The sequence below is a fragment of the Elgaria multicarinata genome, chromosome 4 (genome assembly GCF_023053635.1).
Source record: "Elgaria multicarinata webbii isolate HBS135686 ecotype San Diego chromosome 4, rElgMul1.1.pri, whole genome shotgun sequence".
NCBI lineage: Eukaryota > Metazoa > Chordata > Lepidosauria > Squamata > Anguidae > Elgaria > Elgaria multicarinata.
Genome location: NC_086174.1, coordinates 78,855,593 through 78,999,771, shown reverse-complemented (window position 1 = coordinate 78,999,771; position 144,179 = coordinate 78,855,593). Strand labels below are relative to the sequence as shown.

The 144,179-nt window shown below is 42.0% G+C and overlaps 3 protein-coding genes across 3 annotated transcripts; 1 reads left to right on the top strand and 2 right to left on the bottom strand.

The window, feature by feature from the left end:
• Window positions 1-23,647: 23,647 nt before the first annotated feature.
• On the bottom strand, window positions 23,648-31,552 carry LOC134398407 (p53 apoptosis effector related to PMP-22-like). The gene is made up of 3 exons (XM_063125705.1): window positions 31,054-31,552; window positions 26,881-27,024; window positions 23,648-24,670 (listed from the first exon to the last, which is right to left on the bottom strand). Exons 1-3 carry the CDS (start codon window positions 31,253-31,255, stop codon window positions 24,453-24,455), a joined length of 564 nt encoding a protein of 187 aa, XP_062981775.1. The 5' UTR covers window positions 31,256-31,552; the 3' UTR covers window positions 23,648-24,452.
• A 6,184-nt stretch (window positions 31,553-37,736) lies between these two features.
• On the bottom strand, window positions 37,737-47,159 carry PERP (p53 apoptosis effector related to PMP22). The gene is made up of 3 exons (XM_063124620.1): window positions 46,735-47,159; window positions 40,519-40,662; window positions 37,737-38,007 (listed from the first exon to the last, which is right to left on the bottom strand). The coding sequence occupies exons 1-3, from the start codon at window positions 46,946-46,948 to the stop codon at window positions 37,787-37,789; spliced, it is 579 nt and encodes a 192-aa protein (XP_062980690.1). The 5' UTR covers window positions 46,949-47,159; the 3' UTR covers window positions 37,737-37,786.
• A 17,171-nt stretch (window positions 47,160-64,330) lies between these two features.
• On the top strand, window positions 64,331-139,251 carry ARFGEF3 (ARFGEF family member 3). Its single transcript, XM_063124610.1, has 34 exons — window positions 64,331-64,429; window positions 66,597-66,648; window positions 80,488-80,569; window positions 81,460-81,591; window positions 91,087-91,155; window positions 91,824-91,946; window positions 92,814-92,856; window positions 94,508-94,586; window positions 98,848-98,952; window positions 101,205-101,529; window positions 102,607-102,719; window positions 103,992-104,902; window positions 106,620-106,786; window positions 107,396-107,561; window positions 108,502-108,609; window positions 110,051-110,266; window positions 110,473-110,583; window positions 111,969-112,119; window positions 113,800-114,105; window positions 116,047-116,180; window positions 116,320-116,465; window positions 117,554-117,733; window positions 118,761-118,905; window positions 120,867-120,989; window positions 122,455-122,558; window positions 124,304-124,448; window positions 125,585-125,713; window positions 127,516-127,692; window positions 129,236-129,350; window positions 130,030-130,132; window positions 131,556-131,687; window positions 132,265-132,395; window positions 135,595-136,822; window positions 138,719-139,251. The coding sequence occupies exons 1-34, from the start codon at window positions 64,345-64,347 to the stop codon at window positions 138,908-138,910; spliced, it is 6,528 nt and encodes a 2,175-aa protein (XP_062980680.1). The 5' UTR covers window positions 64,331-64,344; the 3' UTR covers window positions 138,911-139,251.
• Window positions 139,252-144,179: the final 4,928 nt, after the last annotated feature.

The window sequence follows — 144,179 nt, the reverse complement described above, 5'->3', positions numbered from 1 at the left end:
GATTTAAACTCATTCAAGGAAATTAGGTGTTCTTTGACCATTTGTTTATCAATCTCAAACTGCAATGCTGCCCCCTCAACTTCTGCTTCACTTTTTCCAGGGTTTTTGCCATCCTCATTAAGCAGTTGAACCACCATTTCTTTCCTCTGTCTTTTACTACTCACGTATCTGAAGAAAGCCTTTTTATTGCTTTTAGCATCCCTCGCTAATCTCAGCTCATTCTCAGCTTTCGCCTTCCTGGCGCCATTTTGGCACTTCTGTGCCACCTGTCTGTACTCTTCTTTTGTAGCCTGGCCTTCCTTCCACTTCCTATATGTATCCCTTTTTGTTTTCAGGTCGTCTCTAAGCTTTTTTTGGAGTTTCCAGATCCACAAGGTCTTCGGTACTTTTAGCAAAAGAGGGGATTTATGATGATTATTGGTGAAGATGAATACCAAACCCTGAATACCACTTATGAATGAAATGAAGAGTGTTAATGCTTAAAGACTCATTTACTCTAATCTGCTCAGTCTTGCAAAGCTATTACTCATATCTCTCTGTCACAAGAGGTGCCCCTTATCTTGCTGAGGTACCTCATGCAAATGACAAGTCTTCTTCGAGAACCGCAAATCAGGCGTTTTAAATACACTGGTATTTCCCTTACCTCTTTGAGGAAGGTTGCACTTTGGATTACTTGTTTAAGAGATAATCAGGTTTCATAGGCCCAGTTCAGTTTCCTGAGCCAACACTCCTGTTCTAGAGGAGCAGAGGGAACTCATTTGTACAAAGGCCTGATGCACACAGTGCTCTCTCAGCAAAGTGGAGAACGTAGCTCAATTTTGCTCTGCCTAAGCACAATGGTTGGTGAGGAACACCAGCTCTCCATATAATGTGAAACACCCACCTGCTCCTCCACCCAGAGAACCCCATTTTGGCTTGGGTGGTATCTGAACCAGGCCTTTGTTTCTTTTATGCTGTGGAAGGAGGAAATTTGTTGGGTTTAAATTTCTTGCGACAAACCCTCTTAGGGACTCTCCAGGCCTCATACAAACCCCACACAAAATTCCTCACACCAACCTTCCAGTGCTTTGCCAGCCACATTTTTTTTACAGTCGCTTATCATGGCCTTGCTGATTTTCAGCCACCCACTGAACTGGTCGAATCAACATGTGGTGTGCATAGTTCTCTGACAAGAATGGCCAGGGAGAAGACTGCTCCCACTGTCCCCGCCCAACATGCACACCCCCGGCAACTGGTACCTGAGGTGGCTGGACCTGTGCCCCTCTTGTTCATTCTTGACACCCATTTGTTCACCTGCTCTCTGACTCAAAGAGTGTCTCAGAGCCAGTGTGGTGTAGTGGCTAAGGTGTTGGACTGGGAGACAGGAGATTCGGATTCTAGTCCCCACTCGGCCAAGGAAACCCACTGGGTGACTTTGGGCCAGTCACAGACTCTCAGCCCAACCTACCTCACAAGGTTGTTGTTGTGAGGATAAAATGGAGAGGAGGAGGAGGATTATGTATGCCTCCTTGGGTTCCTTGGAGGAAAAAAGGCAGGATATAAATGTAATAAACAATAATAATAATAATAATAATAATAATAATAATAATAATGATGATGATGATGATGAAATGAGTAGGAGCAACAAGGAGGAGCTGCTGCTCCTGCTGCTTGCTTGCTCACCAACTTGCTTGCTGGCAAGCAAACAGCTGCAGTGAGGGCAGAAAGGAAGATGATTCCTCTTCCTTTTTGCCCATCTCTAAGAGCATCATTGATGGAGTAAATTTCTTGCAGAAGAAGAAGGGCAACATCGAGAACCACTAGCATCATCTGTATTCTTCACAATGGTATGCAGTCTGAAAGGCTAGAGTTTGTTTTTGATGTATCCCTGGAAACTTCCATCAAAGATACAAGTTGGCTGCAGTTGCAAAAACATTGCGCCGGCTCAACTGTTCTGGGACAGGCCTTAGCTAGGCCTAAGGTTTATCCTGGAATCGTCCCAGGGTTGTCCCTGCCTGCTCCCGGGATATCCTGTGTGTCATTTACATGAACAGGGATGACCCCGGGACAATCCCAGGATAAACCTTAGGTCTAGCTAAGGCCAAAGTCTCTGAGGGTAGGCTGCAGATCACCCTTCCCCAATCTCATGCCCTCTAGATTTTTTTTCCAATACATCTCCCAGCATTCCTGACTATTGGCGATGGCTGATGGGAACTGAAATCTGAAACACTAGGAGGATACCAGGTTGGAGAAGGCAGCTGTAGATTCTTGATGATGTCTTAGGCAGGCTCCAATTCGGAGTTGAAGGTGAAGACCAGAAACCTTTTATTACTTCTTCTGCTTTGTGTATCCTGTAGTACTCCTGGGTATCCCCACGGCCTTATCAGTTTACTTCTTCACTTCCTCAGGAGGATACTGTAATTTTGCAAGTGCTTGATGGTTGGAATAAGAACATAAGAAGAGCCATGCTGGATCAGGCCAAGGGTCCATCTAGTCCAGCATTTTGTTCAAACAGTGGGCAACCAGCAGTTTATTAGGAAACCACAAGCAGCACATGGGTGCAATAGCACCCTCCTGACCATGTTCCCCAGCAACTAGTGTTTATAGACTTACTGCCTCTAATACTGGAGGTAGCACATAGCTATCAGGACTAGTAGCCATTGATAGCCTTCTCCTCCAGGAATTTATCTAACCCCCTTTCAAAGCCATTGAAATTGGTGGACATCACTACATCTTGTAATAAAGGAACATGAAATCATCTAACAGATATTTAGAACTTTTTCACCTTAAGGTACCTACCCTCTGGAAATCCGCATGCCTGTTCTGGTTTAGGCAAAGGGAAAAGCCCAATATAATCAGGGGAACTACCTCCTGCATTCCGTAGATAGAGCTACCCTGAGGGAATGGAAGAATGTGTGAGAATATCCAGAGGTGGGTTGGGTACATTACAAGATCCAAGACTACATTCCAGTGACAATCTCAGAAAAGAGACTCAACAGGATTGGGAAAATGTTGACCCCCTCTGCTTTTTTCTTACACCTAAGGTACGGCACTGTAGCAGTGGTGGTTTGTTCTTCTGACAATGTGCTCAGAAGAACAAGGGTGACCACAATGAAGCTTGCTGGTTTAAAGAAAAAAGGAGATACATTCATGAACTATATATATATTTTTTTATTGTGGTGCTTCAGGTGCTTTTTCTTCCTCAAACCCTTAGGGGATTCTGGAGATTCCCAACCCCACCCCATAACCATCCCATTTCTTCTTTGGTCTGTAATGTTAGGGGATGGCCAGGGTAACAGACAAATATTATGGGATTGTGCAAGAGACCTGCAGTGCTGGTCTGTTCAGGAAATAACATACCGTTGGCCTGCAGGCCCTTGCCTTTTCTCAGCTGTAGCTGGTTATTTGTCTAGGTATTTCCATTTTATATTTTATTTTCATGTATTACATGTCCTCCAAACAGACCATTAGCCAGATCAGAAAGGGGTATCAAGGAAGGTGGCAAAATCTCATTGGATGAGACTGAGATGTAGGCACATGTACCTGAGCTGGCTGAAGTGGGCTTCTCCGCCCCCTATCCCTCCAGCCCCTGTAAATGCTAAACAGAGTGTTGGGGACCTTGCTGAATGGTGTGAGATCTGGGGGGAGGGAGGGGGATCCCAGAAAATCAAGGGAAGGCAGAGCCCTTCCATCTAGCAATGAAGGCTGGTGGCTCTGATTTTGGTAGGGTGTAATCTATTCTGGGTTTCAGTCAGAACCCTAAAGGAGCTATCAAAGTTGCTGAACTCTACCCCCGAAATAGAAGTACCTCAATAAATGTCCAGCTGCAGTGACCACAGATGTATATTTATTAATTGTACATCTGCCCTGTGCAATCTCCTATCTATAGTTGCCTCCACCCTATATAGGATTGTGTCTCAGGAAAGAAGCTACAATTGGTGCCACCTTCTCAAAGCAAATTGTAGCTTTGGGATCACAGTGTGTACAAAAAGGTTAACCCATTTCCCATGGGCTGTAGCCCCATCTTTATTTCCATCGCACACACCTCTGCTGCTATTTTAAAACAAACACATCGCATTTCCTGGCTTTTGTGCCGAGTTTTAACCAAAAATATGCTGGTAACTTCAATATTTTGGGTGTTTTTGGTTCTGCCCCCCTTTGCCTTCAGCACTACCCACCACTGGAATGTGCCCCCCCCCAAACTCCTCCAAAATGGGATGCAGCCTTGGGTTCTGCATCCTGCCCTATCAAAACAATATGGCAGCTCTTGTTGCTATCCTTTACCTCTTCATCCACCAAATCATGGTTAAATTTCTGTATTCTGAAGGGCTACTCTATTATACGTTCAATGGTTCATGGCTTGGAGCTATTCAACCCCTCATGGGTGCTCAGGCTTTATAAAGAGTTGCCATCATCTAGAAAACAGGTCCTTCTAGTTCTATTGGGCTGCAGATCTAATCAACACTAGCCAGCACGGCCATCTGGAGGGCACAAGGTTACGATAGGCTGATTTAGCAATACCATACCATACTTCTTTATTGCGATCCATGAAAATGATTTAGCAGGAAGGATTTCACAGATTCAGATTGCACATGCTTGGATAGTATGAGCTCATCAACTGTGGATCAGAAGGGTGAAAAATGAACGGGTTTCCCAAAAGTTCCCCTCAAGAGGCAGATCAACACCTTGCCTTTTCAGAAGCCAAATGACCTAGCAATGGCATAAAATGCATACCAAGTGCAATTTGGAGACTTTCTGCTTCTTTTCTTTGCAAGTAACACTGGGGAGAAATATTTGCATAGGTCACTTTCTGTATTTGTGATGGGAGACTAAGCAAGATGCCTTGGCATCCCTGTTCATTTCTAGTATTGGACTTCCCTTGAGGTTTACCAGCAATAAAGGGCCAAAAATGTATCACTACAATTCCCAGAAAGTTCCCTAGAACACCCGAGTGTTATTCTAACTTCCAGTTTACATCATCTTACATGTATGCTGATTTGACTTGCCCCGACAGTGAGAGTTATCACACTAACTCTCCCCAATTATTATGAAGTCCCAAAATCTGATTTCAAGTTCCCAGTTCCTGATACTATACTGTGATGGACTATCATGATGAAAAAGAGCAAAAGTAAATGGTCGACCAATTGACCTGGATATTAGTCAGTGGAAGCCCCATTCAAACAAATGAGAGATGCTAGCCTGTGCTTTTGACGAGCCCAGTTATTCCAATGGGGCTTATGAAAGCCACTTTCTAGTGAGTTGTCCTCAAAATAGGTTCCTGGAACTCCCTTCTGTTGGTGAAGTCAAGGGAAAGGAGGATAAATCCAAAGACAAGGACACAAAGCATCCTTCCAGTAGTGCTGGAATTTAAACCTTTTGGGAGTATTGCAACTTTATCTGCAAGTTACTGAAAGGGGGCAGTGTTGCAGTTAGTTAGTACATGGGAATTTAGGCCACCTCTAGCCTTAGGATCTCTATAGCCTACAGTGTGGTTTCCTGTACTCCCCACCCCACCCCCACCCCCTCTCTCTGACCTCCTCCATTCTGGGAGTGCTTGTGTTTGCTCTCTTGCTCCTGCCATTTTTATAAACCACAAATGGACTGAACAAGCCCCTCTTTGAAACTACATGTTCTTCTGGCATATTATATGCAAGATTATGCTGTAAGTCAAGCTATTTTACCTTTATTTTGCTAAAGAAGGGTATGGTCTCCTTCAGAGCCTTGTATCATGTGGGATTGGAAAATACGCCTTCCGTTCAGCCTTTTGTTTTGTTTTTCTGCGAACTGCCTTTCTAATACAAGGCATCAATACCAAATAACTCCCACCTGAATCCTTGTCAGCCTGAGGGCAGAATCCCATTTTGGAGAACATCTCTGGAGAATCATCCCAGTGGTGGGTGGAGCCAAAGTCAAAGGCGGCATGGCTCAAAATACCAGCATATTTAAGTTTAAAGCCCTTCCTAGTAGTAATTAAGCCTTAGGAGAGGAATCTCAACCTTTCAGAATGGATGAAAAACTGCACAAAAACTGGGGAAAAGCTGGGCCAGGTGGGGCCATCTGGGAACTCCAGAGAGCCATATGGGGACCCCAGGAGGCCCATGTTCGTCCCACAAGCCTGAGGTTCTCCAGCCTTGCAGTAGTGGAACGGCAGTTTCGCTCATGGAAGAGCTATGTCCAACTTAGTGGAACCCTCACTTCAACATACCTGTGTAGGGGAGGTGTTGATTGTTGGGAGGGAGGGAGAGGCAGGCCCGCGCCTTCCCAGCCACAGGACTGGTGCCAGCAGCAATGCACAGCACTCGGGGGGCTTCCTGGACACTGTTAAGCAAGCCTTGCATTGCTAAGGAGCCCCCGGCCATCACGAAAAGGGAAAGTCCAAAGTCATTCGGAGCATGGAATGGAGTGGTGACCACTCAGCAGATTTTGTGCAACTGCTAGAACTGAGAACAATGCTTAGTTTTCACCAAAGACCATCGCTTTCTTTCCAACAGAAGTAAAGAACATTCCAAGCAAAAAAAAAAAATGACCCCAGATCTAGAGAGGTTCCTCTGTTTGGGCATCCACTTATGTAAGACTTTTGCTTAAACTTATTATCAAAATCTTTTTAGGGCCCACCAGAGTATACACTGCATTTTCTCTATTAACTGTTTCTTATACCAGCCATCACATAATCCCCGATAATGCAGCGAGCAAGACCTCCCAGAATAGCACTAATGCAGTTTTGCTTCCTGTTCACAGTTCTCTGGATCCCAATTGAGGGGATTATATAATCCAGTTCTGTGTTTATCCAGGGCTGTCAGTCTACATAGACACAGTGCTTCAGATGGGCCCAGATGCTCACTAGTTTAACCTTAAAGCATGTTTATTTGCAAGTACGTCCTGGTGAATCTAATGAGATTTACTCTCACATAAGTGCAGAGGAATGCAACCTAAATGCCAGAAAGGCACAGAGGCTGTGTAGTCTACCTAACTCCCTTTTCATTTTGAGCATTCTGCAGCTACCTTAGAGAAAAATAGGGATGTGACCTTTTTTCTGATGCTGATGCTGTGGTTTTCCACAGAAAAGGAGATCAGAAGCCTCTTCCATGCAGTGGTGGGAAGGGCTGCTGCTGTTGCTCTGTCACTGGAACTTCAATGGTGGAGAGGGCAAAAAGGAGGCACGTCAAGGTGGGGGGATGCCAGGGACAGACCAGGGAAGGCTTTGGAGCCAAAGGATCCAGGCCCTCCTGTTCCACTGACATGACCCTGGAAAGAGGGGTGAAACTGCCAGCCCTGGAACCAGCATAGGCTGAGTTTGGACGACACACTAATCAATGGGGGTGGGTGGGTAATAGGAACAAAATGGAAAACACCGTTGATTAGCATGTTGTCCGAACTCAGCCATTGTTTACTCCCCTTCCACTGAAAGCAATTGGAAGGAAAGGTTTAAAAAGAGAGGTAAAGCAGGCAAAGAGGAAGGGATGTGCAGCCCCTCCCCACACTTTCCACCCTGCCAGCCTGACACTGGAAGTGGCTGTTTGTCCGCCACTGATTTTTCTTTCCCCGCCCTGTTAGAAAGTTTTGCCTGACTATGTGAAGGTTTGTGCTGTCTCAGAGTTTCCATGGATAGCTGTAGATTTAGTCACAGCAGCAGCTTGCATATCAGTTTCTTTATTATTACAGATAACCTGCATGACAAGTAGCAATCCAGCGGATGAAACCGTTCTACACATGCCAATGCAATGAACAGGAAAGATTCCCTTGCTGCATTTCTACTTGCCATGCAGCTGCACAAGAGGCACAAAGGACTGTCCAGGGGTGGGGGGTGGGGCTAGGAAGGGAATATGGCAACCCGATTCCCCTTTCCGCAATGTCATATTAAAAAGTCAGGCCAATATATGCATGCCACCCCTGGACTTTATTCTCTCTGCCTATACATTTTTATTTAGATAAGGGTAAGATAACTCAAAGAAATTAGGACAAGGAATATGATACCATCCCTGGTTCAGCCCATTACATTTAGGAATGTGTGACACTGGGAATTCCATTCCATTTGAGCCCAATGGATTCTGCAATGTTTATGTTCTGGTAAGCAGCAGGGGACTGTAGCGGATATTTTTCCAATTCCAAAAATGTTTTGTGCAAATTGAATTGGGGGGGGGAGTTGAAATTTGTGCAAATGGGTTTGTAGTTTTTATCCCCCTGATTCAGCTGTCTGATTAGAGAGAGAGAGAGTTTTGCCTTGTCAGTTTCTTTGTCTTTCCGCTGTCAATGGGAGCCCAGGATGAGTAGGTAACATATAAGGATATTGACAAGATGAGACTGTGTATAGCTTAATTTGCACACTGTTGTGAAGGATCAGAGGGGAACCTAATAGTAAGACAAAGGAGCAATCGATTTGTGTAATTCAGAAGCAAAGAAAAGGGGGGAAATGCAAGCAAGATAAGTACAGGGATGGGACAATGGTCGTCTCTACATCAAGCTTTTATCCCAAGTCTTTACCAGGGCTTCTGCTTCTGGATTCTTTGTGGGCTTAAGATCGGCTCCTTTACACATGATTGGGGGTGGAGGTGGATTTCCTTTCTGCAAGTTCTATATGTTTCACAATACAGCTACTAGGTGGTGCTGTGGTATACCAGAATTGTGGAAATTCATGAGCCACTGAAGTGCTTCAAAGCGCTTTTAAAATTAAATGCTGCATTTTCTCTGTTAAGAAAAAAGCTGTAATACTGGGCAGAAAACATGGAAGAGGCCATGGAGGGTGACAACATCATGTAAAAGACCCACAAACTACTGTGAGTGAGTAATCACAAGCGTACAATAAAAGCCTCATATAGAGAAGCCAATATCTTCCACTTGGCAATGTAATCCTCTCACTATTAAGAGTTCAAATGACACTTGTCAGTGTCCTCCTTCCTTTCAACAGTTTTCCAAGGCCATAGCTAGACCTAAGGTTTATCCCTGGATCATCCAGGGGTCAAACCTGTTCATCTAGGTGACACACAGGAGATCCAGTGCTCAGGCAGGGGTGAACCCTGGATGATCCCAGGATAAACCTTAGGTCTAGCTGTGGCCCAAGTCTCCAGCAAGTCCAGAGAGGCTCCCCTGCTTTTCGCAGCTCCTTCTCAGAACAGTTACTACTGTTGCACAAATTTCCCCTCTGTTTACTTCCTAACCTCTAAATTTGCTTAAATCCCCCCCCCATTTACTTCCCATCCTCAAAAAGTGCACAAATTTGGGAATTAAATGAGGGGGGATTTGTGCAAATACACATATCAGACAACTGAATCTGTACTCTTATGTACTTGTGAAAGATGGGGTGAATTTAAAATAATATTATTTGTGCACATTTTAAGATAGCCCCCCCAACAAAAATCCAATTTCCGCAAATTGCTGGCATCTTTTTTAAAAAAAGGATTCATGTATTAGATTGACCTTCTACAGATCAAGTCGACATCAGTGGGAGATTGGAATGAAATCCGCCAGGGCCAACCCTGAAAAATCCATCGGGGTTTCATTCTCCAAACCATATTCTCATACATTCCTAATTACATACCACTATAATTCATTTTTAGTTCAGTACTGCCATCTTGTGGACAATTTCAGTTTATGAATTCTAATTTTTAAACTTTTCTTGTCTGAACATATTATTGAGGTAATGATGCTGATGCAATTGATGCCCATGATATATGGTTTGATCTCTGTAGATTACAGTCTAAAATAGTCCTGCTTACTCCTGCTTAGGTGTTGACTTTAAAATAAATTAGCATTGCTTACCATTTATTAAATGTTGCAAAACTAATTTAATAATGTCTGATATATTTTATTTATTTATTTATTTATTTATTTTATTTAAGGATTTTTATGCCGCCATTCAGCCAAAAAAGGCTCTCATGGCGGCTTACAAAAGTATTTCTTGACAGTCCCTGCCCACAGGCTTACAATCTAAAAGACATGACACAAAAGGAAAGGGGATTGGGAGGGAGGAGGAGGAGGGGGGAAAGGAAAGCAAATTCAGGCACTACAATCTTAGTTGGAAAGTTCAGCAGTTACAGGTGACAGCAGGAGGGAGGGGTCCTCTCAGCTGAAGCTGGACCCAGGCACGGTGGAGAGGTGCCTGGCTGCTGCTTCCTCCCTCACTGGTGGCCTCTCCAGAGACAGTAGGTAGCAGGAGGGAGGGGGCTCTCAGCTGGAGCTGGACCCAGGCACGGTGGAGAGGTGCCTGGCTGCTGCTTCCTCCCTCACTGGTGGCCTCTCCAGATACAGTTGGTAGCAGGAGGGAGGGGGCTCTCAGCTGGAGCTGGACCCAGGCACGGTGGAGAGGCGCCTGGCTGCTGCTTCCTCCCTCACTGGTGGCCTCTGCAGTGTCAGTTGGTAGCAGGAGGGAGGGGGCTCTCAGCTGGAGCTGGACCCAGGCACGGTGGAGAGGCGCCTGGCTGCTGCTTCCTCCCTCACTGGTGGCCTCTCCAGATACAGTTGGTAGCAGGAGGGAGGGGGCTCTCAGCTGGAGCTGGACCCAGGCACGGTGGAGAGGTGCCTGGCTGCTGCTTCCTCCCTCACTGGTGGCCTCTGCAGTATACATTTTGAGACTATTTGATTGAATGAACTGTTATACTTTTAATTTTCAAATGTATCTCTGCAATCTGTAGATATCCCTGTGTTGTGAAAGTGTGTGTGTGTGTGTGTGTGTGTGTGTGTGTGTGTGTGTGTGCGTGTGCTTCTTCTTAAGTGAAAAAAGGTTAAAATAAATACTTAAACAGGATTAAGCTGAATTATTTAAAACTGGAGTGCTTCCATGCTGCCAGCATAATGTAAGAAATAGTTTAGAAGTTCTGTTGATGTGTTTATAACAGGTATACCACCTGTTATAACCACTGGGCTGCATCCAGTATTGGCTGGGTGTGTGAGCATACATGCACACTCTTTTCCACCCACCCTCCCACACATGAGATGGACATAAGAACATAAGATGAGATGGACATAAGAACACAAGAGTGGTGCTGAATCAGACCAAGTATCCATCTAGTCCAGCTGTTCATACATTGGCTGTCGACCAGAAACCCACAAGCAAGACACAAGTGCAACATCACCCTCCCACCCATGTTCCCCAGCAACTGGAGTACATAGGCTTACTGCTTATAGCATATAGTCATTAGGACTAGTAGCCATTGCTAGACTTCTCCTCCAGGAATTCATCTAGCAGGGCTGTGCAAGCTTTCAATTCGGATTTGGAATTCTGAAGCATGGTGGCCGTTTTGTGCAGAATCCACCATTTTGTGCACAGCCCTAGTGTGAGGAGGGGAAAAAGTCCTACAACTCCCAGCATGCGTTGCAGCCAATCAGAGAGCAGCATTCTCATTGGAAACCATGGCCTAAGCCTTTGCGCATAGCAATCTTTTCCGTCGCTATTAACAATCAGAGAAAGACATTCTGTTGATAAGAAGATCTTTGCAGACATCTTCCTACAAGTAAGATATGATATATATTCTTTTGATAAGAAATGTTTTGTATGAATGTAATAAAATATCGTATACAGCGCACTTTGTCTTCTTATCATAAATTTGAAAAATGCTTCAAACAATTTACATATGTACATAGCCCCCTGTGGCAATATGTTAATCTAATTTTATAATAAGAATATATTTTTCGATCCGTTGTTCTGAGAAGTCTTCAAGGTTTCGTGGTACTGGTGAGTGCAGTGATACTGCCGACTTTAGAACTGTTCAAGTTAAACGTGACACAAGGGATATCGGTGATGGGATCAAGATTAAGAAAATTTATTAGGTTATTATGAGGGGTTTTATTTCTCTCCACAAGATATATGTCAAAGGAGGCATGAAATTTTTTAACTAATTAAGGTGCATTTGAAAATCTCAGTGCCCACATTTAATTGCACGGCCACATTTGTTGATGCTTCACTTCTTTAGCACTGTCTTCCAGGTGGCATACGTGCCTAGAGCTGAACATAGATGTTATAATAGCTTTCAACCAGACACCTGAGACCTGCTGATTCTATAATAAACAGCAGCATTCCCGCCAGAATTCCCGGTCATTAGCCTTGCTGATGTTTTGACGTGCAAAACATCTGCCGAGCCCAATGCTGGGGACAGTTCCTGTATAGCATCCTCAAGGAAAGGGAGTAGAAAAACAGAACAGCAAAATCCAATAGGGCCAATTCTGATGTTGTTCTTCCCTGAGTGTAAGGCAATGGGGCTATCGAAATGGTCAGAGCAAATCTGTCGCACACTGCTGGCAGATCCGTTTTGAAGAATTTTGCCTGGCCAATTGTTATCAGATTCATTTCATGGCTCTTTCCTCCCAGTTTCCTTAAGGCTTGAATGCTATGAACACTTATCATTGATTTGTCCTGTTGAACAATGGGGTTTACTTCTGAGTAGACATGTATCAGATTCTGCTGTGAGGGCGCAATCCTATGTTGATGGTTGTCAGCCTCCAAAGATGGAGGCTGCCAAGTATTGAAGTACAGGGTGGTCGTAGCACAGAGGCAGTCCTCGCCTCTGTGCTCCTGTGCCCTGCATTTTTGCTAGACGTGCGATTTTGCCTGTCTAGCTGTGGTGCTTTGGAGCGGGAGGCAAAGGATGCTGGACCACGCATAGGAAGCTGCGTAAGGCAGCTTCCCCGGTCTCCTCCCCTTCCCACCCTCAAACCCACCCCGTTTCCCCCGTCTCCCTGCTCTATTTTCCAAGCACAGAGAGGGAGCCAGCACAGTTTTCTCTGTGCTGGCTATGAGGGTCAGGGGTCAGGGAGCATTTAAACCAAACAACTCCCTGCTCCCCCACCACCCCTTGACGCAGTAGGATTCTTCTCTAAGCATTAGACAGATCAAGACATGTATGTACCTATCCCAAACTTTATAAATTTATCATAACTTTAATGCCTAAAGTTACTTACTACATTTACTACACTAAAAATCAAGCTACTTGACTTACATTTTTCTGTGTGGACATTACCAGTTTTTTCTTGGGCAACTTTTGCTTTCTTTTCTACGTTGCCCTGATGCTTTATATTTTCATATAAGACAATTATGCCCTTCATTCAGATTTGTGAAGCAAACCACAAAAATGGCTATGGAATGACTCAGTAGTTAAAGCTGCAGGAGCCCTGTCCTCGTTTGGATCTGGTCACTCTAGTATAGCTCCTGCAGCTTTAACTGTTGAGATAAAGATGGAATTTCATCAGGTGCTGCATGCATACAAATGACACCTCCTGAAATGTCCTTTTTAATACAAGTGTTAAAGATACAGGAGCCCTGTCCTCCTTTTCATATGGTCACCCTAGCTGTCTTCTCTAAAGATTTTGCTCACACCAGATGCATAACCAATCTGTACTAAGTATCTTTTAAATAGTCGCTCTAAAGGTAAGAATCTCCACGTATTGCCTGTGAGGAGTACACATGCTGAATTTCTAAGTGAATTATACAGATAGCAAACAAAGAAAGGAAGCGCTGAGCAGGTTTGTTAACAACATTGTAAGTTGAAACAGAAATAGTCCTGAAGCTAGCGAAAAGTAGTTGAACGGAAATCCTGCTGGTAAATTGTACTAATTATTTCTATAGCACGTTGGCATCTTGATCACAAACACATTCCTTCGGAAGTTCCATCGAGACCGCCTTTCTCTTCAGAATAATTAGACATAAACATTTGTAATTGATTTCTGGCATGCCTACAATCCTGTTTAAATCCCAATGAAGTCTATGGCTTCCTATAGGCCCGGCTTCAGGTTTTTGGGGGCCCTTGGGCAAAACACCTTCAATGGCCCTCTTCCTCCACTGATACCACCGTGGTTAAAGTAATGGTTTAAGGTGTCTTCTGAACACAGTCATTGTTTTAAGATAGGTGGGTTAGCATTTTCTCAATAGTCTTCCCAGTAAGTCCAATAACATAGGAGATGAAATTGTAAGAACAGATAGCACCATATATGTCTCATTCCTAAGCAATGTGAAAAACCATTTTAAAGATACTGTATGCTTTAAATTCCTCCAAATCACCTTCAATACTGGAATGGAAATTGTCTTAAGTAATTTACTCAGAACCTATTTTTCTTTGCATTCACATTCTACCTTTACAGAGTGAGGAGGAGATTGTATGAAGGAGTTTTTTTTATGAGGGAGTTTCCTTTTGAGTGTGGGAAAAAGAGCATTTTGCTCTTTTGATTCCTTTCTTACAGGTCCTAAACCAACGCCCCGTGCCTCGCCCCATGCAGTTTTGACAGTAAAGGCATTGTCGTGCTCAGTCACCAATAGAAAAAAGATCTCTCATCTCTATACTATAAATTGCACATGACAGTAGCTTCCACTCAACTGCCTATGACAGCCATGATCCGTATGGCATGATGGAGGAAAGGAAATATTAATAGTTCCTTAGGCAGGCCACTGTCTCTCGGCCTGTGCTTCCTCCTCCCATTTGCAATATAGAGATAATACCACTGACCTTCTTTATAGGGTTGTTCCAAAGATTGCTGAGCTAATATATATGAAGTGCTTTAAAAACAATGGCTTAGATCCAGACTTAGTCATACTTAGAGTAGACACTCCGAAATCAATGGGAGTTAATTTAGTCATATAATTGATGGAGGATGATCGTCTGCTTATTCACAATAATGGTCTTGATGAAATAGCAGTATTGTAATTTAATATTAGGATAAGTCCTCCCCATTAAAAAGATATGGAGAAGCATTTGTAACACATTCTGCCTCGTGAAGGGTTTACACATTCATATTATGAATCCAGTTGAAGCAAGAACCACTTTTAGCTCCAAATGTGAATATACCCCCTGGGCTACCTGCTGTCTCATTCTCCAGTCTACAGTCACAGTAGTTGTTCCTCTTTGTCCTTGTTCTATTTCTTCTCAAATATGAATGACACTGTTCAAAAGGAGGCCTCACTTGTTAGAGTGATATTACTCCATTTATCAATACGTTTTATGAATGTTGCAAAACAATTTAAAGGAATACATATACATTTGGAAGAATAACATAAATCAGCAGAATAAAAATTAAAGCAACCCGTTATTTTATTTTAAATATTTAAAATTAACCTGAAAGGGAATTATAATTAAATATATTTCAGATTACGTTTGAAGAGTCTGGTGGCACCTTAAAAGGCACATTCATACAATTATTGTGACATGAACCTTTGTAGGGTGGAATCAAATGCATGAGGTGGCCTGAAAGAAAGGTTGATACAATGTGGAAAATAAACACCTTTACCCATTGAGATTAAAAAAGGAAAGCATTAAAAGATATATCACATGATCAAGTCAGAATTACATTGTTCTAGTGTTCTGAAGTGTAAGAACGTGGAGGAGTACTGAATACAGATGAATGCATGCACAAATAAGAGTTTGGTGTGCTGATTCCCACAAGAGACTAAGATCATATCTACTACTGAGCTAGGGTGACCATATGACCGGATTTGCCCGGATTTGTCTGGGTTTTTGGTGACAAATCTGGGGGGGAGGGGAAATCCGGATTTTTCCAAAGAGCAGCTCTAATGGGAATTAACAAAAATGCTTATAACTCTGTCATTTTTTAAGATAAAGACATGAAATTTGGCACGATGGTAGCTCTTAGGAAGGGCTTTAGTCATACCAAATTTGAAATAGATCCGTTCATCCATTGATTTTTTAGATTTTTTTAAATTGAGGTTTTTAAATTATTTTTAAACTGTCATTTTTAAAGATAAAGAGCTGAAAGTTGGCACCATGATAGCTTTTAGGTAGAGCTTTAGCCATACCAAATTTGAAACAGATCTGTTCATCCATTGATTTTTAGGATATGTTCAGGTGGGAACGCCCCCTTGGTGCTGGACACGCCCCCTTGGGGGCCGACCATGTTGTCCTCCTTTTTGGTTTCCAAAATATGGTCACCCTACTACTGACTGAAAATGGTTTCATAGCCATTTCCTAACTTCTGGGAGCTGCAATTGTGAGAATTGTAAGATCTAAGTGATCTCCACAAAACTCGGAGAAAGCCATGATAACTAAACTAATAGTTATCATGGCATTGTAGACCTAAAGATTTAAGATGAAAGCCTCACTGTATATAGCTGTTTAACTCCACTGTATATAAACAAGCTGTCCAGCCTATTTCATCCAGCTAGTAAAGGCCTACCAACTGTTCCGTCTTTCTTTTTTCTTCCTCGATGCTATAAACCATAGGTGGGCAACATGCGACACAGGGCCACAAGCACACACACAGAGAGAGAGAGAGAGAGAGAGAGAGAGCCTATAGTGCAGTCCTTCACCAATCCCGATTCCAACCCAGCATCAAAATTCACTGGCTGGCATTAACAAAAAACAAACAAACCCAGCAGTTTGCTGCCAAATCTCAGTGGTAAACAACTTCAAGGCCTTAAAAGGGACAAGAGTACAGTATAAATGTGGCCCTCGGGGGAGGTGGAAAATGGTCCCCGGCTCCTCCAAAGTTGTCCACCCCTGCTATAAACTAGCATAATTTCTTTCCTGGGCAGGATCTACACTACTGCTTTAAAACAGTTTATAATGGTATTGACAATTGTTTGGGCCCAGGACATACTTCATATACAGTTTTCAAAACGTTTCCAAAGTGTTATATCCTGTTTGGTGTAGATATGGCCCTGGAGTTAATATGTCTTAACCAGTTGTGACTTCCTGTTCAGTGATGGGTGTTGTCTTTACCACGTTAGTATTTCTTTGGACTGTTGCTGGCAATTGCACCTTAGGCAAATGGGTGGTTCCTAATATAATGGGTGTAATGGCATCTAGAAAACGATCTACCTAACGATTAGTTGCTACCTTTAGCGGCCAGCGATATTTTAATGCTGAACCCATTTACGTATATCTTCAAAGCTCTTCACAGGTATTATGATTCAGAATTCTTCTATATTACATTATACATAGTCACATCTGGTTAATGACTGTCTTGGTTTTATGCTCACAGAGCATATGAAGTTTCCCAACGGCTATGCAACAAATCCCTGAAGATCTTTAGGTGACATTCTGTGCACCTGCCTTCCAACTTTCTCTTAGCACTCCAAAAGAGCAGTTTCAACGCATGTTGAGGCCTATCTGCATATAAGTTTTGCAAGTATAGAAAGACAGGAAAAGAAAATAATTTCATGTACAGCTCCAATCTTAATTCTGCTATGAACCCAAAAGTAGAAACAGAGGTTAAATTGTCTCATTTAGAAAAGCTCTTAACGTGTTCACTACAGAAAACAGCAGCATTCTAACCTTTCTTTTAGTTGACATCCTCCAATGTTTTCTTTTTCTTCTACTTTTATTTTTTATCAGTTTTAAAGCAAAATTAATTCGATACAAAGGAAAGGATATTGAGAATCTACTAATGATGGATGCCATCCTATTGTAGCTTCCATAAAATAGGTGACTTTGGTTTGTTTGAAATGTTTCTGGCATCTGTTCGTGATTAAACCAGTTGGGAAAGTATGCCCAGTAATTGAATAGCAGGGCAAGAGGGTGGGGTTCTTGCATGCAATTATATGGCTTCTAAAACACCACTGCAGTTCTGCCATGGGAAAAAGTCATGTAACTTTGATTTCCATGCTGGAAAGCTTCCCTGGCAATTGCCTAAGTGCCCTCCAGCGATTTCAGGAGAACAGTTTCTTGGTACACAATGCAAAGGGTTGCTTATTGGAAGTTTTCTCCAGTGAAGTGTGGCTTCATCCAGCCCTAGCTTAAGGGAAGAGCACAAAACAAGTTGCAACAGAGATCTGAATTTTTCATCTCTTATTAAGAGAGGTTTTCTGCTGATTCAGCTTTTCAGTGGGTAGCTTTCAGTGTGCAGTATTTTTCTAAACCCTTTTAGAACAATGAGCAGAAAATATGGCTTCTCCTAAGTTTAAACATTTCCATAGGAAAATGTTAAATTCTGAAACATGTGCACAAGCAAAATTTTCATCAGTAGAAAATTACACTGTTTCTAGTATTTAAAGATATCTAATGACAATGTACTACAATACCCACAGTGGACAACCTGGGCCAAAGTTTGCCTTTGGACATCTGCTCCTTATCCACTAATGACAATCAGACCCCATGTTTCTCTTCTGCACATCCACCCTCCTTTTCATCTCTCTCTACTACCAGTTCTATTTTCCCCTGTCTTTCTGTTCCCTTCTCTCATCATCATCTTGCTACTGGCACCACTTGAAATCCAAAGCAGCTTTGAGATTTAAGCGTTAGGCTCTGAAACCGACCAGGTGTGTTTCTGACCTGTGGTTGGGAGCAAAGAGAGTTGAAGACAGATGTGTCTGCTATATTTGTCCCCAGTGCCATCTCTGCGCGCACACACCCGAAATATACTGAAGTGGAAGTCGTCAAGTTAGAAGAGAGAGAATGAAGGAGGCAGCGGTGTCAAGGGAAGGTGACAAGCCCGTGGGAGAGGAGTTCCCCTCTAGCCTCTTCTTAGTCTGCCTGCCCTCTTCACGTATCAGTTGACTGTTCCCTTATTCTCATCACCAATGTCTGTTATGGTTTATAAACTACAAAGGTGAACCCACAGTTACAAGTTCTATAATCAAATTTAGCCTTTTTAGTAGAGTGTCAAGAAGTCACACTGTTACAAATGCTTTACATTTACATTATGCTCTCTGTCTTCAGAAATAGACCAAATCCCCCCCCCAAAAAACACCCATTCACATGGTATGAATAGAGAATGCTTGTGTTTCATTTGGCTCGAGTTTTAGATGAGTAAGAGCCACGCCTGAGGAGTGTCTGTGAGAGCCTTTACATACAAGCCTAGGCATATATATCATGCTGCTTTGATTTCCAACTGCTCACATTAAAAACCCTATCCATATTTGCAATCTTTCCTGGTGTTTATGTTTTATTATTAGAAAAGGCAAAAGGACTCTTGGCTCCTTTGTTATTTATTTTGTGTCCACTACAGACTCACTCAGGAATTCAAGCTCTAGTGAGACATTTTCAGCTTTTGTTATCTTTCTCAGTTTTGTACAAGGTTTAACTCTTTTGACAACTAGATAAAAGAACTGTCTTGTCAGGCCTGATGTTACCTTGGACGAAGTCACTGTGGTCCTGCCCAAATCCTCCACAGAGGTTGTTGTAAGGATACATGGGATGAGCATGATGCACACCAGAACCCACTAAAAAAATATCTGTGTATATATAAAACGTATGAAACTGTGAACTTCTGTCATTTGGTCACAGTGAATTCCCGAGTGTTTAAGCCCAGAGTGTATAAGCTTATCAGCATCTCTAATGGCTCTGGGATGATCTTTCCTCACAGGCAGAGGTTACCACAGGGAGCCAGTCACCACAGGTGGTGCAGCGGTAGCTCAGATGGCCTGGTGAATGTTGGAAGAAAATCCCCACCCTTAAAGACCAAACCAGACTAATTACTGCTATCACAACAGTCTGTGAGGCGGCTTGGGGCGGGGAAGAAACAAAGAACTGGAAACTCCTTTGTCATAGTCATTTTTCACCATGCTTGAAAGGGATGGACATGCCAGGTCTGGAGAGCGAAGACAGCCTCACCTTTGTCTCACATCATGGAAATGGAGGCAACTTGTTTGAAGAATAAGCCAAGTGACTATGGAGTTTGAAGGAATGAGGGTAGCAGGACTGAGCTAATATTTATTTATTTATTTATTTATTTATTTATTACATTTCTACACCGCCCAATAGCCGGAGCTCTCTGGGCGGTTCACAAAAATTAAAAACATTCAAAATATAAAACAACAGTATAAAACCATAATATAAAATACAATATAAAAGCTCAACCAGATAAAAACAGCAGCAATGCAAAATTACAAATTTAAAACACCAAGTTAAAATTTATTTATAGACTGTTAAAATGCTGGGAGAATAAAAAGGTCTTCACCTGGCGTCTAAAAGCATATAATGTAGGCATCATTATATCTCGTGGTGGCTTCAGAAGGGATGTCTTTCTCCCCTGTCATCTCAAAAGGCAGCACCTTAGTAATTGTAAGGTTGCCACATCACCTTATAATCAGTAACCCTATTATTTCTTTTGTTTGCCAGCCCAAGGACCTGAGATGAGAGTAAGAGCTTTCCAATCCCATATACTCAATCAAATATCTAGACACTTTTCATCCTTTGCTGGAGATTCCTGCCAACCCCTATCCAGCTACAAGTCTGACCATAATGTCCCATTAGTGTTATTTCAGGGCTATCAAATCTAAGCTGACAGGTATTACCCAGAAGACTTTCTCTTCTGCTGCTCCCAGACTGTGGAATGGCCTGCCGGAGGAGATTCGTCAACTTAACATTCTTTTAGCATTTAAGAAAGCTATAAAGACTTATCTCTTCTGGCAGGCCTATCCAGTGGAATTTTAGGATGCTTTTAGGATGCATTTAGGATGTTTTTTAGGACAATTTAACCATGTATACTATGTTTTTAATCAGTACTTTGTGTATTTTATACTTACTGTTGTTCCTCGCCTCGAACAGGATGGAGAAGCGGGTAAGAAATAAATTTATTATTGCTATCATAATCATCATTATCATCATCCTGTTGCTCACTTTGTATCTTGCCTTAACATGGACTCAAATATTGAGGTAGATCAGAATGATGAAACCTCAGCAACGTCTTGTTCAGTTGTTTTGGATCCTTTTCAGTTTATGGATTTTGGGAATATGGACAGGGTATCCAGGGCCCCCATCTCACCAAATCAGCCAAGGTGGGACTGATGCCATGAGTGAGAGAAGTGACTGATGTCTCTTTGCAGGAGGGGGTTGTTCTCACTTGTTTAAAAGAGACGGTTATTAGACCTTTATTAAAGAAAACTTCTCTTGACCCAGAAGTTCTGTTTAACTATGAGCCAATTTCAAATGTAACATTCTTGGCAAAATTGATTGAGAAAGTAATGGTGTCTGGACAGAAGTGATTATCTACACCCATTTCGGTTGGGCTTTTTGCTGGGATCTGCAACTGAGACTGTTTTGCTCATGTTGGTGGATGATCTGCATCAGGAGCTGGATGTGGAGAACAGGACCCTATTAGTTCTTTTGAACCTCTCAATGGCTTAGAATACCATCAACTATGGTCTCCTTCTGGACTACCTGGCAAGGTTGAGCCTAAGGGAGGGGGTTGGAGCGGTTCTAGATCTTTCTTTCAGGCCATGTACAGAAGGTGGTTCTGGGGGATGATTTTTCAACTCCACTCCCATTGGCCTGCGGAGTCCCACGGGGTTTATCTTGTCCCCCATGTTGTTTAATATTTCCATGAAACCACTGGGGTGGATCATTAAGAACTTTGGAGATAGACTTTTGAAGGCACCATTTCGCTTAGAGGTCAGTTTTTCAGGCATGCACAAAAGGGCTTTCTCCTGTGTTGCCCCTAAACTATGGAATGCACTTCCCCCCACCCCAAGAACTATGCTAAGCCCTCACTCTTTTGGCCTTTAGAAAAGGGTGTAAAACTGCATCTTTTCAACTTGGCTTTTCAGAATGTGTAGCTTTAACATTTTAATGCTTTTACTGTTAAAGGTTTTGTTATTTAAATTGTTGATGGTTTTTTAGTAGATAAGGCATAATACAAATCTCAACAATTAATTAATACTTTCCCCCATTTTAACAATTATTTCATTAGAAATCTGTGTTGAATATCAGAAAGGCTGAGAGAGAACACAGAGCTCATGAAGTTTCTGGGAATGACACCCCTTTTGAGTATCACCTCATTTCAGCAATCAGAAAACAGGGATTGAGGTGGACTAGGCTCAAATACTTCACCCCACCCAGTTTTTATCCAGTAGTGGACAAGACTATTGCTCCATGGATGGGACTACTCTCAGGCAAGAGGCAGATAAAATCCCTTCCCCAGCCACTTGCCAGTATTTACTATAGGTACAAGGAGACACCAAGACCTTAAAGTCAAAGTGTATATATAGAGAGAAAAAACTGCCTTTTTCGAACCCTCCTTGAAACAAGACTGGTCATTCCATCCTTTTAAAATCATAATGGCACACACTATCTCAACTTGGCCAAAGACACTTCTATGACACTTCTACTGTTACTTTCTACTGTTAGTTTTTCCCTACCCTGTGCCTGCTTACCCTTCCCTGTACCTGTTTGCATTCTCTTCCCCTCCTTATTGTTTTACTATGATTTTATTAGATTGTAAGCCTATGCGGCAGGGTCTTGCTATTTACTGTTTTACTCTGTACAGCACCATGTACATTGATGGTGCTATATAAATAAATAATAATAATAATAATAATAATAATGTTGTGTCTGTGTTCTGTCTGTCCCCCTGGGCTTCACAAAGCCCACTGAATGCCCTTCTAAAAGGGGCAAAGTATTGTCAGTTTTGGTCTTCTGTAAGTAGAGCTATCAGTATAGCTGTTCTGAGGAAATATTTCTTAAGACCTGACAATACACTGTTGATAGCCAAAGGCATATTCACTTTCTACAAGGAGTTTTTGATGTGGGGAACCAATCAAAAAAGAGAATTCCCACCTGCAATCTAAAGTGGTATAGTCCAGAGAGGTTGTGCTATGTAATATTTCTGATTGTGTATTTTGGTTACCCCATAAAAAAATCATAGGTGGGTGCCAATGGGTTACTGGTTTTGCAAGGACATGCTGTCACAGAATTCCAAAGCACATATGAGTCATTTCATGGACTTCAGAAGCAACATTTCCTACATGCTAAAGTAGGGTTGTTGTTTGTTAAGCATTTTCATACCAATCCTACACATTCAATGGCAGACAGCAAGGTTTTATTAACCGACTTTAATTATACAAGATCACATTTAAAATGCAGTTAAGAACCATAGAAAATTACATCATAAAAGCATGGTTGGGTTGGAGTTACAACTACTACCATTACTACTATTGATTTAACACTTAGCTAGCACCTTGGACATTATACAGGACATTATACGCTAGACAGTTCCTGCCATAAAATCTAAGGCTACAATTCTATGCACTTTTATTTTGGAGTAACCATTGTATTGCCCCGCCAAGGTAAGTAACAAAGGAAAGGAGTTAATGTAGCAACAATACTATACTGGAACTAGTTACCAGCTGACCCTTTTGCTGCGGTCTAGTTTCCCAATTCTCTACACTACAATCTATGCACTAGGCTTCCTTTGTGCAGCATCTATATCCTTTCAGTTTATGATGAAGAGGACTGTGCTGCTTCTTAACACTTGCTGTATATAAAGAAACAAACATATTAATTGCAAAGCAACTACCTCTGTGGAAAGACCATAATGAAGATTTTTTGGCAAAGATACAATTTTCTTTCTTTCAAGCATTGACTGCTAGGGAAAGCTATAAGTTTAGTACACATAAAACAAACTGACAAAACTAAGACATATGAATACAAAAGCAAACAGTCACCTTCTATACCTTTGCTTCCAGTTTGCTATTCTGCAGCTCTGAGAACATCTTATGAGAGATAGCTATTTATTATAAACGGTTTGTGGATGAAAGGCGCCTGCTTTGAAAATGGGCATGCACGTGTGAATAGAAGTACAAGTAATAATATAGATATTTATTCTGTATTTCCATTCAAAAGAATAGAAATAGGGTTACTTCTAGTACAATGTTTTCCCAATCACATTAGGAATGTAGTAAGCTAGCATGGCTGGGGCATGCTGGGAGTTGTAGGCCTTTCCTCTGTCTCAGATACACAGGCCTTTCCTCTGTCTCAACATGCACCTTAAGAGATCTTTGATATCACCTTTTCTACCTGATTCTTTTTTAAATTGGAGATGCCATGGCTTGAAGGAGCCCTTCCATACATGGAAAGGAGAGTCTGAATCCAACCCACTGTTCTGAAAAAGCAGACCAGGAGGCCTCATGTTTCCCTGCAATGTAGGAATATCTGAATGCAGAGTAATGCAAGTAGATGTTGGGAGATTGGCTGATTAAACATTACAGTCAACTGTACTGATTTTAATCAGTATATTAACCAACTAAAAGGAATATTTCAGTAGTTCAGTGCTGAAGACATTTTTAGGTTTTTGATTAAGATACTGAGCTTTCTGGACTAAATATTTCTTGACATAATTTGGCAAATAATTTCTTTGACAAATTATTGTAAATCCACGGGCTGAAACAAGAGGAGATGTTTGTAGATTGTTTACAACAACGCCACTGGCACCAAATTCCCTTTTAGAGGGAACAAATCAGATTCAATTAAATATGTACATTTGAATGCATAATTCATCCATTATGCCAATGAATTCGTGAATGTTTGATTTATCAGCTTTACCTTAGAAAGACACCAAAGCCTGGTGACTCCCAATTATTACTAGAGATCAAGAAAAGTTGCAAAAAAGCCCAGCCAACCCACACCAAACAAAAATGGAAAATAACTTCGTATTTTTAACATACTTAAATGATTTTAAATGTTCTTTTAAAAAATTTGCTAAGCCTTTATGTTGCTACTAATGTGTGGATGGATGAGTGGGTGGTTACAGGTGTGCAGTTTTAAATTTGGAACCAAACATTCAGGAAATCAGTAAGATGTCTCTGCTGCTGCTCCTAGCAGTTATAGATTTGGATAATAATACGGCTTGACGTTTCCCAAAATATGATCTTCGTAGAGGGGGATGCAGCAAAAGAAGAATCCGAGGCCTATTGCCATGAGACACATGGTCCACCCAAAGCCGTAAGACCAGCCGAACTCATTCACAGTATTCACAGGTAAAATTACCTCTTTTGATATCATTACAGGGTAGATGATAAGGCCCATTAGTGAGAACACAGCTGTAAAAAAATAAAAAAATAAAAAACATTAAGTCAAAATGAGTGGTCATGAAAACAGAAAGGCATATCACTCCTTCTGCACTATTCTCCTGTATTGCCCCCCCCCTCCTGGGCTTTTTGGAAAGGTGTTGACCCATCTTTTCAATCTGGCCTTTTAAATTGCTTTTAGTGGTTTTAATGTTGTCTTGCTATTCAGTCCCATCCATGACTACTATTGTGTTCAGTGGAGTTTACTGCCAGGTAAGAGTGTATGGGATTGCAGCCTAAAGACGCAACCCTATGCATGTTGGGACAGAAAAAAAGGCCTGCAACTCTCAGCATTCCCCCAGCCAGCTGGGGGAATGCTGGGAATTATAGGCCTTTTTCTCTCTCTAAACATGCACAGGATTATGACCTTAATATTTTAGTATAATTTTATTGCTGGATATATATTTTTACATTTGAATGGTATTATTGTTGTTGTTTTGTTTTGATTTGTGGTACACTGAGTTCTGTGGAAAGGCAGCATAAAATATTTAAATAATAGATATATTTTTAAAATATGGTAAGTGGTATATAAACCTATTAAACAAATAAATGAATAAAAATGATCTTGGGTGGCTAAGTGGCTACTAGTCTGGAAGCAAAAGGGGACCACCCAAAAATAGGTAGTGGGTTCTACATACTCAGGGGACTCCCAAAGTAAGAAGTCTATAAGTTTGTAAATGAAAAGAAAATGAAAATAATAATAATAATTTCGCCTTTCTCCACCAGGGGCCTGACAACTGTGAACCTATTTGCTTCCAGATCTACACCAAGCAGGATAACACTTTGAAAATGTTTTGAAAACAGTACATGGAGTGTGTCCTGGGCCCAAGCAGTTGTCAAAACCATTATAAGCTGTTATAAAGCTGTAGTGTAGATCCTGCCCAGGATATTTATAATGTTGAGTTCATCTTCTCTTTCCTGTTCAGCAGAACAACCACACTCTATCTATCTATTACTATAAAATAGTCAAGTCTGGGGCAGCAGCCAGTTTCAAACCTGAGCCCCCATCTTGATGGTGGCGCCTGGGTGCTGTGAGGCCTCAGTCTCCCGCACTTGCATTCCTTCCCAGCATCTGCATGAGAAGGAATGCAAATGCAGACTTTCCACCGCAGATGCCAATACGCTGAGCACCAGGAGGGATGGGGAAGGAATGAGGCAGCCAGAGGAGGACGAGGAGAGGGACGCAGGGTGCCTGAACCACCTCTCCTTCCTCTGACCTCTTTCTGGATGCCCGTTCCTCCCTATTATTATTATTATTATTATTATTATTATTATTATTATTATTATTATTATTATCTGTATCTGTACAGCTTCTCAGATACAGATTTTAAAAATGGGGGGAAGGAACAGGCCCTATTCCTCTCCACCCACCCCTTTTGTATTTATTTTTATTTACCACGGGGTTCTCCTGAACTCCTGGAGGTCCGCCTCCTCCCCTGTCCAGCCGATGGCAACCAATCATGGGGTGCCATTGGCTTTGACAAGCCTCTGCAGACAAAAATGTCAGGGTAAGTGCCCGACTTTTTTTCAGCAGAGTTTCTGGGGTTTGCCCCTGGATGGCTTCACAATGGCGGCTGCATCATGTAGATGAACTGCCGCTACTGCAAATCCACTCCAGGGCAAACCCATAATGTAGACAAGCCCCTGCTGTATATCACAGCAGGGGAAGTCTTGGAGTATGAGGGGGCTAGGAAACTCTTACCCCGGCTCCAAGAAGCCTGAACACTTCTAGGCTGGCTGGAGTCCTGAATAGGAGCAATCCTCTCTTGTGGGGTGGGAAGGCAGAGGGAGGAGACGTAATACGTTTTGTGATATTTTGTTGCAGGTCCCTCATTCTCGTATTATTTCCAGGGATGCCCTCAGGAATGGCATAGAGAGGTCTTTCTGCCATTCTCTCCACTTCCAATGCTGCAGGCCACATTTGATACTGTCCAACTTACTAGTTCTACAAACAATTAAATGGGCAAATTTTAAAGGCGTGTTCCCATTTTGTGTGCTCTTATAAGCAGACATTTGCACCTTGTTGAATTTTGCAGCCCCCCTAAAATGATCTCAGATGGTGTTCCTGCTGAATTCTTACTCGGTTTAAAAAGATACTCCTGTTTCCCTACCCCCAAAGCAACAACTACTGTCTCAAAACCCAAGCACCCTAAAATAATTTTTACTTCAGTACTCAATCTTACCAGCAACAAAACACAGGCCTCCTATTCCTCTCAAGAAGTTGAAACGGAGTGTTCGGATAGCAAACGCGATGATGGACAAGGCAAAACAGATAACTATGAGCACAAATCCAACTAAGAAAGTGCCAGCTGCACCTCTACCCCAGGCTGCAAAAAAAAATAAAAACAAATAATAATAGCTCACTGAGATACTCATTAAATTTTATTCATCCATTAAAGAGGATGTGTGTCCATATATTTGTATATGAGAATGGGAACACTTGATGGATAGGTGCTTCCAGATGGACAAAGCATTACCAGTCAAAAGGTATTGTTCAGCTATTCCATCTTTCTCTTCTTAATGGATTTTCTGTGATAAGAAAAATGATGGAAGCGGAAAAATGGATGACACCATTGTCTGAAACACACACAGTGCATAAGATCTCATAAATGTGGCACAACAATTGCACAATAATAATAAAAAATCACATGGAAGTACCCTGTGTGTCCATCTCTGTATGGACTATTTAGGGTAACCCTGGAGATGATGGATGTTATTTTCTCCCTCAGGAGTCTGAAAGAGGGATCACTGCTCTTGGAGTGTGTACTCATCCTATCTTTCTCTCTGTCAAACAGGTTTTGCAGGGTTATTATATTGTTTCAACAACCTATTTGACTGGGGACAAAAGACTATGTGTGCACACACCATGGAAGCATGACTTCAGCGTTAAGAGCTTATTGCCACAGCAACGCTGATCTCTTTGGAAAGGGTTATGCAGGAATAATTTGAAAGTGTTGTGGAGACAGTTGATGTTTTTATTCTGCAATTGCTGTGATTCAAACTCAAAATTTTACAGGGGGTCCAGACAACACTGTCTTCCATTTGTAATCCTCACTAGGGCAGTATCCAAGTCTGCCCATCCACCAGCGGAACTGAGCACCACTTCCAGTCCATGAGCAGGCAGCCCCACTGATTCCCTTCTGCAAGCTTGTGGAAATTAGATTTAATGCTTCCAGGGGTAAACTCAGAAACCAGCATTTCATTTGTTTCTAGAACGGGGCAGATCAGCAGAGCTCCCTTATGGGAGTTCTGCTAGCTCACCTCATTCCCGAAACAAGCATTTCCATACATTTTGGCTTTCCCTCAGAAATGCTGAATCTCCACACCCCAAACAGTGGGCACCACTTGTGGGAGGCCTCCGTTGAATGATACTGCCTCAAGCTCCACCTCCCTCCTCAACCCCATGCTTTCCCTCTCCCAGAGCGGTGTCAGGTAATCCCAATGCTGAGGAGGTTTCTGGGGGGCTATTGGGGTCCCAGAGCTGCCCCCCACTTCCTGGTGGAAGGCGACCAACTGCTGGTTGCCTTCCGCCAGGCTCCACCCCCAGGTTGGTCCTGGATTGGCTGTGGATTGATGTTACACAGCAGAAGTACCATGTTGAAGTTGCTCCCTTTGAAAAAAAATGGGGTAAAACCCCAACTTTTAAAAAACACAGCATCGCGGGGAAGCCCGGCAGTGCCTACAAACCTGCACCTGTGTCGTCTACCCGACTGGGTGCAAATTCACAGCTGGTGTAGGGTTTTCCCCACGTGTAGACAGCCCCCTAGTTTCCTATCGTTTCCTCTGTCTTTATAAATGATGGGGGTTGTAGTTCAACATGTCTGCAGGACACCAGGTTGAATAAGGTTACATTACAGCAATGTAATTATCCCACTGACTTTCAATTGAAACTCACTCTCTCTCACACACACACACACACACACGTTAGAACAGTCACTCAACTATGAGAAAAAGCCATAGTATCCCATAAGGTTCCATGTTCTCTCCCAAACACAAGAGGCACTGACTCATTTAAAATGGCCTGCAGTTTTGATACTTGCATTATCAAGTATTTATTTATTTATTTATTTATTTTATTGCATTTATATATCGCCCCATAGCCAAAGCTCTCTGGGCGGTTTACAAAAGTTAAAAACAGTAAACATTAAAACAAATATACAAAGTTTAAAAACATAAAAAGCATAAAAAACACAGTATCCTTATAAAAACAGCTATTCTGGGGTTCATTAAAAACAAACAAACAAACTCAGCATATGTTGTTAAATGCTGTTAAATGCTTGGGAGAAGAGGAAGGTCTTAACCTGGCACCGAAAAGATAACAATGTTTCATATGTTCATAATATATGAAAAATTAAAATATACTGGCCAATTAAACATGAGTACCTTTTTAGGTGATCAAAATATTTTTAATCAATTAATCTAACCAATTAATTGACTAAACATTGCAGACTTAGTATATCATATGCATATTTGCATGATATTGTTTTAGAAGAAAGTATTGAAAAATTCAGCTATGTAGACATTCTTTTAAACATGTTAATTTAAACCAGGATAAAGCAAACCATCTCTGGTTCATCAAGGATTTTCCTACATTGCCACCCTTTGGACTCTTCCTTTGGTCATTTTTTTCTAAGGAAGATCAGAGTTTTTCCAGAGGGGAAAGCCTTGGGAGGTAAGATATAGCTCACAATCCTTATCCACGTATCCATTTCTCTAGCTGGCCATTTTGTCACTTGGATCCAAAGATTGCTGAAGTAGCTTACAAAATAAAACAGAGCATGTGCAGAGAGTGAGCAGGAAGGAGCTATTGCACTCTCCTTTCTTCCCTATTTTTCTATTCAACCATAACAAAATATTCATCTTTCATTCAAAATATGAAAAGGAAACCAACACTGCCAAATCTAATTTTCTTAATTAAAGTGCATTGACGAAAGAGAAGCATTTTGATCCTTGAGACTCTCCCGATGTCGACAGAGGGACGCTGAGAACATTAATGAACTCAACATGATCTAGAGCTTTGCTGGATTAGACCAAAGGCATATTTAATCCAGCAACCCGTTTCTTGCAATGGCCAATCAGATGCCTATGGGAAGATGTATTAAAAGCAGGAACTAAGAACAATAACTCTCCCCTGATGCGGTTCCTCGGGGATGGGCATTCAGAGACAAGTTGCCTCAGATTCAGAAAGTAACGTATAACCTTCATAACCTACAACCGTTAATAGCCTTATACTCCATGAATGTGTCTAAACCCTTAAAAACACACACATCAAAGTTGGTGGTTATTACATGAAGGTGTGTGTTGCAGGGGAAGGGCTTACTCTATGTCCATTGACCAAAGGTATGGATACTTTGTTTGCTTTTCTAGTGGGTTTTGATGTGCGCATACTATGACTGACCTATAATTTGACACTTGAACATAACCCAATATTTTTCCTGCTGCTACTCCTACTTTAAGATTGATTTAGTACTGAAAATAGTGGTAGTTACGGATTAAGAATATAGATTTAATATAGAATATAGATTTAAAATATAGATGCGCTAGAAAACAGGGTCAATCTGAAGAAAATGCTCATGGCATTGTCTTCATTCCGGGCATATCAAAGACAATAGTTAGATATGAGAAATTACTTTTTAGATCAAATACGTTCTACTGCAAGCTTAACAGAAAAGTGCCAGAAGGGCCTGTTTTGATACAGAGATTACATCATTTGCCCCAGCGGTTTGTCTACGAGTCTCCCGTCTGTCTGTCTCTCTTTCTGAAGTGGGGCATGCAAAATGGACTCGATTACATTTCCCCTGACCCCAAAATATGCAAAGCTTAGTTTTGCACAATTAAGTTTAAGATTATGCTTTTATTGCAGTGTCTCTGCTTGTCAGTGCCCGCACATTTATCCCAAACCATTTCTAATCATGCAGGAAAGTGCAGGGGGATACAAAAGGAGATCTGTTAACCACACTTTACTCATGTGGGTATACCAATGGATATCAAATTGCTCCAAGAAAACTTAGGGAAAGATTATTCATTTATAACGTTGTTGTTGTTGTTGTTTTAAAAAAACATTTCAAAGTTTCTCCTCATCACAATCACTAAAACTCAGTCCCCTTCTTAAAGCAATAAACATCTAAACATTTTCATTTTGGAGAAAAACATAGGAGGTATTGGAGAAAGTGGGCAGAAGCAACCAGATCTGGAGTATGAGAAAATCATTATGGAACAAAACGTCATCCACATTCATCAATCGAGCCACATTACTGTCTTCCTTAAACTCCCCTTCCCCTTTCAAATAGTATAGATAATGGCCCGAGTAGCCATATCTGTCGTTGGAGCAAAGCCTTCATCACTGGGATTCTTACCAAAATCCATGAGCGACATGCAATCCCCTTCATTTTGTACGTTACATAGCCTCCATAACGAGCCTTGAACTGTACGCGGCAGGGTTTGGGAGTAGATCCAGCCCCAACCAAGAAGTGCAATGATGCCAAAGATCATTGCTAGGCCCAGCAGAAGAGGCAAGATCCATCTGCAGCGGGTGTAATCCAGGCCATACTTAACCATCTTGCTTGGGAGTTCTTCAGTGGCTTGACTGGTAAGCAAAAAGGTCTCCCTGCTGTTGCTTCAGTGGTCTAGGAAAAACAGCAGTTTAATAAAGGCTGACAAAAAGTGTGTGTGTGTGTCTGTGTCTGTCTGTCTGTAAGTCAGGGAGAGAGAAGAAAAAGAAGGAAGAGCAGAAAGCAGAGACAGAGAGCCGCTTCTTGATCCAGGTAGGCAAAAAAGAAAAGAACTCCACCTAAATTTCAATGCGCAAGTCGCTGCAGCAACCTGTTGAGCTAGAAAGAAAATTCAGGGTTGGGTCCGTGCTCATTTTGGAACCTGTCTTCTCATTTCTTTGGTCTGTTACTAATTAAGTTAAATATAGGCAACACCCTATTGCCATTAGCTTTTAACCCTATCCTGGCTATACAAATTGCACAGCAAAGAGCAGCAAAGTGTTTGGGGGGATGAGAGCAAAGATGGATGAAAACATAGTTTTGTAAACAAAACTAGACAGTTGTATTAAAGAGTAACAAAACAACTAGCTGAGGTTTCCCATGAGGCTTACCTGTGGTACGTAGTAAGGAAAACATAAGGAGCGTGAACAGCTCTAATGCAACAGTGCTGGGAGGATATATAGACTTCAAACAGATCTTAGTTTATATGAGATTATGTGTGATTGCTTTTCTCAAAGAAGGTTCAGAATTGTAACTTGGGTTGTGTCTATACACCTTATTTACCCTGTGGGGACTGTGCAGTGGCGCTGTGTCGGTTATACAATGCAGCCGCTAACTCGCAGCCACCACAGGGCATTTCTCTGAAGCTGTAAACTTAAAAAGTCAGGGACTTACTCTGAGTTTTTGCTTTGAAGCAAGGTCACCACAGTCCTTCCACTATATTGACCTGACTTTGGTGTCTAGCTGGGGCATTCCAGGGTGGATGGTGACCACTGATAGGTCAGCGGAAGAGTGGGAAGGCTGGCAGAGGGTAGGGGGTGGGCCCCCGATGAGCTGAATGGCCTGATGAGCTTGCCTGCCCCTAACCTGCAGCAGCGATGCTGCAGGATTTCAAGAGGGCAAAGCGGCACCGTGAAGACACACCCTTGGTGAATGAATTATTTGATAGACAAACTGTATACTCCAACTTTCCACAGATGGAATAGGTTGTGCCAGCTACATGGTCAGGGACATTTCCCACATTTGAGGCTATTTGATAGGCATTTGTATGCTTGGTTGTATAAAGAAATAATAATTTCAACCTGCTAAATTCAAACCTGCCTGTACCTAAACAATACACTTAAGCTGCATCCCTAAAACCAAGGGTAGCACCATTTACTTACTAGAATAAACCTGCTCTTGCAGCTGTACTGTTTCCACCGATTCTGATGAAAAGTTGAGCTTATATTAGGACTAACATTTAACCCAAACCTTTATCGATGCCTAAGTTGAAAAATAATAAAATGGGGGTTATTTGAAATTTATTTTGGGCAGCAGCACAGAACCTGAACAAAACGTGGCATGAAACCAACTGTGTTCGTTGTAGAGCATGAAATGAGACGTTACAGATTTTGGGGGTCCTTCAGGCAAAATTCCCTTAGTGGGTCATTTCAGTGGGATCATAAAAACTGTTCTCCAGCTGCAGGGCCTGTTATAGCTGTTGCTCCTCCTCACAATCCAGTGAGAAAAAAGCAGGGCAGAGGAGTTGCTTCCCAACCAACTGTCTCCTCACTAGTACCACCAGCTGCCAACTGCCCAGAATTGCAGCAACTTTGCTGGGCTGCTCTCTGAGGTAGGGCGTGTTAGTGAACAGGCCATAATAATTTCCTTTCCATTATTAATTTCAATTTATGCCTCTCCTTTCCGACCTCGAGGGCTTAGGTCTTTTAAAATGTAAGGATAATCTTATGAAGGATCATCTGATTGGATATATAGAACAACGGGGGGGGGGGGGATACTATCACAATAGGCATTTATAGGAAATCTTGTATGCTCTAACTTTGGGTTTACTAGAACCCTGAGAACCACCACCAGAGCCTGGTGCAAAATAGTGGCTAAGACATACACTAAGAAGGAACCCAGGAATTTGTGATGAGTACTAGAACCAAGCCAACAAGTCCTTTCGGGGGGTGGGGAGGAATGTATTCTTTTTCATGCAACCTAATTTAGGCTGAGCAAAGTTTTTAACTGTTGCTGTTGTTAGACAACTGGGAATTGGAAATCCTTCCCAATCTACTGCAACTCACCTGGAGCTCTATGATTAGGACCGGAGCTACCTTTTGCCCCTCCTCTGCTCTAGTTTACATGTGTATGCTAATAGTGTTTTTAAAAGGCATTAAAATCTGTCCTAAAGACAACACATGAAATCAAAATAAATGCCTGAGCCCATGTGGTGTAGTGGTTAGAGTGTTAGACTGGGAGATCTAGGAGATCTAGGTTCCAGTCCCCAACATGCTCACAGGATGACTTTGGGCCAGTCACTGAGTATCAGCCTAACCTAGCTCACAGGGTTGTTGTAGGGATAAAATGGGGAGGGAAGGATCATGTAGGCTGTTTTGGGTACCTTGCAAGAGGAAAAAAGCTGGGATATAAATCCTCTTTTTGTTGTTGTTTTCACTTTTGAGCAGGTATAGTGGAATTACGAAGGGTTCAGGAAGGGAACTTGGGAGGCCAGGATTCTGGGGTGCCTCGCCTCCCTGTCCCCTTCCTCCTCATTTGCATCCTCAGAGCTCAATATTGCAGGGAGAAGGGGGAAACACCCCCCATTCAGATTTCCCTTTCCAAAATTGTAGCAGAGTCTATAGCCTTAGAGGGGAAACTCAGAAAAATCCTATGGTTCCATGGGATTGCATCCTAACGGTTTTATAGTTGAGAGAGACCACCTTGTAGCAGGGAGCTGCACAGACCCAAGTTTCAAGGGTTTTTTTACATTAAGGGGGGGGGGGACGCACCCTTACTGTGTTTCTTCCTCTAGAGTCTTTCCATGGTCACTGTGTACTCCTTTAGATGGCAACCACGTGATTTTGAATTGAAAACTTCCCCTCTTGGTAATGCTAATAAGCTCAATGAAACAGTGCCATCTAGTGGTGGAATTATAGCATTATCTCAGGGTTATTTTTTAAAGTGAAATTACTGGGGGAAAGCATGGGAAACATCCTGGAAGTTGACATCATGTAAAGGCCCTGTAAACTTCTGTGAGTTGCTGACCACAAGCATGCAATAAATCTTTCATGTAGAGAAGCTCTAAACATTTTAAATAGGGCACAGTGGAGAGAAAATCTATGTTGTTTTTCCACATTTAGTGACATATGTGGAGACAACCCACACGTTTCTTCACATGAATGATTTTTAAATAGTTCATTTATTTGAAAACCCATATTGATGCCAGGATCTGCAGGATCCTAAATCCTCTCCATCACCCATCCCGCCCACTAAGAAGGAAGTCAGCTAGATGAGCCGAGTCACCTAGCTGTAAATGTAAGGAAAAGGAAAATTGGGAAGTGTTTCATCTCCATCTTCTTGTTACACTGTTTGGCTCCTCCCCGCAGGGCATAGGATGGACAAGACGATTCAGATATCAGAGTCTTCTGTCTATCAAGTAGTAATTCCTCAGGACTGCACTCAAAATATGTTTCTTCCACCCTTCTCTTGCAGTAATGTAGTTGCTGAATAAAACACTCCCATTTGAATGTATAAAAAGTGTTTATTTAACTGGAGTTCATACAATGCTTTTAAAATCCCATAGTTTAGTACAAGTGGTTAGTAATTCCTGTAACTTAACTGCTTACTCTTAAACATATGAACATAAAGCCATTAAGCAAGGGATCCATCATTCTGAACCAAAATATCAAATTATATGGCCTAAAAATATTGCAAACATTCATTTTTTTCTTTTAGAAGCATTCTGTAGAATGTAAAATGTCTGTTCCAACTGGAGTCTTCACTGTGGAAAGAAGACTGGGACCCTTAAAATAGTAGGGGGGAAATAATTGTTGTAGGAACTGAAGGTTACAAAGTGGAGGGCATATAAATATAGATACATCTCAGTTCATGGTAAGTGGAAGATGGCCTCCAATCCCTATAATTTCCTGTGTGGATCTTATTATGAAAAGCCATAGGAATTTGCAACTATAAGAGGTGTGCTCATTTCCAACTCACCATTCATTGGATTGATTTTGCAGGAGAGGTGTTCTAGATGAATTCTCTCTCTCTCTCTCTCAAAACCTTTCCCAGATTCTCCACCCCCCACCCCAGAGAGTTAGTTTTTAATCACTTACCAAAATGATCAAGATCTTAAGAGCTGGTTCAAACATCCATTTAAGTATGTAGCTGCTAAGCAGGGAAGCTTGTAAGTGTTTACTGCTGTGTCAACCTATGCCAAGCCACTAGCATATTGGTGGTCATCTTGTGGCCCTCCAGATATTTTGGCCTACAAGTTCCATTGTCCCTCAACATTGGTTATTCTGGCTAGGGCTGATGGGAGTTGTAGGCCAAAACATCTGGAGGGCCACAAGTTGCCCAACCCTACACTAATATTTTCATGAACATCCATGGGCTGATATGAACTTGGATTACTCGTTTGGGATGCCTCCACTAACCCACACTTAAGGTGGTATTGTGATGGTCTAGAGTCTAGCAAAACCTGGCTTTGTTCTTCGAGGTGCATGCCACTGGTTTATCATGAACTGAAGCAGCTGGAAATTAGCAGGGGCTAGATTTTCTCTGTACCTATCATATGCCAAAATGATGGTGTGGATTTTTGAGTGAGGTTTACAGTCTTCTGTATGAGTGTACCAGAAAATGATATTCTATGAACTGTCAAATCATCCGTGCTAATTTCCACCCTCCTTGTTGAACCTTTTTTAAAGGAAAGAAATTTCTATTTACATATTTTCTTTATTTAAAGTGTTTACCCAGAAGTAAATACCAATTACCTCTTGGTAATTGGATATAGGATTAGAGACTTAGTAGTAGTTGTTGTTGTTTTGAAGTTTTGATAAGTACAAACATTTACAAATTACAATAGATAGTTCAAACTTTTTGAAAAAATGATATGTTCTTGTTTGTGTGTTGCTGTGTCATGTGGCCCAAACTATACAGTTGTATTATACAGTATGTTTTACAGTGTTGAATTGTGGCCTAACTTAATATAATATAACTTCTAATTTCTAATAAATCCAAAATATTTACAACTATTGGAATCAATGCAGATTTCCCTAAGAAATTTATGGCATTCATTAATCAAATAAATAAAGATTTATTACCCTTTATTAATCAAATAATGCAAATGTGGATTGATTCTTTTGGACAATGAGAATTATAACACATAAAATAGCCATTTGTGAGAGTATAAGGGCACAATCCTATGCATTTTAAATAAAAAAGCCCTACAACTCCCAGAATTCCCCAGTCAACCATGCTGGATGCTGAGAGTTGTAGGACATTTTTCTGTCTAAATGTGCTTAGGGTTGCACCCTAAATTGCAATATACAAGATTTCTGCAAATATAAAAAAACCCTCTATACAAAGATATAAAACACTAGTTATTTGACATACTAAACTCTTCTAATTAACATATTTTAATTCAAATAGCAATCATAAATTTAGATTTTATATGCTAACATATTTTAATGTAAAGTAAAATATACGCATATTCCAATCAAGGTTTCCAGTCATGATAATTTTGTTAACAATGACTTCAAAGGAGCTTTTCTTAAATACTGTGCATTAGTACTTATAGCATTTAAAATCAGCATGCTTTGAAAACCTAAAATTTCTCAACTGTGAAAAAATACTAAATACATTACAGTGTTTGGAAATATATTGACAATTTGGGGGATCTGTGAAATTAATTCATGATCAGGACCTATAGAATGCCAATACATGTTATATACCTGCACTTACAAAATACTGTACGCCTCATATTTGGAATTTGCGTGCAGTAGTCATTTTTGCTGCAGTCCACCAAGCATTGCTCTACTGTAAGTCCAACTGAAGTTAATAAGATTTCAGAAGAAAACAGTGCTTAGAGGCTTGCATGCTGAATGTACAGATATTTATTTTGTGTTTTTTAGAAGTGTTCTCATATACATTGCTTTGTTATAACTGGTTTTAGTGGAGGAGGGGGTTAAATCCACTTCAGAGCAACATTATCGGATAAGGATCCTGAACTACAGACCTAGAAGAGGTGCATTGGCCTCACAATGTAAAAAAGATTCAAAAGATTCTTGATTTTCAATTCAGTCAATAAAACATAAGCATATAGAACAAACTACACCAATTTCTTTGTTTCCTGTGCAACCAAAAGCTATTAAAAGCGAAGCCCATATTTAATTATAAAAATACAGAATACAATTTCTTCTGTGTAATACAACACCTGCCCGATCTGAAAATGGATACAGGTCTAAAAAGAAACTGTGGAGTTTTTGGCTTTATTATTAGAAGACAGCTAGTAATTAATTCAGATGAGAATATGGCAATATAAGTACAGTTTTTTTTCCATTGAGCAGAAATAATATTGCTTTATTTACTCAAAACAATCTTTTATACCAACTCTGCATCAAACATCCATGGCACCACTGTACATGTAGGGTTTTATGTTACCCAGAACTTCATCTTCCCAGTTGGGAAGACAGCAGAAAAAGAACGCACAGCCTATTGCAATAACAGTGCTTGCCCAACCAAAGCCATAGGCCCAACTGAACATGTTACTTCCTGTCAATGGAATCTCTTCAACAAACATCACTGGATAGATGACCAAGCCTATAATCTGGAAAGCAGCTGAATGAAAATAGAGAAAAGAAAATCAATTAGGAGTTAAATTAATAACATTTTCTCCTGCACAGGCATTTGGAGTATTATTTATGTTTAATGCGTAACTCCTACAATTACCAACTGAGTTAGCAAAACAACATGGATATTCTGAAGTCATCAACAATATGTTCCAAGAGCAGATTATGTAAAAGGTTTTCAACTTAGTACTTAGCTTGCATTATCAGACACTATGAGCTTTTATCCGCACTAGAAACTATGCTATGGTGAACTAGGTGGAGCTACTGCTAGCACAACAGGACGCTAGCGGTTCCTGAAATGAGCAGAAACACTCATTTCTGGAACAGGACAGTAGAGTTCTCAGGACAGAGCTCTGATTACCTGTTCTGTTCTAGAAATGAGCGTTTCCGACATTTTCGGGGATACTTTAGGAACTGATAGTTCCTATTGCGCTAGCGATGGGTCCCCCTGGTGCAACACATCTAGCTGAAGAAGCAGTAGTATAGGGATTACATATGTGGTAGTAGCATTGTATTGTAAAGTGGTTACTTTAGTAAAAAATTACTTGGAGTAGAAAAATTGTTTAAATGACTATTTAATTCAATGTGTTGAATTTGTTCCTATGGTGGTTGCCTTTAGGGTTCTTTTTTGTATAGGGATACCATACATAATACCAAGTATAGGATACCATACATAATACTTTAAACAATATTTATGTACACACAGAGAGAGAGAGAGTTAGAATTTTTACTTTAACCTCAGTCTCCTCATGAGATTTGCCACCATTATGCCTACTTTCAGGTGAGGAAGAACTGGACTATATGTTTGGCGTTGCAAAATACATGTTGGAAGTAGTGTAGATAGATGGGTAGAATCTGTCCTGGGCAAAGTATATTGACTTACAATAGGAGCAAACTCCCTGGATTACTTCAGAAGATGCAACACAGTTTAAAGTGAGAATGAAGCTGGGGGAAGCTGGGATTTGACTTCTTCAAGAAAGAAAAAGTCTACTTTTGAGTGTAATTGCTGCCACGTAAAGATGCAGAGAAGAACACTGCTGTGTTGTGTCTTTGCCCTGCGCCAAAAGTAGCTGACTGTGATTTCGGGGCAAAAAAGGAGGAAAGAGGATAGGCAGCCAATTCCTGTAGCATAGATATAATCGAAGAAGCTGATCTGACTTCAGTCTTGTGTGATCTATTTTTTTGAAGTAGAGTCTCAGTGTGTTATAAATATGCAAAGAAACAGTTCATACTCAGGAACTTAAGGTAGACTAATCTGTGTATCCTAACTACTCCTCTTGCTTAAGAACGTAAGTAGTGCCTTGCTAGATCAGAGCAAAGTTCACTAGTCCACAGGTAGCTCCAGTTTTGAGAGGGCCCTGAGCAAAGTGCCCTTTAGAGGACCATATCTGCTATTACTGGGCCCTGGCAATGGCAGGGATCAATTCCAAGCAGCCCTTGGATGCTGGGTCTTGTTACTATTTTAATTTCCCACAAAGCCCCTGCAAAGCTTTGCTCTCTAGCATTGTGGGACATTCCAATGGTGACTAGACCCAGTCAACTGGAGCTGCTTGCAGTATGGGGCTGGGGGGGGGGGACACCGGGCTGGGGGGGGGAAACCTTAATAGCAGGCTCCAAGCAGATATCAGTGGTGTGTCTCTTCAAGGAGCTGGGGCAATGGCAGAGCCACCCAAGGATGCCATGTGCCGATGACAGCCCTCCATTGGCCCAGCATTCTTTGCAAAAATTCTAGAGCAAAGGGGCCATCAGCAACTGGCCAGTGGTTCACCACTGGACTGTGGCCTTCCTTCTGCCCAGCCCTGATCTAGACATTTCAAATGGTTAACCAAGGAGCATTACAAAGCACACGGTGATGTGAAGCATCTAGTTAGACAGCCACTATGTTCTACAGTCGCTTTTTCTGCAACTAGTTTTAGACTGTGTATGATTCTGCAGTGAACCAGAGTGACACATACTCTGCTGCAATTTCTGCAATTGCAGCAGCCTTAGAAATAGCCGCTGCAATCGCAGGCAATGCAACATAGGGAACACATATAGCAACTTTTCACGTAGTCCTTTCCTTTACCAATGGACAGTCAGGAGAGACTGTGTAGAGGAAAACGGTACCAAGTTTGCATATATGGCCCAGTCCATAAAGGCACACACATGCAGCAATTTGCAAGCAACTTCCCTAATATGGAAAATGGTCATCATACCTAGGAGCTCTATAGGTCAGGATCTCAGACTAGTGGGAATCTAAGACAAATTTAAACTAAAGGCTAATGGGAGCTCAGTAGCTGAAAATAAAATGAATATGTATCTGTGCTGTTACAAATATTAGTTATATATCCCTAGTTATTATGATCTTGATTACTTTTGGATTAACACAAGTCTAGTGTCATCTACTAATTTTAAAAATGAGAACATAATTCTCTCTAGAACAAAATTTTAGAAAAGAAGGAAATATATCAGGAAAGTGACAAGAAGTTTAAAAATCAATCTCTTTTAGCTGTAAACTTACCAACAACGAAGAGCAAGCCTCCAATTCCTCGGACAAAGTTAAACCGTAGTATATCAATGGAAAATGCTATGACTGCTAGGCAAAAACAGATACAGAGGATGACAAAGCCAACAAGGTATGTAGCAGCAGCAGCTTTACCCCAGCCTTTGAGAAGAAGAAAAAAAAGGGGGGGAGAGAAAGAGGGGAAATTATATACAGTAAATGTGCTGATATATATCACATCTTGCTTTGGTCTGTCCAGGTGCATCTTATGATACATTTGGGATTATGCATCTGTGTCCAGGACCAATACTTTTACACCAACTGGATCTGGGCCATATATTATGCTGAACTAAAGAACTGACAGCAAAACGAGAGGAGCCCTTACTGTACATAAGCAAAGCAGATCGGACCTGTACAAATGGTACACACTGCAAAAAGAACTTTACAAATCATAGCTGTATTGAGCAGACAACCAAATTATATATTACATATGACATAAATATTACAAATATGTGTTAATACATTAAACATTGTAAAAATTGTAGAACTTGAAATAGAAGCAAACATGTTTGCTGTAAGCGAACAAGACAATGTGCAGAGTGCTAAAATGACAACTCCGGATTATAATGTGCTTTTCAATACTTCTTCAGTCAACTCTGCATGCTGAAACTTTGAGACTTTAATAAGTGAAAGGTGCTCTATATCCCTCTCTATACACATTGGAGGTAAGCTGAAGATACAAGGGTGACAACAATAATGAAAGAATATTCCTGCAAGACTTACTGGAAATTTTCTTAATATCATTTAATAAGGTAATTGAACATCGTACCTTCCTATATCAGGAGTTTAAATCTTTTAATTTCTTAGAAAAGGGCTCCAGTAACGTTCTGCAGGATCTCACCTACAGCAACATTTAAAGGTGAGAAAAATGACTATAAATTTTAACCAACTTAGTGGTGAAATAAATATCAAATCACTTGCCTGTAAAAGTTCACTTATTAATGCAGAGTTGACTGAAGAAGTATTGAAACGCATATTATAATCCAGAGTTGTAATATGTAGTAATATGTAGTAATAAACAGTAATATGTAGAATTGCACAATGAAAGCATCATCTGAGAAGTCCTTATGGTCCAGCATGAACATAACATTCCCAGCTCCTTAACTATGGCCAATGGTAACCAGTTTCCCTAACTAGGATTTTACTCAGGGTTTAACATAGCCTTTAAAATCCTGGATAGCATTAGCCTGGCACAACAAACTTTCATGTGCATCCTCCCCCAACTTGACTGGAGAAACAGGGTGGGGGAGATGTTAGGTTGCCTTTTCCCCTCTGACCTATTTGCCCTCAAAATTGCCCTCACCCAGTTGCATTTCCACCTGAAAGGGGAAAAATAAACATATTTTTCCGTAAGGGGAGGTAACTGAGCAGGTAAAACACAGCCAGAGGGTGGAACGGAGCATTGACTTTTTCCCATCATGCCCCTGCAGCCCCATCACCACTTCAATAAAACTCAGTTTCCTAGGGCTATTTTTCATTACCAAAAAAAGGGGAGAGGCACACATAACACCATGTTACATCTAATTTGGTTCACAGACAAATCTGAATTAAGAAGCTGGCGGTTAAGGAACATTCCAAGCAGAGGATCCCGCCTCCCCACTCCATATTAAAGGAGTGGTTCTTTCTTATACCCTCTGCAACATTCACACTTAACAAGTACCAACTTGAATAAGAATCAGAAGCCACTGATGGTTTGCATTAAGGAGTGATCTTTCTTGAAAACATTAAGTTAGCTTGCTTATCATCGGGAAGGGTGGAGTAAAGTATAGTATGAGTTATGTACAGCTTTTAATTAGAACCCATTTTTACACCACCATTATGTGCAGTGACTAATCGTTTGTTTCACACTATGGTTCATTCCCACATTTTTCAAACAAAACCTGCTCCAAATTTATGGGAAACAATGTCAGTCTGGAAATCCAGAGGTTCTGTAGTAATTTTACAGACCAACTGGTTTATTGTGCTATGCCAAACTAAGTAAGCCCCATTTTTAATTAGTTTGCAAGTTGTAAACTTCTAAGGATTTACAAAGATTTAACTCATATCGAGTTCAACGCAAATTGCCCTTCTTTGGAATTTTTTTTCTAAGACTGAACTGATGTCCTCAATACATACTAAAGGTGCTGTGAAGAAAGGCCAATGTTGCCTAGCGTCTCCATTTTAAAACAGCCTACCTATCACATTTCAAACATCCTCCATACATACAGGTAGGATTTCCCCATGAGAATTCTGTCTACATGGAGCAGAATACAAATACCTTCCAATTCTCACCTGTTGCTTCCACCTTCCTAAGTTGTCAGCTATATCCAATGGACTCCTCTGTGTGTGGTTGAACATGCCATGTCCAAGAGCCAAAATATTCTGCCCTAGAGGTCTACCCAGCTCCAACTACCACAATAGCTCTCTTTTCCTGATTCCAAAAGGTGCAAAATAGAACTTATTCCCAATGACAAATTGTTGTCATGTGGACATCATGGGTGTTCTTTGCATTAAGTTTAAGATTCCATTGTGATACTTAGTTTAGAAAGTAAAGAGTTTCGAGCCCAAGATTGCAGAACGTGTGGCCAGGCGCCATGGTTTATCCCAGCTCCTTGCAGTTACTCGCAAGGAGCTGGGACCCACGCACGGGGTGCAGAGCTCTTCAGGAGCACTGCACCCATGGGGGATGGGGTGGAGGGAGCAGGGAATTTTTTTAAAAATAAACAACACTTACCTTTTGCGCACGAGCACTTGTGCACTGCTGGCTCGTTAAGAATTTTTTTTTAAAATGGCAGGTGCAACGCCTCTCCCTCTGAGGTCGTCATGCACCGCGTGTAAACAGAGGGGGGATATTGTAAAAAAACTATCGTGAGATCTTCACCCCTCTGTCGCGGACTAACAGGTAGGTCTAGCTAAGGCCTATGTTCCCCCCTTTCATTATATCTCCATCCCTGATCTTAATAAACCTTCTTAATTTGGAATGTAGGGTAACATCCCAAAGAGCAACTATCCCCGCAAGCCTGGCTGCTGGACTTAGGGTGCTCCCAAAGGCTTTTATGGTGTCACTGCCTTGCTTCATTCACAGAATTTTACAGGTAGTCCAAACGTAGTCATCTTCAACTCAAGACCTTCCCGTGTTTTCCCACCGCTCCTTCCATCTATACTCTTACTGTAGAAAATCTGCTAAGAAAGAAAAAATGGAATAGTCGTATAATGCCTTCTCACTGGTAGTGCTTTGAGCTTTCCAGCATCCTTAAGACAACAAAAGGGTGGATGGGGGTAAAGGCTGCCTTACAGTAACAAGTTCAGGCTGGCTGTTGCTCTTGGCCAGGGTTGAAAAATTCATCTAACATTTTTGCAGTGCTTCCTGCCTAAGAGTTAAGGTTAATTGGGAAGTGGTGACAAAAGAAATGGGCAAGTCTAGGTTGGCTGTGGCATGACAGTAGCTGGATTTTTTCACAGGTGCCTCTAAAAACATCTGGATTATGATGGCTTTTTCTAAAGAAAAAAAAAAGCAATTGTTGCTCAGTATCCTCTATATTAAAATAGCGTGTTTACTATTTAAAAGTTTTAACACAGCTCAATTCTTTAAAATGAATGAAAACTGCCTCATGATATGATTACAGACAACTTACTGAAGTAACTCATAAAATAGATAAACCCTCATTACTGAATATAATTGCAACTTAAAGATAAATGAGGCTTTCATACAAATAAGCTGCTGCAATTAAATTTGCAGTGGCCTGCATGATTGGCTGTGGCACACTCTAGAACTAAAAGGCAGCAATGAGCCTTGCAACAAAACAGCAGAATGCGAAGAGACATCTATGTTTACTAAAATCTCCTGCTTCTCTAGACTATCCTATATTTTATTTGCAAGTAAGTACTGATGCATATATATAATAGCCAAATACCTACCTGAACAACGAAGAGGGCTTTTAGAGTTGCATAGTTTTTGCAAAGGAAGGGATCTTTGATCTCTAGATCAAAGCCATGTTTTTGCCTAGCCTTATTTAATTTCAGAGGCAGGAAATTTGAGTCCAACATAAAGAGTGTTAATCATCTGTTTGGGAAGGGGTGAGAATAAGGGGACACCTGGACTCATCTTATACCCTTATTATCGTATAATGACTCACAACACAGAGGTGCATACTGCCATATAAGAATTTATGCCACAATAAATGTTTTAGGGTGCTTTCAGATGGAAGGCTCTTAATACCATCAATCAAAAGGCATTGCACAGCTATTCCATCTTTCCTTCCTTAATTATTCTTTTTCTACTAAGAAAAAAGACAGGAGTGGTGGGAAAATACAAGACGGCTACAAACGGAAACTGATGACATCTGAAACCCCTGTAAAATTCCATGAATGAGGCAGTGCAATTCCACAATAAAAGCCTTGTCTGGAAGCACCCCTAGTCTTGCTGGGGATAGCATGGGATTTGAGCCCCCAAATTACAGCCATTTTTAAAAAAATACATAAGGTGCATATTTCATCTACAGTTTGACTTTTTAAGGTTAGAGGGGGTAATCATTAATGTCTAATGTGAAACAAATATGAATTATGTTTTAAATTACTTGTGAATAGCATTAATGTTTCTCAGTTCTTAAAACCCAAGTACTCTCTGTTATTATGTTAGCTCTGAAGGCACCATGTGGCCCAAAGAACTAACATATTACACAAAGACTAATACAATCTACATTAAAACATCTTTTTTGGTTAGTCCTAGAGGCACCAACATGCTAAACATTGCATATTGTCATCTGTTATGGCCACAATTCAAAAATTCACAAAGAGCTCTGCACCCACCTGTGGGATTCTTCATGTAAATTACACAGTAGCCGCACCTACATGGCCAGCCAGGGTTGAAACTTACAAGATTTTTCAAGCAACTTGTGAAATGGTATGTGAGTCCAGTGTGCAAAGAAGAAAGAAAGAAGTCTCTGCAAGGTGTACACGTGGCCTCAGCCACAAATAAAATAGCTCTCTGGATCGGGGCCTATGTATACAGATTGCTAGCATGTCCTGCATTTATACCCAATGCTAAAGCTCACCTGCTACTATTTGTACATATTCAACTGGCAATTCACAGCTTGACTTATTTGAATGCTGAATTCTACTTTTTCTGAACACTTTTAGCATGAACAGTGTACATTCTACACAGTCCAAATATGACACTCCAGATATTTTAGTGACTTGGAGGAGTAAAATAGTTATGCGGCAACAAAAATATGCACATTTAGAATCTCTAAATGAGAAACTGCCTGGAAATTCACTATAAAATATATAATGAAAATATATTTAGCAGGCTCATTATTTGGCTGTTCTTCCATGATATAACTGTCACTGCCATACAATATATCTTTTGTGCACTTAAAACGCTGGTAGGCATGTCTTCTCAAAATAAAAAAGAAGTTCCATGGGATAAAGGGAGTGGCAGCCAACAGGGCCTTTGAAGCAAATGGGATTACTAGCCTAAGTGAATCATGTTCTCTTCTATTGTTGTTGCGGCAAAGTTCTCATCAAAACGCTTAATTGAGCAATCGGAGGGCCTTGCTGTTTAATTATTATCCTTGCCTCTTCCACTGCCTCACTTTCTTTCTCTCTCCTCTCTCTCTGTGGTTTTGTTATGTTTGCCTCTTTCTCACCACCCAGTCCCTATTGCTTTCCTCTGCTTTTTAACGCCAGTCAAGTCTTGATTTCTGTCTTTTCCGAATCATCCATGATCCAGACTCAACAGATCACAGCTGCCTTTTACTATTCTTGGCAATGATAGTTTTTGTTAATAGCAATTGTTAAATCTTTGAGCTAACACCCACAAATAAATAAATGCTTCCCACAACTTCAGGCCTTGGCCCAGACCAGATATAAGCACTTCTTCAGTTCTCAGAGTACAGTATTCAACATTAGCAAGTGTGACATTTGGACACGATGTCATTTATTCCAACACATTTCAGCACCAATTAACCCACTGTAATTATGCTTTTCTCTTCACAAGCAGAACTCAGAACTTTGATACCACCTGCTCCCTCCGCCCCGGCCCTCCACCCAATGATTTCAAACATGCTTACATATGATGGGTTCTCTCTAATCCATGTTAATATCTCTGAAACCAGAATTATGGGCTGATTAATTTGGACATCAGAATCTGGCCCTAGAAACCAATCCTGGACACCCACAATGGCCAGTACTTACTATAGTCCATGAGGGAATTGCACGCCCAGTTGTAGTCCTCCTCATTTTGTTTCATGCAGTCCGACCACAGCGACGTCTTGCGCACATAGGGTGCTTCAGCCGACTCTAACCATCCCCTGCCAGCCAGTGCAATTATGCCCAGGATGATGGCTAAGCCCAGGAGAAGGGGAAGGAGCCATCGGCACCTCCAACAGGCCAAGCCACACCTGACCATTCTGTGCAGACAACCTTCAGGAGAAGATGGCTGAACAAGCCCGAGAAAAAGAGAGAGAGAGAGAGAGACGGGTTTTCTTCTAGGAGATTTCCTTAGGCTGTGCTTGCGCGTGTGAGAGGCGAGTGTGTAAACTCCCTGTTTTTAATCAGCAGAAAAGCTCTGAGGGAGGAGAGCGCCCCACCTAGATTCCAGTCACTGAGAACACTGCAGTGGCAGCAGTAACCTGTTGAGCCAGAGAGAAACTGGCTGATAAACAAACCTTGTTCCAAGTACACTCCCAGCTTGTTAACCCTTTCCTAGCAAACACTGTAGTATGTGTATGCTGCTGAGGTTACCGTACTGTTACATTCCTCTTCTTGAAGAGAATAAAGCTCACTACAAAAGAAATGCTAAACTTCAGTAGTGCGGAACAAATCTGTCTGAGATACATGACGTTTCTTACCCAGAGAACACATCAGCAGCCCAGTCCTGGAAGTAAATCCTGCTGAAAAGACCACAATCCCACACACATTTACTTGGAAGTAAATGCATTTGAAATCAGTGGTATATTGCTTCTGAGGAAATGCAGTCAAGAGCAAGTTGCAAATCATCTGGGTTACTTGTATATCATTTCACTTTTTTGTTTTCACCTGGCATGTGAATGATTATAAAAGTGATTTTCGTCTCTATTTTAAAACAATTTTTTCCTCCTGTTTTTAATTTGTTTAAGATATTTATTTATTATTACAATATTGTTTAATACATTTTCATTGGTATGTTGCCTTCAGAGTACTTTTTAGGCCAAAAATCAACTCATATATAAATATATTATTCCAAAGTATAGTCTTTATTTGAAAGATAGATATTTCTTTCGTAGAGCGGTTTCAGCCCAAGTCCCTGGGGAACCTTTCCTGTAGCTTCCTTATGAGCTGAGTTGGAAATGTACTTTTTGATATATTTATGTGAACAAGTAAAAGTTGAAGAGAAACAGTACACAGCACAATCTGTGCTGAGCATCTCCCAGACAGATCCAGAGAATCAGTCCCCTTCCCTTGGCGATTATCAAATACCCCAGACAGCTTTCTGAAATTGCTCCATCTTTCATACATGCCTAGCCCACTTAGTCATCTATTCCACCCAGTCTGTCCATACGCCCTGCTCTTTAAAAACCTTAGGGCTCAGTGACCCAGAGGTAGAACCCACCTCAAATGTGCTTGATATACCAACAGCTTCACTTCTTTTTCAAACATGAAGCCAAACTGGTTTCAAACCTTCATTCAAGCCTGCTTTTCACATCAAAAGAATCTGGTAGTAGAATTTGGAACCGTACCGCTTCAGGCTGGAAGTGGGCAATATATTTTTGAAAGCTCTCACATGTTTAATCATCATCATCATCATCATCATCATCATCAAAAATCCCTGCACTTTAAAAATAACTCATCCTGGGGAAAGGCCCTAACACCTTTGGTGTTTTATTCTTGCAGCAAACTTTACGTATAAGAGGGCAGTTTACCGTACGACTTCATTGCGCTGCATGTATAGGCCAGGTCTGCTTCAGCAAATAGGCAGGCAACAGGAGATCTTATCACCCACATATTTAAATATAGCCTCTGAAAGGCCCAATTCATATAAGGGGCCCAGTGCTGAAGGAAGTGGAATGTTTTGCCCTGCAAGGTAAGTCACAGCTCCAGGAGGGGGCAATCAAGTTTGGGAAAACAGCACAAGGAGAAAAGGGTCTCAAAAGAAAAAGTACCATAGCCCCCGTAGTCCAAATTGAGGGAACACGCTATCGTTAATAGTTTGGACTTGTTTCTGTTAATTGTTTAAGGAGGAGGTGGATTGTGCATGTGCCTTATAATTATTACATTGTAATTAGAAGATCAGATAAGAGAACTGGATATTTTATTGATGTAAGAGAGATATAGCATATTTCTGGTGACTAACAATAGCTATATGAGGTAGCTATAGGAGAATTGCTTAGTGGGCAATATCAGTTATAAACACATTGCATTTACAAGCCACAGGCAAGACAGAGAGAGAGAGTCTTCCCTCCAGTCTGCCAGTTCTCTGCTGCTCCCTTCCTTCCTGCCAGGACTGCATGCCCTCACAAGATAGCTCCCAGGTAAGCAGGGAGTTTTATCTTTGAGAATATCTTTTTCCGGCAGCTGAACTACCTAAATAGGTATCCTCTTAGAACCATGTATAAACAAGGGCATCATGTGTCAGTAATAGGATGCTTTCTCCCCTGAGTCTGCAGCAAAATGAAAAATCTGCAGGCCCTGTTGACGGAAGTAGGACATGGAACTTTTTATTTATTTGTTTTATTTCTTCTATACTGCCTTTCTGAAGCCACCCAAGCCACCGACAGAACACCAACATTTATTCCAACAACAACATAACCTGGAAAATGGCTGTCTGAGTGAGTCAATCAATCAGAGGCAAACTCCTAATGATTCAAGGGGAGCAGAAAGTGGGCTTCTTAATGATACAGTCATACTTATCACATGTCTCCAGACACTGACACTGCTGTGTTATGGAGTAAAGGCATTGGAACCCCACCCCAAGGAAGAAGTGATAGCTGATGTGGTGCAGCAACTTCCTTTCTTAGTGACAGGAAATTACCTGGACCACTTAGGCTGGCATAGAAAGAAGGAAGAAGTCCAAATACCTATCTTGATTGTCACCTACCATTTTCAAATCTTGATTCTATGATTTAAACGGCAATCTACATAAGCACAACAAGCTACTTACAATAAGCAACTTTTGTTCCAGTGGGCTCTGACTGTGGTCTTCAGCTGTGTTAGAAATCAGGACAATTAATTTGAATGCTGAATGCAAATCCTATTCCTGATGAGTGATGTCACTTTCTCTCTCTCCATCTCCAAATCCGCCACAATTAGATTTTTTCATCCAATCCAAAACTTTTACTTCTGCAATCCAAAAAAGGAAAAGTAACTGGAGAAGTCATCAGTAAGGCAACTCTGCAATCCCAAGCTTAAAGACACTATGCAGCTAATGTTTCTTTAAGTTATTGCTGCAACATTTTGTCAGAAGAACTGATTGAAAACATTTTGATTACGTAAACAGTTGCCTTTGATCAGGAGGGGATCTACACTAGTATATGAAACGTCGTTTTTACAGTCATTGAACGTTTTGTTTTTGAACAATTTAAAATGTAGCAGTTTTTAAAAACGTTTCCTTACTTTTCTCTTTCTGTGGGAATGCATTCCTTTTGGCCACACTAAGAAAAGAAATCTGTTTGTTCTTTTTTCCCTGTCTGCCAATTTCCCCTCCCACTTCCTCTTCTCTCCGAGAATCCTCCACTGGCAAACAAACCAGCAAGCAGCCTCCCAAAAGTGAAACTAAAAAATGTCTGCAAAAAGGGGCTTGAAAGAAAAAAACGGCTCCAACTTTGGGCACGGAAATTACATAAACTTTCCCCCAGGAATGTGACTGGCTAATTAAGAACTACAGGAAACCCATTTAATACAATGAAATCGGCCACATCATACCAAATAGAACGACTTACTTCAGAGAAGTTCAAAATAAAAACTGGAGAACAGACAACAATAAAACGTCACAAACTGAACGTCATGTGGCGAAATACTACCAAACGCACACTTAAAAATGGTAAGACACGTTCTAACTTGACTAGTGTAGCTCCCCTCCAGCTGGACCATATATTTTCTCATTATTTAAAATGACTTTTAAACTGCTGTCTTAAAAGTGGTGTCCCCTCCTGACTAAAGAAAAGCCCTGCTTTTTCAGGCCAAAAATCTCTCTAGTCCAGCCAGTATTCTACTTCCCACAGTGGCCAACCATGGCAGGATCTACACTACTGCTTTAAAACGGTTTATAACAGTAGTGACAACTGTTGGGGCCCAGGGCACACACTCCATATACAATTTTCAAAGTGTCATATCCTGCTCGGTGTAGATCTGGCCCTGATCTCTTGGGAAGATCACAAGCACGACTTCAAAGGAAAGCTTTCCCCTACTGTTGTGCCCAGCAATTGGTATTTGTGGCATAGTGCTTCTTTCCTGTGTTCCTTAGGAGTTAGAGTTCCTCTTAGGGATTACTAATGGGCTAAAGAACAGGAAGCAGAGTGGAGGAATGAATGGACTATCTTGCAATACAGAGAAGCAAGGAAATATGGTCCCCTATAGATTCATATCAGGACTATTTAATTTCTTTGTAAGGGATGTGGATACCAGGCTGAGCAGTGAAATAGCTATGTTTGTAGATAACATCATTTGATCAGTATGGTGCAATCCAAGCAGAGGACTCCATACTCTAAAACAAGGGTGGGCACCTTCTGCGAGTTGGGGGGGCACATTGCTCTCCTGCTGGAACCTACAAGGGTCTGCACCTCATCCCATCCCCACCACTGAAATTTCCACCACCATTCAAATTGGTGCCACCGCAGCAGCAGCATGAAAAAACACCAATTTTGCAAGCAAACAAAGCATGCAGGACTGCAAAGCAAAGTGTTGGGAGGGGGGTGTCTCTGACCCATAGATCTACACCAAAACACTCCTGAGCACACATTTCTCTGCTCCATCTATCACTAGAAGGCCATTTTACAGAAAGATGAAATGGAGGCCAAGAATGTGAAGATCATGAGTCCAAAGCAGGTCCCACTCCCCTTGGAAAGCCACACAGCAACACAAAAGAACTCAATTGACCTAATATTTTTCTGTTCCACCAGCAGCCCCCATCACTCAACAAAGGGAAAATGAGGGAGTGATGGAGGGGGAATTGATTCTAACTCACTCTCCCTTCCTCCCTCCCTCATTGAAAGAGACAAACAGGTCAGAGACATTTATTTTTTCCTCCCTTGACCTCCTCTGCACAGGCATGACAAAAGCCCAAGGCAGCAGTGATTGGATGTGGCGTTGTCCATGGATACATCTATTGACTGTTAAATGCTGGGTCTCATTAGCTTGGAGGGACCAGCAGTACTATACATGACACATAGCAAGCATTTGCCTTAGATGCTCTGCCTGCTGCCCTGTCTGTCAGCTGGAGAAGAAAGGATTGAGGAAGCAGACCAGACTCTGGCAGGATCTTTATAACGGTATTGAAGACCACTGACAACTGTTGGGGGTCCTGACACATTCCATATACCGTTTTCAATCCGCTTTCAAAATGTTATGCCCTGCTTGGAGTAGATCTGGCTTCTGAGTTGGAGCTGGAGTGAGAAGCAGAGTTCTAAGGTGGAGAAGGCAGCCTGCTGCAAAGCAGTGCAGCAATATTTATTTATTTATTTATTTATTTATTTTAATTATTAATTAATTACATTTCTATACCGCCCAATAGCCGGAGCTCTCTGGGCGGTTCATAAAAATTAAAAACTTTCAAAGTATAAACAACAGTATAAAACAGTATAAAACCATAATATAAAATACAATATAAAACCAATAGGGTTGGTGCCAGCAACAGGGAGTGGGGCAAGGGGATGGGGAACTGGCGAGGGGCCTCTCCTCCCCCACAGTGATGGCCTACCTCTGTAAGAAGCCAGAGATGTTTATAAATCCTTTCCCTTGGCAAAGAGGGCTGTAAGCAAAACTATGAGAGTTTGGGGGCCCAATTGGATGTCCATTTTATCCCCGAGAGAGGTATTTGGTTTATGGGAGGGCCTCAAAGAGTTCAGATGCCTTCAGAAACTAGCTCAGTTCAGAAAACACATTTCTCTACACAGTGGGAAAACTCCACTCAACAGTTGAGTTTGTAGGGAGTACTCACCACACAACATGTTCTAACTCCACCTTTGTGTGACTGTGGGCTCCATGCAAAAATACAATCCCAGTGGCTCTCTTAGAGTGGCACTCACTCCTTTCGCCGCTCTTGCCAGAGAACTCTGTAGCCAATGCAAAAAGTCCACTCAACACAGCAGGAAACTTCACGGAACCCTCCATGCAACACAACGGTTGTGCAGGAACTTTCCTCTGCACAGCATGGATATCTAGCATGGAGTGTTTTCTAAATAAAACTCCACCATGGGGTGGAGTTTTCCCTCCAGACAACACATTTCTCAAAGGTGGTGTAAAAACTCCCCTGTGGAGTTTTAAAACCACTATTGAGAAATGTGTTGTCTGAACTGAGCCACTAAGTCATTTGTTAAGGCCTTATATGAACAGGCTGGATACTGTGCATTTGCTGACAAAAAAGAGGAACACCTAGATCATTCTGTTGAGAATGAATATGGAATACTTAACAGAAAATAATGACATCATCTTTTTCCTGGGAAGGTACAACTGGCAAATGCACAAGTAGTACCTGAAAATCCAAGTTCATATACCAAGACTCAGCCAGATCAATCTGAAAAACTGACATCGATGTTGTTATTCAGACCATCACTCTCTCTATTTGAATTATTTTGAAGCCTTTCAGATTTAGATATGGGGAATTGTCACTGTTACCTCCAACCAGAGATTGAAGATAACAATGAGGATGTGATCAGTGGGGAACTCTGTGTCTGCTCTTTCCAGAGCTGGCCAGGTGACTTTGCATTGTGTGACTTTGCGTTCTTCCAGCCCTGGCTGAGTTCTTTCATGTGGTATGCTCTGCCCACGGGGGGGGGGGGGGGGTGTTGATATGTGCCACATGAAGCTAGGGATTTGTGCAGAGAAAGGCACGGAATTCCATGCCTCTCTTAGTACAGAGAAAGGCAAAATGGCTGGAAGATGAGGCAATGACATCAGTGGGCCACTATAGGTGTGTACCAGTTACTTTGGCACAAATGGGTGAGAGGGTCACTTTCATGATTGGCTTGGAGTTTCCCAGAAAGCATCTGCTTGGCCACTGTTGAAAACAAGATGTTGGAGTAGAATAAATCTCCCCATCCTGCCGCCCTTCAGAAGTTTTGGACTACAACTCCTAGCATTACTGTGGCCACAGGAGCTCATGGGAGTTGAAGTCCAAAACATCTGCAGGGCACCATATTGGGGAAGACTGGACTAGAGATGTACACTTGGTCTAATCTAGCAGGGCTCTTGTTTTCTTATACTCTTCTTCACACCAGTTAAAGCTGCAGATGCCCTGCCCTCTTTTAAATCTGGTCACTCTAGTATAGCTCCTGCACTTTAACTGTTGTGATGAAGAGGAAATTTCACCAGGGGCAGATCCACACATAGCCTTCGGGACGCCCTGAAGGCGCTTTGGGGCGTCCCGAAATCGATGATGTGTACCCTACCTTAAGCGTCCCAAGAAGAGGCGGCGGAGGAGGAGGAGGAGGAGGAGGCTCCTCGCGGGGACGGGATGAAGACTTGCCGCGCCCGGCGCCTTCGCCGGGCAATCAGCTCCCCCCCCCCCCCGCTGTTTGCCTGGGTGAGATGTTCACTGCCGTCCACCTACCCGCCGGCCTCCTTTTGCCGGCGAAAGAGCCACCCGGGCGGAAGCCAGCGGGGGCTTCTTCCGCCAAGCTCTCCAACCCGGGTGGGCCCGGGTGGCTCTTTCGCCGGCAAAAGGAGGCCGGCGGGTAGGTGGACGGCAGTGAACATCTCACCCAGGCAAACAGCGGGGGGGGGGCAGCTGATTGCCCGGCGAAGGCGCCGGGCGCGGCAAGTCTTCATCCCGTCCCCGCGAGGAGCCTCCTCCTCCTCCTCCTCCGCCGCCGCCTCTTCTTGGGACGCTTAAGGTAGGGTACACATCATCGATTTCGGGATGCCCCAAAGCGCCTTCAGGGTGTCCCGAAGGCTATGTGTGGATCTGCCCCAGGTTCTCCATATATACAAATGACACCTGCTGAAATTCCCTTTTCTATGCAACTGTTAAAGATACAGGAGACCTGTCCTCCTTTTCATATGGTCACCCTATATACTTTGAGTTCCATGTTATAGTTATGGTTAGAAAAATTGTGCAAACTCCATTATTAGAATCCAAGTCCTGGTGCCATAGACATAAGCAGAACTATGAATAGAAATCATCGCTATGTACAGTTCACACATGTCCAAAGTTCCACCCAGCAGTTGGGGGTACATGTGAAACTTTGATTATTACTGATAGCACAATCATCTGTTGTAGCATGAGGCAAGATTAACAACACATGTCTAGTCAGAGGTAAGTGTCATTGCATAAGAGAGCCTGAAATACAATCTACTCTGGAGCACCCAATGTAGTATTTGCCAATGATTTGTATTTGGCAATTTGGATTGTTGTTCAATTAAGCTTTGAATGGCTAACTATATCATTCTCTGTCTGCCAACAAATACTATTTCATTACTGGTTAAACCTTTTTGGACTTCGTTTTATGGTGTGTATTTTTAATGGTTTATGCAAAACAAGATAATGAGTAAAATTTGTTGTATTTTTAACATTCCTGACATATAGTGTATCTTAGTTTTGTGTGTGGTCAGGGATAATTCCCAGGGGAGGGGGTTACCGTAACACCTTTAATTAGGGTGACCATATGGAAAGGAGAACAGGGCTCCTGTATCTTTAACAGTTGCATAAAAAAGGAAATTTTAGCAGGTGTCATTTGTATATATGGACAACCTGGCGAAATTTCCTCTTCATCACAACAGTTAAAGGTGCAGGAGCTATACTAGAGTGACCAGATTTAAAAGAGGGCAGGTCACCTGCAGCTTTAACTGTTGTGATGAAGAGGGAAATTCACCAGGTTCTCCATATATACAAATGACACCTGCTGAAATTTCCTTTTCAATGCAACTGTTAACTTGCATTGCCCTGTCTTCCTTTTCATATGGTCACCCTACTTTAATTTTAATCAGTTGTTTAAAAGTAATTAATTGACTATAAATGTTCTTTTAATCAATATTTGCACCCTTCTTTGCTTCAAATGTACATGCCTTTAGATATTAAGTATCTGAACCTATATTAATAGTGCCCTCTGCTGGAAAATGGTGTGATAAGAAAACAATACACTTTGTTGTGCTCTTTGAAGGCCAAATGACATGGCCCTCAGTGGTAGTTAAATGTTCTGTTTTTATGCCTGCCCCATTCATAGATAAAGCAAGGATCTTTAAGATTAAGAGATGTAGGTGGGTAAGGGCACAGAACGTTCCCAACTCATGTTGCAGGCTCACAATACATTGTTCCAAGCATTCCCCCCCCCACCCCACTGTTCCTAGCTCAGGTTCAGGTTCAGAGCCAGATGCTCAGAAAAGAAACTATTTTTTATTTTTTATTATTATTGCATTTATATCCCGCATTTTTTCCTCCAAGGAACTGAAGGCGGCATACATAATCCTCCTCCTCTCCATTTTATTATCACAACAACAACCCTGTGAGGCAGGCTGGGCTGAGAGTCTGTGACTAACCCAAAGTCACCCAGTGAGCTTCCATGGCCGAGTGGGGACTAGAACCTGGATCTCCTGATTCCCAGTCTAACACTTTAGCCACTACACCACATTCTCTCTCCTTAGAGGAACTAAGGAGAGAGAGTCCAAGCTCCAGGGGATGGGACTCAATGGCCTTTTATTGTATTCCTTTTATTGTTAAAGACACATTGTCAGCCCCACCTCACCCATGAACCAGGGCAAATACATGAATGATGGCTTTTTGTCACATCTGGCTTGGCTGTATGATACTCCTTTTTTCAATGAATCATAGGGAGACCTTTGGAACAGGCTCTTACCTTAGATTACTCCCATACACCCTTTGTGAATCAGTGTTATTAAATGGGTGTAACTCATTCAGGTGGAGAAATCTACCAGTATTTTAATGAGTCAGCAGCTTGCAATTGGTCAAATGCTTTTAGCCTGGTGAATACAATGCAGCTCTTAACAAGGGGTCTGACCCTTGAATAAAATTGGCTCCACCCTTAATGAGTCTTAAATCACTCAGTGTCATTTCACAAGGGAAAATCGTGTCTCCTTACTGTTGCTTCTCCGCCCGCGTGTTTGTCCCTCATTACTTCTTTTGAAAGAGGAAGTAAACAATGTGTATGTGGCCCATTCAGTGGGCTGTTTTGATCCCACTGCTTCTTCTGCACACAGCAGGTGATAGCGGCAAGTTCCGTCTTTAAAAATAAGTTGGACTTACTGGGGTGGGTTTTGTTTTGTTTTGGTGGTGCAAAGGCGGCTAGAAGGGATGGGAGGCAGATGATGTGAGAGGGACCCGCAAAAATCTGTGAGTGCCCAGTAACGAGCATGCAATAAAATGCTCGTCTGATGGAGCTCTCAGTGGCTTATGATTAGGGCTGTGCATAAAGTTTTGATAAGAGCTAAAGTAGTCTAAACTCAACCACTTTGGATTTCGGAGTAAAGACCATGTACCACTTCAGACTGCAGTTCAGAGAACACATATTTGATTGCTCTCTCGCGTAATAGTAAATCCTGCAGGTAGAGAAGTCAAGGAGAAAGCTAGTCTAGAACTCGTCCCTTTGGCATGCCACTTTTCTATGTGCAGGGATGTGTTTTGTTTGCTTCTATAACACGGGGAGCATTTGAAGTGTGATCCCAGGAAGGCTTCACCATGTCATTTCGATATGTAGATTATCCTTAAATGAAGCCAGTCCTGCAAATAAGCTCTGCAAAGTTACTAGCCTGCTGTGGACTGGCAGAAGGGGGATTGAGAGCTGCAATTCTATGCTGGGTGTGGAGGAGTGGGCTTCCCTCTTCTCGCAGCCCAAGTTGTTTCTGTGCTGAACGGAGAGGAGGTCAGAGCTCTCCGTGCCTCTTCTACCAGCCCACTCGCTCATCTATATGCAATTCCATGCACTTGCCTGCATTCATATCCTAGCCATCTAGGAGTACCAGGCCAGCGCTTAAATACAATTCTAGAGCAAGCCCTGAAATGGTTTTGAAAAACACACCTTTCTTCCAGTGTTGCTTAGTCAAAAGAACCTACTATCCACATTAAACATATTATACAAATTACCAGTATTGCTTGTTAGCTTTACTACTGTTTATTTATGTTTTTAACTTAATGTGATTTAAATATCGTTTTTATTGTAAGCTGCCTTGAGTTTGATTTTATACCAGAAAGGTGAGGTATAAATGTCAAAATAAAATAATATACAAATATTGGAGTATTATAAAATGGATGTTGATTAGTTATTTAATATTACTTAGTATTTTAAAAGCAAAATACATTTGACTAGAGGTGTTTTACCCCACCGTGCAGCAAACAGCATCACCACATCTCTGCAATCAGATATACAGATGCTTTGAATGTTTTGCTGGCAGCCTTATATTTAGAAGCTAGACAACAGCTGCAATTTCCAACTGTAATCCTATATATGCTTAGCTGGGGGTAAGTCTGATGGAACTCTATGGGGCTTCCTTCTGAGTACACATGCATAAGATTGTGCTGCGTGCAGCATGAATCCTTTCCTTTTTGGTACATCAGGCTAAAACAATAGCAACTAGCCCACCTATCCAGTTACTGTTTTTCACTACCCTGTGTCTATGAGCTCCATTGCACCTACTTTTTTTCTTTGTATACATCTGCAATTTCCACTGCTGTTTCATTAGCGCATCAAGCTCTGGTCATTTTCACGTCTGTGCAGTGTTGCATTATTTGTTTACCTCTTCACCTGTGCCTGCTCACACTTCCTGGTATCGCCACTGCGCTTCCCCCACGCCGCCCCTTTTCCATCCCCCTCCAGTTCATTGGTTCTTGTGGTTGATGGACATTATGATGGATGTGGAGGACTTCCCCCCGCCCCACTCTGGTTTTATTGTCTACTGTTTTAACGATTTGGCATTTGATCGATTAGGCACCATTTCTGCCTTTCAAGGAGAAGAAATAGCAATGAGAGTAGGGTTAGAGCAGTGGAAGTCCATTTGAGTGACTCAGCACAAGCCCGGTCATTCAAGCAACTTGGCACGCCATCAGCAAGACCACCCTTCAATACCAATGCCCCCAAAAAGGGAGGTTCTGCAATATAGCGCAAGGACAGCAATACACAGGGACAGAAGGGCGGTTTTATACTGCATGGAGAAAAAATATTGTACTTTCTCCGCCCTAGAAAAACATGTAAGATGGAGTGGAAGAGGTGAGATGACTGCAGGACAGGGACAACGTTGTGTGAGTGTCTCAGTGGAAAACGGTAAACAAGACAGGATGAAGGTGCTATAAAATGCTGGTGTGATGGAGCTCTGTATTGCTTGCTAAGAAAAGGAAGAAATGCTAATGTATGTTAACCACTAGAGGGTAGAAGATGCAAATTTATGGAAAACTGGAAACAAACTTCATTTCAAGACTGTAGAGGGCAGTCTTTGTAAATTTTTCTGAAGCTGATTTTTCTGAAGCTGTTGTTCATTGTTACTATTTAAAAACAAACAAACACTGAATCCCAAAACCACTTGCCTGATCAGGAAGTTTACCTTTCCCTAACATTTGCTTATAGCTTCTTGGAGAGTCCTTCCTTGCACTTTAAGAAACCACCTCTTGCGTATAAACATGTTAGAGAATAAACTTTTCTTTTAAAATGTGTTGGAAAGGAAGTACTATTCAAACCCACAGTTATAATAGAGTCATAATATTGGGGGGGAAATAGAAAGTATTTATTACACAGGAGTAGAGCGTCACTTATCCAGATGTTCAAGGTTAGAACTGCCTAAAATCTTTGTGTAATCAGAAGTTTAGATAACCAGAAGAATATTTGCTTAGGGCTGCTCCAGTATATGGACATTGGATTATTGGCAAGAGTGGAGTAGAGACTTCAAGCACAGCATTAAATGTACTTAAGAACTACTGATTTCATATAACTATATTTTTTAGCTTATTGTACTTTTTATAATTGGTATATTATTTGTTTTACCCACTTTTTAACACAAATATATTCACTTTTAGGACTACAGCAGTTCCTTACCAAACCAAACCAAACCAATCCTCCTTGTTAGAGCCTTTAGCCACCTTTACAGTTACCCTATTTTCAAATTGTTAGATAGGAATTTTATTAAGTTGTTTTTATGTTTGTACACCACTTTGTATAATTGATAATACTAATCTGATATAAGAATACGGTAGTGTAAGACTCATTACTTGAGAACTATCAGCTTGATTTTGTTTATTTTTGTTTTACAGTGAAGTTGGAACTGTCTAGACATGCAGAAAATGTTGAAAGTTCAAAAAAGTTCAAACCTCAAGGTTTAATAGCAATTAATTTCCTCTGCACCAAGCAGATCCTCTGCCAGTGGGATGATGAACAGCCCTGCCTGGCCAATCAGTATGGCACCAAGGTGGGCCCCGGGCACAGCCATGCAGTTAGGCTGTCACCGCCAGCAGGGAGGGAGAAAGGGACAGAGGCAACCAACAGGGGCACATGAGGGAGTGGGAGGGGGCTGCACCATATGCACATTTCGGAGGGGGAATTTATTATGCATGAGCCACATTGCAGTATTCATGAGCCTTTCTGTGGTGAGCGGAGTGAGGGGTAAAAAAACGCTGGAAAGGAGCAGGATTACTAACACCCATGGTGACAATTCTAATAATATCAGAATTGCGACTGTCTAAACTGGAAAACTGAGAAGGGATTTAAGGTTTTTATTCTTTTGTTGTTTTTTAAACCCTATTTCCACTTCTAGCTACATAAAGGAAGTAGCATGAGATCTGTCACCAGCAAATATGTTGTAATTAAGATTGGATAATGCATACACGGTTATGCTTGTAAATCTCAACTTTCAAAAATGTCTGTAACGGTTCGAAGGAAGATAATAAACAACAAAAGCAGAGACCCTAACTGAGCGGTTGCTTTGCTTATAATATTTCCTGTAGTTTAAGCAAAGGTATAAATCTGTCCCAAACAGGATTAATGAGTTAGTATGCAGCCCTATTTCCTTACAAACAGGCTTTTGTCAAGCCACTTTCATCAGCCACTGCTGATGAAATACGGACATTTTGTTCGCTGTGCCTCGCCAGTTCTGTTAGTAACAGGATAATGATAAAATGTACTGTTATCCTAAACACACATTTGTTAGTCCAACAACAATAGTTATAGTGACTTCTTCTTGTTGTTGTTTCTAAAAAAGCATAAAAGTACAGTTAAAGCTTATATATTAAAAAAAATCTATAAAACTATAGCAACTGTAAAATAGAAATATTTTCAGGAAGGAGCAAACCATTAAACGTTACAAGCCTGCATAAGTAAGTGGATTTTCAGCCATTGTATAAACTTAAGGAGAGAAAGAAATTAATGTATTTTCTCAGAGAGAACACTGCAGTTTTGTCATCACCCCCACTGAAAAGGATTGGTCACTTGTTCCTGCCGACAAAAATGGCTACAGCAACAGGATATGGATCAGGGCCTCTGAAGGCTTTCTTTGGTCACAAGCATTTATTAAAAGCTCCCAGTCAACACAGAGTGAACCACAGTGGCTGCCTCTCTGTGCTCGTAAAACTGAGCATGAAGAGGGTGAAATGGGGGCGTTCCTAGAGTGGGGAGTTAGAAGACGACAGACGCTACTCTTCCACTCTGAAGCTTCCCTGGGAGACTCTCAAAACTGAGTGTCTAGCAACATCTGCAGGGTGGACGGAGCATGGAGGACAGGTTCCCCTTTGTCCTCCATGCATCCTTCATTGGATACTTGTAAGTCCCTGAGTTGGGTGCCCCTGCTCTCCTGCTTGCTCACCAGACTTGGCAAGCTGCTGCCCCCCACCACCACACCCATGGGACTTACCTGAAGCCTCCACTCATGCCAGAGAGCTGCCTGTCATCCAGGAGAGCTGCTCCAGCCTGCTATAGATCTACTGCCAGCTGGAAATGGCCTTTTCTGGCTGCTGTAGTTTGCAACAATAGATCTACCACAGGTCAGAGCAGTTTCCTAGAAGACGGGTGGCTCGCCAGCAAGAGCGGAGTCTTCAGTTCTGCAGGTGGGTGGGTGCAAGCAGCAGCTGGCCATTAGGCCGAATTGGCCTGAAGCACTTCGGCTGCTTTGGACTGAGGTGGCCAATCCGGTCCCGAATCAGATTCAGGGTGAGACAGGTTGAATTGGCCTGCTTCGACTCAGATTTGGGGTTTGGAACCAAGGTAGTTCACTTCACACCCCTACTTTGCAGTGTTGACATAACCCAGTTAGTCACAGTGGCCCACCCCTGCCCCAATACACCCAGTAAGGGTATAATGGCAGACATTATTTACATTGGTAGTTTTAAAATAAATAAATAAATAAATGGTCGCACAGGCAGCAAAGAGGTGATAGATTGATTGATTTAGCATGAAATGAGACTTGAGCAAAAAAGGGACATGAATTGTTGTCATTCCACGATAAGCCACCCTGCAAATGAGCTGCCATGGGTTGGTTGTTCACTTGTTAACTTGACAAGATGATTGGGCGCTCTGTGGTTTGCTATAGCTTGTCCCCTCCCCCCAACCCCAGTTCCCCTTAGTCCTCCCACCAGCTCCCACATGTATCCTAGGCACCTTTGCAGCAGAACTCCTCATTTCCTCAGGCCCTACACCAACTTCCCCCCCACACACACACACACATCGGATTGCCAAACAGAATTAATTTTCCAAGCCCTTATGAATATAGGAATGCATTCACAAATGGCGGGAAGATTGCAATCTTCCTCAAGAGTGCCTGTCCAATATTTACCCTGGTATACCCATATCCCCCTCTTGTCAATGTCCTAGTCAATTTCATTCTCCATTTCAGCTCTTCCCTTGCTAGCAAAGACATTTTTTTATGTGCTTCAGTTACACTGAAATGAGAACACCTTCCCCTGAAGACCTTCCCTTCAGGTGCCAGCCACTTTCATCTTCCCCATTAACCCCCCCCCACCGCATTAGATTGCAAAAAAGGAAATTATGTAATTATGTAATTAATACAATTTTCTGAGGCTTTCTTGCGTAGTACACATTGATTATCTAATGAAATTGAATTGGTGGTAGCTTCAGTTCAGAAAAAATGAGGGAGTTAAATGAGGGAATTAATTACCTCATGATGTGGCGATGAACACAAGCTTGATGCCTTTTTAAGCTTCAGAACGCATTTACTGGGGAGTAAGCTCCATTGAACTCAACTGGAATTATTTCTGAGTAAACACATACAGAATTCACTGTGCAAGGATTAGTAAAATAATGAAGAATAGCTCTATGTTTATTTACCATGACAAGAAAATTGCACAGTAACTATCTCTGATTACTAGATGCTTAGAGAACATTTGGTGATAGCTGCCACTATCATGCTAGTTTGATGTTCACTTCCCAAAGGCTAGTGGTGTAATCTGATCCAAGAAAGGCAATGATGTTCTAAGTAGAGTGTGCATTGCTGGGAGTGCATGCATAGATGGTGCATAGAATTGTTTATTATGTTATACAGTAAATTATAGCTGCGTAGAATGCAACATGTATGTACCGTGTGTGTGTCCCCTACAGATGTGTTCAGGGAGTGTTCAGATAGACCTGTTGAAGAAATAACGACCCATGAACCTGGTGAAAACACAGGGTAGAATCCATCATTAGTCCTACTTAGAATAGACCTATTGCAATGAATGGAGTGTATAAATCCCATTCGTTTCAATGGGTCTACTCTAAGTAAGACTAACAACGGCTACTACCTATAGCTAGTAGCTACTTCCTACCAACTGACGGCAATTACTTTCAGCTCCTAAGAACACAGTCCTATACATGTCTACTCAGAAGTAAGTCCCATTCAATTCAATGGGTTTTTGTTTTTTGTTTATTTGCTCAAGTCAGAGGATATAGGATTACAGCAGCTCATGTAATACTTGGGGACACCACCAGATATTGTTTTAGTGAATATTATGGGGACAAACTGCACTCTGTGACACAGCCCATTAACAATACAATTGTAGGCCAAAATGCAGACATTACTTAATTCTGTATCTAACATTCTCCCCCCCCCCTTTTTTTTTTTTACTCTAGAAAAGGCGTGGGAGCCCGATCCAGATCAGGACCCTAGTGTAGGGAAGCTTTTAAGATCCGGATCTGGGCCCTGTACCTACTCTAAAGTAAAAATGAAAAGGGGGCGGTGAAACGTGGCGACTAGATGCAGATTTAAAGTGATGTCTGTTTTGGCCCCGCATTTTCCTCATTCCCGGTGTATAAACCTGATGCTACGTTTTCCTTGTCGCCGGGGTGCGGGGAAGATGGGATTGCTTTTCCAGGTTCGTGGAAGTCAACCTGAGCCACGATCCTGCCTGTCGGCCAGCCCCATCAGAGCCCCTCCCTCCCTCCGGCTGGTGGAGCTGTGGCGGAAATGCCGAGCCGCCACCGCAGGGAGCTGCCGCTCCTCCTGCCTAGACTCGGCCGGCCCAAGACTGGAGGCGGAGGCAGGAGCAGCGCCGAGTGACGTGTCACGGCAGGGAGCTTTGGCATGATTCATCCACAGCAGCCAGGACGAGGGATGCTTTACGCGCAGCCCCAACTTAGGGGCTGAAGACCGGCCGCCCCCCGCCCCAACCCTTTGCATTTCTTCGGCTGCTGATCCGGAACCGAGAAGGGTGGGGGTTTGCAGGGGGAAAGGAAAAGGAAAACAGGCAAGATGGAAGAAGTCCTGAAGAAGCTGCAGAAGGAAGCGTCGGGGAACAAATACAAGGCGATCAAGGAGAGCTGCACCAGAGCCAGCGGTAAGGAAGTGGGCAAGCAACGGGGGGGCCCTTCGCCCCTTTCCCTAAGCGGGCACCCCCCCTTTCCTCCTGTGGCTAGACGAGCATGGTGATGGATGCTCTATACCGAAAACCGGGGATGGGGAATTTGGGGGGGGGGGCGTTCTCTAATCACAGATACGTTATTCATAGGCTTAATCCTTTCCCGTGGACGGACAACCTGTGCCTGGTTTTGTTTTGTTTTGTTGTGTGCGTGTTTCTCTTGCGAGTGGTCAGGACGGTGTCTCCGGCGTCCATCGCTGGCTTTCGATCTGTTGGCCTTCAACTCTTTGCCAGGTTTTTTCTAGGACGTAGTAAGGTTCTTTAAAAGCTCTTCTCAGCCCCTGCGCCCTGTAAATCTTTTCCACTATGCACAGGAGATATCTAGTTGTATGGTTTGATCGGGCCTCCCAAACCTAATAATAAACCCTACTGCATTAATTTGCTTTGCAGCTGAACAAAGCTTTTAAGTGCAACATCAAGACATCTGTTTATACAGCTGTTTACCTTTTATTTATTTATTTATTTATTTATTTTATTTTATTTTATTTTGCCCTCCAGGGTATAAGCTATAAACCCTCTTTTTAAAACTCAAGCAGTAAAGAATGGGCTCCAGATTTGATTTTGTGCTGTGTTCTGTTATTGATTTGGGATTTAAGATTAATATACTGCTTTATTTGCTAAAAAAAAAACTATCAAGGTGGTGCACAATGATTTCATTGTGCTGATCATACATTAAAGGGCACTACTTCTGAGTAGGGTTAAGATAATGATACAGTGTAGCAACAGTATAACTGTACCATGTAAAGCTTCTTCAACCTACGTTATGACTGTAGGGAGTACAATGACATAATGAGGGCAGCTGAATTAAGATTTGGATGCTGCCCGGTAGAAAGACTTAATTGCTTGTCCCCTGCCCAAACAATTGCCATTCAGGAAACAAACTACTTCACCCTGAAGAAGCACCTGATTGCAGAGAGTCAAAAAGAGTGTTAAGTTTTTTTTTAAAAAATGTACCTCCTACCTGCCTTTTTATTAGCAGGTGCTTTCCTCAAACATCGCTCTGTTGTCAGAGGCCATTCAAATGTGCAGATGGCTCAGTGCTGCTTTCCTAGGTAACATGACTTAAACTGGTTTCTATTTTTGCAAATGATGTTTTGGTAATATTTCTTTTGAAATGTTCCTTGCTGCATAGTCAATATACTTACATTGGTTCTTTTTGGAAACATGTAAGTGTTCTTGTACATGCCTGTACCAAAGTGGCATGCATTTTTAATTCAACCTAGCACTCGTAGAGGGGCTTAGAATCTTAGAATAGCAGAGTTGGAAGGGGCCTACAAGGCCATCGAGTCCAACCCCCTGCTCAATGCAGGAATCCACCTTAAAGCATTCCTGACAGACAGCTGTCCAGCTGCCTCTTGAAGGCCTCTAGTGTGGGAGAGCCCACGACCTCCCTAGGTAATTGGTTGTCATATTTCTCTAACAGTCAGGAAGATTTTTGTGATGCCCAGTGAGAATCTGGCTTCCTGTAACTTGAGCCCATTATTCCATGTCTTACACTCTGGGATGATCGAGAAGAGATCCTGGCCCTCACTCAGCTGCTGTGAGCAATCAGACCATGCCCCTTCAGATCCAGCAGCGGCTCTCAGGACACACCTCTTCAATCAGCACTCAGGAGCATATGGCAAGCACACAGCGACTTTGAATAGGCAGCCTCCTGGATTTACTCGAGGCCTCTCTCCTCTTTGCCTTGGTCTCCTCTGACAAACTCCTATTTGCTCACTCTGGGAGCTCACTTCGTCATGTACCTTCTAGTCCAGCTGGGGCAGCTACCTCTTCTCTGCATACCAGCTCAGCCTGCACAGAGTACTTATTATTCTCCTAAAGTATCATAGTAAGTTTGCCGACCGCTGGGACATACTTCCAGGTAAGTGTATTTAGGATTATATCCCAAAGCCCACCAGTCATGTCAAATGTTAGGGTTTGTAATTTTGGAAGGCTGAGCTTCAGAGAAAAACCAGGTAAATCAAATCACTGTTGTTGATGTGGTGATAGGAGATTTTTGGAGACCAGTCTTTCAGTACCATAGCTGTGGAATGCATCCATCTTGATTGCCCTCAACAATGATTCTTTTCCCTTTTCTATGCAGAAACTTTAGAATCCTCAGAGGCTGCTATCAAGATCCCTCCATATCAGCTAAGGTAGGAAATGTGTATCTTCATGTAATAGAAGATATGAAGTGGCTCTTGTTTTTGAGACTTGCTTTCTGTTGAAACCAGAGTCACACTGCTATGGTACAGAAGCAAAAGATTTATACATGTTGCAAACAAGCGAGCTGTACGATGGATCATGCTAATCACTTTCTAGCGATTGTTATTGTTTTCTAGTGTTTGGAAGATGTCCAGGTTCCAAGAAAGCCATGTGGTACATCTTGGTTGAAAATATAATGGGAAGTATGTATGCTCACATGGCTTTCTTTGTACTGCGCAATTACTGCCAGAACCCTAAGCAACAAGGATCTTCTTTCTTACTGAAAATACACCTTCTGTGGCTTAATGATAATGGTGGTACATTGGGCAAGAGCCCACTAGCCACATGCTGATGGTGGGGAGAAGAAGTGGCAGTGACACCACGTAGCCCCATTCAAGGAGCTGTCAATGTGGAGCCCATCAGAGAGTTGACCCTGCCCATATTATTGATCTGCTTCTCACTGTTATCCTAATTCTTGTATAACAGAAAAACTTGGACACAATCCTATGCATGTTTAGACAGGAAAAAGTCCAACAACTCCCAACATTACCCAGCTGAAAGTGTGGAGCAAGAGGCACACATGTTGAAAGCATAGGAACATAGAAATCTGCCTTATACCAAGTCAGATTATTCGTCCCTCTAGTATTGTCAGCTTTGAGTGGCACCGGTGCTCCATGGTCTCAGGCAGAGAAGGAGGGTCTTTCTCAACACCTACTACCCGATCCCTTTAATTAGAGATGCCAGGCTTTGAACCTGGGACCTTCTGTGTGCAAGGCATGCACTCTTTTTCTGAGCGATGGCCACTACCATACTTCCACACAGGGAAGAAAGAGCTTTTGAAAAAATAGGAACAGTTGAGCCACCAATGCTAATTCACATTATTGTTGTTCATTGGGCTAGTATCTACAACCGGGGAGGCTGGGGGCTCCTATTTCAGTGGGGCTGTGAATCCATTTTGGGTTTCAGTCAGAACCATTCAGAATTCTAAATGAGCTAGCCAAGGTTCTAAACCATATCCCCCCTACAAAGACCGGGTTCAGTACCTTGGACAGCTCCTTTAGATTTTTGGCTGAAGCACAGACTGGATTCACAGCCCCGTGAAATCAGAGCCACCAGCCTTCACTGACCTACAAAAAGGCACTTTATGATTAGAGAAAAGGGATCCCATGAAAGGCCCCTGCACAAAGGCTTATCATATAGATTAAAGGACACAATATCTGTAATAAAGGGGGAAATGAGCAGGGATAGAAAGTTAAAAGCTCAGCAAAGAAAGAAAAGGTCAAGAGTTAAAAAGGAAAAAAAAACACCTTTGAGTGAGTCATGTATCTTCATGTATTGTACTGTTTACGTGAATGGACTCTTTTTTATTCCCCAGTTGAGAAACCCACTGCAGTGAGTCTGGGAACATTTTGCGCTGCCCATTCCTGCCTAGGAAAGGATGTGTCATACCTTGGGAACCATTGAAGCGTTGTTTTAGGCAATAGCAGCAACAGGCTGGTGCTAAAGCAGTCAGTGGAACAAAAATGACAAAGCTGACACGAAATACTACTGTATCTCTTTGTCTCAGGGTTTGTGTCCATGGCATACTTCTAATAGGGTGGTGGAAGGGGGGGGGAGAATAGCATGGGAGTAGCCTCCAATCCCCCTCCGTATTTGCTGACCCCCATTTGTTTGTTGAAGATACAACTCATGAGCTCTCTCTGTATTGATATACATGTATTCTATAATCAGATCACCTTCATAACAGAATTGTTGTTGGAACTGTCACACTGATGATGTATGCAGAGTGCTTTGAATGGAGCTATATAGACCTGCCATGTATTTAAGCACAAGCAAATTGCATGGCATTCCAAATTGCAAATTGCAAGTGAGCAGGTTGGTAGAGATCCTCTGTATCCAGCAAGGTAGAAACCAAATGGGCTCCAATTGGACAGAGGCCTCCTCCTCCTCCTTCTCTTCGCTGAGCATAGGAATGCAGTTCTTCATCCTTCCAATGCCAGTCCACAGTATCCAGTTGAATGCTACACACACACACACACCACTCTAGTAACTTTTTGGGACTTATTTGCAAGCTGATCGTTATTATGCTGAGTGTTGTTGTGCTAAGTAATAATTATTTCTAATAATATTACTAGCTGCAAAATTGTATCCTAGAGTTCTTCCCTGGAACACTTTTTAATGCTCTGTTTATTTATTTGTTACATTTATATTCTGCCTTTCCTCCACAGAGCCCAAGACAGTGTACATGATTCTCCTCCTCTCCATTTTAGCTTCACAACAACCCTGTGAGGTTAGGCTGAGAGGCAGTGACTGGCCCAATGTCACACAGTGCGATTCATTTATTTATTTATTTATTTATTAAGTGCCAGTGTGGTGTAGTGGCTAAAGTGTTAGACTGGGAGTCGGGACATCCGGGTTAGTCCCCATTCAGCCATGGAAACCCATTGGGTGACTTTGGGCCAGTCACAGACTCTCAGCCCAGCCTACCTCACAGGTTTGTTGTTGTGAGGATAAAACAGAGAGGAGGAGGATTATGTATGCTGCCTTGGGTTCCCTGGAGGAAAAAAGCGGGATATAAATGCAATAACAATAATAATTTGTTTTTATTTTTTGTTTTTATTTATGGCTGAGTGGGAACTTGAACCCCTTTCCTACCATTCTAACGATGACACCACACTGGCTCTCCTTTGTAAAAAAAAAAAAAAAAAGCCAACATGCATAGAGAGAATTTTGATTCCCCCAAAAAGAGGTAGACTAGTCTGGAATGATTTTCTCTTAATGTGGTAGTTTTCTATATGCAGAGAATTCTATATGCTGGTATTAACATTTAAAGCCCTAAATGGCTTGGGGCCAGGTTATCTGAAGGAACACCTCCTCCCATATGTACCTGCCCCGACCCTAAGGTCATCCTCAGGGGTCCTTCTCCGTGAGCCCCTGCCACAGGAAGTGAGGCAGGTGGCTACCAGGAGGAGGGCCTTCTCTGCTGTGGCACCCCAGCTGTGGAATGAGCTCCCTAAGGAGGTTCGCTTGGCACCTACATTATATGCTTTTAGACGCCAGGTGAAGACCTTTTTATTCTCCCAGTATTTTAACTGTCTATAAATAAATTTTAACTTGGTGTTTTAAATTTGTAATTTTGCACTGCTGCTGTTTTTATCTGGTTGAGCTTTTATATTGTATTTTATATTATGGTTTTATACTGTTGTTTTATACTTTTAATGTTTTTAATTTTTGTGAACCACCCAGAGAGCTCCGGCTATTGGGCAGTATAGAAATGTAATAAATAAAATAAATAAATAAATTAATTAAGCAAGGGAGCATTCTGTACAGTTGTTGCTTCCTGCAGTTCCAAAGTGTTGCAGCACAAGAAAAACTATAGCGGAACTTTGTAGCTCAGTTCTCTGTCCGCACAGCGGGGAAAGAACAGTCCGTGCAGCTGCCATGATTGGTCATTATGTTTCTCTATTTGAGAAAACATTAGAGGATATGGTTTTGCTGGTAGTAAGCACACTTTAAAACAAACAGATCTCTCTTTGGAAATATATATTTCAAGTCTGGAGAGTGGGTGATCCGAGTTGGGAACACAGCTAGGGGGAAGGATTAAAAAAACCAATCCCCTCACTAGGGTTCCAATCCACATGGGGGCTCTGCACTTACTCTAGAGTAAAAAAGGAAAAGGGAAAAAGCCATAGCTGCTATGTGCCTCTTTAAAGAAATATGTGATTTCGCCCACAGTGGCACACTATTGCTGGGTAAATGTATCAGAATCAGGTTTCCCTTCCCCCACTGTCTTTTTGAGGACTGTATTTAAATAAATAAATAAATAAATAAATATGGTATATGTATAAATAATACAGACAAATAACTGTGCAAGACTGACATGCTTTATTATTGTTTTAATACTGAATTTCAGCTGAGAATGTTAGAACCTGAATCCACATGGATCATACATAAGTTGCATTATGTAAGGCACTGAAAATTAAGTCTTAGCAACTTCAAGAAAATGATGGATAGGGTTGAGGCATAGGGTAGTAATGATTGCAAAAGACCATTAGATGGAATGTCAATAATCTAATTTCATTCATTGTATGGCCATTTAGTAATACAGCATTGCTCAAACTATTATAAACTTTCAGATTATTATTCTCTTCCTTGCTGTGTTACATCTTACGATTTGTTTTGAGTCAGGGCTAGTTAAATTGACTTCTTCCCTAGCAATTAATTCCCCCCCCCCCAAGGCTGTTGCTGTTTCCTTTGGAATTTATATACACCAAAGCATGTATCAGACCTATGCTGGATATCGCCTAATATGCTAGAAATAGTCAGGCAAATTTTGCATGAGTATTATACACAAAGCTGAAAAGCAATAACAATTTGTAAATTCTTTGGGAGTGGACAAAAACTTTGGTATAAAATGATTTACATGTCTTGTAAAAGATATACTAGATGAAGACGTATCTTTAACTCCATTTTGTCGTGCTTAATCTGTCAGCTGTCAATTAAATTCAGTTGGTGTGATAGTACAATTTACCTTTTTATCTTTCTTTTTTACTCCAGCAAAAGAACACATGTCTTCGTTGTTTTTGTTGTTGTTGTTAATCTCTCCACTCAGGGTGGGGGGATAGGAGAAAATTTCAGGAAGCAAATTGTGGCGGGGGGGGGGGGATTAGTCCTTCCCTTCTGGTGTGCGCTGGTGCTGATCTGAAGCTGGGGACACTCACACTAACAGTATAGTAAAGCAAATCTGTATCTTGCTGGCTGGCAATAATGCACTTTTTACTGCTCTGGTTGCAAAATTTGCCTTGGCTGCAAGTAAGTTGAGAGTTAGGCATCAAGACCATTTACAAGTATTGTAATGGGGAACTGGAGATTTTGCCCTTTTAAAATGTGTTGTTCTAGTACCCCACTGCGGAGCTCTTAATTTATTTAAATGTGATTTTGTATTGTCAAATTCTTGTATTTTTGTTTATCTTTTACATTTTATTTTAAATTATCCATTTTTATTCCATTTACGTACTGCCCATCTTTTTACTTGTATTTTATTTTTCTAACTATGTTAAATTGTGATGGCTTAGAGCTTTGAGCAATAAAGATTTCATTTCAACCAACAGTATAGTAAAGCAACAAGCTACTCAAGTAGTATAACACATAATTTGGTTCCAATGTAGGCTACTTTGCCTCACGTGGTCATAGTTTAGTGCAGTGCTGCTCACTTTTGCTTCATCCCAAGTTAACAATAGTAAAACTTGAAAGTCTTTATGAGTTGCTACCACCCAGTCGCTATAGCAAGCCAGTGATTCTGTCGAATCCGACAACTAAGCCATCGCAGACTTCTCTTCCTAGGAAGAGAAGCCCGGAATATAGCTTAGGAATCCTGTGCATCAGCAATGTTGATTTCATTATTTCTTACTTCTCCCCTGTGATTTCTTTTCCATCATTTTTCTTTGCGTTTCTGAGTAGGCAAAGAAAACTGAATCACATACACGCATGCACACACATACCGCCTCTTGTTCATGGTGGGTTAGCTTGATAATTGCTACAGATGCCAACAAGTTGGCTGGCCATCTGGCACTTGTTCCATTTCACTTACAAAGCAAATAACATTGATAAGTCTTGTGTCATTGCTTTTAGCTTTAGGCCAATGTTTTATATTACTTTTTTCTTTTTTAGTTTTTTTCACAAAGATCATTACAGCCAAGACAAAAATGGTCAAGTGAATCTGAATAAACCTTGTCAGGATCAATTACTGCATATTGTCTAGCAACATTAGCAGGAGGTTAAAGTATACCTTCTATATCCACCCTATGTTGTTAATGGACTCCTATTTGCAGCCTCATCTGGAAGTTGCTATGTGCTGCTAAATCATTGCATGCATGACTGATGATGCTGAAGTAGAATCACCCAACTAAGTGAAGGGCAAAGAATAATATCATAAAGGTAATGGTTAGTATGGCTACTTAAGCTACTGACTGGTTGAGACAACACGATAACCTACACTCAAGAGCTGTGTGTGGGTTGTCATTTGACCATGGGTTGTTGTGTTCTCTGAAGCCAGCTGTACTAACAAACCACAGTTTGTTAACCACAAAATATCCTTGAAGAGAACCCATGGTTTGTTGTTGGGTTGTAAACTGTGGGTTGTTCATGGTCAATAAACCATGATTTGTTATCAATGCTGGATTCAGACAACACAACAGCCCATGTTTCAACAACCCATGGTTTAATGACAACCTACATTCAACCCATACTCAACTCCTGACTGTAGATTATCATGCTGTGTGAATCCAGTCATCGTATCCAACCCCAGTTTGCAAACAAGATCCATCTTTATTGGGTTATTTTCTTGCCACACTAAAAAAGAATGTATTTACTTCTCAAACTGTCCTGAATAGAACATTAATATATGCTAAACAAAATGCTGCAAGTAAAATTCCTTCTTTCTTATCCTAAGACATCTTTCTTATCCTAAGACATCCTAAGACAATTGCATTGACCCAATGTCAATGCAATTGTCATTTGTCATACGATATTTTAACTTGAGAACTGGTTCTACTCAACCTAGACTAAAGCCACAGGCTTGGATTAAATTCCTGTAAGCAGAACTCTGTTCATGGCATGCTCCTGCTGATGGAGGTGAGGGGACACAATTTTTGCTGACTCTCCTTTCCCTCTGTAGTACTCTGTGCTCCCTAAAAACATGCCCCAGATGCTCAAGGAACATTCCAGAACATGGGAGATGGTTCTGGGGACTGTAGGGTCAAGGAGGAATTGACAAAAATGGCCTCTCCTCCTTGCACCAGCAGAAGTTTCTGCTGGATTGAAGATTCTTCCAAGTTGAGATCTAAGGTGCTACATTCTTCTGCTGATTCCATTGATTTAAGCAAGCTCATGCAAGATGACTTCACATAAATCGTGCAACTGCTTTTGTGAAAGGTCTATACCAGGAGTGAGCAACTTCACCCCCAGAACTTCCTGTCGGCCACAGTCTGTGGGGCACTGTTGATTCCATGGTGCAAACTAAAAATCATGAAAAATATTGGTGGTTTGCCACTGAGTAGTGCTCCCTAGCTCTATAAAAGGGTTGAATTTAGCTTTTGGATAGTCTTAATGTGGCCCTTTTAGAGCTCTATAGCAGTAAAAGTGTAATTTTTCATTTTTTAAAGTGACAAATTCGGTCGTGTGGGAAGCAGCAGGGGGGCGCACTGAGAGTATTGGGGGTCACATGCTGCCCACAATCAAGATGCTGCCCATCCCTGGGATACACCAAAGAGGGGTTAGAGGTTGGTGAGCCATGGAGCCCTCTCCTCGCTCAAAAGAAGACTGTTGCCAAAATCCATTGTCATAACTTATTAGTTCGTTTTTCTTCTGAGCTGAGAGATGGGGTTCAGCTGTTCCTTTTCAGGGAACGGTGTTTGCCTTTGAGGCTCCCATTTTTAGATTCCTCCTGTAGATTGTGCCCCAAGGCCATCTGTTTTTCGTATTTTATCCTTAACTCTTTTCATTATTGTCACATTTGGCATCTTTGTTATTTTTATCTTTTCTATTCATTGTTCATCTGTTCCTCACCATGTACATTGTGTTTTTAATGTTTGGGGTGTGTGCTTTGGTCTTGACAATGCTCTGATGCCGATGACTGTGGACTCTGTGTGTATTTTAATGCCTCTGATGTTGAAAGGTGGAATACAATGCATCCAGTTAAATGTCACCTGTAGCCTTTCTGAGTGATACACTTACCTTAGCCAACATGAATGCTTTTATTTGCATTGGGCTATAATGCTGATAAACACCTCAGAGTTTATCCATGACTGATTTCAGCATAAAAGCAGTAATGCCTGTCATAGCAACCCTCATTCTGATGTAAGCAGCCCAGAGGAAAGCCATGGTTTCATCCCCAGTAGTCCTTGGATTTTTATCTAGTCTAGGTTGCTAGTAGCAACACCTGAGCAAAATTTGCAATTCATTCTAAATATATCCCATAAAGTTCCATTTGGAATAGATAGTGAGGTAATTGCAAATCTATTTTCACATCAAGCCCCAGGTGGTTAATGCAATATGTATTGTATAAACAATATAATGAATTATATTGTATAAACTCTAAGGATTTGATACAATTTGATACCATAACAGTTTTTCAGTTAGCCCCATCTCCCTGAAGTAATTAAAATATTTTTATTGGCAAGCAATTTTGAAAAGGGCTTCTCAGGAATTATTACAGGCGTAGGACTCAGACAATTGTGAGTCTTAAACATGGTATCTCCCTGACTACCAAATGCAAAATTCCTGTTCTTTCTGGAGACATCAGAATAGGAAACCCCCTAATTCTAGATAATTTATGAACAACTTAAAACCCCCAATCCCAATATATTTCTTTGGGGGAACCCACTGTTTACATCCCTCCATTGTGAGAATGGTTCATGTATTCCTGCTCTTTAATTTGTTATCGATCCATAAGAAGACTTCACTTCTTATTCTATTACTGCTAAGTTTGCTCAGGAGTTTTTCATGAGGTATTTTATGGGGGGGGGGAACTCTTGAAAGTCCAAATAAACAAGAACTACTGGATCACCTCCAGCAATAGGTGTGCACAAGGGGTGTGCTGAGTGTGTCCAGGCACACCCTAATATCTCAAGCAATAAGTGCCGAATTGAGGGGGTCATTGAGTGGGGATCCAGAGGGGCATCCAGATGCAGCAGGAGCAGTCCTCCAGCTTCTCTGCCACCACGTCTAAGAACCACTGCCTCTGAAAGAGCACCTTTGTTCCCAGCAGCAGGAGTGAAAAGGGATTGCTCTGATGGGGGCCTCTTTGCTGCACTTCAAAGAGGCCAGGAGGAGGGCCCCTGAAGGTTAATATCACCTCATAAGCCCCTCCTCCAGCCAGTGTTACCACAAAGTCCCACCAATGCTGGGGCTTGAGGAGTGTCTCATTCCCCACCCTTACCTGTAATGCCCCCCACCCCACCCTGGCAGTCAGGCAAGCCGAACATGAAGTAGGGCATCAGTTTCTACAACGTTTAATAAATAAATGAATAAAAATAATGTCCTTTATTCAATAAATGTTCACCTTTTTTTAAAAAAATGACCTTGGTGCACACCCTAATGAAATGTGCTGCACATCCCTATGCCTCCAGCCACATGCTTTGTTGATGCTCTCAAAGAACAAGGTTAATGGGACTGGGCTTACCTTTGCTGAGGCTGTCTCGACTCTTATCCAGTGAGATTTGCCCTTCAAACTACTTGAACATTTTATCTTTAATAACATGATCTGCCAATTATCCAGAACGAATGTTAAATTAAGCTGCATGTAACTTTCTGCATCCCATATGGATCCCTTTTTCAAAACTAAATATTCCAGTCCTTTGTTACAGATGCCAATCTTACACATACACACACACGCACACGTTAGATAAATCAGCAATGTGTCTTGCCCAAAGGCTTTCAAAATCCTAGAACCAGCTCTGCATTTCTAGAAAAGGTATAAAGAGCAGCTTCCCTTCTTTCCTCCCACCCCGCTACACCACAGTGCTTTGAGTTAGGAAATTTTGCTATCCTTGTTGAAAATAGACTTTACTACACAAAGGGTAAAATGGTGTTGTGTTACACTTTGAGCAGTCACGCGGTGAGACCCTTGGATGTGAACAGAAGAAACTAAGGGCACAGTCCTATGCATGTTTAAACAGAAAAGGGTCCTATAACTCCCCAACATTTCCCAACCAGCATGGCTTCCTTGGGAATGCTGGGAGTTGTAGGACTTTTGTCTGCGTAAATATGTATAGGATTGTTGTACACTTTCCCCATGTTATTAATGTTGTTACTACTATACCAACATTGAAAAGGGTTGGGGGGGGGGGAGATTCCATTTGTGCCAGTTCTCATTTCCATATCAATTTTTATTCAGAGCTTGAATTCATGAACCATTGCCATTTTCTTCTCATTTAAAGGCTTTTACTGCTAGAATGCGAGATAGTTTAACTTCCATTTTACTATCTGATTCTCCTAGTCTTTTTGTGACCTTGCTGATAATTCTAGATTTTCGTTGGCCTGTCATGAAGCCTTGTTCTCAGACCTGGAAAGAAGATGTCCGCAGCTCCGCCAATTCCAAAAACAGAATGTGGGGAAGGTCAATGCTTAGCACTTGCAAAATTTACATTTTAATAACTCTTTCAGCAGTTTCATCCAGGAATTTTCCAAGTGATGGCTCTTCTGATAACTGTCTATACAAAAGCTATTTGAGGCAGATACCCCAGGAGAGTTAGGCAAGCACTTTCTTTCCTAATCATAAAGAACCAGAGAATGGAATCTGTACTGTTTTGTTCATTTTAATAATGGAACATGGCATCCGCATCACATTTATTTCTTACCGTAATTGGAATGAGAACACCGGATTTTCTCATTTCACTGAAGTCCTGTAGGTTCTTGTCTGTTTTCAGCCAAAACATTGCACCTTCTAAAGAATTAGGACAGCTGAACACTGTATGGAGCCAATGTGTTTGCTGTGTACCAGTGTTTCTCACAGCAAATGTGATGTGTGGATGATGCACATGCATTGTCAGGATTCCGAGAGATGTGTGGATGGGTGTTCAAAGATGCAGCAGTATGCAAGTATATTGTCTATGTTTGCTTCAGAATATATACAGCAAAAATGTTTGCTTCAAACAGCATGGAGCTGTATTTTGCAATAAATTTAATTTGCGGTACCATCATATGCATGTCTATACAGAAGTAGTCCCACCGTGTTCAATAGGACTTACTTCCTGGAATGTGTGTTTATGTGGTTTTGCAGTCTAGGTGTTCTAGGCTCCCACTTTCAGGCAAAGGGTCAAAGAATAGCTCAGTGACAGGGCACCTTCTTTGCATGCAGAAGGTCCCTGGTTCAATCCCCTGCTTCTCCAGGTTGAACAGGAAAAACTCTTGTCTGATCCCCCTGGAGAGATGCTGCTAGTCAGTGTTGACAATACTAGGCTAGATGGACCAATGGCCTGACTCCATTTAAGACCACTTTTTGTATCCTAAAATGACAGGACCGGCGGCAGGCAAGCTTCCTTGAGCAGCAGCATGTCCCATAAACATGGGGCTATCACAGAAAAAGCCCTGTTCCAAACAGACACACACACACACACACACACACACACACATCCCGAGCTTCTCTCGGAGGGGGCACACAGAGAAGGGCCTTTGAAGCTGACCTCAGAGGCAGGGCAGGCTCAGACAGGCAAAGGATGATTTCTGAAGCCTTGGGGTCTCGAACCATGCACTCCATATGCAATTCACTTGCTGCTTTAAAATTAAAGCTCTGCAGTTCTGAGCCAACCAATCAATCTGATTGGCCAGGTGCTTTATAATGAAGGTGCTGGTGATTTAAAAAAAAAACCATCTCACTGATAAGGACAGGAAAAGACACAGTGGCCGTTTGTCTTCTTAAATGCTGTAATGGGAATCAAGAGGCTCCAACGGCATTAATCAGACCTTCAGCTGTATGTTTTTTTCAAGAATGGGAAGTTAACTAATTGAATCAGTCCTGGTTTTTCATCCGGTGCTGTGCTCATGCTCAGAGTTTTACAAGGAAGTCCAATTCTTATCTGTTAAAAGGATGTGACTGTAGATCAGTGGTTCCCAAAGTGGGCGGTATTGCCCTCTTGGGGGCGGTGGGATTGCATAGGGGGGCGTTAAGAGGCAAGGAAGTGGCAGGGGGGCGCTCGAGGTGGTCTTTTCCGAGAAGCGCCTCTCCAGAAGGTCTTAAAACCCAGGGATACTTTTATGGGAGAAGGTAGTTTGGTCCTAAGCCATATAGGGGAAGAATCCACACATGTATTAATACTATTTAAGAAGAGTCCTTTTAACGGTGAATTGAAATATTTCAAAAGCACCAAAACACTAATGAAGAGACATACCCTGCTTGGTGTGCCTCGCCACGCTGGCTGCAAAACAGAGGCGTTCGCTCTCTTTTCCCTCCCTCCCTTGGCAAGCCTGTGGCAGGTGCTTTGGAATAAATATTCCATTAATTGTTACTGTTTTAAATTTTATTGTTATTATCTTCCTTAGTGGGTCGTTGAAAACCACTATTCTGAATAATGATTTTTATAGTGTAGGGTAGGGGACACTGGGCATGAGTTTGTGGAACCATGGGGGCGGTTACCTGAAAAAGTTTGGGAAGCACTGCTGTAGATGGTGCACATTCTGCTGAAATATGCAGTGACTATGCAGTGAGCAAGAAAAGGGTGAAAGTGGTTTTCCGTTGTAATGCACTACTAGCTGGTCCGGTTTTACTGGACTCTGTCTGTTTCCTTTGCTGCTGAAAAAGTGGAAGTCTGGGTAATTGCCAGGTGATTAAAATAACGGCAGTTTCTGGAACTTCTGGTTCTTAACGTAGGGTACTGTGATACAAGTTGAAACATGGGGACATGTTGAGAATGTACACAGATATGCCTTTTAAAAATACGTGCTGTTCCTTCTATAATTGTCAAAACTAAGGAGACTGAATTCCTGTACTCTGAATCCAGCTCCAGGATTCCAAAGCAGTGGACACTGGTGTCTCCAATGTCAGTGGGGCTGTGAAACCCCCCTGGATTTCAGACAGAATGGGTCAGAACTCTAAAGGGGCTATACAAAGTCCTGAACCCGTTTTGGGGATTGGTTTCAACACCTTGGAACACTCCTTTAGAGTTCTGACTGAAACCCAGAACAGATGCAGAGCCCCACTGACATCGGAGCCACCAGCCTCCACTGCTCCAAAGTCTAGGCAGGCACACTTGCAACACAGACCAATTGCTAGTTTAGCTGGGTTGTACCTAAGAGAATGATTGACTGAATCCAGATTCGAAAACTTGTTCTTCTGCATCTTGCCTCTGTAATCTAAGAGCTGAACTGTTGTTAGGTCAACATAAGCCACACACTCCCAGGGCCAGTCCTACCATTGGGCAAGATGAGTGGCACAACTGGGGCTGTGGATTATTGACAATTTCTTTATTATTATATTTTTACCATCATGAGGGGCAACAGACCTCTCTGTTAACAGCTGATCTGTGCTGCCTCCGGCAATGCCACCCCAGTTCCGGAACAGAATGGCAATTCTCTGGACCAATCTCCAGTTTGATTGCTGTACTTGCACCCCGAATATGGGTGTGCAATTGTGTCAGCCATTCAGATAAATTTTACATTTTTGTCATATCAAGTAATGCAAAGTCAATGTTCACCATAGGTTCTGAAAAAGTATTTGTTTACACAAGCTTTCCTTAGCTTGCAATTGATCATGGCACTATTCTGTTTTCTTCCTTCCTTACTTCCTTTCTTCATTATATTTTTTAATCTGCCCAATGGCAACAGTTCTCTGGGTACACTACAAACAGTTTTTTAAAGAATGCAAGTTTTACTGCTTCTGTTTGTTTATTTTGTTGTAAGTTATAAACATTTGCTATTACATTGTATTTATAAGTATTTGAACTGTGGTTTGTAGCATTTGGTATGTAAACTGCTTAGCGATTTTATTATAGAGAGAGGTTTAAAAGTATAGTTATCTTTAGCAGTTTCTAAGAATTAATTAATTAAGAAGGAGTTTTGTATTAACTTTGAGAAATTCACAGACATAATTTTTGGTTGTATAGTGAATTGGTCCAGGGTGGGTAGCAGTTGGGTGGGAGGTGATTTTTCCTTGTTACCTCCTGTATACAAAAGGAGAAGTCCAAGAAGATGCTGCCATTTCTGTAAATTTCTCCCAAGAGAGCAAAATTTGAAATTGAAGGAGTAGTTACGAAATGCTGAATTCTGAGCAATGTTTCTCTTTCTTTGAACGCCAGGGAGAAGTGTCTCTTTCCACTCCAGCTCGCTTTGGAAAGCAAGAATGTGAAGCTGGCCCAGCATGCTCTCACAGGGATGCAGGTATACGGGGATGAGTTACAGCTGCATTTGGATGTCTTTGTGAACTATGAAAAGTGGCTGACCTATTGGCATTTTAGCTTTGAAGGAAGTGTTAATCTAGGTCATAACATGATTTAAAATAGTAAGCAACTACCCTTTCTTAAACCATGCCTTTACATTGGGCCGGTTCGCACAATTGCTGCAGCCTACTTATTTATTTAAGCCACAGTGGGTTGTGGCATGTGCTGGCTACCCTTTTCAATATTCAAACCATGGTGGGTAGTTGTAGCGGCTTATTGTTTCATGCAAACCCAGTGAGAGGTTAAACAACCTTTTCATAACCCTGAAACAACCCATGCAAGGTTATTTAACTCGCATAAGCCACCCTCACCAGGTTCACATGGCACAAGAAGCCATGGCGATTGCCTACCTCTAATGTGCCATGGCATGTGCTAAGTGTATTCCTTGACAATTTTGAAAATTCAACCCAGATTGAGCCGATTGGGGGTTGCCACATGACATCCAAACCTGGACTTGAGTTAAACAACCCACCATTGTTCTACAATTAGTAATTAGGTTAATTGTGGGTTGTTTAACCCACAAATAATCTATAGTGTCTGGGTTCAGATGTCACTCCCAATTGGCCTGATCAGGGGTTGAGTATTCATAATGATTGTGGAATGCACGCAGCATGTACCATTGTAAATTGTGTATTAATTAACCCAGGATTTACCACCAAAATGTGCAAACAGCCTCATCTTGTCAGATTATTCATGTCAGCCTCACTATCCCATCAAACCATAGCTTCTTTGGTAAGGTTTGAAAAACAAGATAATTTGCTATTAAATATGTTTTTTATAACATCATTATGTATCAAGCCAATCAAGACACAGCCTCATTTTTCTTTGCAGAAGCTACTGTCTGATGAGAGATTTGTAACCATGGAAACAGACTCTGATGACAAGCAGTTGCTTAATCAGATGCTGAATGCAGTCAGAGTGACTCCTTCCCTCAACGAAGACCTGCAGGTAGAAGTGATGAAGGTTAGTTTCTACAGACGTCAGTACTTGCATGGTTGCAGGGGAGACTTCCTGTCTGACTCAACTCTGCAGCTTTCTTGGAGTCATCTGCATCCTTAGTCAGATTTCTTACATTACAGCACAAAATCAGTTCTCACATTTCTTTTACAAGTTGAACACTACTTTTGCAAGTTTTTAAGTCTGGATCTGTCGAATATCGTTTCTGTATATCAAAGTAACCTTTATGTCAGACAGAATAAATCTGGTTTTATTTGTTGTTTGTTAGTTAGGTATTCCCTTCTATTTTTGATGAAATTTGGTTTTAAGCAAATAGAGATTGAACTGAACATTGAACTGAACCTTCCTATACCACCCAATAACCAAAGCTCTTTGGGCAGTTCACAAAACAAAATTTAAAACTATAAAATACAAAAACATAATATAAAACCCAAGAAAATCCTTTGAATCCTGATGTGGTTAGCAGCAACCAACCAGCAAAGAATTCTGGATGTTGATGCCTAGTGAAGAAAGTAATTATATTTTGCAAACACAGCATTTCATTGTATACGAAGCCTTCAAATGTAAGACATGCCAAGTCAAATACACCTACTAACCCTGTCTGGTCACCCATCAGGGGTTGGTAATCAAGAGGTGCTTCAAACAGTAGTGAATAGGTCTGAACAAAAGGTGATCTTCAGTGAATTTTCTTTCCTGAGAAGCTTTTGAAAGTTGCCTTGGGTGCACTTCTATGGCTGAAAGGCGACTCATAAATGTATAAATGAATAAATACATTTTGGGCCCGAAAGTTCTCCTTTTGGGGCTGAAAATGTGCATATGTAAACATTTGGCTCAGCTCTAGTACCTGAACTCACATGTGAGACTTGTATTTTGTCTATTTAATGCACACTGCTGTTCCTCGAAATACATGCACACTTCCATCATTGTGAATTGAATTAACAGGAGTGCTTATCTGGCAAGCAGCCTTGTGCCTGGAGGTGAGGAAATATCAGCAGATCCTTGTTCCTGCTGACTTTTGTCATGGCACTTCCTTGCTCAAAAAAAAGTGCATGACTGGTGAAAAGTAATGTTAAGATGGATGATTTTTAAGTTATGGGATGTATATCTCTTATACGTAGTGTTGTTTTTTCACTGCTCTTGCTTTCAGGAGAGGAATCTAATTCTAACAGATACTTTCATTAATACATTATCTAGAAACTCCTCGATTAGTATGAACTCAATACTACAAAATTATGATATCTCATCCTGAGGGGAAAATAATACCTCAGTTTTCCTAAAGGGATCTGACTCTTGTTTATCACTCAAGTTTGTCTAGTCTTCTGTAATTCACTTAAAAGATTTTTGTTTTATTTTTTGCTGTCCCTCCCTCCCCTCTCAGGTCATCAGTACTGTACTGTGATATCAGTTTGCTAATGTAGTGCATTGCTTCTTCTCTCTCTTGTTTTGGAGATTTATTATTGTTCAGTTACATCAGATATTTATTTCCCTCATGAGAGTAATTGGGTTTAAGGAAGAGGAGAAGGAAAAAATCTTCTCATCTGCCTCACCCAACCAATATGGGGCAGTTGGTCATAAAGCCAACAGGAAATAGACATTCTATTTGCCAGTTTTCTTAATCTTTGAATATCACAGGACTTCCTAGCTAAATTCCCAGCTCCTAATGATCCTTTTGGATATTCCTGGTTTAGTAAGGGGTAATTCCAGCACCATTAGTCCAGTATTAGCTGCATAGTTGCCTAATTGTGTGCTGTTGCATTTCTCCCCCTCTTCCTTTCCGTGTGTATCTTCTATGTGTGTGAGTGAGAAAGAGCAAGGCAGAGTGTGTTGAATTTCATTGAGGCAGGAAGGTCAAGGAAGAATGTCAGCGTTTTTTTCCCTGGAGCCACACAGTTACACTCCATTCTAACTACCTTTATTTATTTCATTTTCACCCCCACCTCCTGTCCAACAAGGAACTTGGGGCCTGTTTTATCCGCACTGTGAAGAAGGTTAAGCTTGACTGACGGTCACCAAGGGAGCTCCATGGCTGTAGGATTTGAACTTTATCTTCTCTGTATAAAGCAGCTAAGACAGAATGCAGCAGCTTTGCTGTTGTCTGGGAACTGCCCCTTTTCAACATGTCACTTCTTCGCACCTATGGCCAGGTTTAAGGTTCTGTTACTGTGGTGTAAAGCCTTAAATAACATGATACCAGTTTTTTTGAGAGAGTGCCCTCTCCCTTACCAGTCTGCCTGGTTACTGAGGTCATCGGATAAGGCCCTCCTGGTAGTTGCACATGGACCTACAGTCCATTTGAAGTTCACGCAGAGCAGGGCCTCCAGTGTATTGGCTCCTTGTCTGAGGGACTCCTGCCCATTGATTTCAAACAGGCACAACATTGTTTCATTTTCTGCACCTGCTCAAGACATTTTTATTTAAACAAGCCTTTCCTAATTGACCCAGCCACAGTTTTATTATATAAGTAGATTTTAAATATTTTATTTTTGTATTTTGATTGTTTTCTTCTTTTATTGTTCACCATGCAGGAATTCTACTGGATGTGGAGTGATATATAAATTTTGTAACTAAGTAAATATACCACAAATTCCTAGAGAACTGTTAGCTTTCAAACCCCTGGAACTTCGAAAATTCTGAAATTTCCATCTATCTTTTATCACCTCATACAGGACCAAACTTTGGAAATTTCTTTTGCAAGATTCAAAAACACCTGCTCTTATTCATGAACTTCTCCTGCCCTTCTCCCAATTGTCTTCTCCATGGTTAAGGGTTACCTCAGCACCAAAGGCTGAAACTAGCGAATTTTGTGAATGTCCAGTAATTCAGCTCTACCCAATTCTTGCATGACTAATTTGGTCATATTAATGCTGACATTCATAACATTTGTCTGAGATTCTCAACTTTCATGTGTGAATGACGACATTCGCCAAATTTTTGGCCGTGCACTATAACATCTGTACATCTTCTTTTCACATTTCCATGTTTCACAGAACATGCTTTCACTTTTGCCAAAGTGTCAGTTCCTTTTATTACATCATGTCAGAGTGCAGAGTTCAATGTCGTTATACTGACAGTGGGTGGGGGGGAGCTTTGAATTGGCTGTATGGAAAGTCTCTAACTCCTTATATCTAATCCAGGGGCCAAATCTGGCCTTCCAAGGATCCCAGTCTGGCCCTCTGGGGTTCCCCACAAGGCCACACATCTTTCCCCCTCAACCACTGATCTGTTGGCAGTTCTCCAGTTTCCCCCACCCCCCAATTCTAAAAGGTTGAAATGCCTCTCCTAAATCTGCTAGTTTTATGCTAGTATTGCCAACTTTCTTTTCCTGGTGGAGTCCCAGAAATTGCTTGACACACAGCAAATTAGCAGGTAAATCTTTCCCCATCACTTTATCTCCATGCCAGTAAAATTTTGAAGACATAGCGGTTCTACCAGGAAAAAAATGAAGAAACTGGCAACCCTAGGTTATATGTGGTCTCTAGAATAGATTTGAACAGGGTGTTGTGTGTCTGTTTCCCTTGATATGCCTTGATCATGCATTCATCAATGTCCTACAAAATGTGAAACTGCTGAGAAAGCTGCTGTGTGCAAAGAGAAGGGAGAGATGAAAATAACTAATTAATCCCTGCTCAACTCTTTCCCTGAACTACTGTCAGTAGTGACCTTTTCTAGTATTTATGAGACTCTTTTTTCTTTATTTTTAATTAAAGCGATAAAGAATCCCCAGATTGGTGATGCTATGAATATTTCTCACAATATTAATAGTGTTCCTTATTTTTTTACCCTGACTGTGAAAGAACTAATCTTCATAAATTTAGCAGGTCTGTGTTGTGTGTCATGTAGGCATGAAAACAACAGAAACTTCTTGTGTTAAAAAAGAACACAGCATTACACAGAGCATTAAATGAGGACAGTTAATATCTGTTTTTTTACTTGATGGGTACAGTAGCCACCTGTTCAGTTTAAGAGAGCTTAGTGTTGTCTTAATTGAGTGGTGGAATAGCTGTGCTTTCCCCCTGGTTAGTATTGATTTTCCTGTTGTATCTTATAGGAACCTGCCAGTTCCTTTTTATAAACATGAAAATGCAATTGACCTGCTTTGAAACCTATGCTCTTGTTTCCTCCCTCCCCTCTGAAACGTTTCATAGATTCATTTTTGTGTGTGAAATAACAAGCACAGCCTTGCTTGCATGAACATGTCCAATAGAGTTCAGTGAGCCTTACACCCAAGTACCTATACATAAAATTGCAGGCTAAGTAACATTTGGTATGTTATTAGGTACTCACTTTGTGTATGAAATAGGTATACAGATTACTTACCTATTGCAGTGAATTTTAGTAAAAGCAGGATTTGGAGGAAACAGCATATCATGCTGTCTAAAAGCATGATAAAATAAGCATTCTATTAAGAATGTATAAACTGCATTTTCCCCTCTGCTGTGTCTTTCAGGCATACAGTTTGCATCATGATTGGTTTTATTATAGGAATAAAAGAGTGGTTCCTCTGTCCATAAAAGCAGGAATTTATTGCAGCAACAATAAAAAGAATCTCTGATAAACTGGTACAACTGGAAAGCAGGCTATCTAAATGTGATGATCTCTGCCAAATTGTACAAAGGTTTTCACTTTGTGTTTAGAGAAAAGCAAGGGCAAACTTCATATGTGCTATTGATAGCACATTTTTGAGACTTTGGGGATGTTCAGATGATCAGTAGGGGAAACAACACAGCGTCGGTTGTTTCCCCTGCCCCCTGTGCCTTCCGGGTTGGCATGCCATCTGAAATCGGGGCGCGGTGCAGTAGTAGTGTCTTTTCATCCCCCCTACAACTCCTACTGCAAGTCACGGGTTGTAGGATTGGTGAAAAGTCATCGCAGCTGCACCGCACACCAGGTTCGGATGACACGGCAACCTGCAACATGGCGTGAGTATTCCTGGTCACATGACCGGCTTGCGTGGGGATAGGGGAAACAAAACTGCATTGTTTCCCCTTCTGATTGTCTGAACATAGTCCCTTTCTCCCTGCCTATTTGGAAGTGTAAAAGAAGCACTGCAGTTTTAGGTTGTTGCTGAGAGCCAGTGAGTTTCCTTAAGCAGAACTGAATGTTTTGTGTTGCAGGTACCTGTTAATAATGTCTTTGGGGCACGTTATAATCATAAACCCTCCCCCTCAAACCCCAATAATAAAATATCAACTAAAACAGTAAATACAACAATGTAAATATCAACATAATAAATTATTAAAACATTGAAAATGACATTAAAATATTAAAAGTATTGAAGAGCCAGCAGTAAAATTAATAATTAGAGCAACAGATAAAAGATTAAATGCCTGCAGGAAGAGGACATTCTTCACCTGGTGTCTATATGTATACAGTGAAGACACCAGGCAGATCTAAATAAATAAATATCTCCCTGGGAAGGGCATTCCACAGACAAGGGGCCACAGACAAGGGTTCTTTCCCTGGTAGCCACCCATCACATCATTGTTGTTGTTGGTACCCAGAGAAGAGCCTTTGAGGATGGTCTTAGCATTTGGGCAGGGACATATGGGAGAAGGTGCTCAGTCAGGTGGACTGGTCCTAAGCCAAACCCATTTCAAAAGCAGCCCCATATAGAGCACACTGCAATATCTAAAATCTGTATGAGGGCAATATCTTTATTGGGCCAACCAAAGTTCACAAAATATGTGCATGCTTTCAAGATCTCCAGAACTCTTCACCAGCCAAGATGCAGATTGGCCCAGTGGGGGTGAGGAAGGCTGACAATGTTGAAGTCATAGTGTCTGCATGATCACTGAGTTGGAATGGGGAGGAGGGGTCTGAAGACATTCAAATAAGGCTCTAGCAGGTAATGTGGGGGGTTCTTATTTCACCTGGAGTTGTCCGTGAATTGCTCTCAATTCTGAGAGCAAGAATTGCAGAAACTCCAGCATCTGCTAAAGGCCCACCATCAGTACCTGGATTCATCTTCAATTTATTTGCCTTCATTTGATGTGTCATTGTTCCCAAATAAGGGTAGACGTCATTGGCATATTATTGGCTCCTCATCCCAAATTCATTGCTGTGCTCACCCAGCAATTCTATCATGAAGATGTTAAATGTGGAATTGAATGTGCAGATAGAATTGGAGCCTTGACATTTTGATTTCAAAAACCGAATGTTGAACACTGAGCCATTTTCAGTTGCAGTAGATTTTAATGTTTTGTCTGCAGATATGTTGAAAATTCAGACCTCATGCTATGGTTATTTTCATGTCTCATAAACCACAGATATATAAAATTTAGAAGTGATCAAATGGACACATCATTTACTTTTTCCTGTCTTCCCTTCTTTCTGTTTTTCACACTTTCCTTGCATTGTTTCAATTCTGAATGTGAAATCTACTGCCAGAACCATTAAGTTATTCTGTTCAATAATTCTCCTAAATCTCCTCATTTCCCTATTGCTCCTGTTGTTGTACATAAGCAGACATTTTACTTGGTTTTCAGGCTGAGTTTTGCCTTAGCCCAGCAGATTAATGAATTCCTTCTTCAGAGAACATTCAACATGTCACATGCTTTACAATTATTTCACTCCTGATATAGGACTTCACCCAGGCACTTGAAGCATTGATCACTCTGAATAATAGTTTCCAATGTTGGCAGAACCTTTTAGCAGCTGCAATGATTAATGAGAAGCCGCTGTGTTCATCCTCTTCATAATTAAACTTGCATACTCATTTCATCCAGAGCTCTGGGTGCTTTCCTACAATTACACCCCCCCCACACACACACACACCCTTGTTTGTTCCACAGGCCATAAAAAAACGTACTTGAATCAGATAATTGGATGTGATCAACAATTGGAAATTATTTTGCAATGGAATTATATTGCCTTCTTTTGGACTCTGATCAATACTAATTAGGCTACTTATTTATTATCTGCAAAAGTATCAGATAAAATATCAATGAATGTAGCCTATTGAAGCAGGATGAGGCACTTGCACCAGGCAGCAGACCTGGAGAAGTGGCAAATTGTGGGTAAAAATGTACTATGCCCATGCCACACACTGGGTTTGGACAATACAGCAACCTGCAGCATGGGTAATTAGGATATCCCAGTAGGGCAAGGGTGGGTGAAACAACTGACACTCTGTTGTATTTCTGGGCGCAAAGATTACTGCAGACGCTGACTGCAGTCAGGAAATCAGAAGACGTTTACTTCTTGGGAGGAGAGCAATGACAAATCTCGATAAAATAGTTAAGAGCAGAGACACCACACTGACAACAAAGGTCCGAATAGTTAAAGCAATGGTATTCCCCATAGTAACCTATGGCTGCGAGAGCTGGACCATAAGGAAAGCTGAGTGAAGGAAGATAGATGCTTTTGAACTGTGGTGTTGGAGGGAAATTCTGAGAGTGCCTTGGACTGCAAGAAGATCAAACCAGTCCATACTCCAGGAAATAAAGCCAGACTGCTCACTTGAGGGAATGGTATTAAAGGCAAAACTGAAGTACTTTGGCCACATATGAGAAGACAGGATACCCTGCAGAAGATGTTGATGCTAGGGAAAGTGGAAGGCAAAAGGAAGAGGGGCCGACTAAGGGCAAGATGGATGGATGATATTCTGGAGGTGACAGACTTGACCTTGGGGGAGCTAGGGGTGGCAACGACCGACAGAAAGCTCTGGCGTGGGCTGGTCCATGAAGTCACAAAGAGTCGGAAGCGACTGAACGAATAAACAACAACAAATATAGAGTGTGTCCTGGGCCCCAACAGTTGTCAAAACTTTTATAAAGCGTTTTAAAGCAGTAGTGTAGATCCTGCCCTGGACAGTGTGTCAGGACCTGAAACTCACAGTCGGTGGAGCAGCTGAGCTCCGGGCCAGTAGCAAGTGACTTTTTCAATCTGTAGCTTTGCGGGAAAGTTCCATGGTGGCTGCGAAGCTGTGCCTGCATCGTATAACTGACACAGCGCATATCCGCAGCCACTGCAGGGCTTTCCCTGTATATAGACAGCCCCTTGGTCCAGAACCACCTATCTTAGGCAGGCAATGCCTTACATCCTCTAAAAAGCAAGTGAAGCAGGCCTTTCTCCTTTCACATCAACCACAGCCCTGAGCCTGCACTTTACCCACCACCTCAGCAATGAAGAGAACCTGCATTTATGTCCCCCCAACCCCATCCAACCCCACCCAGACAGTTAGCTATATAACTAGAATCAATTATGTTTGCCTCTGTATGATTGCCATGAATTTTAAGATTTCGTCCAGCTATTTTTGCCTAAATCTGTGAATATTTGAAGGCAAGCCATTCCACATGTGGCATTTCTGGACAAGTCCAAGGAATACTTAGCCATTTCTGTTTGAAGATCTTGGGAATTAATTTCACAGATTTTGTATGTATTTTACAGAAATTGATGGCCAAGTAGCCAGAAATGTAATGTTCAACTGGTCATTGACAAGAGATGGGAATAAAATTTAGGGAATGAGATCTTTAATATCCAGCCATTTTTTTAAAAGGATTTCACAGTATTCCCTGAATTATTCATTTTGTATTGAGAAAGAGCTGAGAATTGCTGAAAAATAATATCAATGGAGAACATTGAAATTAATTCCTATCCTATGCCTGAAAGGATTCTGTTCTGTCTTTTCTTCTCCAGGGAAAGATTGGATAGACTCTTTACATTTCCACTTGCCATTTGCAGATGCTGTATTAACATTTGAACATTCCCACAGTACAGTAACTTTGCAACCTTGTGGAACTTAGACATTTATATTATTTGATGCTCCGTGACATTTTCAAAAGACTGTTCTTTAAAACTTTGTCATTTAAAGAACATTTTTATACTCCAGGCTTAATGTATTATTTGGTATATATATTGAATTATTTGAAAATATAGCTAGCATTGTGCCCAATATGGCCAGTTTCCTCCAATCCCTGGCTTGTTAAAGGCAACTCACACATGTATGACCTTCTTTCAGACTTACATTCCTGTTTGCCTCTGAAAATTCTCCTTCCCCAAATTAAAGGCTCGTTTGGGGTACCCCATCACACCTATTATTTTGCTCGACCTGAGCTGGACAGCTGACCATTGTTATGAGGCAAGATGCATACTATAAGTCTAAGAGAGGTGAAGATATATCCCCCTTTTTAGGTTTTGAGTACTCAGGATGTGTACTGAATTCCCCAGCCAGTGTGTCCAATGTCAAATAGACATGGAGAGCACCAGGTTGGGTGAAAGCTGATGTAATTAAATCTTAGCCTACTTGAGCAGACATCTTGAAATGGTCCAACACATCTGTTATCTCTTCTGGACGATATGAAGTCATCTGTGGGCTTCTGCCTTAGAACGAGCTTGGTTTTGACCTGGACGGTTTCTGCCATATGATTCTGTGCTGAGCTAAGATATGGGATGTGGGATAGACTTACTTCTGGATGCTGTTCACAACCTTGGCTGGCAAAATATGTTTCAAGCAGTCATCAGACTAAAGCTCTTGTACTTTGCTTTTTCCTTTGATTATAGGTCCTGCTCTGCATAACATACACTCCAACGTTTGAGCTGAATGGGAGTTCCATACTTAAGATTGCTGAGGTGAGGGCTCTCTTTCCACTGGAAGCTAAACTTGGGCCATTTAATAAAAAAATAACCTGTCACCCATTAGAATGTATCTTTTTAATAGCCAGGTTGGATTTAAATGACTCAAACATCAATTGTGCCATGTTAATACCACTGTAAATGATCAGGGAAGAGCAGCTATTCTCCCCATCACTCCCTTGAGTTTTTCTTGCATTTCTCTACTCTTTCCCCATGCTGTTTTCCAGGTTCTAGGTTCCTAAGAGGGACTTCCCTCACATCCTTCCAGCCAGAAGCCACAGAGGGGGCTGTGATGGGAAGTCTTTCCCATTGGTGGCATGATTTCAACAGGAGAGATGCCTCTCCTGAAATTCTAATTGATATTTTGAAAGTATTGAATGCCCCTCCCAATTCCCTACCCACAGCAGTCAGCAACAGTAAAAAGAAAGAAAAAAAGCTGCATATAGGGTGGATTTCCAATAGTTTTCTTCTTTGGGGTGATATTGTGGTATTAATGACACTGTATAGAGCTGAGTGATTCAGAAGGGAGACTGCTGTCCAAAATAGTTCTATACAATTTGGCTTCTATCGAATATAATTGTATTGTTCTTATTATCATGCTGTTGTTGTTTTTTAATCGGTATAAATGTGTTGATATCATCTTTCCTTTCCCCCTTCCCAACCAGGTTTGCATTGAAACCTATGTCTCCAGTTATCATCAGAGGAGTATTAATACAGCGGTGCGGGCAACCCTCAGCCAGATGTTGAGTGATTTGACTTTACAGTTACGGCAAAAACAAGAAAATATGGTGAGACCAATGCAACAATAGATAGAATGGTATTTTTGGGATGGATTGGTGCTTGTCTCATTTAAAGACAATCTGATGTTCACTCAGTCAGGCTCAGAAATGAGCTTCTGTGGCTTGTTAAAGCCCTTCTCGAAAGTAAGGTGTCATGTTTTGGTTTGAAACAGGAGCCCACAGGGCTCAGTGGAGCAAGGCAGACCAGGTGATGCAGCACCTAGGAAAGCTCCTAGTGAGCAACTTGCCCCAAGAAGATCTGAGACCAGACTCAGGCCTTTAATGTTTCAATTCATAATGCCTTTCTCAGACTCCATCTCTTCCTACAAAATGGAAGGCTTCAAAGGGACAGGCCTCTGGCCTGGAGCCTGGCACTCTTCCATCTCTCCATGAGATCATGCTAGGCACATTGCCAGCATTGTCACACTAACACCATGGATTGTGGCATCCTTGGAGATGGATGAGCTGGCCCAGTGCTAGAGCTAGGCTTGGAGGTCACAGCTGATAATCCAGGCTGAAGGGTCTCCAGCCTCTTGGGGACTCTACCATCTCAGGTTCAGTGGGCTTTGTTTCTACAGTGGTGGTTGACCTTGGTGTCTCCTGTGTTGATACCTCTGTTCCTCAGCCTCTGAGTCCATGTCTGGGTCATTCTGGGGTTAGGACGTAAGGTGAATTTATTGGGCCCTAAGATTCTCCTTCAAAATCTGATCTGAGCCAGAGTAGAATTAGTACCTTCATTTTCATATATCAGAAGTGACTTCCAGGATTGTTCTTATATCTGCAAACAAACTGCAATGTAAGAAAGCAGTCGTTAGTAAACATTGCTAATTTTCATCTAAATGTGCTAATGACAATGCATTTATTTTTCCTCAATAGATAACTGAAAGCCAAGGAGTTCTTCAGGGGTTCAAGAGCCCAGGTATTCATTCATCGTTATTCAAAAACTGGTTTATCTTTCCCCTTCCAGCTTCCTTTTTCTCTCCATCAGACCTACACAGAATTGTCACACATTTTTAGTCTTATCATATATGCAGTTTCTGCTTTCTTCATTTCCCACTGCTCATAGTTTATTAGAATGAAGTACAGTGATTGGTAGTCTTAAAATATTGCGGGGGTGGGGAACACTGCTCACGCTGGAAGATTGCCATAATAGCAATCTAATAAATGATGCTGCAGTTGTTCAACCATTATGGCAATCTTCCAGAGTGAGTAGTGGGTGTTTCCCCCCCACACCAAATATTATAAGACTGCCAATCATTGTACTTCTTTCCTACCCCATAAACACATGTGATTTCTAGCAATTTCAAGAAGTTGACTCTAATGACTGAAACAGGTAGCTGAAGTATAGATGTTTTGGATTGCAAAAAGAATTTCTGTCAAAATCTTGGAAGAGCATTTTATGGTTCTTCTTCAGAGATTTGACAGAGGTCACAGACAATTGAATGTGCTGATATGGGGCTATTTGAATCGCCACTAGCTCTCCCTAGTAGTCTGCACAACAGCCTGGTGCATTTATATGATCAGTTCAGATGAAGTGCTGTCTGCAGGGGGAATCTGTGCAGACCCAAGAAACATGGCACCTTCTCTGCCACCAGATGTTCCATTCCAGATTTTGGGCCAAATTGGTAGAACAGCAGATTCCTTTCCAGACACGCTCCAAGAGAGCTCTACTCTTGCAGTACCATATCCCAACCTTCTGCAGCATTTTCTGTGTCAAATGCCCAGTCACTAAAGTTGGAGATATAATTATTTATTTCTAAAATGTATTAGTCACTTGATAGCTAAAAGATCTCGAGATGAAGTGGAGGCTGGTGGCCCCAATTTCAGTGGGTCTGTGAATCCATCCTGGTTTTCAGTCAAAACCAGGCAGAACGCTAAAGGAGCTATTCAAGGTGCTGAACCCTACCCCAAAATAACTTTGTCACCTTGGATAGCTCCTTGAGAGCTCTGACTAAAACCCAGAACAGATTCACAGGTCCACAAAAAGCAGAGCCACCAGTCTGCACCTTGCAGAAATAAAATCCAAAATTCCTGTAACAAACAAACAAAACAAGAAACAGCACTATAAACAATCAATTAAAAGGCATCAGAAGAAGAACTAAAAATAAAAGTCCTGAGAGATTAAACAGGTCTTTGCCTGATGTTGAAAAGATAACAAAGTAGGCACCAAGTGGGCCTCTCTGGGCAGGGTATCCCATAACTTGGGGGCTACTACTGAAAAGGCCTGCTCTTGGATAGCCACCCTGTCATACTCAGCATGCAAGGGCACTCAGAGCATGGCTCAGGTAAGGATATCTGGGAAGAGATAGTCTTCCAGATACTGTGGCCCCAAGCTGCAAAGGGCTCCAAGTTGCGAAGGGCACCAGCACTTTGAACTGGGCCCAAGACCAAACTGGGAGCCAGTGAAGATTGGTGTATGATCATAGCAACTAGTTCCAGTCAGTAACTAACTGGCATATTATTTATGCCAACTGAAGTTTCCAGATGGTCTTCTGCAAATGTTTATGTTTGGTGTACTTAGGTGTAAGTATGCCTGTTGCTGCTCATATGTGTCACTTGCTCTCTTGCAGATGCTACAACAGAGTCCCTTTGTGATGATGTTGTCTCTGTCTTCACGGTTCTCTGTGAAAAACTTCAGTCAGTCATCAGGTTAGTGAGTTATTCTAAATATAAATGGGGTGGGGTGGGGAATCCACCACTGTGCCTAGCTTGGGTCACTCTCTCTAGTGTACAATATCATTTAATATTGTAACATCTGATGTCTGTTTCAGAATTCTGGTAATCTTAATTTTTGTTTTTAAGGGCTATAGCAAGAACAAAATAGGAGACGATGTCAAGGCAAAATGTATGCATCCTGCACACTCCACACTCCTCCAGTTTGCTGTTTCCCATCAGGGATAAAAATGTGAAAAACAACAAGTTTCACACAACCGTCAACGTTAGCAATCAGAATATAAAATGGAAATTAAAGTAATTTATGCTAATTTTCAATGGCATAAATTTGGTTTCCTAGCTGCAGGCCTGTGGACAAGGGCATGAGCAACAGGGGTTATAGGCACACAATTCTAGACTTCCTGTTTTTAGCCTAGGATGTGTAACTGCACCTCCATCGTGGGGTTCATTTTTGCCCTTTGTTTAATTCTATCAGCCTGATTTCGAAAAGGTTAGGTCAAGACCATTTTTTGCATTGTTGCCTTTCAAAAAAATTTTTTTCCATGTAAACAGTTACCATCAACTTAATCTTCTCCTTCTATAATGAGACAACAATAAGCCAGCTATTTTTGCTCCTTTTCTTTCCTTTGAATATTCTATTCTATAGTAATAATTAGCACACATTTAAGTGAATTAGCCCTTGCTGTGCTATGCTGTGGTACAGGAACAGCATCATGGAAAATTTAATTGAGGATTATATTGGGTAACTATAGATTATGTGTACTGAAAAACTAGACATCTCCTATTTACCAGTAATCATCACTACCAATGTATCTTTTATTAAGTTTAGGGACCATAATTACATGGACACCTAAATAACAGTAATTATATGCAAGTGGTATATGTCTCCTTCTTCATTGTAAGCAGTTTATTAGCAGTGGCAGTGTTTGCATCTATTGAATCTATGTATACATTCTTAATTGCTGCAACAATGGCTTGCAAGTGTAGCTGTTTGTTATTACTAATATGAAATAGTAATCTGTATTGCCTGTTATGCCAGCAGAGTGCTCACTATCATGATGAGCAATATTTGCAAGGTCGCTCTCTTGAATGGCTCATTTTCTCTTCTGGCTTTTTAGTAGCAATAGCAGAGTCATAGTTCAGAGGTTCCCTGTAAGACAGACAGACAGTCTCCATCCTTTAGAGCAGTGGTGGGCACCTTCAGAGGGTCCAGGGGCCAATTTCCCAGCCCCAGAGCCCACCATCGGCCTCAACCTGCTGCCACTGAAATATGATGGCAGCCCCCCGGCCCACACACACAGAGAGAGAGAGAGAGAGAGAGAGATTTTTACTTTAAAACAAGGCATGTGTGGAGTGTGTGCTTGCCTTTGCATTGAAACAAGGTGCATGACCCCTCACTTGTTTTAAAGCAGATTTTTTTGTCGTTGCCATACCACCAAAATTCGGCAGCAATTCAATCCCTATGCCTGGTGCCCACTCTGCAAGGGGAGAGGAAAGCTAGATACACTTTGGCATGCTTTCTAAGCTGGCCTGCATAGATCAAAGCATCCTGTCTCTTTCCCACCAGGCAAAGTGAGGGAGAATTAAAGAATTCCCACTGCTCACTGCATGAGTGCCCAAGGGAAACAACGGCCTGGTTCACGCATAACAATAATTCATGGTTTATTTAACCCATGGTTAATGTATAGTTTGTTGCCCTACTCAGGATTTTTCTGGCAGATCAAAAAAAAATGTGGGTTGTTTTCTCAATCTCTTGGTTGGTTGTTTTGCTCCTCCTTCTCCTACTCCCTCTCTGTATCCCAAATGTGTTTACGGTGCTGTAGTACTGGCATGTAGAGCTGCTGATTTTTTGACCACTCTTGTATACCAATTCTGTCGTCTGGCAAAGCAACCCTTAAACAACCCACAAATCTGAGTTAACAACAACCCATGGTTTAAACAATCCAGAATCTACAACACACAACCCAAAACAAACCATGGGCTCTCTTTCTGCATTGTTCATGTATAACAAACCATGGTTTGTTAGTGCAGCCGCATTCACACATCGCAACAACCCAGAATAAGGGTTAAGTAAATGCTGGGTTAGTATTATGTGCGAACCAGGTCAGTACAGTTGAACCCTGGAAAAGCTGTGAAAAAATAGCAAAACACTAAAGAAGAACAAAAGTGAAACCAAAGAAATCTATGAGGGCAGGGAACCCCAAAACATAAGCTGAAGCCAAACTTATGATAGAGCCAAGCAAATCCACTCTTTGGCTTTTAGGGCACCGATAAATAACAAACTAGGATATTCTGAGGAGGCTCAGTGGTTCCCCTTCCCCCAACAGCCTGTCACACAGTAATGTCCATGATGCTGAGGCGTCTAACTGCCCAGCTCCTCTCCAGGGCCATCCATGTACATAGGACAAACCATTATTTTAGAATTTGTTTCCCCAATTGCATTTTCTTTGGAAATCTCCCTCTTGCTCAGCATGTAATTCTTTTAAATTACTGGAGATGAACTATCAGGATTGGACACCATGGCAATATGTCATTTACAAACAGTGGCTTGACAAAAGAAGAAAACAACAAATATTTCCATTTATCTGCTTCCCATCAAACTTCAGTGGATTAGATCAAACTCAGGCATACTGAAATACATTTCAGAAGACTAAAAATACTTGCTTAACCATGTTTTATTGCTCCTATATGTCTAAATAAGACTCAAATGTGTAATTTTGGGGTTTATTTCCTTTTAATTAACAATAAAGAGTAATGTCTTTGTGTTTTATTTGGAGAAACATGGGTATGCCTTAGGTTTCTTAATTATGAATGTTCTTCGGTTAGATATTTAGAGGGGGAAATGCTTTCCTCCCTCCATGCTTCCAACTTTGGCACCCTTTCACCTTTGGAAAAGCCTATTGGAGAAATTCACCCTGTCCAATACTCAGAGCAGGAAGGCAACAGCTCATTTTGTTAACTTTTTGCTTTAATCTTTAAACCAGATCATTATTTTCACACATTGTTGTTTTTGCGCCAGGCCTTCCCCCCCCCTCCTTTTTTGGGTGAAGTGAAGCTGGCAATCCGAAGGCAGAGTAGGGAGGAATGAAGATGCATCATTTTTCACATGACCTTGAAAACATTGCCCCAATCAATCAAGAAAGATCCATGTTCAGAAGTCGCCTCCTGTGCACATAGCTGATATTGAGCAGTATCCAATGCTGGCAATCCGCCAGCTTGCAACACATTGCGCTAGCAGGAATGATCATAAGAGCAATGGAAAAGTAGGCAAAACTACCACTTCTGGAATGGAACATGTCAGCAGAACTCCCTTCTGACTTGCCCCATTCTGGAAGCAGAATTTTACCTAATTTCCTCTTGTACTAACCAGTGTGATCTATCTTCCCATTGCCCTAGTGGATATTCTCATTAGCAGTGTGGCAGTATTGCGTACTGTCCATAAAGGCAGCTGTACAACTGGATGTCATCTCCAGGTACATCAAGATTTTAATCAGGGCTACACTGAGCTGCCTGGATGCATTTTTAATGTGTACGGAAATGCATATCTCCATTCAAGACTATCATTTTTTAATGAATGCAGAATTGCCCATGACTAGAGCACAACCGGGGCCCACAAAAATGACTTGCAGGGCCTAAAGCACATTTCAGGCCTATTGATTTCAGTGAGAGAAAATTAAGCATAAGTTTAAGTACTTGAAAGGAGGGCCAGGATACAGGACATAGAATAATGGGCTCAAGTTACAGGAAGCCAGATTCCAGCTGGACCTCAGGAAAAAAAATCCTTATTGTTAGAGCAGTATGACAATGGAACCAGTTACCTAGGGAGGTCGTGGGGGCTTTCAGGAGGCAGCTGGTCAACGATTTGTCAGGTATACTTTAAAATGGATTCCTGCATTGAGCAGGGGGTTGGACTCAATGGGCTTATAGGCCCCTTCCAACTCTACTATTCTATGATTTTATGATTCTATGAAATCCTTGGTATCATTTTATGAACTCAGTGGGAGGAACATGCCATTTTTCAATCACATGACATGAATCAGATTTATAGTGTCTGTGTTGCCTCCATTTTCACAAGAAATACATTTTTCTCCTCAGGTGAAATTTCATTCAACTGCTTTCCTCTTTCATTTTCTTGGTATTGAAAGAGGAAGAATAAGCATCTGTGGCTGTTGTTGTTTTTGTTGTCTCTATTTGGAACAAACTATAAACATTATACATTTGTGCTTCAATTTGCCAGTGAGAATCAGCAATTGCAGCTTCTCTTCCTGGAATGCATTCTCTCAATGCTGAGCAGTTCCTCTCCTACTATGCACCACCATAAAGGATTCACAGACCTCATATGGTAAGTAGATTTACTTTTAGGGAACATGTTACAGATTCAGCCTCCTATAAATGTACCCAAACCATTCCTATTTGAAAGAGTGTGTGTCCTCTACAATATTTTTTAGAAGAGAAGAAGTTCCATCACTTGGGAGAACTTCTCCCAAGGGATGGAACTCTTAAGATAGCAGAGGAAGCCCTATTGCTGTGCTCCAGTGACAATGTAGCATAGCAGGAATCTTTCAGTGACTTAGGAGGGAGAGGAAGAGCCTGCAGAGGACTTGAATTTAGCAGCTGAGCCTCTGGTTTATATAATAGTGTTGAGACATGCCATAGTCTGGAAGCTCAATATAAAGAAGATGTTCTCCATGGATGGACAGTTTGCAAATAATTACAGAAATACATGCCTTTAAGAATAACTTTTATGCTCTGGGTATTATATGATATTCTATATGTCAGTTTCAGGCTGCTGTTTTGTTATTTGACATATACTAGTGTAAAGCCCATGTTGGACTTAGTAGTCTAAGGTGAGAAAGAGTCACATTCACCTGGTTTTAAAGGAAAGGCTACAAAATTTGCACCTCCAGCCCGTTTTGATGCAGCCAAGATTGCCCCTGCTTCCCCATCTCAAAGCCAGTCTCACCTACCACAGACACCCAAACTACCCGGCTGTCAGGATGAGGCTCAGTCTCCCTGGTGTGGTTTCCAAATCAGACTTGGAGGCTGAAGTAGAAGATCAGCCAAGTCAGGAAGTGTGGGAGGAAATTCTCCAAGACTCTCAAGGAGTCACGGAGGAATCTTCTCAGGAGATGATTGAACAGGAGGCCCAGGCTCAGAGACCACCTTCCCCCTCCCCTGAGAATTCAGTCTTTCTCGAAGGGGGAGGGAGCACTAGAATTGATAGATCCCAGGGTCCAGGAGGTGGGAGGTGGTCCTCCAAACTAGTGACATGGCAGACGTTGGGGCATGAAGACCCTCTCTGAAGGAGGGATCTGGTAAAAGCCTGCCGGGCCCGGTGGGAAGCGGTCTATTTAGTTGATAGGCAACTGCCTTGCTTTGTTAGGCTATTTAAGCTTAGAGGACAGCTCCTAGCATTCACACTCCCTTCAGGTGTGAAGAGATGTCTATTTACTTAATAAAGGTTTTGTGGAGGCAGCTGGACAACCATCTGTCAGGGATGCTTTAGGGTGGATTCCTGCATTGAGCAGGGGGTTGGACTCGATGGCCTTGTAGGCCCCTTCCAACTCTGCTATTCTATGATTCTATGGATTGCCTGGCATGCCTCTTTGTTGTCTCCCATCTCACAATTCCCATGGCAAAAATAGCTTCTAGACAACTCTGTCACAGAGGTCCAGCTGAAAGGATGCTAGGAAAGGGTGCTGATATGGCAATTTCTGCTCTTGTCCCCCCTTCCCCCCTCCACACACACACAAAAGCAAAGTGACTAACTTCAACAAAGCGCAAAACGTTAACACAAGTCTTCAGGATGACCATGTGAAAGCATTCTAAAGTTGAACCGTGTTGTAATCTCCCTAAGTTTTGGTGGGCAATAATAACTCCATTCATATTTGTTATATGCTCTCTTGTCCAAGTTTGTGGTTATTATTCATTTTGTCAGGTTGCAATCTATGTGCAGTGTAGAATGTTGGACTAGGACTGGGGAGGTCCAGGTTCTAGTCCCTAGTTGGCCATGATACTCACTGGGTGACTTTGGGCCAGTTGCTGACTCTTAGCCTAAGCTACCCCACAGGGTTGTTGTGAGGATAAAATGGAGAGGAGGGCAATCATGTACACTTCCTTAGGCTCCTTGGACAAAAAGTAACATATGTCAAATAAAGTAAATATAATGAATACTAAAACTGCAACTGTTACATTTTTGTCCTGATGAGCTATTCCTTGAGTGAAAACACCCTTTCAAGCCTTCCAAAGGCAAATTGGAAAGCTCCCATGCTAGTACTCTTTGTGTATCCCCCTGGGGGAAGATGACCAAACCTCTGTCTGCAGATTCAGATATCATGTCTAGATTAGAACATAGACAAAAGAAACTCCCAAAATATACACGAGATAAGATTTAGTAGCTGAAGTGCTAAAACTGTAGCCATCATTCTCTTTACTGACGCATCTTCCATTGTTGTTTTTGAATTTCCGTAGGCATTTTCAGGGGAGAAAGCATGTTAGAGTCATCTCATTTATCCATGTAATTTGTTTTTGCATGGAAGACTAGTATATTGATTATTTTCATTACCACCTATTTGTGTCCCTTTTATTTTTCAGGAAGCAGCTGTGCCCAGCCCTCATAGTGATCTTGGGAAATCCTCTCCATGACAAAACAATCACCTCTGCTCACAGCAGCACCTGCCACGAGGCAGATTCCCCTTCGTCAGGGGTCTCTGATCACGGACGAGGCTCAGGTTGTTCTTCAACTGCTCCTGCCCTCAGTAGTCCTGTTGCCCGGACCATCTATTACATTGCTGCAGAACTCGTTCGACTGGTGGGATCAGTGGAGTCCATGAAGCCTGTGCTGCAGTCCCTTTACCACCGCATGCTTCTGTATCCCCCACCTCAGCACAGAGTAGAAGCCATCAAGATCATGAAAGAGGTGAGCTAGTCACAGAGAGGGTTCACTTTGGTTTTGGTTTTGGTTTTCAAGTTCGCTCAGATAACACTGCAGCAGAATTTTCTTTGCAGGCTGCAAATGGTTTCTTTTCCAAATGAAAAATAATAAAATAAAATAACACCATGATCAAAGAAGCAATAAAACAAGCAAAATCAACAGCAATATCCTTTCCAACAATGCAAATTAAAACACCTGAGAAATTAAAAGATCTTCACTTTTGACTGGAATTCAAACAGGGAACCAGTCTGTCTTCAAAACTCAGGTTTTTCCATTAAAAAACAAACCTACTCCTTTGACCTCCATGAGGTTTTACAGCATGCAAAGAAGGGGTGCAAAGCAGGGCTAACCCTGCAGATCTCAAGGAATGGAGACTCATATGAGCAGAGACATCCCACAGTTGTTCCCCGCCTCGATCCAGAGGGAGAGGTGGTTAAGAATTATTATTGTTGTTGTTGTTGTTGTTATTATTATTATTATTATCTGGGCCAAGTCTGCCTTGTAGCACATAAGCTGCCAGTACAGGCACGCTGATAGAAGTTTAATGTGGTCTCTACAGCAAACCCCTGTTCATAAACTAGTAGCTACTTCATGCACAGGTGAAGCCTCCCAATCAGGTGTTCAGTGTCAGATCAATCCTGTTCACTTGAATACTTGGAATAGATTCTAAATGATAGGAAGGACCCAACAGTCTCATGGCGCCAGGGCTTTTGAAGTTTTGCTAGTGTAAACCAGCACTAGCACAATGTGCGCTATTGACATTGCACTAGCAATGCAAGGTCAGCAACACCAATGCCGTGACATGGTTGAATTCTTCCCATAGTGTTATTTCCAGGTCAACTGAAATCTTGAAAATGTTAAACCAGAACTACCATGGTCTCTTAGTAAAAACTGAAAACCTCTCTATCTGCTTTGCTTCAGTAGATGCAACATCAATTAGCTCATGTGTCCTTAGACAAATCAGCCTAGCAAAGAAAGAAAGATGGTTCCAAAGTTATGCATTTATTTGCGCTGCATGAAGTTTTTGTTATCTCATACAGACTTGAATTGTATTCTGTTCAGATACTTGGCAGTCCTCAGCGTCTCTGTGACTTGGCGGGTCCCTGCTCTACTGAACCAGAATCCAGAAAGAGGTCCATTTCAAAAAGAAAGTCCCATCTGGATCTTCTCAAACTGTATGCCTTCATTTCTTTATTTTAGCCTCCCATATATATATTATTCTGTGCACACTTTTGTGATTATCGCTTAGAGTTTCTCCAAATCAGCATGTTTTCTTCTTGTTTTTTTTTAATTCCTGGATGCATTGGACATTACATAGTTCTAATTTACATATGTATAATCTTCCTTACCATTTAACGGGACAGCAGAAAATGGAAGAATACTGTAAAATAATTGGACATCAGTAAAATCTATCATATGCTTAAGTTGAATAATTTGGATTCATTCAATTTAATGAATGAATCCAAAGGGCCAGCTTTGCCGTAGGGGGAGTGTGTTCTCCAACACAGGGGGGCTGAAATCACTTGCTGGAGCAAAGAGTTTGAGCTTGACTGAGAGGCATGAGACTGAGTGAGGCCTGGTAGAACTATTAGTAGGGCTTATTTAATCCAAGTAGTACCTTCTGCCTGGTGCAGTTAAGGCTCCAGTTTATATTATTATTGTTGTTATTGTTATTGTTATTGTTATTATATTACGTTTATATACCACCCCCATATCCGAAGCTCTTTGGGTGGTTAACAAAGATTAAAAAGATTAAATTAAAAAGACTGAACATTAAAAATAAATATACAAAATTTTAAAACAAAAACATTAAAACAGCTAAAGTTTAAAACAATTTTTAAACAATCAGCCAGGCCAAAGCTCGTTTTGGAGCCAGCTAAAACTCAACATATGCTGTTAAATGCCTGGAAGAAAAGGAAAGTCTTAACCTGGCGCCGAAAAGATAACAATGTTGGCGCCAGGTGGGCCTCATCAGAGAGATTGTTCCATAATTGGGGGGCCACCACAGAAAAGGCCATCTCCCTTGTTGCTGTCCTCTGAGCTTCTCTTGGAGTAGGCATCCAGAGGAGGACCTTAGATGTTGAGCATAGTGTATGGGTAGGTTCATGTCAGAAGAGGTGTTCCGTCAGGTATTGTGGTCCCAAGCTGTGTAAGGCTTTATAGGTTAAAACCAGCACCTTGAAAACATTCACCTGTCCAAGGGATCACATTTTAAATACTTTATAAATGGCACAGTAGGGACACATGCATCTTGTTAACCTATTTGGTATTTTCAGTCTTTAAAATTTGGAAATAATTAAAGACTAGCTCATTATCAAAGAGGGCATCTTTGTCTGTTCTTGTTCATAGGATGTTATAGGATGCACAGGGATGTTATAGTTTGCACAGCCCTGCAAAAAATGAAGAATAAAATGTGTATTTCTGCCCTTTTTTCTTTTTAATTGTAGTATCCTGGATGGGATGACTGAAGCTTGCATCAGAGGTGGTATTGAAGCTTGCTATGCCTCCGTGTCTTGTGTCTGTGCCCTGCTTGGAACCCTAGATGAGTTAAGTCAAGGGAAAGGCCTGGATGAGGAGCAAGTCCATCTGCTTCTTCGACGCCTGGATGAGCTCAAGGACGGGGCTGAGTCCAGTAGAGATTCCATGGAGATCAATGATGCTGATTTCCGGTGGCAAAGACGGATTCTGTCATCAGAGCTTACCCACTGGGATGCAGGCAATGAAAAGAGTCCTGACATTAGTATTAGCGTTACCACTGATACTGGTCAGACGACCTTGGAAGGTGAAATGGGACAGACGACTCCAGAAGACAATTCTGAAATTCGTAAGAGTTCTCTACAGTCGCCAGCTGGGCAAGCAGGCAAAGAAATTCATTACAAGGAGCCAGAATCAGAAACCATTGACCAGCCAGATGTTGTTCAACGGAGCCATACAGTTGTTTATCCAGATATAACAAATTTCCTTTCAGTTGACTGCAGGACACGTTCTTGTGGATCCAGATATAGTGAGAGTAATTTTAGTGTTGATGATCAGGATCTTTCGAGGACTGAATTTGACTCTTGTGACCAATATTCTATGGCAGCAGAGAAGGATTCTGGAAGGTCAGATGTTTCAGATATAGGTTCAGACAACTGCTCATTGGCTGATGAAGAGCAGACACCAAGAGACTGTCCAGGTCACAAGTCATTACGAACTGCTGCTCTTTCCTTGAAACTGCTGAAGAACCAAGAAGCAGATCAACACAGTGCCAGGTTGTTTATCCAATCCCTCGAAACTCTTCTCCCTCGGCTTATAGCTCTTCCTAAAGTAGAAGAGGTTGATCTGGCCCTCCAGAATTTCTCCTCAACTTTTTGTTCAGGTTTGTGGGCAGAACATTTGCTTCACCATCCGTATTAAATGAATTCCTGGTGTATCCTTTTGAAAAATACCTACTAGAGAACATTGTTGATTAGCATCTTTTATTCATTAAACATAGTTTCTGATTATGTTTGAGATAATCTGAATTCTAATCTATGTTCAGCTCTTTGAATTAATACTGTGAAGTGCAGTAAATTGGGATAGGGAAATATTTGTTCTATGAAAGGAATCTATCTGAAAAAAATACATCAGAAATCCGAACCCTTGTGGATTTTTTAGGAAAGATCTAGAAACAAAGTATTAAATTCCAACTTTCTCCTTCTCATGGATTGTTCCTATAAAATCCATATGGAATGATCCTTCCTGCATAGCCCATTTCCATGAGTATTTCCACATCAAACTCAACCTATTATATTACTTCAGTAAGCCCAGGGTTTTATCTAATGTTACTCTAATGTAAGTCCCATTCGTTTCAATGGGTCTGCTCCTAGTAGGACCAACATTGGATACATCCCACAGTTTTAACAAGACTTTTCAGTCACCAGAATAACTCAGTGACAGATTTATAAGCTGTGTATGACAATAAGAGTATATAACGTGTGGGTTTCAATGGGATATGATATGAAATATTCTGCCCGTAAAGGAGGCCTTGAAATCATTTTAAATAAAAATAAATAAAAGCAGAACACCAACCCATTTTTAGAGGAAATTATCTTGTCACCCAGAAGACCAATTGTTTCAGTACACTTGACTGCTCAAACAAAAACTGAATTTTCGTGCTTAGTTAGTCAGATTTCAGAAGCAAGCTGTTCCATACATTACTAATTAGTTGTGCAGAACAATATGGTAAACTGATACGTATGCAAAATTGTGCCTTTTGAATGTTTGGGAGATCTCACGAAATGTTCTGAAAAGGTCCTACAAAAAGTCACATCAACTCCAGGGTTAAAACTGGCTTCAGCTTAGTATAGCATCAAGCATGATGAATTGTTGTGGAATGGTCCACAGCAGGGCAGGCAGATGGGATGGCTTTGGCTCCCCTTTACCTCCCCTTTTACAACATTTCCCTTATTCCATAAAATTTTAAAACAGTACTGATTTGCACTTGTGTCCTTGCTTGCACAAAACAGTGTGGCATTACTGTATAGATCATGTCTGTGTGTAGAGAGAGCTTCCCTTTCAAGAGACCTATTGATTTTTCATTTGTTTATCACGTTGGTATCCTGTCCTTCCTCCAAGTTTCTCAGAACAGGATACATGAGGGTTGTGCCATGGGAGGAATTTTAAGCTGTGTGTGAGATAGAGAGAAAGTGGGAGAGAGAGACTCATCAACATCATCCCCTAAAGCTTCAGGTCTTCTCCAAATCAAATCCAGCCTGTTACCCACTAGACCAGTCCAGTGGAGGGTGGTGGCGGCTCCAATGTCAGTGGGGCTGTGAATCCGCTCTGGGTTTCAGTCAGAACCAATCAGAACTCCATACCATGCATTTCAGTCAAATTCTGACTGGTTCTGACTGAAACCCGGAGCCAATAAACTGCCCCACTGACATCGGCGCTACCTGCCTCCTCTGCAACAGTCTATCAAAATAGGCCGACCTGAACATGAAAGAGAAGTTGTATGTTACAAAATTGTGACTTACACATCAATAATTTACCTTGATTCACTAAACTAGATTTCTGGTGCACAGCACTTATTATATCTCTTATCTGTTTGTTAGGTTTGATGCATTCTCCGGGATTTGAGGGAAATACTAGCTTCAGCTTCCAGACACTGATGAATGCTGACAGTCTCTATATGGTCTCTCATTATACTCTTCTGCTCAACCTGAAGCTGTCTAATGCAGATTACTACCGAAAGAAGCCTGCCCAATGCCCTGTGTTAATGGTGAGTTGAATATGGGATGCAGTGCAATGTCTCTTTGTTGAAATCAACATCACACAACTGGCAGCATCCTGAGTTCTTACAGTCTTTGTTTCATAGCTCAGTGAATATGAAGTGCTCATATTTAAGCAAGTTTGGGCACATGGGCTTGGATCGTAGAAATTGGATCAGAGATTTCAAAGGTGGGGGGAGAATGGAGATTTTCACACACAAAAAACATTCCGAAAAGCTGTTATAGGATGACTGGTCTAAAAATGAAAATGAATGCAAATGTTGTACCCAGTTATTCTCCAATTAGTACAAACCATAGTTTGCCATGTTCGAACAACGCAGTAAACTATGGTTTGCTAAGAACCCAAAAGCAAGAAGAAAGAGGGGAAGCCTCCAAGCCTGAGGGTCATGGCTGTTCTTGTACATAATGACTTGATTTGGTCTGATATCTGAACTGCATCAGAAAGAGAGATATGCTGATGTTTCTGTACAAGCATCTGAATAATTTTATTGTCACATCAGTTGTACGCCTGTGATCATATCTATGTTTAGAGGTCTCTGCGGAAAAGCAACATAGCTCATTATACCATACTTGCTGAATTCTGCTCTTCCACTTGGCAGAAGGAGTTCATGAAGCAGGTCCAGTCCAGTGGAGTGTTGATGGTTTTTTCTCAAGCTTGGGTTGAAGAGCTTTACCATCAAGTCCTGGAGAGAAATCTTCTTGGAGAGGCTGGATATTGGGGAAGCCCTGAAGAACACAGCCTTCCACTTATCACCATGCTAACAGGTCAGTATCATGGTAATATACCCATTGGAATGACAGGACAGTATAGAAATAAATCCCTATTGTCAACATTATACCAGTGTAAGTTGCATCCTGGGTGAGATTCAAGCTCCTAGGATTAATTGTTCTAAGTAGATACTCACCCCAGGGGAAGGATATGGGTGGGACTTCTATGTTTGATCATACAGAAAGGCCCTAGTTCCTGGCCCCACATTACACATGTGTTGTGCCTATGTGCTGAGGTCATCTTCTGAGATCCTCTTCAGGGTGCCTCTACTATCTCAGGTCAGGTGGGCAGCAATCAGGAAAAGGGCCTTCTCAGTGGTGCCACTCTGTCTCTCAGATTCTCTAATTAATTAATTAATTCTGACAGCTGTTTTAATGTCTTTTAGATGCTAGGGGAAGATCTTCCGTATTGCCCCAGTCCTCTTAATCTTTTTAACACATTCATTTGAACCTGATGTTTTTGTTGTTTGCTTTTAGTGATTCTTGTAAGCTGCCTTGACAACACAATGTGTTTGCAGGTGGAATAGAAATAAAATTAATTAAATAAATAAATAAATGAATAAATAAATAGCAACTAAACCATTCACTGGAATGGGCCATTATCACACAGATCATAGAATCATAGAATAGCAGAGTTGGAAGGGGCTACAAGGCCATCGAGTCCAACCCCCTGCTCAATGCAGGAATCCACCCTAAAGCATCCCTGACAGATGGTTGTCCAGCTGCCTCTTGAATGCCTCTAGTGTGGGAGAGCCCACAACCTCCCTAGATTCCACTGCTAGGGCTTTCATACACCATACTTTTTACACGGAGGTATTTCACACATGCAGCTGTGAGTCAGAATGGTGAGACGTTGAGAGATACATGAATGTGGGAATTGGTCGTTAGATGGGGTTTTTTCCCTTTCCCCGTATTAATATGCTGATTGTCTTTGCAGACATTGATGGTCTGGGGAGCAGTGCCATAGGCGGGCAACTGATGGCTTCTGCATCTCCGCAGTCTCCTCTCAGCCAAACCAGGAAGCCAAATGATGCCGTTATGGCAGGTAAAGCATCTGTATAGTGTGTAGCATAACCCACAATTGTCTATAACTTAGACATCTAGTTCTCATCCTAAACTTCCTGTTTTTAAGGTAGACTGTTTTGTGGTTAGGAAAAGCTTTGCTGTTTCTGTGTCTCCCACACTGGCATGCATTAAACTTATGCGAACGGAAGAAGCCAGATGGCAGGCCTTCCCCACCCACCCGCCCCCTTTCTCGTCCCTGTGCTAGCTGTTGAGGCATTTCAGAAATCAGATGTCTTCACTTCGTGGGTCATATTTATGTTTGAACAGAATTTTAATTTTGGGTTTAAATTCCTGAGTTATTTTTTTAAATATATATATAGAATAGTGTAGATTGAACAAATACTGAATTCACTGGTAACATGGCCAAGAGCATTATTTCAGTGTCTGCCTTGTTTGTTGTTTGTGCCAAGAACAGACCTAATGCCTGACTCTGTCTATGTGGCTTAGAAGCGTGGGCAGACTTCAGGCTTGCAGGATCTACTTTCTTTTTCTTGAATTTTAAGATGTCTTTTAATATTGTGCTGCTTTTAATAATGTATTAGTTTTAAATGTTTTAATCAATTATATGTATTTTATGGCATTGGCGTTTGTGTTGTACCCTGTCTCGATCCAGAGGGAGAGGCGGGTAACAAATATATTATTATTATTATTATTATTATTATTATTATTATTATTATTATTATTATTATTTCTGCCCTGGAGCCTGGTGCAAAAGATTTAACTTAGAATTTAACCTAGAATTAAAGAGGTCTGAGCCCAGGACTTTGTCTTGAGGACTACAACTGTATGGAGTTCACAGACCTTTCATACCAAAATCCACTCCTGGTTACTGCAAACTCTCTTCATTAGAGAGGAGGAGGAGCTATTTATGGCTGCGATTGTTAAAAATGGATTTAATAAATCCTTGCTGATCTATGGCAGATTACCCAGAGATCTACCAGTAGATCCAGATCTACCTTCTGCCCACCAACCCATTCAGTGTTAGGATGTGCATAAAGCTCTTGTTTTGCTAAAGGCTTTGATCTGCCTTTGATATGCTCAGAATGCTGTGAAAATCTGGTGATCTGAAGAGTCCACTGTTAATACCAGGGAGTGTAAATGTGTCCCTGATATGCAGTAGGTTCAAGAATATCATCAAGTTTTTATCTGCACAACAGCTGCAGCTAGTTGCACACAGTAATGGGGTAATGGGGCATTCTTGAGACTGGGTCTTCTTTGAAAGGGAAGAAAGGATTAAACCTTCTGCCCTTATGCTTACTCCAGAAAATGTCCTATCCCCATGCCTATTGTTAATTTAGGAGGTTGGGGAAATCTGACATTCCTAATGACACTTTTAGTAGCATGTGTTCTTTGGCCCTGAGTAATGGTGGAGTTTCCTAAGATTCTAAGCAACTCTCTGTTTCACCTTTCTGATGCTTCAGGTGTCTCTTTTGCCCGATACCTGCTAATTGGTTGTTGGAAGAATTTGATTGACACCTTATCAACGCCTCTGACTGGCCGCATGGCAGGGAGCTCCAAAGGACTGGCATTCATCTTAGGAGCCGAGGGCATCAAGGAGCAAAACCAGAAGGAGAAGGATGCCATCTGCATGAGTCTGGATGGACTGAGGAAGGCAGCCCGGCTCAGCTGTGCTTTAGGTATCCTTTATTCATTGACATAGGCTGCGTTTTTAACTGAATTTGTGCCAATCCCCCACAAGGATAACTGGATGTCATTCTTGTGGAGTAGGACAGGTGATCTTCCCCTATATCTCTTCCTTCACCCTACCAAATGTTTGGCAAGTACATGGCTGGTGGGATAAATGGAAATTCTGTACTAAAAATTGGCTTGTTTCTTGTTGTAGGGGTTGCTGCTAATTGTGCATCTGCCCTTGCGCAGATGGCTGCTGCTTCGTGTGTTCAAGAGGAGAAAGAAGAAAGGGAGGCCCAAGAACCCAGTGATGCCATTGCTCAAGGTACAACCCCACAATATGTTCACTGGTTCATACTTCAGCAATGAGTGTGTGCCCTAGGTTGGTCATTTTACCTTGTTCTATTGGTATTAGAGGCTTCGTAACATTTCCTTTGTCAGCATTGACCATAGTAAGGGTTGTTCCCTTTGTGTATGGGTCCTCTGGAAAGACCCACACACAAGAAGCTCAACAATGGCTGTCTTAGCAAAGACATAAACCCTACACACACCTGAGAGTTGGGGGTGGATCCCCAAAACAAGGACTACAACATTTACCTAGCATAAGTAGGGCCCCCTCAGGGGAATGGAATGGACAGCCCTGTTCCTCAAGAGGACAAGTTCCCAAATAAGTTTACATAGCATTGCAACCAAGAACATCTAATAACAATGAAAGAGGATGTGTGTCTGTCAGTCTGTCCACCCGTCAAAACTATAGCATCAAGACTGTGAATTCTGGATGCCTGAAACTCGGCATGCAGACTAACAGGACCCTAGGGCTATGCACCTTGAGGTTATTTTGTTTTTTAAATGCATTAATTATTTTAAAGTAAGTTTAATGTGTCCATGTGGTTGAAACCTGCAATAGCTACAGGCAGACTTCCCTAGTCATTACATAGCTATACAGTTTGAAATCGAGAGAGTTTAGTCAGCTAAGGGACAGAGTCATCTTCCCCTTCTCCCCTGCTGTGGGGCAGGGACCCCTCAGGGGAATGGAGTGGACAGACCCCTTCCACAAGAGGGCGAGCTCAACTGACAGTTGTGTCCGTTTGCTTGAAGGCTTTGCTGTATCAAACTAAAGGCTTTTCCAACCTGTGTACTAGTTTGAAAACAAGTAATGGAAATATACTGCAGCTTGTAATGGTGTAGGTTCTGTGGGAATTAGTTATTTCCCTTGTGTTGAACTCTCTAGTTCCTTTCACATCTTTACAACAGGCATTGAATGAAACATGTCAAAGGGGGACAGGAAGTGGTCCTGCCCAGCTTCTGAACTTTCCTCAGAATGTGTGTGAAAGGGGATTTTGGTGCATAGAACTGCATGTGTGCAGATTCTTCCACACAATCAAGAAACTTGCCCAGCTGGGGTTTCCAGTCACATGGAAAAGCCAGTCTGCATTCAGCCTCTGTCACACTTTCCACTGAATGTGTGGAGGTGGGGAGCAATGTGCAATCCTGCTTCTCCCCACCCACTCCCACTGCCCCCATTCAGTAAACATGTGCAGGGAAGTCGTGAAAAGGTCCTAGAGTCTAAATGCAAATTGAAAGAAGCTGAATATATATTGTTGTTTTTAAAACTCCTTTAGGGTGAAAGCTGAAACCCACCCACACCCCTAGCTCTTTCGTTTAGAAATAACAGGAGATCTTTTCTTTCTAACATTTATCACGGTGCAGTAAAACACAAAGTGGAGCAGAAACTGGAGCAGATGGGGAAAATGCAAGGGGTGTGTCTCCACACAGCTCATGTTTTGTGCATGGATGCCATTCTCAATGTGGGGCTGGAGATGGGAAGCCACAATCAAGACTGCTGGCCTCATGTATTCAGGTATGGAAACTGTGTGTTCATCTTCTGTTTGAGCCAGTTTGAGGCTGTAGCCTCACCCGGTGTTCATGGAAATTGATTAGAGCCTTTGATTGCAGGCTGATGTGTCTTTTCTAATTCCATAAAAGTAACCAAATAACATGTGCCTAGTGCAAAAAGCACACAAAATATTACTCACTCCTCAACTATGCGGTAGTTTGTAACCATTAGGCAGGAACTCAGTATGTGTGTGATATTTTCCTGGACATGGTTTCAACAGGCCTGTTCTTTGTGTCACCAAAGAATTATACGTGCATGAATATGTGTGTGTGTGTGTGTGTTGTGTGTATGTGTGTATAAACGAACTCTTTAAAATTAATACTATAAACTGTAGATAGCAATATGTTACCTCTGAATTAAAGAACTGTGCAAATCACCAGTTTCTCCTGCTGATAGACCTTCTTTGAGGGGGTTTTCCTGGCCAACCCAGTCTTTTAGATTACCAGTCGCATCTGCACTTTCAACGTTCATGAGTTGCCCTTTCCCCAACAGCACTGAGAATGTTCATGAACATTCTGTAACATCACAGCAGCCCTAACAATGGTAGGAATTGCTCTTAGACCAGGGGTGTCCAACTTGTCTCCCTCTGGATGTTTTCTTCCTACAATTCCAACCCTACAATTCCCATCTGGAGGGACACAACTTGCTTGCCCTTGTTGAAGGTAAACATAAATGTCAACATTTTGGGAGTGCACGTATAGATGTGCACCCAAATAGGAAACCACAACAAAATGTTGTAAAGTTTGAGAAGAAGGATAGGACAAAATATAGGAAGCTTTTCCTCATTTTCTCTTGCCTACCTCACACCTGGTTTTACATATTGTGATCTTCCCTGTTTGTTTTAGCATTCCAACACTTTGTTTAAAATTATAAATGAAAACCATCATCTCTTGATTTTAATTTTTTTCTACTTGCAATGACTTTTTTTAAACTAAGTACAAGACCGTTTTTACCTTACAGTTATATATTATCTCTCAAACTTGTGTATTCAAAGATATGTTTGTTTTTCCAACATTTTTTTCTGAATTCTTTTAACTTTAAATAACTTTAACTTTCTTAAAATGTTATTGAGGTTGTTGTAGTAGTAGTTGTTTTATGTCCAGCCACCTGTTTCTTCCTACTACATTTTTTTTTCTGATGAGGCTAGTAAAAGTCTAAAAGGTCTGTGATTGCAAAATAGAAGAAATCTTCTGAGTAAGCTCACACTGCTATTTGCCTGTCTATCTGTCTAATATTTTTATATCACTAATAGCCAAAGCTCTCTAGTAAGCACACAAAAATTAAAACACTAAAATACAACTTGATTTTAAGAATGTCTCTAATGATGCTGGGATGAACAGTGAGAGATTCATGTGAGAGTTTTCCTGATCAGAGCAATGGGGGGGGGATATTATTTTACACATAAGACTGCTTTTGATTCTCAAGTAGCACATCTAATTCCTGTGTTTAATGTTCACAATTGGATTAGCCGCTACAGTGATGCCCTGCTTACAAAGCAGTGTTGTTGTTTTTGCTTCAGTAGCCTTAAGACTGCTGTAGATCATCTCTGAAGAATAGATTTTGTACAGAGCGAATAAGATGACGCAGTGCATAAACCAGTAGAACCATCCATTCTATGCTTTGCTTTCCTGTTTACGTTTTCAGAGTGTGTGAGTACATCAGCACCCTGGAACATGCTCACTTCAGTGACGGCACATCTCAGCCACCGGTAACTATTACTCAAGCGCAACAGGCCACAGGAGGGCTTCAGGATGTTCAGTCTACAGATTCTCCCCAGGAATTGGAGCCAGAGTCTACACTGAGGAACAATCCCATCATCCAGCCAGTTTCCATTCAGGAGCTCATCAAAGAGAGCAGCAAGGGAAGGACTTTTGACTTCCGTGGAGGCAGCCTGATGAATGGGAGTAGCGCTGCCAAGGCTATCCTCACCCTTTCGACTCAGGCTGACAGGTAGTAGCAGGAATACCTTGACGGTTGCCATGGGCTTGGGTTTTGTCAAGAAACTCTCATGTATGTTTTACTGTGAATAGCCACCATTTGGTGAATGTTGACATTCACATGTAATGCTGACAGTCCTAAGGGGGAAAAATCACGAGTCTGCAAAAATAGATATATATTACGCCCCACTTTTGGACCATGCACTACTGAATGCTGACAATCACATTTAGTTGAACGTCATTGTTTTTAGACGATCGCAAAATTTGCCTTTGTTTGTGGATGCTACATTCAGAGAATTACTTCCTGTATGAATGTAACATAGGTAAAGGCAGAGAAGTGCACAGGTCCTGGCTGAATGGCTCTTCTGAATATACAAACCCCTTCGTTTGTTGTGTTTGCACATCCTGTTGACCGGAATGAGCAAGGCCTAGCTGCAGAAGTGAAAGTTTATGTACCTCCCCTCTTGGCTGCACAGAGAGACAAGCAGAAGAGCGCAAAAACTCAAGGCTCACTTTGGCTCATCCTGCTTCTTCACATGAAAGAAAGATGCCATTTTGCCTAAAACATCTTGTCTGTAGGATTCCTGTTGATATTAGATGGAGATTCATCATCTGAACCAGAGTTTGTAATGCAAGCAATAGGTGCAGCGTATTTGCATTTTCACTGTATAGAAACAGTGCAGAACCTTCAGCCCATGGGGCACCTCTGTCTGGCCCATGCAACCTCTTGGGGTTCCTCCATGGGTGGGACTTAGACGTCAAGCTCCCCACCCACCCCACCCATGGAGGGATCTGCATGGAGGATTTAAGGAAATGGTTCTTTGTTGTTGTCATGAAGAAAAGCGTTCATTTCATATGGGAGAGAGCAGTGGGGTATGGCAGGACCTTCAGCCCATGGGACTTGCCTGGACCAGGAGGAGCAGCCCCTCTTTGCTGCCCAGGCGAGTCCCATCAGCCCTCATCCCCACTGCTATATCCAATCTCAGACAGAGGTTTTTCTTCATGATGACAATAAATAATCACTTACTTACACATTCTATATTGACCCGGGATTGAAACGTCACACCAGGAACGCACGCTATGCTAAAGCCGCTTCCAGTTTTCATAAAGAACATATGAATGCCCCATTTGTAGGTTGTTACCATGACATCTGAACCCAGGCACGTTGGGTTATTTAAGGATGAAACAACCCAGAGTTAACCTAGAATACTGGCCCAGCGTCTGACTATAGTGGCCCTGTTCAGAAGACACAGTGGTTAAGGCTTTTTGGTTAAGCTCTATGAACTTGATTCTCCCTGCCTGACCTATTTTTGTGAGCAATGCCTTACATCACTGTGCATGGAGCAGGGAAAGATCTCAGTTTTCTGAGGTACCTTTAGTGCCCTCCCCCTGCACATTGATAACTAGTTCCTTACTTTAAAAGCTCACATAAGGACTTAAATGACATGGCTTTAAATGTATGCCTTTATTTTCCCATTTTTACTGTAGACTAGGCTCAGGGCCCCCAATTTGGATTGGGACTGTGGGGGTTGAGGGGCTTAGAATCATAGAATTGTAGAGTTGGAAGGGGCCTATAAGGCCATCGAGTCCAACGCCCTGCTCAATGCAGGAATCCACCCTACTGCATACTTGACAGATGGTTGTCCAGCTGCCTCTTGAATGCCTCTAGTGTGGGAGAGCCCATGACCTCCCTAGGTAACTGGTTCCATTGTCGTACCGCTCTAACAGTCAGGATGTTTTTCTTGTGGTCCAGCTGGAATCTGACTTCCTGTCACTTGAGCCCATTATTCCGTATCCTGCACTCTGGGATGATCGAGAAGAGATCCTGGCCCTCCTCTGTGTGACAAACTTTTAAGTATTTGAAGAGTGCTATCATGTCTCCCCTCAGTCTTCTCTCTTTGGCCCTTAGTCATTTGATTGTGTTAAATGATGAATTCTGCCTCTTTTTCTGAAGGTTATTTGAAGATGCTGTTGACAAGTTGAATCTGATGGCATTGGGAGGTTTCCTCTATCAGCTGAAGAAAGCCTCTCAGTCCCAGCTCTTCCACTCTGTAACAGACACTGTTGATTACTCGTTGGCAATGCCAGGTAAGCTTCTAAGACAAAGTTTAAAACCAGAAAGATTCAAGTGTCAATATAGAGATAGAGATACAGATATATATTATATAAGATATTTGATATAGATTTTATTTACCTGAACAAGTACTGCACTTTTTTTTCCTTGTAGGGGAAGTAAAATCCACCCAAGACAGGAGAAGTGCACTCCATTTGTTCCGTCTAGGAGGGGCCATGCTCCGAATCGTTAAGAGTAAATGCCGCCCTCTGCTTCACCTTATGCGCTGCTGGAACCTGGTGGCGCCTCATCTAGTGGAAGTGAGAGAAATTGCAGGGGGGCGGACAGAGGGACAGGAGGAGACTGTATAGTGTTCTCTGTGTTGTAATAGTTTCAAATGGCAAAGTGTAATTCCAACATAGTTAAGGTACTTAAAAATATGTCATACTGGTGAATGCAGCAGGGTAGGAAAGATTATACTCTGGTGATCTGCAGCCGGGGGGGGGGGGGGGAGATATATTAGGGGACTCGCACAGCCATCAGTTCTCAGATAGATCTTTATAAAATAAGCTTCATTTATTTCCTTTACAAGTGACTAGGTATTTGTTTGTTTTGTTCTGTTTATTTATTTGATTTATAGCTCCTACTTTATCCCATTCTCTCCTCGAGGGGATGACAATCTAAGGAGATGAATTGGGTTGAGGGTAAGAGGTCAAGTAAAATATTAAAAATGACATAGTAAACATGACATTTATTTTGAGTAGTCTTCTGGTTATAGTTACTATATAGTTACTTTCTAGAGTTACACCTTATCAGGGGCTGTATACCCAACATGCTAACCCAAGTATGAGTTGTTAACCACGTGGGTTGGGTGTGGGTTGCCACCCTGAACAATAAACCATGGGTTCTCACTGTGACTTGTTCAAGAAAAATAAACCACACTGCATGGTTAACAAGCTACCCTGCCTAAAGTGTCAAGTGCTCAGACAACACACTAACCCACGGTTCAACATGGTCCAATAGCAAACCACATTTAACCACTGAGTGTGGGTTAGCATGTTGTGCAAACCCAGTCTTTGGAGCTGTTCACACAACATGCTAACCCGCACCCAGTGGTTGAGTGTGGGTTGTTTTGATGAGCCGTGAGTTAACATAGTCTGAATGCAGCCAGGGCAGCTTCTTAACCATGCAGTGCAGCTTATTTTCTTGAACAAGCCACCTTGAGAACCCATGGTTTATTGTTCAGGGTGGCAACCCACACCCAACCACTAAGTGTAGGTTAGTGTGTTGTGTGAACAGCCTCATAGTATGTTCTCCCACCCCTTCTCCCCAAATTTGCTGCCAATTTCCTTGTTGGATAGGCAGTATTTGCTTGGCTGAAATTCTGCTTTCTACTTTCTCTTTACAGGCTGCCTGTCATAAGGAAAGGCATGTTTCACGGAAGGCTGTCACTTTCATCCATGATATCCTAACTGAGGTTCTGACAGACTGGAACGAACCCCCTCATTTTCACTTTAATGAGGCACTCTTCCGCCCCTTTGAGCGCATCATGCAGCTGGAGCTGTGTGACGAGGATGTCCAGGACCAGGCAAGCTAGTTCTTGGTTACCATGAGGATGATCTAACGAATTCAAGAGAGCTTTGATTTTTATTAATTTTGTAAAGGGGAATGACACAGAGATGCTTCTGTGCAGAGCTGCATTGTATTTTTCAGGAGCAAAAATGCTGCAATGTTATGTTGTTGTTGTTGTTGTTTGCATGTCTATGCTGCCAAAACTCTCTGGGCGGCTTACAAAGGGAGTTTTGGTTTTCATTTTTAAAAAGGAGCAGGAAGTATCTTCCCAGGATGGATGCACAGATCCTTTTTTTTTTAAGAGTGTAAGCAATGAGCTGGTTCACACATCACAATAGCCCAGAATTTTGTTTAACAATTGAGTTATTGTGAATGAGCGAGCAGGCTAACACATACTGCCTATCATTCCTGGCGGGAGCAGCTAAACTGCAGGAGCAGTTTTCCAAGAGTTATGAAACAGGCTGAATGCTGGGTTTCAACTCTAGCTTGTTGGAGGAGACAAAAGCCGGAGTTCCTGGTTTGCACATCACAGCAAACAAGCCGGGGTAGAGTGTCCCTGGGTTGTTTAGCCACTCCTGCTCACAGCAGGAGCAACTGATCAGTGTAACTAGCACACTTACTCATTCCCAACAGCCCAGGGTTTAAAAAACATTAAAAAAAACTTGGTTGTCGTTATGTGCAAACCACGCCAATAATTAGTAGAATCTACTAAGTCAAAGGTGGGGTTTGTTGTATTTCCAACAATCAAGGACTGGAGCTGCAATGCCCAGCAGAACATATTCCTCTGAGCTGCTGAAGCAGAAAACAAATAAATAACTTGGTAATATTCTTCTGTCGTGTATATAAAGCAACTTAATTCTTACACAATGGGCTGGATCCGGACTTCATCCTCTTCCAAGTAGGTTCATTGAACTTAGTTAACATGCCCTGTTGATTTCAGTGAGTCTATTCTGAGCATTAATAAAACTGGATCCAACCCATTAGCATCTTCTTTGTGTTAGTTGTTCTCTTCTGTAATACTTTGTATGCTTTGATTGCACTAGGTGGTCACATCAATAGGGGAGTTGGTGGAGGTGTGCTCGACTCGGATCCAGTCAGGCTGGAGGCCCTTGTTCAGTGCACTCGAAACAGTGCGCAGTGGCAGCAAATCGGAGGTTAAGGAATATCTTGTTGGAGAATATTCGATGGGTAAGGCTTTTCTGTATATTTCTCCCACTTTTTAGATAGTGCCATTCTTAAGAGTCTATTTTTGGAAAGGTATCAACAGTCTATGGCAAACTGTACAAAACTTTTGACTAAAGTTGTAGATTTGTGTGAAGTTTTGGATTGCAACAGAGTACTGGCAGTTCTTTGCTGTGAGTGCCACCATTTTGCAGTTCCCCACCCTAATGGGTTTCCAGCAGAGGAAATCAGTTGCAGTCAGTCCAAACCTCACCAGGTCATGATCTGTACATGAGAATGGGGTGACACTCACCCCTACAAATACACACATTGGATCACCACCTGCAAAAGCCAGGTCCAGAGAAAGACACCCTCATGATTCTCACAGCAGCCACAAAGTCCCGACCTGCACCTGACAAGGTGGCCCCAGCAAGGGCTTAGTTCTTGGGTTCTCCAAGACCAAGCCGATGACCACCTCTGCCCGCTCGGACAGGAAGGTGGTTGGGAAGCAGGGTGGGCGGTACACCAACAGCACCCCAGTTCTGTCTCTGCTGCCCAGCACCAACTATAGACTCTCACATCCAGTGCCCAGATGGAGAGGTTTCCTGATGAGAGAAATGGAATTTCTATGGATAAGTGCAATGTACCCTATGCCCCACAACCTGGGCAGGATCTACACTACTGCTTTAAAGCACTTTAAAGCACTTTATAACAGTTCTGACAACTGTTGGGGCCCAGGACATACTGCATATACAGTTTTCAAAATGTTTTCAAAGTGCTTTAAAGAGCTTTAAACCAGTAGTGTAGATCCCCTGGTGCTGCACCAAATACATCGGCAAGTACATCTATTTATTTATTTATTTATTTATTGCACTTACATACCGCTCCCATAGCCAGGGCTCTCTGGGCGGTTTACAGAAATTCTAAAATTGAGATAAAAACTAGTATACAAAATTTAAAATTCTAAAACACAGAACATACACACATAAAGCATTAAAAACCGTTAAAAAACTAAACATGTGGGTGATTAAGATGTCCCGCCATATGCCTGGGCAAAGAGGAAAGTCTTAACCTGGCGCTGGAAAGATAGCAGCATTGGTGCCAGGCGAGCCTCGTCATGGAGATCATACCATAGCCTGGGGGCCACCACCGAAAAGGCCCTGTCCCTCGTTGCCACACTCCGAGCCTCTTTCAGAGTAGGCACCCGGAGGAGGACCTTAGATGTTGAACGTAGTGATCGGGTATATTCATGTCGGGAGAGGCGTTCCATCAGGTATTGTGGTCCCAAGCCATGTAAGGCTTTATAGGTCAAAACCAGCACCTTGAATTGGGCTCGGAAACATACAGGCAGCCAGTGCAAGCGGAGCAGAGCAGGTGTTATATGGTCAAACCTTCTGGTTTCCGAAATCAATCTGGCCGCTGCATTTTGCACAAGCTGCAGCTTCCGAACCGTCTTCAAAGGCAGCCCTACGTAGAGGTGACATCAGGCCCACCTAGCTTACCTGCTCAGGTTTCAGTAAGGCACACCCAGAAATATGGAGGTGTTGTCTTGAGGCTACAATCACATGTACTCTTACTTAGGAATAAGCGTTATGAACACAGTGGAACATATTTCTGAGTAAATGCACATAAGGAATGTGATGCACATTAATCAGAAGCAATTTAGAGTAATGCCAGCAAGGACTCTGTGGGTCTGTTCAGACAACACACTAAACCATGATTAGGCCACTACTCTTTTGCAACAAATGGTCGGTGTGTGTGTTTAAACTGTGATTATGCAGCCACCATGGTTAGGAAAGGTTCACAAGACATACAAAGCCATGTTGTTTAGCTCAAAATGCAGAACAGGGTCTTATAGCACAATCCTATTGATGTTTCTTCAGAAGTAAACCACATTGGGTTCAATGAGATGGACTCCCAGGTAAATGAGTGTAGGATTGCCGCCTGAATATAGATTTAGCTCAGCTAATCATCTCTTGTTTCCCCAGGAAAATGCCAGGCTCCTGTGTTTGATGTCTTTGAAGCGTTTCTAAATACAGACAACATCCAGGTTTTTGCAAATGCAGCCACCAGTTATATCATGTGCCTTATGAAGTTCGTCAAAGGATTGGGTAAAACTCTTTTTTAAAATAAAAACACTTGATAATATTTCATGTTTGTAGATGCAGCTGGCAAGCAGTGAGCTAAATGACAATGAGCACCAGCGAACACTTGTGAACAAATGTTAGATGTTTGTAGCATTGTTATTTTTGTGTGAGCATTGAAGATTCAGCCCTCTGATTTAGCAAAGTGTACCCATATGGAACAGTTATGGTGTCTGCTGAATATTTTCCCATTCCACCGCTGCTGGAGTACTTCTTGCTTTATTTTTCAAATGGGTCCTTTACCATCTTTGGTCATAATCACGTTCCTTCTTTATGCCTTCATCTACTTCTGTAGCATTTCCCAAAACAATGCAGGTGCTTTCCAAACCCTCAGAGGGGTGTAAGTTTCTGCCTACAAAAACGTACTGTTCCTTCCCGATCGTAATAATCAGAGCTTAAAGAATCCTCACAAAGGGCAGGCCAGGGGGTGCTCCCTGATCATATTCCTTCCTTCCATTTCCCAGCTGGAGGAACATTCAAAGCAGGGGATTGAACCTCAGTTTTGGGAACCAAATCCCTCCCTCCGTGGTAGCCCAGGTGGCCCCTTCTCCATGTTACTGGGGGGGGGGCAGCTTTTCTCCCCCAACTGTGTATTGTTTGCTGGTTTCCTGGCTCTTACGTGATTTCTTCCCTATTCTAAAAGGTTGAAATGCCATAAGAGCTTTCAGCTACAGTATGCTGGTAGTTTGCCCCTGCCACCACCACCACCATTGGCCCCTGAGAGCTTATGTTAGGGAAGTTGCACCTCTGCCCTGTGAACCAAATCTGGCCCACCTGGCATCCTAATTGGCCATGCCCCCTTTGCCTTTGGCCTCACTTTCCATTGGCCCCTGAGAGCTTCCCCAAAACTGGATTTGTCCCTTAGGCTGGAAGAGGTTCAACACCCCTATACTTGGCTCGTTTTGCTTTTAATGTTGGGGCCAGAGCATCCGCTTCAAAGTGACCTGCTCCCCCACAGGCCTCTGCCTGCAGTGCTGCGTCTTCTTCTTAGCCCAGCCTGCAGGCCAAAGGGCACGCTAGGTGCTTCAAGGGAAACGAGGCACAGAGCTTTAAGCTAAAACACAGCTGGTATTCTTGGCCCTGCACCTTTCCCCTTTGGCTCCGCCCACCACTGGAACGTGGGCCCCGAGAGCTTCTCTACAATTGAATTTGGACTTTATGCTGAAAGAGATTCGACACCCCCTGCATGATGTCTGCATGAAGCCCGTATCAAGGCAAGGTTCTTCACTTCTGCCTGCAAGTACATCTTCTGCCGACTGCTCCCCACTCCCTGCACTGCTCCCAGTCAAGCCTCATTGCCCCTATTTGTATTTTGTGAATGTGTGAATCCCTCTGGATTTCACAGTAACCTTTCCCAATAACCACCCATCATTCAGAGTACCGTGATGTCATGCTTAACCTTCTTCTTTCTCCCCAACTTTTCCCCTCCCAGGAGAAGCAGATTGCAAGGAGATTGGCGACTGTGTGCCAGGGTCAGGATCCACGTCTACAGACTTGTGCCTTCCTGCTCTTGATTACCTCAGGCGGTGTTCTCAGGTGGGCAAAATGGCGCTGTCTTCCCCTGTGGCTGTGCAGGCCCAGTTCATGGAAAGGTCATCCTATTGAGGCCACCTAAAATGCCATCCACGAGGGGGCTGAGGGCTTTTCTTGAGCAACGGCTCACCGAATAGACTGCACACTGCTGCCTACAGAAAACCACTGAGTCACATGGTGAACCACAACATATATAACCAGCCTACTGTATAGAGCAGCTCACAAACAGATGCAATCTCAAGAGAAGCATTCAAGGCCAGCTTTCTGCAACCCACCCACTCCCGATGTTTTGCACTGCAATTCCTATCATTCCTGGTTATGCTGACTGTGTCTAATGGGAGCTGCACTCCCAGAAGGCACAAGGCTGGGCAAGGCTAAACCAGACTAAAAAAGTTTTCTTAGCTTCAGTTTTGAAAACAGTGCGAGTCTGGTTTTTAGTGAACCATCATATTATTTTACATGAGGGGTGGTGGGGGAAAGAGTCTATCAATTATGTCCTGCATTTCAGTTGTCTCTAAAGTTTTTATTTCCAGTCTCCAAGACAACTGGAGTAGCGGTTGAGAGTTTGTGATAATGATGGTGAAGCACATGGATTCAAGTTCTGGCCTAAACACTCAGTAATAAATGTGGATGATGATGATGATGATTTTGCCAGGGCAGGATCTACACTACTGCTTTAAAATGGTTTATAACAGTAGTGCCAACTGTTGAGGACCAGGACACACTCCAGATACAATTTTCAAAACGTTTTCAAAGTGTTATATCCTGCTTTGTGTAGATCTGCATAATAATTTGTCAGCACCCTGTACATGTATATCCCGGGCCTGTACACACCCTGTACTCCAGTTGCCACTCCAGACTTCTCATCACTGCTGCCTGTGATTGGCACTCTCTCTCTCTTCTTAAGTGGTCCCTCTCTGTCATAAGAGACAGCTAATGCAGAAGCAGCTATCACAGACATATGTAAAAAGTTGTGATGTTGGTCCTAGGGAGCAGTCATCACAGTGGATGCTGTGGCTTCTCTCTCTCTCTCTCATGTTCTAAGTCTCTCTTTTTGCCATAGGTGGGGTGGGGTGGAGGATGCAAAAGCCCCAGTGTTCTGCAGCAATTCCCAGGGTAACACATACAGCGGGTCATTGTTGTTCCTGGCAGCGTAGGCTTTCTCTGTTGCCACCCATTTCTGTGCTCTTTCTTCTGCCAGATAAGTGACAGTGGGTGTGGGCAAACACAGTAGCCACATTGTTCCTCTGTTTGGGGAAACGCCGTAAAGCACTATCACTACTAATGGCAGATGGGTCTGGGTCTGTCCCTGTTTACCAGAGCAGAACCTGGTTGCCTAGAGGCAGTTGTTACTCACCAGAGATGACTAGAAAAGTTCTTTGTTGAAGGGTGTCAGAACAGTATTTGTGGACACTTCCTAGGCTTTGACCCAGTTCTTGTATGCATTCAGTCAGCACCTTCAGCTATATGGGAAGAGATGGGATGTTACCACTAACAACCACACATCGCATGGCTCCTTCCTTTCCTGGGGTTGCTCCTCGCATTTCTGATTGTAACATTAAAGCCTGAAGTAAGAACCCGGGTAACTCCCCTCTGTGCATGGACTCTTGTCGGCAAGAATGTCAAAGTATTTTAGTGAATATGAATGTGGGAGTGTTCCACAATGAAGCTTGGGAACTATCTGCCATGCGATATGACCTGACAGTGCAGATTCCCAGAGCCATCATATCATTTCTCTCCCTTTTCAGTTGCTTGCCAAAATCTACAAAATGCCCTTGAAGCCTATTTTTCTCAGTGGGAAACTTGCTAACTTACCCCAAAGATTACAGGAGCGACCCATAAGCGGTGAGGATGGCATTGAGTGTGTCCTTTCTGAGTTTGATGATGACACAGGTAAGCAAAATTTTTGTGTGGTTACTGAGAATGTATTCTCCTCTGGGAGATTCAAATTGCAGCCTGATATCGCTGTTGGAGATAAATTTACTACATGGGAATCATAAAACAAAAACTAGAATAAAATATCATTTTTAGACAAGTTGCACTGATTGTTTCAGGATTCTATACAGGAAAAACTAATGGTATTTCTACATGAGGTTTTTATCCCACACCTTCTCGGAAACATCTTCTGCTTCCAGATTCTTTGTGGGATTAAGATCGGCTCCTTTACACTTGTTTTTTTTCCCCTGCGGTTTTCTTTCTTTGCCATTCTATATGCAGCCACTACATGGCACTGCTGTATAGTAGAATTACATAAATACACAGAGCATTTCATAGCACCATTCAGGATACACCAGACTTTCCTTGATCTAAAAAACAACAACCTCATGATAATAGTTGCAAAGCAAGGGAGATGCCCTCAAGGATGACATCATGTAAAGGACCCACAAACTATCATGAGTAAGCAATCACAAGTGCACAATAAAAGCCTCACGTAAAAAGGCTCAAAATTGGGAGGGGGGAAGATGTTTATTCTCCATCTGCCTTGTATGTTCTGCATCTGCACAACATCACCTGTTAGGGGTGTAAAATGGCATAGGTGGAGACTTTTTCTCTCTTTTAAACCTCCATCCCCATGGTGGTGGTGGGGAGGCAGGATTTTAGAGAGGAAATAGTTGAGTTAATCCTCTCTCTCCTCCAGATGCACAGTGCCCCCGCCCACACACTTACACAAGCTACACGCGATGCAATAAGTGTAAAGTGTAATTTGGCTTTTAGAGTAGGAATTTGAAGCAAGACATTGTATGAGAGCGGTGAATGATCTTGGCAAGCGAGTTTTGAATTAGAATGAAAGGGAGAGGAGGGAAGACCAGTTCAGACATCAGAAACTCAGGTCGTTCTTTTCCTTGATAATTCTAATGAATGTCTGAATCAATCTTTACTTGGAGCCAGGAAGACAGAATCGAGTGATCAGCATCCCATAACTACTCATAAAGTAAAAATAAATAACTGGGGAAAGAACTAAGGAACTGGGAATAATTCTTATTCCCTATATCACACATAGATGCTCACATAAGGTTTTGTTTTTCTAGGCCTTATTAATGTCTGGATCATTCTGCTGGAAGAGTTGACAACTGCCATATCCAACTGTCCCCGTCAGCACCAGCCTCCCACCCTGGATTTGCTCTTTGAACTACTGAGGGATGTTACCAAAACACCTGGTAACTGACTGAATTTATTCCTGCCTCTGCCCAGGAAGTCCTGCAATTCTCTTTGGTAGCTTGATTAAAAGTTGAACCAATATGAAACAGCAGCACTGATCAGCTTCTATCCTATATGATAGCAAACTCTGCCTCATGTAGTAAAAATGGCACCATCCACATGGAAAAGGGAGGTTATTGCAGGGTTGGAGGTACCCCAAGGTTTGCAGATATACAAAATCTTTAGGAGGGAACCCTAAGGGGGAGAAGACCCACCACCACCAAAAAACAGGTCAGTGAGACTGAGTATGGAATGTTGCTGGAGGGAGACAGAAAACTGATGGAGGAAGAGAATGGAATGGAGCATCCTGGAAAGAGGGCATGGCTAGCTGGCTGGAACCCTGAAAAGAAGCACTCCGTAGTGCAACATTTTGTTGCAGGTCCCACTTGTCACTTTTGTAATAACTATTCCAGAGACTCAGGTAGAGAATATTGAATGTCAAACTACAATATACACCTAACTTAGGGCTGTTTCCCACAGGCATGTTTAATGAATCACTTAATGCCTGCAGTGCCAGCTGATAACTTAGATGAGTAAAAAGAAAAAAGCACTCACAGATCCAACACCACAGATACCACTTCCATATCTCCCCAAACACAATTACTTTTTAAAGCTGATTGAGTAAGTTGGCATTGTTAATCTTTTAGAATATTTGATTTATCATAAGCTTTGTCAATCACAGAGGTAGATGGGATGTAAAATCATTAATAAAGCTTTTCAGTGGAATCAGCTCAAACTTTCAACTGTGAATTAGTGAAGTTTTTCAGACAGGGGAAATCGCATTTCCTTACCATTGCTCTGCTTCCTGCTTTTCTTCCATATTTGAAAAGTGTTGAATTACACAGGAAGAGAGCAGCCATTTAAAACCTCCCAGCCCATGTAATTCAATGGGACAGCACCCTCTAGTGGGTGTTTTATAGCACAACCTGAACTCCACATGACAAGAAATCCTAACATATTTCAGAAGAATTGGGTTTTCCAAGGTTTATTTTTAAATGGATTAGCTCAGGAAAAGAGTGGGAGATGCACAGAAAGCTCACAACATCATAAAAATGACTCAAGAACTTCCATGAGTGGCCAGTCACGAGCATGCTATAAATTGCTCGTTTAGAGTAGCCCACTGAATAGCTGAATGATGATCACTGCAAGCCAAGTCTGTTGTCAATAAAGGACCTAGGGGAAGGGCCATGGCTCAGTGGTAGAGCACATGTTTTGCAAGCAGAAGTTCCCAGGTTCAATCCTCAGCTTCTCCAGATAGGGCTAGGAAAGAATCTTGTCTGAAACCCTGGTGAGCTGCTGCCAGTCAGTGTTGACAATACTGGGCTGGATGGACCAGTGGTCTGATTCACTATAAAGCAGTTTCTTATGTCCTTGTGCTCCTAAAAGACTGCTTCTCTGATTGTGTTCACTAAATATGGGTGTACTCATGTTTATCTCAAATAAATATGTCTAAATATTGGTTCTCGCATTACACTTGCAGGTGTTATGAATGTATGTATTCTCATGTCTTTTAGGAAAAAATAATTAGAGATTGCCATTAAATTACTGATATGCAATAACTGGAGCTAGGTATGCAAAGGACAGGGGAAATTGCTCAGTACAGTGAGTGAAACTCTTCTTATCTGTTTCATTCCTCAGTCATTCCAGAAGAAAGAAATCAACTGAGTGTATATAGAGGAGATAATGCCCTGAGTTAGGACATGAGTTAGCCTGAGCATGTAAGTCAAAAATCCTTTAACCTGCTTCTGTTTTTATCCTCTAGGCCCTGGATTTGGTATTTATGCGGTTGTACACCTTCTGCTCCCCACCATGTCAATTTGGCTTCATCGCAGCCACAGTGATCATTCTTACTGGGATGTGGCATCTGCTAATTTCAAGCATGCTATTGGCCTTTCTTGTGAACTAGTAGTGGAGCACATTCAAAGTTTTATACATTCAGGTGAGAACAGCAATTCTCAGTAGGTAAACTTACTATTTTTAAAAAAAATATGGCTCTTGGAGCTTACTGTTACATCCTTATCAAGACCTTTTTAACACAGATTCGTTACCATCAGAGTGGGAAGAGGTCTGTGTTAGAATAAAAAGAGGTGTGATGTTGTATATGTGCACTGTATAGCAGGGATAGAGAGTTACCCTAAGTTATGGGGCCGAATTGCCCCCACCGGACCCTCTGCAGGCCAGATAACATCATGACCCATTTTGTTGAACTCAGTGCTGAAGAGGGCATGGAACTCTTTTAGCATGGAGAAAAGGATTTGAGAGAACAACTGAGGCTCTGGCTGAGACCTCCTTTGCACACCTTTTCCTCATCCCCATCAGGTGTGTGAAGAGTCATGCAAAGGAAGACTCACCAGGGATGTTAAGCCTGCAGGCCAGAGTTTCCCCCATCCCTGTTGTATATGCTGCTGTAGTTATATATTTGAAGTTGCTTTGTATATGTTGATGTATTTCTCCAGACTTATAGAAAGTGGAAACACGTGTTTCATTGGTTTATATTAGGATTTCAAAAATAGAAATGGAATTAGATTCAAGAATTAGTTTTATTGCTTCCAAAATGTCAGCAATATTCTCTATATCCTGGCATCCATACCCCAAGTCAGTTACATATATGGTACACAACACCATGAATATCTGCATGGCAAGGAATACATTTACTAGAGCACAGCTAAAGAATCGTTGGAACTGAACATACCAAACATCACAGCATCATAGAACTGTAAAATTGGAATGGATCTGAACATTACCTGGCATTTGCCCACTGCTTGATCTTGGACAAGACATTTTTCTTGTCTAGGGTATTTGCATCATCACAGCTTCTAGTTGGGGCACAGGGAAACGCCAAGAGTGCCTTCCCTGTGCCAATGGTGCCTTCAGCAAAATGAACAGGTTTCATTTAAAAACCAAACCTCAAAGCCCTAAACGGTTTGGGGCCAGGTTATCTGAAGGGAACACCTCCTCCCTTATGTGCCTGTCTGGACTTTAAGATCATCCACAGGGGCCCTTCTCCGTGAGCCCCTGCCAAAGGAAGTGAGGCAGGTGGCTACTAGGAGGAGGGCTTTCTCTACTGTGGCACCCCGGCTGTGGAATGAGCTCCCCAGAGAGGTTCGCTTGGCGCCTACAGTGTACTCCTTCCATCGCCAGCTGAAGACCTTTTTATTTTCTCAGTATTTTATCACTGAATTTAACCTAAATTTAAACTTTGCTGTTTTAATTCCCTATTTTAACCTATATCAGTTTTTGCTGTGTGGTTTTATCCTGTTTGTGCTTTTTATATTGTATATTGTATTTGTGTTTTTAGATTGTTGGTTGTTTTTATGCTCTTCATGATTTTAATTTTTGTGAACTGCCCAGAGAGCTTCGGCTATTGGGCGGTATAAAAATGTAATAAATAAATAAATAAATGGTTCAGGTATCACAAATTGTTCCTCTGTAACACCCAAACTAATACAAAGCCTCTGGTGTTATCCTTGTTTCTGTTTTAGATATTGGCTATGAGAATATGATCAACACAATGCTCAAAGACCTCTTCAAGTTACTGGTAGCTTGTGTGGCAGAACCCACAGAAACTATCTCTAGAGTTGGGTGCTCATGTATCAGGTAACATTGATTTCCTTTCTATATTTGTTCAATTAAAACAATGAAGTAAGTCAACGCCTGCATTTGGTTTTCATGTAACACGTTGATTAGACACAACATAAATATGAGGAAGTTTAAAAATTCCTGTAGCTAAAAGAACGTCTCTCTACTGGCTTCTCCAGAACAATGATGAAAATAAGTCTGTGCAAACAGAGAATGGAGACAGTGACAGCATGATTCTGTTCAACAAGTCTGTTGCTAAGCTGGGACTTCAGTTTGGAAGTGGATTCAGACATTACTGCATGACCTCCTGCTTACTTGGAACTTATTTGTGCGTCCATCCATGGCAGGAGATGCATGAGCTCCCTTTTCGGACGTTACATGGGAAGTGCAAAGAAGAGCATGTTCAAATCCTGTCCCGAGCTGCCTTGGTCTACACATTATGCTACAAATGTTAATTTTTGTGAACCGCCCAAAGAGCTCCGGCTATTGGGGGGTATAGAAATGTAATAAATAAATAAATAAATAAATAAATATCTCTGTTAGGCCCCATTTGGCTCTTCATAGCTCTACACTAATAAGAAAAACTGTTTTGCCCTTTGCGTTGATTCTGTTTTGGCAATCCTGTTGTAAAATGCTGTTGGAAGTGCTTCATGGGTGTGGATATGCTTCATGGTCTTCCTTCCTTCCTTCTCTTCAGATATGTGCTCGTGACTGCTGGCCCTGTTTTTACAGAGGAAATGTGGAGGTTGGCATGCTGCGCGCTACAGGATGCCTTCTCAGCTACTCTTGAGCCAGTGAAGGTATGATGGAAGAATATTGGCTTCCCACTGACTATGTATTGTTTGCCCTGGAGGAGATAAGCTCCAGAGAGGGTTCACTCCCAGTTGGTGAAGAGCCCGTGAGAGCTTTCTCCCCCACTGGTATAGGCTGGCATGTTTCTGGTGCCAACTCCTCTACTTCAGATTCTGGTTGATCACCTGAAACATCTTCTTCCAACCCAGGGGGAGCAGGGCTAGACATGACAGCTACAAGCATCTCTGCCAACCACTACTAATCTTTTCGTAGATGGGTTGCTCTTATCCATATTCATTTATATAGGACAGTGATCACCCTGAGAGTGTTTGCATGGCAGCATTGTTCATTTGAACCAGTGCCTTCCCATGGCTGGTGCCCAAGCAGACATCAAGGCTTCTGCGATAGTAACATCTTGGGGAAATGGCACTGGCCGGATCTACACTACTGCTTTAAAGCACTTTATAACAGTTTTATAGCACTTTAAAGCAGTTAAAGTGCTTTATAACTGTTATAAAGCGCTTTAAAGCAGTAGTGTAGATCCTGCCACTGCCATCACAGAACTTTAGTGACCAGCATTCACTACCCATTTGTGTGAATCAGTACCTCTGCATGAGTTCAGCCAGGAGTCGGATGGTGGCGCCACACATTCCCAAAGTAATCAGATGGTGCTGCAACCCATTAATGAACCACCCCAGAGTCACTTAAAGAAGAATGGTCTATTTTCCTGGCTTTGATAAGCCAAAACCAGTTCTATGGAGTACATTGCCTATGCGAAATTCATTTGTCATAGTTTTCAGCACCAACAGGGAACTATTTCAAGCAATTCCAGCTGCCAGTACAGAAATACATTATTTTTAAAAAAATAAAGTGGAAGGGATAGGACACCATGGCAGGCACCACAAAAGGTGTCCAGGGGCATATTGGCACCTATGGGCACCATGTTGCCTACCCCTGTCATAGATTGTGCATAGGAACCTAGAAAGCTGCCTTATACTGAATCATCCAACAACCATTGGTCCATCTAGCCCAGTGCTGTCAGCACTGACCGGCAGGGTTTCAGCCAGGATTTTTTTTCTTGCCCTACCTGGAGATTCCAGGGATTGAAGCTGGGAGCCTCTCCATGCAAAGCAGGTGATCTACCACTGAGCTACGGTCCCCCGAGCCACGCAGAAGATCATAGCACTGCCTCCACCTTAATGAATGATTGTAGCAAGAGTCAGAAATGGGTTAAATACACTAGTGAGAGCAGCTCCTAACAAAAATGAAAGGACCTGACATAAATGCATCATGTTAACAAATGGAGTGAAGTGGGAGAGAGACTGACTGACTGTCAGTGTAATATTACAGAGCAGAATGTTCTTCTTCTTTTAATCAGCCCCTTTGGCTGCTTAGTATACAATAAACATCTGATATTGTGTTTCTCTGTAGAATCTGTTGGGCTATTTCCACAGTGGTTCTGAGAACTTCAGCAGTGATGCCTGTGAGGTGAAAGTGGCAGCCCCTTCCCTCTCACCTAGTGCCGAAGCCGAGTATTGGAGAATACGGGCCATGGCCCAACAGGTAAATGACCTTGACCCACGTAGTGGACAGATGCAGTCTAGTGAAATCAGTGGGCTTCAAAATGCTTAACTTTGAGTGGATTGTGCCACATAGCATTTTGTTTTACAAATGCCTCCCAGTGAGATCTGTTAACTATGTAAGCTCTCTTGATCCAGATCTACACCAAGCAAGGTATAACACTTTGAAAGCAGTTTGAAAATGGTATATGGAACATGGCCCGGGACCCAACAGTTGTCAATACCATTATAAACCGTCATAAAGCAGAAGTGTAGATCCTGCTTCAGTTTGCTGTTGTTTTTGGTTTTACGTTACGGAACATAGAGCATTTTTGTTTTTAGAGAGGTTGGTAATGATACCCCAAATTATCTAAATAAAGGTTAGACCATGTGCAACTCCCTACAGCTCAAGTTGGGGCAACAGGGCAGAGTGGGCTGAATAATAATAATAATAATAATAATAATAATAATAATAAGGCTAGAGACTGGACTTGGGACATTACATGTGCAATTTACCTGCTCTTCTGCTGGGGCCTGAATCAGCCCTGGGCTTCAGCAGGTTGCTATGCTTTGTTCTGCAGGTGTTCATGTTAGACACCCAGTGTTCCCCCAAGACACCAAACAACAAGGAAGGATTTGAACACGCTCAGTCCTGTGTGCTTATCATTGAGTTGCCTCCTGACAAGAAGCCCAATGGCCATACGCAGAAAAGGTAAGGCAATTTCCCCTCCTAAGTCTAAAGGGGGGGGGGGCAAAACGAGGCATGCAAGAAACGAAGGGCCCATGCGCAGCAATATCTTTGGCTGGATAAAATTGTTTCTTGTAATGAAGTACGAAAGGCAATCTACACTGACGCCAAGTGTGAATATAATAAATCCATTACTTTGCAAAGGGGTGGGGGTGGGGGTGGGGGTGAGGGAATTGCATGACACTTTTGATTTCACTGTGCCATTCTAGTCCTTCCTTAGCACTCCCAAAGTGACCTTGGTCTCCATAGCATGCATGAGACGCAGGACAGTGTTGAAGATCCCAGACCTGCCTCTGTAATGCTGGATCTGAATTACCCACAGGATTTGGGGAGAGGGTGGCAGTAAAACGGGTAGGTTAGCAGATGCCCATGAGCAGTTATTGCAAAAAGCCACCAACTGTTAAAGCATTAATCCTATATTTATCGTAAACATTTTGTAGAAACAGCGAGCTAATTCTAGGCATATAAGAATTGCCTTGCAGTTCATCTCGTCCGGCGCCCTTTCTTTCCGGATGCTTTGCCAGATAATGATCATGGCCAACCCCTGGTGCTTCTTTCTCTGGTAATCAGTTCCATTTAGCTACCATAGAGAGTAGCTGTTGTCTGGGCCAAAAACAGACATTACTTTAAAATCCATTTCTAGCAGCAACATCTTTTTTCATGTTTATTCTAGATTAGGCACAGGGAGCTCAATCCAGTATTAGGACCTGGCTCAGGGGGTAGGGGTGCTTTTAAGATCTGAATCAGGGTCTCTGTGCTTACTCTAGAGTAAAAATGTGGGGGACATAGATGCTAAATACAGATCTGAAGTAATGTCTTCTTGGGCTTTTAGAATGGACAGGAAAAGGATAGGGGCAAAGGCAAAACTTTCAGTCTTTTCTTCAGCTGTACAAATTATTTCTCCCCCACCCTTACAACGGGTTTGTACTGATCGTGGCCTTTTCTGGTGGTGCTTCAGAGTTGCTCTTCCTTGCCCACTCTCCCTTTCCCCCTTCCTGGTAGATAATTTCCAAGCAGCAACACAAGTGTATGGCGTTGCCTATGCTGCGCGTTGTGTGGGAGGTGTTCTCTTCCACGCCTGTTTTGCTATTGCAGTTACGTGGGTTGAGCAGCCACTGCTTAGGCTGAGTGCTTGGACAGAGCAAATAGCCTTCATACTGTCCCCTGTTTGCCTACACGCCACATCTATCTGGGTATTAGACATAAACCATGTGCAAAAGCGACTTGCACTCTCTAATTTATTTGAGCAGGGCTACGGCTGCTTCATAAGACTTGCTGCAACAATGGCTTTGCTTGCCTGCTTGTTTCTTTTAGCCTGTCTTGCATGTGCAAATGGATAACTGCCCAATTTTTGTTTTGACTTAGTGAAATTTCTCTCTTTCTATCTGATTTTTTTAATTTATTTTTAATGCTGCCATCAATACACAGGAAGCTTGGGTAAGGGAACATTTATTTTCCTTCCATGCAGTTTCATGCCAAGGGCAAAGTAAAGTACTTTCTTGACTGGCATTTTGTTTATATAGACCTATACACGCTTCCAGAGAAAAGATCTTCTTAGCTAGGCAGTAGGAAGAATAAAATAGTCACCAACTGCCTCGTTGAAAAGGTCACCGCTTTTTCACAATTCCCACAGGAGTGGGAAGTGCAGCTGCAGCTCCTTGACGCATGGTGACTTCTGTCAGAAATGTTTTGAAATGGAAGCCTCACAAGACAGTTCCCATGTATACCTCCCCTTCCTCCCCACAGTGTTGTGGGAGAGCACTAACTATGCCATGGTGGAATATTTGCTGGCCTTGGACGCCCAGGCAAAATATTCTCACGCACAATGCTGGTGTTCTTGGATTCCTCACTGTATGACTTGCATGCCCTCCGAGAGGGAAACGCCACCCCATAGCCACTTTGACTCACCCCACCCAGCTGAAACATGCATGTAGTTGGGCATGTCACTTTGGCCGGTCCTCAGCTGACGTCTAGGATTTCTGCAGAGAGTCCAAGCTTTGATGAGGCTCATCAAAGGAATGCCGGAGTGCGGCCGCTAGGGAGTGCCAAAGCACAACAGAAGGAGCACATTCACTCAAGAAGACCGCATGCAGAGAAAAAAAAGTGAGGGCGAGAAATGGAAAGGCGGGGGCGGGAGAGAAGCAAACACAGGCAGAACACAACTTGCCTTTTCTGTGAGGCTGATTGAAAGTAATAATACATTGGGTAAGAGGGAAGAGCAAATAGATCGTCTTGTTTGCATTCTGAAAGAAGAACTTCTCAGCTTGTAAGGCTGCGATTTTGCGCATGGATAGTCAGAAGAAAGTCCCCTTGAATTCATTGGGTCTTACTCCCTGGTACTTGGGTATCAGACCACAACCCAGTCTTTATCTCATATCAGCATTGTCTTCATCTACAAAAAGATTAACATAGTGTCCTGAGCTTCGATTGTCCCAGATCCATAACCTTGTTCATAGAAGCTGGGATTAAGCAGGCCATATCTTGATGGATATCTGCATTTATGCTTTACATGCATACTTTGGGGGTGCTCCCACATAGCACCCCCCAAACTGTTGTTTAAAGCCCCCAATTTCAAATATAGTTTTTATTGAACATTATTTTGCTGTAGTGATAATTGATCCACAATGCAAGTGGTTTGAGGGTTTTCCATGTCAGCTGTTTAGAGGGGACAATTAAAGGTAAAATTGCCTTTGAGTGCGCGCCACTTTCTCTTTGAAAAACTCATGTTCTAAGTTTCCATTTAAACATGGAAAGGTGGGATACAAATGTAATAGATACATTTTATCATGGGGATTTAAATGACACTTTGAAGTTTTGGCAGAATTCGGATGAGAAAACTCTGAGGGGAAAAGTTGTAATTGTAGCCAATATAAGCTTAGACCAGCCTCCAGATGGTGGCCTTCAGATCTGTTGGACTATAACCTCCATCATCCCATCCAATGGTCATGTTGACTGGGGATGATGGGAGATGTAGCCCAACACATCTGGAGGGCACTGGCTTGGGAAAGGCTGGTTTAGAGATGACATTTTGAGGGGAAATTCACAAGAACACTTAGAGTTTCTTGTTTGCCACCTGGAGGATATAAACCTGATTGGGCAATTCAAGAAGTATTAGTCGCGTCTTAAATCTCCATTTTTTGCTCTCCCTTTGGGCTGTTTAAAGCATCCCTTTCAGAACAATCGTCGTAAGCCTGCTGTCCCACCAAGTCCTCCTGCAGAATTTATACGATATTTTGTTGGAAGAGTTTGTGAAGGGGCCCTTTCACTCCGAAGAGAAGGTGGTGCAACAGCTGCCCGAAACCAAGCTGGCTGGCTTCCTCAGGTACATTTCTATGCAGAATTTGGCTGTCATCTTCGACTTGCTTCTGGATTCCTACCGAACAGCCAGAGAATTTGATACGAGGACTGGGTTGAAGTGCTTGCTCAAAAAGGTATCTGGCATCGGGGGAGCCGCCAACTTGTACCGCCAGTCGGCAATGAGCTTCAACATCTACTTCCACACCTTGATCTGTGCCATTGTTACTAACCAGGAAAACATCACTGCAGAACAGGTGAAGAAAATCCTCTTTGAAGAGGACGAAAGGAGCACCGACTCATCCCAACAGTGCTCTTCAGAAGACGAAGACATTTTTGAAGAGACGGCTCAAGTAAGCCCGCCAAGGGGGAAGGAGAAGAGACAGTGGAGGGCCAGGCTGCCGTCTCTGAGTGTTCAGCCTGTCAGCAATGCAGACTGGGCTTGGTTAATCAAAAGGCTTCACAAGCTATGCATGGAACTATGTAACAACTACATTCAAATGCATCTGGATTTGGAAAATAGTGTAGACGAGCTACCGGTCTTCAGAGGAGACCCTTTCTTCATGATTCCATCCTTTCAGTCTGAAACATCCACCCCATCTACTGGAGGCCTGTCTGGGAAGGACACGCCTTCAGAAGATGACAAAAGCCAGGTGAGGGACTCGCTCACAGAGACTGTCACTCCTAAGGGGGGAAGTGGAGATATATTGCTTCTTCCCCCTTTGAGCCCCAAAACAGAGAAGAAAGACCAAGGCAGAAAAAAAGAATGGTGGGAGAGCGCTGGCAACAAAATCTACACGATAGCCACAGACAAAACCATATCAAAGCTCATGACAGAATACAAGAAGCGGAAACAGCAACATCACTTGGCCACTTTCGCCAAAGAGATGAAAGCTGACAAGAAAGGGGACCCGCTAAGCACGAGGGGGCCTGATTCCCCACTCCCACAAAGGCCACAAAATCTGGTGGATCAAGGCCAAATGAGGCATTCCTTCAGTGCAGGGCCAGAGATCCTGAGGCAAGAGAAGAGGCCGCGTTCTGGGTCGACAGTCAGCTCGCTCAATATATCTGTCCGGGATGGGGAGGCGCAAATACAGGTAAGAAAACAGGGCAAGTGAGAGACTCAAATGCAAGGAAATACACCTTTGAAATTAAGGCTGTTGCTTTCCTTGCTTGGGTTCATACAATAAGTATCAGCTTTAGAAACATCCATAAATTGTTATATTTGTGATTGCAGGGCCAGCCTTAAGTATTCAGCACCTTTTCCTTCACCTGAGCAGCCCTTTCTAACCCACCTTACAGCCTGCAGACAACCAACCATTGGTCATAACTCTTGCTCTTGGAGTCGAATATAAAATTCTAACCCACTTCAAAAATTCTATTGGAAAACCAAAATTACTCAGTGTAGCAAGCATAAACTTCCAATGAATTTTGTCGAAGGCCTTCCCAGCGTCCAAAGAAACAATGGCCGCCTGGTCCGTTCTTTATCTATTTAAAGCTATCAAATCCACAACTAGTCTCAAATTATCAGTCCCCACCATCTGTTTTTAATAAATCCCACTTGATCTGGACCAACTAATGTTGTAATGACTTGTTGCAATCTATCAGCTAAAATTGCCATTAATATTTTAATATCAACGTTTATTAGTGAAATTGGTCGATAGTTAGCACAGTTAGTGTGGTCCTTGCCAGGTTTAGGGATGGCTTAATAATATTAACATCACTTAATGATAAAGAAAGTGAACCCGCTTCAAATACATATTTGTAAACTTGATGAAGTTTTGGAGCTAGAAAAGTAGAAAAAGTTTTTCACCACTCAGTTGGAAACCTGTCTGGACCTAGGGATTTTCCATTGTTAATACTCATAATTGCTTTGATAATCTTTTTGAGTCTTATAGGAGCCATAAGATATTGCATTTGCATAGAACCTATGCAAGGGAGCTAAACATGCACAAAAAAAGTACTCATATCCTGCTCCGATATCTCGCTACCCTTACTATATAACTCTGTATAGAATCTTTTAAAAATTAAATTTATATTGGTAGGAGAAGTATGTATCATGTTATTCACATCTTTAATGGCAGAAATGACATTTCAATGTTTTTGGTGTTTAAGACGATATGCCAAAATTTCACCAGAATGTTCCCCGTTTTCCCAGTATACGTGTCTCAAACAAGTTAGGGCAAATTCCACCTGCTGAGAAAGAATATTGTTTCGCTTGCATTTAACTTTTTGTAACTCCTGGTACAGTTGTGCTGATGGTCTAACTGGGCTATAAGAGATTTCAACTTCTTATCTAAAAGCACCTGTTGCACTATTCTCTAAACATCAGTCAAACCTAGATCAGCCATATAGGACTGAAGCGTTTGTCTCACCACTGTTTGGGTCTTAAGGGTGGGTGTATTTATGTCCAAGGGAAGATCTAAGATCTCATTAAAATCCCCACCGACAATCAGACAATCATAGGTCATATCAACCAGGTGGCTAAAACATTTGTGAAACATAACAGGAGAGTCCGTGTTTGGCCCATATACATTTATCATTGAAATTATTTCATCCATATATTTCCCAACCAAGATTAGAAAGCAACTATCAGGATCGGTATACAGTGGACCACATGTAAAACAAGAAGATTTTAGAAATAGTGCAGCATCAGCATTAATTGAGAACATTGGACCACGTACGTGCATTGTTTCTAAATTCATCTTCTTATTTTACATGTTGAACTCTATTCTTCCAAAAGCTTTTTGTTTTGCTGTTGTTTGGGCCTGTTCAGACAACACACTAAGCCATGGTTAGGCCGCTAACCCTTTTGCAGCAAATGGTTAGTGAGCATGTTTAAACTGTGGTTATTTAGACACACACTAAGCCATGATGTTGAGCTCAAAATGCTTAACCACCATGGCTTAGCATGCCATCTGAACAGGGTCTTTAACTCAACACATTTCCTCACTCTCCCCTTTCTCTCTCTCTCTCTCTCTCTGCTACTTTAGGCATGGACCAACATGGTACTGACAGTTCTTAACCAGATTCAGTCCCTTCCAGACCAGATCTTCACAGCTCTCCAGCCAGCAGTGTTTCCTTGCATCAGTCAGCTGACTTGTCATGTGACTGACATTCGGGTTCGTCAGGCTTTGAGAGAATGGTTGGGAAGAGTGGGAAGAGTTTATGACATCATTGTGTAGAAAGTACTAGTTGCATTGCCAAGTAGCAACTAAACTTGAGGCACTTGAAGGCAGTGCGGTGATTGAAAAGTTATCTTTTAAATTGGTAAAGGGATGTACACCTAACTGCCATTTGCTGGTCATTATTAACTGGCAATTTCTATCACATGCTGTTAACTGCTTAAGAGCACAATCTAATTTTGCTCATGCCTACAAAAGAACATCATATGATAGTGTGCTCATGCACTGAGTGTCAACAAATAATAATGTGTATTCAATCTGAAAATGCTATTAAGTCAGGCTGATACATGAGAACTCAGCACATTTAACGTTGCATAATTTTTGTGGGTGAAAATGTTAGCCTGCAGAGAAATGAAGGTAGTATGAAATGGACACCTTCATAAAGTATGCTTGTCAGGAAACTTTCAAATTTTCAGTGTTGCCAGTCTCTAGCAAAATTTTGACCTCAGAAATCAAAAAGCTTTGCAATCAAAGTTTAGAGAATACTATGGTCACTTAGGGCGCAATCCTATGCATGTTTAGACAGAAAAAAGCCCTACAACTCCCAGCATTCTCCTGCCAGCATGGGGGATGAACCCTCAGGACTCTTTAATATAGAACCTTGCAGTACCCCCAAATGAGACAAATCATTTGCATTCACCCAAATAGATAATGAATGTATCCATAAATATAGAAAGTGGGATCAGTTTATTCTAACAATTTGTTTCCTTATAAAACAGGCAATGCAAAATGGGTCTTTCCAAATTCTAAAATTGACTACATTTTAAAACTACATAATGCATGTTTCATTGCATATCTCATACCAGGGTGGGCGTAGGTGGAAGATTCAGATTCAGTCCAGGGGCCTCGCGGGTACTTCTTGTCATCCTAGAGGTGGATGGAGTGTGTTATGACATGCTGCTGAAAGTATCCTGCTCCTGTAGCCAGCCTATGGAATAGCTTATCCAGTGTAGCATTGCTAAATGCCAGAAACTTCAAAGGTTTCTCTTCTTTGATGCCAATCCACAGGTCTTTAGGTGAGGAAAAGATAACAAATATGGCTGCTCTTTGCTTCCTGCAAAATATAAAGCAGTAAACATACTTACTTGTGCCTACTGTCTTCTCCTGTCCCAACGTTGTAGGTAAACATATATAACAAAATTGGCAACTGTCCCTGTCCCAGAATCCCCTGTTTCCAACTGCTGTAGCTCCGCCAATTTGTATTGCCTCACTTCCTCATCAAGAAGAAGGAATTTGGGATTTATGTTTGAAAGGTAGCAACTATGGAGCCACCACATTTTATCTTCACAACTATCATGTGAGGCAGGTCAAACTGAGAATGGGTAATCAGCCCAAAGTTATCCAGTGAGCTTTATGACGGAGCAGGAATCTGACCCAACAATTTCCAAATCAAATACCATCCACAAACTACACTGGTCATTTTTCGTATGCCAAGTTGTCTATCATCAAGCAGCTGAATATAAATGCTGTTAATTAGAAAATTGTCTCTCAAATATACGGGTGGCCACATCATTATTTACTTATTTGCCACAGTTATATACTGCCTTTTCTCTGCTGTACTCAAAGCAGTTCATAATTTAAAATAATGGCTTACATTTTAATGGACACGATACAAAAGAGAAAGGGGATACAAAGGTACCATATCCACAGTATGAGACAGTTCTGTTAGAGGAGGTTCCAACAGGCAGGTGATCCTAGCCATGCTGATGGCAAAGGAGTCGCTATTGCACATCAACCCCTGATGTGGCCAGGTACAATAATGGAAGCAGTTCCCAGAGGAGAGGAGCCACCTGGAAGTTGGTCCCTGAGGAGTCTATAGAGAGACCTTGTTGTGACATCTCCCTGACACAGCCAGGGTGAGTGGCTGCTGATTCAGACAGTTCTAGGAATGGAAAAGCCAAATGGTTAATGGTCCAAGCCAAGCCAATAGAGGGGGGTCATGCTATTTTAACTGCTTCTCAAACTCAACAGCTGGCTCTCATAGGTCAGCCATGTGAAAATAGCATCCAGACAGCACGTGGGCCTACACACATGTCCATCACATACCATGCGCATCACACTGATTTCTGCAATCCCTCCCCTCTGTTTTTGAGGTCACATTATTGGCAGGGCTGACCCAGCTACAGAGGCAGCCCACGCAGCGACTGGTCTGTTTTTTTTTAAGGGCGCCAGCAAAGTAGCCTGTAAGCCACAAAAGGCATCTTGGGAGTTCCTTGCAATGTCACAACAGATGCTGGGATCACAACCCTTGGATAATGTAGCTCAGCCTCTTGTGTCAGCCATTCTTATTGGTCTCGCTAACTGAGTTGAAAAGGTGCAAGAGCCTTGATCAGCCTGGTTTATGATGCATTGCAGTTTGCCTTGAAGAATAATGTTATCATGTCCCTTGCTCCTTTCACTGTTTTTGTTTGATTAACAGAAGACGATGAATGTACAAGTTCTATCAGCTGCTGGACCTTTGTGATTACCTACTGTAATTGATAGGATTCTTTGTCAAAGAAGCTGCTGCTGTGCCCTGTTTCGACTGGTTTGTTCTTTTAGGTGGTTTTCATCTTAAATATGCAGTGTTTCTATGGCTCTCTTTGTGAAGTTGGATTTTTTAGGGGAACCTTTTCAAGTGGTGCACGCCTACGTTGTTTGTTAGTGGGGTTTTATATGCAACTCTAGCTTGTCAGTATAAGCATCTATTTAAGAAAAGAATTAAGTTGACACAGATACACTACACACAGGATTTCTTCATCCATTCAACTGACTGAATGCCAAAAAAGAAAAGAAAAAGATTCCTGGATTTCAAAAGGGTGTTGGTGTTTTTTGTTTTAAGGGAGATATTAAACTTTACCTGCCACCAACTGGAACAGCCATTTTAAATCATTCCATATAGCAACTGTTGCCATATGGGTGAGTAGTTTGAATTCAGCAGCTTACCTTGCAAATCAGGATTTTTTCCCACATTACTTCAAAACTATATATATATATATACACACACACACATACTGTAAACTGTAACATGTAAGTTGGCCTCAAACTTCAAGGAATGTATGGTCAGGAAGCTGAGTTGGCCCTACCATTAGGTAGAGTGAAGCAGCCACCACAGGAAGCAGATGCAGAGGAGCATGGGGCAGCCAAAGCAACATGTGCTACACAGCCTGCCCTGTAAGCGAGCCCACTAACCTCAGGCATAGTGGAGGACACAGTCCTGCCACCAGTGTTGAAATAAAATTCAAGAGCCGGTCTAGTTGCCTTTTGTAATTGGAATGGAGGGAGGTGTAATCTTATCCTGTGCCTCAGAGAGTAAAATATTTGGGGCCAGCCCTAGCAGGGAGAGAAGAACATCACCACATTCTGAGGATCTTCGAAGGGTCATGGACCAAGCAGGTGAAGTTGAAGGGTGGAAATGGAAACTCAGTTTGATCATAAGTTTAACTTGAGAGTCACTAAAATTGGGTTAAATCCAATGGTTGTCCTACTTAGAGTAGACCCATTGAAGGAACTTAGTCATGACTAACTGAAGACCCATTCATTTCAATTGATGGACTCTAAGTAGGACTAACACTGGATTTAACCTATGCGAAGGTGAGGTGTGGAGTTTTTGGCTCATCATGAAGAACTGCCACAGCTTTATTAGATGCTGCTGCTGGAATAAATGTCACAGACTTAGAAGGCAGAAGTCTAACCACCTGTACACCACTATGTGCTTGGTAGTGTGCATATTGAGCTTCCCTCTGCTAGTAAAAGATTTCCCTTTCACTTCAGTGGAGGCTTTGAAATTTAATATGCACTGGAAGGTTCAGTTCTTCCACTGTTTTGACTGAGACAACTCTTGTGAGAACAGAGCTACATATGCAAAGCAGATTTGAAAGACATCTCTGTGTCAGTGAATTGATTTAGCTACAAAGGAGCAAAGTCACATAGCCTAGCTCATACACACACTGAACCTTTGTCTACCACCACCAAAGAGTGAGGGAGATACTGGCAGAGGACAATCAGGCACCCATGCCATGCATGACGTTACATGCACCATGGAAGCTAGAAGCTTGCACCATTTCACCATGCAAAAGCCTAATGATGATACAAACTGGGACATAGGTGGAGCATACACATTGCTAAAATCATGGGACTGTCCCCAAAAGTGGCTGCCCTCTGTCACGTTCATTCCTGTACCTCGACACATGCGGTGAACTCAACTCGTCTTGTGTCCTGGCATCCTGACTGTTTCCCTGCCAGCAGCCGCCAGAGCTTTGGGGGCAGATGTGGAGTAAGCGCTCTGAATAGAGACAGAAGGATCTAAGGGTGGAAGCTCAGCACAGGGCTGTCCTTTTGGGTGACAGCCCTATGGAAGATGGGTTGTGTTTTTGGTAATATACATATTCTGCCCATAGAAAATACTCTGTCTTAACAAAAGGGGAAAAGATGCTATACTTAAGAACTGCAGCATTGCACTTAGAGCAGCATATCTGCTTATTAAATGGCAAGGGTATCATCAAATACCTTGACCAGTTCCAACAATGGTTATTGTTGACCATAAGAGATACTACACCAAGCAAAATAAGTAAGAACCTCTTTTGTATCTATTGCAATGAAGTGAAAGCCCCTGTGAAGTGTTTGCTCTCTTATGCCAAAGATGTAACTTGTTCAAAAACAACATTGACTTGTGCTAATGACTGCCATAAGTCTTGCTCCATGTCCTTTAAAGGTATGAAAATGCAAGAATCCTGAGCACTTCAAAGGGAGCAAATACATTTGGGGGTCCGCTCCAGCCTACTTACGCTCTTAGATGTGTATGGCCTTCTGCAAATGCAGTTATCAAAGCGCTGGAGGCCTGTGATTTGAGAGGAAGTTAGTAGTAAGTAACTCCAGCGGGGAAGTTATGCAGTGGGGCACTGGATGGGGCCCTGAGTTTGTCTTTGCACACCATACAGCGTGGCCATACAAAGTCAGCTTCAGCCTATGTAGCTAGGAATTCTTGTCATCAAACTGTCATAAGGCTCCTGCCCTCTCTTTCCCTGTGATCTTAAATTAAAAAATGACTTTCCCCATCCTGCTTCCCTTCTTTTTGTGAAAAATATTTGTTTAGTTTTTCCTGTGTCAGTGTTCAATGATTTATTGTAAGCCAGTTTGCGAAATGTATTTTGTGTATAGTTTGTTGAAAGGGAATTCTTAAAGGAAGATATTTTAAAACAAATTATAACTATTTATGTTGCTCGTGTTGTAGAATAAAGTAAATGCAAAATTAAATCACTTGCAGGTGGTGGTGGTTGTTTTAGGATAC

Excerpts from the sequence above, each read along its gene's own strand:
- PERP (XM_063124620.1), bottom strand. The coding sequence starts at position 46,948 with ATGGTCAGGTGTGGCTTGGCCTGTTGGAGGTGCCGATGGCTCCTTCCC. Across the intron at positions 40,663-46,734 it reads CAATTCCCTCATGGACTATA|GCTGGGGTAAAGCTGCTGCT; the intron begins GTAAGTACTGGC and ends TTCTTCTCAAAG. Across the intron at positions 38,008-40,518 it reads AGGCTTGCTCTTCGTTGTTG|CTGCTTTCCAGATTATAGGC; the intron begins GTAAGTTTACAG and ends ATTTTCATTCAG.
- LOC134398407 (XM_063125705.1), bottom strand. The coding sequence starts at position 31,255 with ATGGTTAAGTATGGCCTGGATTACACCCGCTGCAGATGGATCTTGCCT. Across the intron at positions 27,025-31,053 it reads CATGTCGCTCATGGATTTTG|CCTGGGGTAGAGGTGCAGCT; the intron begins GTAAGAATCCCA and ends TTTTTTTTGCAG. Across the intron at positions 24,671-26,880 it reads AGGCCTGTGTTTTGTTGCTG|CTGTGTTCTCACTAATGGGC; the intron begins GTAAGATTGAGT and ends ATTTTTTTACAG.
- ARFGEF3 (XM_063124610.1), top strand. The coding sequence starts at position 64,345 with ATGGAAGAAGTCCTGAAGAAGCTGCAGAAGGAAGCGTCGGGGAACAAA. Across the intron at positions 104,903-106,619 it reads CTCCTCAACTTTTTGTTCAG|GTTTGATGCATTCTCCGGGA; the intron begins GTTTGTGGGCAG and ends TCTGTTTGTTAG. Across the intron at positions 122,559-124,303 it reads ACCTCAGGCGGTGTTCTCAG|TTGCTTGCCAAAATCTACAA; the intron begins GTGGGCAAAATG and ends CTCCCTTTTCAG.